At 42.6% G+C, this 135,596-nt stretch overlaps 13 protein-coding genes and 2 long non-coding RNA genes across 29 annotated transcripts in view; 6 read left to right on the forward strand and 9 right to left on the reverse strand.

The window, feature by feature from the left end:
* The window catches only part of LOC131892619 (WD repeat and FYVE domain-containing protein 3-like), a 12,805-nt gene extending 11,182 nt beyond the window's left edge, over nucleotides 1-1,623 (forward strand). The window contains exons 16-17 of the mRNA XM_059242439.1: nucleotides 1-1,080; nucleotides 1,153-1,623. The exon at nucleotides 1-1,080 is cut by the window's left edge and continues 3,482 nt beyond it. Coding sequence (XP_059098422.1) covers nucleotides 1-1,080; nucleotides 1,153-1,376 — 1,304 coding nt within the window. The 3' untranslated portion in view covers nucleotides 1,377-1,623. The remainder of the gene's footprint in view (nucleotides 1,081-1,152) is intronic.
* On the reverse strand, nucleotides 1,497-3,274 carry LOC131892620 (SET domain-containing protein 4-like). Of its 4 annotated transcripts, none has more exons than XM_059242441.1 (2): nucleotides 3,102-3,274; nucleotides 1,497-2,675 (listed from the first exon to the last, which is right to left on the reverse strand). In XM_059242441.1, the coding sequence occupies exons 1-2, from the start codon at nucleotides 3,157-3,159 to the stop codon at nucleotides 1,639-1,641; spliced, it is 1,095 nt and encodes a 364-aa protein (XP_059098424.1). In that variant the 5' UTR covers nucleotides 3,160-3,274; the 3' UTR covers nucleotides 1,497-1,638. The 4 variants fall into 4 exon arrangements, with proteins under 4 accessions (XP_059098424.1, XP_059098423.1, XP_059098427.1 ...); XM_059242440.1 differs by having other exon boundaries at nucleotides 2,982-3,274; XM_059242444.1 differs by having other exon boundaries at nucleotides 1,497-2,647; nucleotides 3,181-3,227.
* Nucleotides 3,275-8,686: 5,412 nt separating this feature from the next.
* LOC131893403 (ras-related protein Rab-10-like) lies at nucleotides 8,687-11,673 on the reverse strand. Its single transcript, XM_059243419.1, has 2 exons — nucleotides 11,517-11,673; nucleotides 8,687-9,829 (listed from the first exon to the last, which is right to left on the reverse strand). The coding sequence occupies exon 2, from the start codon at nucleotides 9,740-9,742 to the stop codon at nucleotides 9,143-9,145; it is 600 nt and encodes a 199-aa protein (XP_059099402.1). The 5' UTR covers nucleotides 9,743-9,829; nucleotides 11,517-11,673; the 3' UTR covers nucleotides 8,687-9,142.
* Nucleotides 10,336-11,420, reverse strand: LOC131893404 (malignant T-cell-amplified sequence 1 homolog). The gene is made up of 2 exons (XM_059243420.1): nucleotides 11,121-11,420; nucleotides 10,336-11,036 (listed from the first exon to the last, which is right to left on the reverse strand). Exon 2 carries the CDS (start codon nucleotides 10,916-10,918, stop codon nucleotides 10,364-10,366), a length of 555 nt encoding a protein of 184 aa, XP_059099403.1. The 5' UTR covers nucleotides 10,919-11,036; nucleotides 11,121-11,420; the 3' UTR covers nucleotides 10,336-10,363.
* A 1,848-nt stretch (nucleotides 11,674-13,521) lies between the features above and the next one.
* Nucleotides 13,522-17,041, forward strand: LOC131893401 (U2 small nuclear ribonucleoprotein A'-like). Its single transcript, XM_059243417.1, has 3 exons — nucleotides 13,522-13,904; nucleotides 15,042-15,565; nucleotides 16,940-17,041. The coding sequence occupies exons 1-3, from the start codon at nucleotides 13,675-13,677 to the stop codon at nucleotides 16,969-16,971; spliced, it is 786 nt and encodes a 261-aa protein (XP_059099400.1). The 5' UTR covers nucleotides 13,522-13,674; the 3' UTR covers nucleotides 16,972-17,041.
* Nucleotides 17,042-19,643: 2,602 nt separating this feature from the next.
* On the reverse strand, nucleotides 19,644-39,812 carry LOC131893400 (osmotic avoidance abnormal protein 3-like). Of its 6 annotated transcripts, none has more exons than XM_059243410.1 (15): nucleotides 39,081-39,812; nucleotides 28,074-28,238; nucleotides 26,985-27,140; nucleotides 26,400-26,685; nucleotides 25,818-25,970; nucleotides 25,523-25,743; nucleotides 24,734-24,968; nucleotides 24,106-24,454; nucleotides 23,819-24,047; nucleotides 23,591-23,751; nucleotides 23,414-23,514; nucleotides 22,476-22,744; nucleotides 21,489-21,588; nucleotides 20,744-20,944; nucleotides 19,644-20,155 (listed from the first exon to the last, which is right to left on the reverse strand). In XM_059243410.1, the coding sequence occupies exons 2-15, from the start codon at nucleotides 28,143-28,145 to the stop codon at nucleotides 19,986-19,988; spliced, it is 2,703 nt and encodes a 900-aa protein (XP_059099393.1). In that variant the 5' UTR covers nucleotides 28,146-28,238; nucleotides 39,081-39,812; the 3' UTR covers nucleotides 19,644-19,985. The 6 variants fall into 6 exon arrangements, with proteins under 6 accessions (XP_059099393.1, XP_059099396.1, XP_059099394.1 ...); XM_059243413.1 differs by having other exon boundaries at nucleotides 21,489-21,585; nucleotides 22,491-22,744; nucleotides 39,081-39,369; XM_059243411.1 differs by having other exon boundaries at nucleotides 22,491-22,744; nucleotides 39,081-39,367.
* LOC131893366 (uncharacterized) lies at nucleotides 28,348-36,710 on the forward strand. The gene is made up of 9 exons (XM_059243362.1): nucleotides 28,348-29,289; nucleotides 31,398-31,716; nucleotides 31,796-32,625; nucleotides 32,720-33,005; nucleotides 33,341-33,423; nucleotides 33,898-34,235; nucleotides 34,307-34,517; nucleotides 34,579-34,803; nucleotides 36,287-36,710. Coding segments are annotated over exons 2-9 (2,271 nt in total). The 5' UTR covers nucleotides 28,348-29,289; nucleotides 31,398-31,714; the 3' UTR covers nucleotides 36,583-36,710.
* On the forward strand, nucleotides 39,485-40,229 carry LOC131893408 (uncharacterized). The gene is made up of 3 exons (XR_009374685.1): nucleotides 39,485-39,623; nucleotides 39,830-39,966; nucleotides 40,038-40,229. It is a non-coding gene; the product is annotated as an uncharacterized LOC131893408 (long non-coding RNA).
* A 1,227-nt stretch (nucleotides 40,230-41,456) lies between these two features.
* LOC131893402 (uncharacterized) lies at nucleotides 41,457-45,800 on the forward strand. Of its 2 annotated transcripts, XM_059243418.1 has the most exons (4): nucleotides 44,325-44,816; nucleotides 44,925-45,189; nucleotides 45,261-45,475; nucleotides 45,554-45,800. In XM_059243418.1, the coding sequence occupies exons 1-4, from the start codon at nucleotides 44,811-44,813 to the stop codon at nucleotides 45,671-45,673; spliced, it is 606 nt and encodes a 201-aa protein (XP_059099401.1). In that variant the 5' UTR covers nucleotides 44,325-44,810; the 3' UTR covers nucleotides 45,674-45,800. The 2 variants fall into 2 exon arrangements, 1 of the variants encoding a protein (XP_059099401.1); XR_009374684.1 differs by lacking the exons at nucleotides 45,261-45,475; nucleotides 45,554-45,800 and adding an exon at nucleotides 41,457-42,093 and having other exon boundaries at nucleotides 43,208-44,816; nucleotides 44,925-45,245.
* Nucleotides 45,801-53,910: 8,110 nt separating this feature from the next.
* Nucleotides 53,911-55,362, reverse strand: LOC131893407 (elastase-1-like). The gene is made up of 2 exons (XM_059243426.1): nucleotides 54,786-55,362; nucleotides 53,911-54,373 (listed from the first exon to the last, which is right to left on the reverse strand). Exons 1-2 carry the CDS (start codon nucleotides 54,825-54,827, stop codon nucleotides 54,119-54,121), a joined length of 297 nt encoding a protein of 98 aa, XP_059099409.1. The 5' UTR covers nucleotides 54,828-55,362; the 3' UTR covers nucleotides 53,911-54,118.
* Nucleotides 55,363-59,631: 4,269 nt separating this feature from the next.
* Nucleotides 59,632-121,358, reverse strand: LOC131893398 (microtubule-associated serine/threonine-protein kinase 3-like). 3 transcript variants are annotated; one of them, XM_059243407.1, is made up of 7 exons: nucleotides 120,519-121,358; nucleotides 118,034-118,370; nucleotides 94,424-94,503; nucleotides 67,248-67,514; nucleotides 66,450-67,148; nucleotides 63,411-64,791; nucleotides 59,632-63,331 (listed from the first exon to the last, which is right to left on the reverse strand). In XM_059243407.1, the coding sequence occupies exons 1-7, from the start codon at nucleotides 121,311-121,313 to the stop codon at nucleotides 60,399-60,401; spliced, it is 6,492 nt and encodes a 2,163-aa protein (XP_059099390.1). In that variant the 5' UTR covers nucleotides 121,314-121,358; the 3' UTR covers nucleotides 59,632-60,398. The 3 variants fall into 3 exon arrangements, with proteins under 3 accessions (XP_059099390.1, XP_059099392.1, XP_059099391.1); XM_059243409.1 differs by lacking the exons at nucleotides 118,034-118,370; nucleotides 120,519-121,358 and adding an exon at nucleotides 94,752-95,359; XM_059243408.1 differs by lacking the exons at nucleotides 94,424-94,503; nucleotides 118,034-118,370; nucleotides 120,519-121,358 and adding exons at nucleotides 67,775-68,485; nucleotides 68,612-69,346.
* Nucleotides 70,988-79,908, reverse strand: LOC131893405 (uncharacterized). Of its 3 annotated transcripts, none has more exons than XM_059243424.1 (2): nucleotides 79,617-79,908; nucleotides 70,988-72,122 (listed from the first exon to the last, which is right to left on the reverse strand). In XM_059243424.1, exon 2 carries the CDS (start codon nucleotides 71,733-71,735, stop codon nucleotides 71,190-71,192), a length of 546 nt encoding a protein of 181 aa, XP_059099407.1. In that variant the 5' UTR covers nucleotides 71,736-72,122; nucleotides 79,617-79,908; the 3' UTR covers nucleotides 70,988-71,189. The 3 variants fall into 3 exon arrangements, with proteins under 3 accessions (XP_059099407.1, XP_059099405.1, XP_059099406.1); XM_059243422.1 differs by having other exon boundaries at nucleotides 70,988-72,126; XM_059243423.1 differs by having other exon boundaries at nucleotides 70,988-72,129.
* On the forward strand, nucleotides 81,508-83,685 carry LOC131893406 (uncharacterized). Its single transcript, XM_059243425.1, has 2 exons — nucleotides 81,508-82,792; nucleotides 82,882-83,685. The coding sequence occupies exons 1-2, from the start codon at nucleotides 82,611-82,613 to the stop codon at nucleotides 83,042-83,044; spliced, it is 345 nt and encodes a 114-aa protein (XP_059099408.1). The 5' UTR covers nucleotides 81,508-82,610; the 3' UTR covers nucleotides 83,045-83,685.
* Nucleotides 87,102-89,319, reverse strand: LOC131893409 (uncharacterized). The gene is made up of 2 exons (XR_009374686.1): nucleotides 87,808-89,319; nucleotides 87,102-87,555 (listed from the first exon to the last, which is right to left on the reverse strand). It is a non-coding gene; the product is annotated as an uncharacterized LOC131893409 (long non-coding RNA).
* Nucleotides 121,359-127,176: 5,818 nt separating the features above from the next.
* Nucleotides 127,177-132,965, reverse strand: LOC131893274 (uncharacterized). 2 transcript variants are annotated; one of them, XM_059243255.1, is made up of 2 exons: nucleotides 132,394-132,965; nucleotides 127,177-128,067 (listed from the first exon to the last, which is right to left on the reverse strand). In XM_059243255.1, exon 2 carries the CDS (start codon nucleotides 127,951-127,953, stop codon nucleotides 127,267-127,269), a length of 687 nt encoding a protein of 228 aa, XP_059099238.1. In that variant the 5' UTR covers nucleotides 127,954-128,067; nucleotides 132,394-132,965; the 3' UTR covers nucleotides 127,177-127,266. The 2 variants fall into 2 exon arrangements, with proteins under 2 accessions (XP_059099238.1, XP_059099239.1); XM_059243256.1 differs by having other exon boundaries at nucleotides 127,177-127,979; nucleotides 132,376-132,965.
* Nucleotides 132,966-135,596: the final 2,631 nt, after the last annotated feature.

Below are 135,596 nucleotides of genomic sequence, written 5' to 3' on the forward strand. Positions count from 1 at the left end.
ATGGACACACTGACGCTGTGACTTGTTTGGCGGCAAGTCCAAGTTGGAATATCGCCGTTTCCGGATCCCGAGATCGGACCGCCATAATCTGGGACTTGTCTCGCTATTGTTACGTAAAACACCTTTCCGGTCATTGCGGCCCGATTGCTGCCGTCACGATTAACGAACTCACGGGAGAAATCGTTACGTGCGCGGGCTCGTGGATTTATTTGTGGGATATCAATGGCCGCCTTCAAGCCTCAGTCAACATGGCTGCATCCAGCCCCTCTAGCCACATGTCCCAGCAGATTCTTTGCGTGTGTTGCTCACAGTTTAGTGAATGGGATCGGGAAAATGTCATCATGACCGGCTCTTCAGACGGGGTGGTTCGAATGTGGTCAGTTGATTACATTGAAATCCCCGTGGGGGAAAAATCCAAAACTCCGCCAGAGGATTTGTCCGCTAAGGCCGATGATGAACCTTCAGAAGCATCAGTGTCGATCGCGAATTTTGCCAAGAAAATGTCCATGAGCTTGTCAGGCGATTGTCTCAGCTCTTTGCGTGAGGCCATTGCTCAAACGAAACATTCGGAGCAATCGGAACCCTCGTCCGATACAGAGGAAGGCGATGACCTGGAGACCGAGGATGACTTAGAGGACGAGAGCTCTCCGAAACCACCAACTGACTCACAAGCTCAACAAGGCTCCTCAATCCCATGCATCCCTGTGAATGAAGGTAATCCAATTCAAAGTGACCACTCGCCCACCGCATCAGGATCCCAACGGTTACAAGAGGCCAACAGGCAACCCAATCCTGGGATCTTTGTCACCAACGAAGACTTTGTGGTTGTCAATGAGACAGATTTAGACAATTCGGCCGACCCAGCGGCTGGAGCCAAACACAATAGCGATGGTTACACATGGAGTAGGAGACTTGTATTCCGTGCCAAACTAACCATGCATACCGCCTTCGAACGGCCAGACAATGTGGATCCTGCATCTGTAACGGCCTTGGCCGTGAGCAAGGATCATCGCTCGATTTATGTCGGGGACGATAAAGGGCGCGTTTTCTCCTGGTCAGTCTCCAGCAAACCCGGTAAAGGTAAGCGGGCAGACGAACGGCCTCATTTTTCTGAAGGCTGATGACAATGAACATGTTAATTTGTTATTATAGGAATGGTGGACCATTGGTGTAAGGATGAAGGCTCGGAATCGTGTGTGGGTTGTGGAGTCAAGTTTACCATATATGAACGCCGCCATCATTGTCGAGCTTGCGGCAAGCTCTTTTGCTCTTCGTGTAGTCAATATCAGGCGAGCATTCCTAAGATGAAGATTCTGCAGAAGGTTCGCGTGTGCAAACCTTGTTTTGATCAATTGAAAGCATCACCCAACCAATGAGTATTTTACGAGCATTTTCTTGACTACCTTCATGATCTATTTCATCACGAATTGGACGTTTATAATTATCATCGTATTTCTTGATACATTAGTTTTAGCTGTAGTATGTTACGCTCTCTGTGAAGTTTTAAACACATTTTATTTCTATAAATTGCGATCACTGTTGAGCTTATTGTCCCGATATTCACGAAGTTGAACCTTCAGTAAATGTTTTGCTGTCATAATACAAAAATATCTAGTCGTTGGATCTTAGAGAAGTGAATTATTTCTCTATATTGTTAGCTAGAGCTCGCCCGCTTTGCTTTAGCAATCGCAGATGTTCATCTAGAAGCGATAACAGAACCACTTCAGACCTTCCACCATTCTTCGTACCTATCAACCCGGATTTACATTGGGTGATCTCTGTTTCAAGAGTATCCATAAACAGTCGAAGTGTTTGTAGGAGTTTGCAATCGCTCTCCAGGTCAGTTTCGTAAACCAATCTTTGCCATTGATGTACATTTCCTGTCTTCATGGTGAGAATCTGGAGGCAAGCCAAGAGACCCCAAGTACAACCATCACGATGAATGCTCATGTTGTGGTGGAAGCCATTTCTCCTCGCCAACTCAATCTTTTCGTCCTGGACGAGAGTGTACCCGAGATGCTCTTGTAGCTCTTCCAATGTGATGGGAATACAATCATTGGGATTATCAGCTATGACAAACCCATATTCTACAAAAAGCTTTACGTTGCCATGAGGTCCATAGTTTATGAAAGCTTGCGATCCAGCATCAATTCCAGTCTCGGTGACGATCTCGTAGCAATCTGTGTCTGGAATAAATCCAGCTTTAACTGTCACGTCACAGGAGTGGTTGAACAGATCCAAAAACGGAACCAGAGCCAGATTATCGCACTTTGGATCGGCCTTTTTGTAATCATAAAACACGCCCCTTGTGTTCACGGTAAACCATGCCCAAGAAAAATTGTCAAGTGGCGGTTGGCTTGACATGAATTTTGTTTTAAGCAGTTGGAAATTCTTGGTCACAAGCACGATCTGAGCCTCAACCAGAGCCTTCAAATATCTCGGAAGGATATTCACAGTTTGAGCGTTCAAGAAAAATGGAACACTGTAACATTCAGGTAAACTGTTCAAATAAGGGTTCCAATTGTCAGGTCCACAAAATCCATTATTGCTCTTTAAGAACATGAGAAACGACGAAAGAATCAGGTGGGATCCGAGTTGCTCCACTTCTTTGGAAGAGGTAAGGGATTGTAAAAAAGCAGGGCATTGCCTAATGGAGTACAGGCTGATTAGGATATCTATGGTTGAGAACAAGTGACCAAGGGTTCCAAAATCAAATACGATCTAGAGCTCATTTTCTCAGGACAAGAATGAATAAAGCACTTTAGTGACAAGAAGGTTGTCCCAAACAAGAAGTACCATGCATGTCCGTAAACAATAATTTCTTGAAAATTACTTCCGTATTGCTACTAAATAGTGTGTATGACCGACTTTTGCAACCGTAACTCCTTTCATAAGAAGGAAATGGACATTATTTGTTATTTTGACTTAAATTTTATTAATGTTTCGAACAAAGTGACTTTGGAACCCTCGACAGCGATTACTCCGTGCTCCTGGGATGGCTATGAGCCTGGTTCCAGGTTCTATCCGTTTCAAAGCTTGGAGTCCTCTTCCGGTTTGTGGGAAATCAAAGACTCGCAACAGCAGCGGATCACACTTCCAACCTCTGTCTTGCAGCCATTTTATGAGTTGCTCGACTTTTACATCTTGAGATGCTTCCATTTGAAAGTTGAACAAACCAACCCGAGAGATAATTAAACAGGCAAGTCAATTTGAAGTCCGCAGAGGAGAGCTTTGGATTCGGAATCGTGGGATCTTCAAAATAAAAACAACTCTAATCAGTGATACCAATCGTTTGGCAAGAAAAGGCCAGTTAGGCCAAAATTGAATTTTGCTTACTTATACCGAAAACTGAATAAAGATTGATGACTTCACCTTTCATATATGATTAGTAGACACCGAATCAGATTAATTCTAGAATTTTTTCATTTCATTTCGCCATTTTGAGGATAAAAACATTTTTGGGCGATTTGGGCTGAAATTCAACTTATTAGTGATTTTTCGACTTATAAAAATAAATCAAAGTATTTTTTTGAAATTTTAATGTTGACAAAAATGCGAAAAAGATCGATGCAAAGAGAAGTTGTATTAATGCAAAAAAATGTTCCAGGTCGTTTTTTAGCCCCTCTTAGCCTCTTTGCTGCATGCAGTCAGTTAGTTCCAAAATGTAGGCACCCAACTGTTTTATCAGGCTAACAATTGAGTTCACAAGAAATTAACTTTTTTTTTCTCGCAATGATCGACATTAGGACACTTCTTCAATAGATACAGATGTCATGGTAAACAATTGACTTTCTTCTGGAGCCCACAACTTTGGTGCTGAGGAAGCTTTTGATTACAAAATAATTTTGGGTCAGATCAAACCCATGACGTCAGGCAGGTGTAGCTCAGCTGCAGGCTCTCTTTTTCCAGACTTTTCCAAACCGAAAAAATGGAGTTAAATTTGATGCATTTAATTAGTTGGTCGTCCAAATATAATTTAGAGTTTAAGTGGCAACAGCTAGACGAATCATAATCTTTCTTTCATTTTGTTTATGCCTGGAATTTCATTCTTTGCAGTAGTTAGTAAAGCCAGTAAATCCAAACCAAAAAAAATGCTAAAAGGTTCGCCTGAGGATCCCTTTCGTCATCTGATCATGCTGCACAGAAGTTGTTGGTGCCAAAACCAATCGGTGCCTCAAAGGGAGGCAACAGATACCGTTCTACTGTTGTTTGTTGTTCGATATTCCAGCGGCCGCTTTCGGTACTAGTTGGATTCGAAAGGAAACCGGAAGCTCCCAAAACTAACTAGAGAGCATTGTTCTTACGCAGCCATCAGACCTGTCGTCATTGCAAAAGAAAGGAATCGCTAAATTTAAAGAACATCGCGAGCTTTTCGTTTTTGTAGTTCCAGGCACAGGACTTGCAGTTTCAGAAGTAAATAAAAAGGTCCCAAACGAGGAACAAAAAGTTAAGAATGAACCAAAAAAGTCCTGATTTGTTAAAAATAGTGAAAAAAAGGTCGGAAAAGAGTCAAAAAAGTGAAAAATGGCTATAAAGTAAAGAAAAAAATGGAAATTTGGCTGACTTTTTTCCCTTTTAGCCTAATAACAAAAACCTTTGAGCAAAATGGCCGGTACAATTCTTCTCCTGTAAATTGGAGAAATAACAAGAATAAGCTGAAATAACATAATTGTAATTGGTGTCCTTGCGACATTTTTGATGCTTTCAGCATTTCCGTATAGACCTTCACGCTTTCAAATGTATGAATTAGCCAAGAGAGTTCAACCACGTGGTTCACAGCTGACATTCAAATTAACACATTGCTTCAAAAGCCCAGATAATCTTTATTTAATTTAGGTACTTTTTTAAGTTGCAATTGGTCCATACTTAATAAGATATTGAAGGCTCCATATACCAAGCTGCTAAGTTGGTATGAATGAATCTTGAAAAGCTTTTTGAGTTAATCTGTGGATGGAAACATCCACAAACAGGTCCAAAATCCTTGGAAATTGTCCAAATGAAACTTCTTAGCCAATTGAGAACCTAGTCTTGGATCCCAATCTCATGGAGCCTGTTAACTAAAAGGCCATGATCTACCTTGTCAAAGGCCTTGGCGAAGTCGAGATAAACTACATCGACTGATTCATGGCTCTCCAGTCCCTCAATAACCTGCTCTATATGCTCAATCAGTTGGGTAAGCCCGTGCTAAAATGTGCTCGGAACTCATGCTGGCTAGGAGGAAGGACTTCATGAATATCAAGAAATTCAACAAGTTTGAACTTCATGATCTTCTCAAACACCTTCGCAATATTCGAAGTGAGAGAAATTGGCCTGTAGTTACTGGGGAGTGACTTATCTCCCCTTTGAAAATTGGAACAACATGAGCTACCTTCAGAGAGAGAGGGAACTTGCCCTGCTCCAAGATGCAGCGCATCAAGTACGAGAAAACAGGAGCAAGAACCTGTGAGCATCTCATCAGAAACTGAGATGTCACCCCATCAGGGCCAGGGGAGCTCGAGAGTCTCAAGTCCCTGATGGCCTCTAAAGCATCCTGATCTGTGACTACAAGATCATCTAAATGCTCAGCTTGACAAGCCTTGCCAGTCCCAACAAACTCATCAATAGAGCAATGGACTGTCTGCCTAAACTCAGTGGAGTTGAAAACACACTAGAGAACTGATCTCCAAGTATGTTGGCCATAGTCTCTACATTGTCTATGGCTTCCCCATCGACCCCAAAAGGCCCTACAGGGTGTTTCATTTTTTCTCTTAGAGTTTGCGTAAGAGAAAAACAACGCCTTCGGATTCGACCTCACCTCTTGAACAACTCTACTTTCCTTGTTCAACTGATCTGTCTCAACGGAGGCCTCAATTCTACCTTGGATTAAATCCAACTTTCTTCGAAGGCTAGCCACAACTACTGGATTCAAAGTGCTCTGGAGCTTTTTGCTAATTTGCAACTCCTTTTAAACAAGTGCTTCCTATACTTCGGAATTTTAGACTCTGCCCCGCCCTGTGGAACACATTCAGAGATTGCTAGACTGGAACAGACGTCCTCAAAAACTAGAATCATTTTGTCTAAGGCTACATCTATGGACGATTCCTTTTTCAGCATTGAAATAAGATCAAGCTCCCCTAACCTTTCTATAATCAACGGCCAATGTTCATCTTTGAACTGAACTTAGCCAGACCGACCTTTTTGGCCGGTCTTACTCTAGAGCACGCCGGCTTTTGAGTAATGGTCGACCCTATCTCGAGAACATGATGATCTGACAGATTACTAGGTGTCACATGGACATACTGGATCAGATCAGGGTCATTGAAAAAAAAACAAGTCAAGAACGCTATTTGCTCTGGTGGCTACACCAACATGCTGAGAGAGATTGCGCAAGATTGCAAATTCCTCCAGCTTTTCGAACGAATGAGACGTCGATTTCAATACGAGAATATACCCATCTGGACTATGCCTCCCACTCTACAACGCTAGTCGGAAAATTGAAGTCCCTACAAAGAAAACCTTTGAGTAAACTGACTGGTCCAACTAACTTCCTATGAATTTGAGAGCTGACAAGAACGAGCTTACTGAACAAGAGGGGGGCCTATATATTGTTACAATGGACAGATCAAGACCTTGGAGGTGACAAACTAACACCTCTACTTCTCCATTCGACATTTTTACATGACTAATGCGCAAGTCATTTGTAACATATGGACATTCGCCCCCATGCGGAAAAATGGGATTGTCAGGGCGTACTCTATCACATCAAACTAAATTGAAACCAGCCATTGCTACCAAAATATTTGCATGCCAAAAAGTGTAAATCTGGCATGTATAAAACTCTTTTGGCATGGGAAACTTGAATATAGCATGCTTTTTGGATCTGGCATGTTTTCTGGTTATTCTGAGGGTTTTATTGGCAGGGTTTTCAAACTTGACAACTATGTTGCAAATTGTACAATTGGACATTCCCATCTTGCTGGCTTACCTTTCTCCTTTTGACGCCCATCATTTCCAAATGCCCCTTTATCATTATTAAAACTGTCAGTCTCTAATTTCTACTCAATCATCGGTCTAACTTGTTCTCCAACTGCATCAAGGATATTGGATAAATGCTCTAGGAATCCAGGGTCCCTAGGATATTGTAACTAAAGATAATTTGATTTCGACTTGGTCTTGACTAAATCCAACTATTATTTTACGATTTTTCAACCCATAAACCCAAGAATATTAAGTCTTGGACCTGACCAAACTAGAAAGAACTGTAAAATATGACTTCATGTAATTTGTATTATTAATGGCACTTTTTCTCTTAGATTTGAAGAAATGACAATGATTTGTCCAGCAGAGTACAAGCTTTTGTTGTTTTGTTAGAGTTGATGAATGTTTATGCTATCTCATCGGTCAAGACTACTGATATAAGAGTTTTCAACATGTATTATCAAAATAATCAACATTAGGGTTGATTTAATGTAAGAGATTAAAACCAATCTTTTCCCTCAACGAAGGCATGAAGCATTTAAAAGTATTTTTGGAATGCTGAAGAAACCCCCGCTGAAATCCCTGAACACTTCAAATTTTACAAAAGTTTGTTAAAAGTGATTCATTCAAGAGTTATAGGGCTAGTTGTGACACGTGTTTTATATACTTGTCCATGTACTTGTCCTATTTCTTAGGGCCTCGGAGTGGCGTCATAGCTGGTAGTAGCGGACAACCACGTTGTTACCACATTGCCGGAAAGAAGGCAAAAATTGTTCCATAAGTTAGTTAGTTGTGTGCGCTATTAAGGTCTACGTAGAAGATCCACAAAAATGTTGTTTCGAAAGGAATAAGATGGAGAAAAAAATTCAATTTCAAACTGTTTTCTACTACTCCTGCTATATGCAATCACAGTTGTTGGCAATACTCAAAAATTGAAATTAATCAGAATTAATCATAATTTCGGTAAGCTTACGTTCAAAGGTGATCTTTACAATGACAGTTACTCTGCATTTCCTTTCAAATATGATTGATTACGATTATTCTTTCTTGGAACTATAATTAAGTAATTGTAATTTCTATTTGCTCATCAATTGGTGAAATTGAATCAATCCAAATTTCTGATTTCAATTTCTCTCTTATGCCTGGTTATGTAAATAAACCATCGCAATCAACACTCGATCCATTTTAATATGGATTTTTTTTCTAGTGACGATACATAAGTTTTAATTGAATGGTCAAACCGGGTGGATCCCTGTAGCAAGTGAAAGCCATTTCGATTATCAGATTCACCTATTACGTGTCACCTGTCATCAATATCTGTCTTCACTTAGAAGACTGCGAATTTTGTGGTCTGAATTGCACATGTGTTAAAATGATCATGGAAAAATTGAATATGTTGCAGCAAAAACTACGAATATTTTCAATTCGTGAAAAAATAAGGTTCATAAATCTGTTCTTTTTGAATACCTTCTCAACTGCGTATTGCTAATTTAATTTAAAATTAGAGGCAAAAGAGGAGGAGCAGTTGGAGTGACTATACCTTTCAAGTTTTTATACCTACTGTATTTGTTGTTTCAGAAGTAAAATTGAATGGATCGGTGCACATTATTGAAGAAGACATATTTCAGCACTTGTTACTATTTTATCTTTTTGAATGCCATTTTGTTTGTTTGACACCGAACCAATCCGTGCGTGACTTGCCTCGTGCAGTATAGACAAGCCCGTCTGATGACGATTTAGAACTTTTATTTGGACTTTTACATAAAATCATTTTTTTGGTCGAATGGTTGCCGCCGCCCCCCTCGTTTTCGGTTCTCTGGAGGGGTCGTCACTTAGTGTGTTACATTCAATTTCATCCATAAAACCGGTCATGGGCCACGCAATAACGAACGATGTCAGTCCGGGCGTGTGGGAAAACAGCCTATCTATTCCCCACAAAAGGAGCCCAATGAATTAGTCCCTTTGACGCTTCATTGACATTGCGACACCACGCCCAAAATCAACAAGGACTCCATAATGAATCGGATTGGGCCTCATCGGATGGTTCCTCATTTGAGTTGACAACGACTAGCCTGACTAAGATGTCACTTGTAAAGGTATAATTAGTAATTCCGGGAAGGAGTAATGATAGTGGTATGTAGTTGTAGAAATCGGCATGGCTGAGTGGATCTGTCTGGGCTCTGAACTAGTTGCAGCCGCACGGGCCCCCGCCCGAATGGCTACTCGGCGGTGGGAGGGGCTGACGCGGCTCCGTCACGCCCGGCGTGTTATCCAGGATTGTTTCCGACAAGTCCACGAAGGCCTTCTCAATGTTGACGTTGGTTTTGGCCGAAGTCTCCAGGAACTGGATGCTGTTCTCCCGAGCAATGGTTTCACCACGCTCTTTACTGATGACGCGCTTGTCGTCCATATCGCACTTGTTGCCCAGGATCATCTTCTCCACATCCTCATTGGCGTGCTCCTGGATGTTGCGCAACCACTTGGCAATGTTCTCGAAAGATTTGGCATTTGTGATATCATACACCAACATAATCCCCATGGCTCCTCGATAGTAAGATGTGGTGATGGTGTGGAACCGCTCTTGTCCCGCTGTATCCCAAATCTGGAGCTTGATCTTCTTGCCGCGCAACTCGATCGTCTTGATCTTGAAGTCGATCCCAATGGTGGAGATGAATGTGTTGTTGAAGGCATCATCAGAGAAGCGAAACAGGATGCAAGTCTTCCCGACACCAGAGTCCCCAATGAGGAGCAGTTTGAACAACAAATCGTAGCTTTTCTTGGCCATGTTTGGTTGTGTCTGATTGAAAGTGCGCGTAGCTTATGGCGAGGGTCAAACCCAATTGTTTAACCCAAGGGTTCAAGTCGACCCAATCTGCAAGTAGGAAATTGACGATTGGTAAGTACGGTAGCTGATGGACAGAAAGAGAATATCCGAACTAAGATGATGGAGCAACCAGAGACAGGAATTGCTCCTTGCTCTTATCAAGAGAGGTGAATTGAGGCGTGCTGATTGACTCGCTGAGTGAGTTGGAATATAACGCACACCACTTCAAAATGCACCAGGAAGGAGATGTGAAATGTGAGACCAAGGTGGGATTATTATAATCTTGCCTTCTGTTTCCAGATCCCCGCGGCAATAAGTAATCTTGTACTTTCCTACTTGCAGATTTGGCTTCNATTGCTCCTTGCTCTTATCAAGAGAGGTGAATTGAGGCGTGCTGATTGACTCGCTGAGTGAGTTGGAATATAACGCACACCACTTCAAAATGCACCTGGAAGTAATCTTGTACTTTCCTACTTGCAGATTTGGCTTCGACTCTTCAAAGAACCCCGTGCAATATTAAAAAAAAAAACTACAAATAACTACAAATAACGACATGGGATTGATTGGATTTATTTCAAGTGTTCAAGCCTTGAACAATGGACCCATGTTCCAGAGTCCGTCATTGAGATAATGACAGTTCTCCACCCCGATCCCCTTGTTCTTCTTGGTAATATCCTCAGTGGACATGGAGGTGATCCCAATGGCCAGGGCATGTTCCTTGCCTTCGGCCATGATGGCCACTACCGCCCCTTTATCCACAGGCGTCATCTGAGCGTTGGGGTGTGTCAAACCCGGACACATGATATTGGCCCCCGAGAGCACAAACTTGATGGCCCCCTTGTCCACCTTCTCCAAAGGCAACAGGAATGGATATTGGTGCAAGAGCCGGAGGGTGGGCACCCAGGGTCCCTCCCGATGCCGGAAGAAGAGCAAGGTCCCACCGGATTTGACCAGGATTTCGATGTGATCGTGACACTTGATCACCTTGAAGGCGTCCTTCTTGGGCAGGAAATTGTCCATATAGTCGGCTATGGGCGGATACGTCTCCAGGATCTTGTTCCGGATGCCCTTTTGCACCGAGGACTTGAGCTGACTCGTGCCCGACACGGACTCCTTCTCATCGAATTTCTTGAACATGCCGTTGCTCTCTCTGTGTACTGGGTGTGGCAATTGCCGAACAAAAGCTGGAACAGAAGGGCTACCTACTTGTACAAGAACATGAGGAACCAGAAGTAGTAGAGGGATCTAGCCAAATCTGCAAGTAACGAATGGGAAAATACCAATCACCACCACCAAGATCATCGTCTTCATCTTGCCGTCTGGATGACGAGAGACGGACCTGTCCGGTGGTGGGAGCTGAGTTTCAACTTTAAAATGCGAGCTCATCTTTTCATCCCTTTTCAGTGTCACATTCTGAGACTGCTCGGTTCAATCGGATTCAAATCTAAAGGAATGATGATGGTTTGTTCGTTCAGAACAATGCAGGAGCAGCCATTGATCCCCTCAAGTCCACGAACCACAAATCCTGCCCAGCCACTAATATATGTAGCCAAATGTTTCGAAAAATTTGAAAATCTTCAGTTATCAAGTCATGATGGACAACTTTCAAAGGATGTGAATAACGTCATTTCAATGATCTTGATCTAACCTGCTTACAAGAAGAAGATGGGTCGGGAAAAGTAATCTTATCTCTGATGTTCGGAGACTATCATGGACCTTCAAATTGTAATCTTACCGATCTAAAGGTTAGCGATGGAAATCGCAAATCTTCTGGCCGAGCTTCAGGTCCTTGGTTTTGGTCTTGTGAACACTGGACCAAGTACAGATTTCGGGTGCTTAGGGAACTCGAAATCCTCTAAAGTCGCAATCAGCCGATCGGATTTCTGCCAGTCATGGGTGCCAATCCTAGGTCAGATATGTCATTTTCTTTGAAGAAAGAGTCTTCGTAGGAAAAAGGGTTTTAAGATCTATTTAGGTCAATCAGGACATATGAATATGATGGAATCAATCAGTTCGAAGAATAATGCCCACAAGGTAAAAAAAAAACCATTCTGCTCAAGTGCCGTGCTGAAGCCAATAAATGTGTAGAGACATGGTTTCTCCTCGCCAATCTCTTGCAAGGAAACTTATAGACGTCAATCGCACCCACAAAGTGAGAATCAAATTGGTACCAAACATGACATTGCTTATTTGGCCTTAGGAAGTGGAAGATATGATTTTTGGCTTGGCTTGGCTTGCCAGAGAAAATTCAGCCCTCTGATTCCAACATCCCAGGGAAATAACCCATGGCGTTACATGTGATTACATTTTGAAACGAAGGTAAAATGAATATTTTCTATCCATAGCATATTCTTTTACAAATCTAAGGACTCCATCCATGTCTTGTCCAAAATGCACACTCAAATGATACTATAGGCTTTTTTAATGATTCTTTTTTGTGTCTTTGAGCCCATTGATCTAAAATTCAAGAAGAATTTTGAAAAAAAAGAATGCGCAAGCTTTATTTTTCACGGAATTATATCCTACCAAAGACACGAGTCCACACCTGACCAATACCAATGCTGAGTAGTTCTCAAGCCGCGTTCACGTTATTCTATCATGCTACTAGTTTGTCAGATTTTTTCAAGAAATGACCTCATTATAATTTAATGGCAGCCCTGGCCACCAATCCAGGGTTCTTTTTGACGACGTTTCGTTTTCCAGCCTCGCCCAAAGAGTGAATCATACTCTTGGAGAGGAATTACATTAACTCATATGGTGCAAGCTAATTGGTCAAGTCCCTTTTAAGATATTATAGTGAACATAGGTCTGAACGGATCTATTCTTCAAAAAGATTTAAACAAAAGCTGTCGTGGACGATATTTCTGATGTGAGACTTTGTTTGCCCTTCAAAGACGCCTTTGGCATTCCTGATAGTGGCCAATTCAGCCTCGTGGCTTTCACGAGGACCAAGCCAACTACCTTCACGAGTGGATTTCATAAAGCTTAAAAAGCAGGGGCCTAAAAATAAAAAAACTGAAATATTCATTTTCAAGAGATTAAAAACGCATCGGATGACAATCGGGGAAGATGGTTGTAGCTCAGAAAGGCAACGTGAAATCAAGTCATACTCGGCCTCGTGGATTCGAGCACAGGCTCTACTCCTCCTCTCCAATCACATACAAATTCATAAAAATCCATGCGTAGCAGCCTTATCATCGATTTTATCAAATCTCGAACAAGACCAGATGCTACCAATAAGTATTGCTTGTATAAGAATAAAATTCGAGATGAAATGATTTTTCATAACAGCTGGGCTGGGAAATCTTACAACCAAGCTCTCCCAACTGTTTGGTTCTATAAGGTATTACCTCGGCTTTACATGACTCTAATTATCAAAAATATACGATAACCCAAAACTGCATGATTTCCAAAGAGTACTTTTTTAATCCTAGTCCACGTTTCCTTGCTTTACCAACGTTGCTTCAACACGAAATGAAACGTCTGGGAATTGGGTTGTATGATCGGAGACCGGTCATAAGCGCGACCATCTAATCACACGCCTGCTCCATCGTTTCATCAAAATTCAATCAAAACTAACCTTCCAAATCCTTTCAGAACTTATTTTTCAATTGATGCTTAACACCATTGGAATTTTGGACACAAAAACAAACGGTTTACTCGGTTTTGTCCACATGACAACGCTCCTAGATGGTTTGAGTTGCTTTTAAGATGGTCACGCTGCTCTCATGCTTCGTAAACACAAGCACAACAAACAAGATTGAAAGGAGACGAAATATTTCAGTTCATAGCTCTTACCATAGTATATTGAGAGAAGCTGAGAGAGGATTGGTGGCCAATATTAGTAGTATATTAGTACAAAAAAAATCTGGCATTGGATTCTTCCGAAGAAGATGGTCAAGTTGAGTGTGGATTTGATCGCCAATGCGTGTCAGTACACGAATGCCATCCGGGATCGCGAATTAGATCTCCGGGGCTACAAGATCCCGTTGATCGAGAATCTGGGCGCCACTCTCAATCATTTCGACACGATCGATTTCTCGGACAACGAGCTGCGCAAAGTGGACAACTTCCCTCTCCTCCCGCGCCTCAAGACTTTACTCTTGAACAACAACCGAATCTGGTAAGACATGATCAATAACATTCACAACCAAGGCCAAGGGGGGCCCAGAACCACGGTCAAGATGGACTTGAGCGGACCATGGCCCAAACCAGAGCCTAAAGCGATCAAGAACTTCTCGCAGTCGATACAAACTCATTCACATGTTCACTGAGTTGATCAGACTAAGATATGTCAATCAGATTGTATTCCCTAACTGACGAGCTTACCAATTAGGTTAAAGCTTTTAACTCCGTCCAATCGAAATAACATCAGTCTCTCTCCATCAAATTAAGCTAAACATTCCTGACTTCACGTCTAGATTACTAGTTTGTACTTCTGACAATCGAGCTGTTTTGAAATCGTTAAGGATTTGTCACTTTTGTTTGAACTACTCATAAAACCCAATCCACCGAATATGGACACAACGCCGGAACCATTCATTTTATCCAAAATTCGCATTCGATTTTTACAAAGACCGGAGACCATGAATCAACGTGCCCAATTTTGGGTTGCAAAATCTGAGTTAGCCAACTCAGAAGAAGTAGTCAAAGTTAGGATGGAATGATAACTTACTATTGGTAAATTCGGCCTTGTTTGGTCTTTGTCAGCTAGGCAAGCTTTTAACACTCGAACGAACCACTTCACAATGAAATGCACTTTATCATGAGAGCGACTTGCCGTTTATGGCAGCAATCTAAATAGTTTATTTTATAACATATCGTGATCAAGTATAGGGTGACTTTGATCGGAAGCAGGCTGATTTGGAGAGAAACCCGTTCTTTGCTCATTTTTTCCACCATTCTGGGTATTAGGTCACATGAGAAGAGGGCTATTTTTTTTCGAGGTTGTAAATAATACTTTGGAGGTTTTCACATGAAAAATGGAAATGAAGTCATGGACGGTCTCTCACCTCTCCTCATTATCCTCATGTACACTCTTAAGCATCCAGAAAGGATGGCTATCCACTGTTTTGTTTCTTTGAAATGATGTTCTCATATCAAAAAGTTAGAAAAGTTAGGACTCAAAACGCTTGTTTTTATAGTATTCCAAGTTTAAAAATTCCATGAATAGGAGGATCCAGTCTCTCCATGGTCTCTTGTTTCAACGTCCTTGGTCTATCCAATCCATATGGGCTCATGATTTTTGGTTGCATTTTAGCCGCATTGGCGAATCGCTGGAGGAATGTTTACCCGCTTTAGACACGGTGGTGTTCACCAACAACAACATTCAAGATCTGGCCGACATCGAAGCCTTGTCCTCGGTCAAAACCATTTCCATGCTCTCGTTCCTTCACAATCCCGTCGTGTCCAAGCCCAACTATCGCGCCTTTGTGATCCACAAGTTTCCCAATCTCCGCGTATTGGATTTCAAACGCGTCAAGTATCACGAGCAAAAGGAGGCCAAGGCGCTCTTCAAAACCTCCGAGGGCAAAGCCCAATTAAAAGAGATCAAGAAGCGGGCCAAGACCTTCACCCCGGGCGAGGCCATTAATGGCTCAGCGGGAGGTGCGTCGAATGGGGTGAATGCCTCGGGATTGAGTGCGGATCAAGTGCGGAGCATCAAAACGGCCATTGCCAAGGCCACCACGCTCGAGGAAATCGAGCGACTCAATCAGATGCTCAGAACGGGGATCATCCCTGGACAGGAACCCGAAACGCAACCCGCCCCCTCGAAAAAGTCAGGTAAGACAGTTACATGTTTCAATGATATAGTAGTTAGATATTGATAAACAAAACTCTGAAGCAAAATGGTTACAGTTTCCGAAGTACTATCAAATATCTGCGCAGAGTCGCCCCAAACAAAGGCTAATTGATTGCATGAAATTAATCAAATTTCAATTTAGCCCCATCTCAATGCAAGTTTGCTTTGACGAAACTTGAAAATATTGGCCTATATCTTTATGGCCTCCCCTTTTCATTGGACAATAGTTGGCTGAAATGGGAGAACCTTGCGGTCATTTTCCAGGGAGAGATACAGATGAGATGACTGATGAGGAATTTGAATAAACTGTAAACAGGCTATTTACAAATCACAAACAACTTTCATGCTCTGTAAAGGCTCCAGAGCGAAGAACTAATAAGATTTGATCGAGCTTAAAATTCTCGGTGGTTATAATGTCTTTTAAATTCATAACTTTTATTTATTAAATATATAACTTTTTCGATGGCATGAACTAAATTTTGTTGTTTCATCTTCGTAAATATTTCTGTAAAACCTAAAAGTAAAAACTGTTGACGATTAAAGCTTACTCAAGATGTAAGATTGCCGATCAGTTTTTAAGCATGAAAAGCTGTACCAGCCAGTCATATCTTAGAAATATTATAGCGATACATCTGCCAGTTTAATCGTCAAATTTGTCACTTTTTGCTGCGGACCAACGGCTTTTTCCTTATCACACGCCCATGAAAAAAAACACGCCAAACTTCAAAATATCAAAAAATCAAAATATATTGAACTCGAGGTTGATTGACAAATTTGACATTATAGTTGTTAAATGTTTATTTTACGTAAGTTTTAAGCGATATTATAAACTATGTTTAACTTTTTCTGCATGCTTCAGAAACCTGAGACATTTTTATTTATTTTTGGGACATTGAAAATGCATAATATTCGTCCTTGGCGAGAGTTATGAATTATAACCGGAACATTTTGTGGTATAATTTGGTGCAAAATGCAACATTTTAAGGTTAATCTCTCAACGTCTACTCAATGATTTTTTTTTATATTAATTTTCAACCAGACAAGGGATACTCATAACATTTATTAGATACTGTTTCAAAAATGCTATCCTTTTATAGATTTTCAATGGATTAATTTATTGATCAGAGCTACTTTCAATTGTTCATTATTGTTTACCAAAATTGGTCCTTTTGATTTGATAATTGTTTTAATAAAGCAAAACGCTACTAGCAGTGAGCATTTGAGCAAGCTCTTTTTAAGTGTTATACGTACCCCCGTGAAAGGAAGCAAGTTTGGGTGGTTTGGAAGATTGTCTGGAATTGGTCCTTAAGTCCAATGAGCGAGGAACATTAACTTGGACATTTTTCTACTTTTAGGTGATCAAATCGAAGAAATGGACGATGACTAAGTATTCGGGTTTCTGGTATGAAAGTGGGAGTGCATAAAACCATTTGAAATAAATGTGGCTTTTTTTCACATATTCGTCATTGTTTCTTCGGGAAACAAAAGAATTTGCTACAATACTCGATGTTTAAGCATTCAAACCCTTTTGTTCCATTGAAGTGGCGTAAATCTGGCTTAAATGGGCAGTAACGAAAAAAATGTTACACGTGTAAAATTTTCTTTCAATTCATGCCGAAGAGTGGTTGTTACTTTCAAAGACATATTATCATGTACATTTTCATTCTTCTTTTCATTTTTACAATTTGAGACGACTACACTTAGGGCGGCTTTACACTACGATGGAAAACCAGGATTGAATCCGGCTTGAGGATGGAAGTAGGAATAGTGTTTGGGCGGGTCCAGGCTCGAGTCCGAGTCCTTTCTAAAAGGCTCAAGTCCGGATTTGTGAAAAAATCTCATTCTTTGTTTTAAATTTCGCAATTTGAGTCTTTTTGTTCTACTCGACTTGTCGAAGTGCGACAATTTCATCCTGAAATTGTCAACCATTGACGATTTCAGGGCTGGAGCTTCGCTGCTTGAATGCTAGGACAAAAGCAAAAGAATATCAACTCTTTAAACCCAAGGCTGCGATTGAAATTGTTTGTTTGTATTTAGGTCCCAAAGGTTTGAAGGTGATTTGTTACAATACATATTTGATTGAGACCATGGATCCCCATAAGCCATAACTCCTCATCCTGTACCAATGAGTTGAGAAGATACCCCCAAATTAAAGACATAAGCAGCTGAATTTTGACCAAATGTCATCAATTATCAAATTCTGCTGGCCAAAAGTACGTCAGGAACAGCATACCATGGTTAAGAAACAAGTGAAAACAGATATGAAATGAGCCAGTTTTAAGTTCAACGAGACAAGCTAAGCAGGGCGCTTACTCAGTGAAGCAGCCCAAAAAACGCACCATACGCGTCAGGGATGAGAAAGTATTAAGAGCCATTTTTTTCCACATAGCAGAAAATGGCAGAAATTGGTCCAAAACCAGTGGCAGAAAATGACAAAAAATAGAAATCGTTACATTATTCTAAATCATCTTTTCCTAGTAATTGCGATAACTTCCGTTAATTTTTAAGCCTACCTGTATGTAGCTTTGACACCCTGGGATGAGTATTTTGCATCGAATGTAAGATAAAACCACTAAACGTCATTGGAGTGTGATCGAGAGTTTGAATTTTCCCACCCCAATCGATCTTAGTCAGGGTTGCCATTAAACTAAATTTTTCTAAGTCAAAATGACAGTTACATTTAATAAACTTATAACGTATTCAATAGCCAATTTTATTACGTTGAAAAGAACTGTTTTTGTTGTGGCTAGGCCTTGGATACTATCAATAGTCTAGGGATACTGTTATAAATTCAATCAACCCATCATCATACAGTATAAAAATTATACCCGAATTTCATTCGAGGAACATTTTGCATTTCAGCCAATGCAATACCAAAATGCTTTTTAGCAAAGGACACTTGAAAATCTTATCCAACCCATATGATCTTTCTTGTCTTTGACATCTTTTAGAATCAAGATCGGCTATTCAAACCATCGGCGGCCATTTTTGCCCACCTTCAAACATTTTCTGCAATTTTTGCCATTTTCTGCCACTTTCTGCCATTTTCTGCCATTTGTGGCCGAAAGTGGCAGAAATACGATCAATCTCGATTTTTCCCATCGCTGTTTACATGAGAAAAAAGTAACGGTAACAAGCGGCTAAAGCCCGTTCCGTTACCGTTACTCTTACGCTGTACGAACTATGTTTTACGTTCTGCACTCCAGAGAGCGCTTTGTCATTCAGCCTCTACCAAATAAAGGGCTGATTGGGCTAATTCCTTTTTATTGAATTATAATGCGTTTGTGTTGTTTTTGGCTAGTTCTATCAAAATCTCATTTGTAATTAGTGCCTCGGGTCACATAATGTCCGGAAAAGAAATGGCGTTCAAGGCAAGAGCAGTTTATGGAGTTTATGTAGCAATCTACCGTGCAGTCTGTGCTTCTTCCCGTTTTCTTTGGGCCGTGTGACGCTGCAAATAATTATTTTAATAAAATTATTGTCTTCAATAACGCGTCCACCTGGCTTGCTCGCATTGCCCTCTCTAGGCATTGCTTCCTCTATTATGTCATGAAGGTACCCTTCCAAGAAAAATTTGCTTTTAAAAGACATGCCTGATCTCGATGATTGAGATGTTTGTTCAATTTTCAGATGTTACGAGTACATTGGCTCAAAATGGCATTTTGAAAGCCCAATGAAACTGAAAATTTTGTTACCTAAAATCGCGTGTTTTAATATTCAAAGTTTACTTTCTATTAACTGCGTATTGATATCAGTATAAAATTAAATTATCTTTAACTGATTGAATACTTTCTTGAATGGATTGATCGCTTGAAGCACTTTAAATCACCTATGTTTTAGAACGTAGAGCTACCTAGTACCTAGTGCGTACCTAGTGTTGAGAACCCTAACTTTACTAGTGTACAGTTTAGGACGCTTGGTTTCCAAATCTTTCCTCACTTCCCGAAAATACCCACTCTGTCTACAACTGGACCGTTAAACAATATCTCACTAATGGAAATATCTTTTTGAATGAAAGTGAATGCTCAAGGATCCCGCGAGACCAATCAATGATGAAGGTTGCACCACATGAAGATGAATTTAATTGTCTTAATGTTATCTGTGGGTGTCATGTCTCTTGAAAACAATAATAGAAGCATCTCTTTAACATGACGTAAGTAATATAGGTATATATGACTTTCTCAATGTGTGCGTTCACACGGATAAACAATCACTGAAGTTATACTGTTGTGTTTTGTCCTTTTGACCGTCTTTGGATCTATTGACTCGCTTTTGTTCCGTTGTCAGGACCAATGCAAATTAGGTACTGGTCTGCATGAATCTCATCTCGTACTTTTGTTAGGACCCAGGGATTAATCTCCTCTCATTTGGGTAACGGAATTTTGCGATGGCGAAATGTGCTCAGAATGTTCCCATGGTATTGAGAATTGGTCCACTGCTTCGCTTCCTCGTATTTTTGTTCCGATCTACCGTGGGCAAGGCCTCCAATCGCGAGGGTTTACGGAACCCTCCCAAGTCCGTGTTGGCATATGGACCGCCCAAGCCACCGCCTCCATTTATCAAGCCTAGAGCTGATAAAGAGAAGAGAACACCACGTATTACTCCCAAGAGTTTGACACAAATACCTTCAAGTTTGGCTATATCTTGGGATTGCCCATTGGTTAAGAAGCCCTAAAAGTTCCAAAGACAAGTATTTACAAGAAGCACCCCACGGAGTGCTAGAGTCGTTTCAAACACTAAACAGTAAGCAATATTGATGAAGAAGGTGAGGAAGTATTTTTGAATTCAAAGCGGCCGATTCATTTTCTTTTCCGTTGGAGACCTGAGCTTGGCTCATTTGAATACAGATTGTTCATGTGTAACAGCTGATTCATCTCTTAAGCACCAGAACTATTCACGAAGAGAGCGCACTCAATTGGTTTAAACGCTCCATTGTACCAAGATCTAACAGTCTGTTACTATTGATTCAAGCATTGTATTGAGATGATCTTGTAACTGCGGTGTACAGTCCACTTTGCAAAAGTGGCTTTTGAGCAAAAATAGAGCCCTTTTAAAGCTCGGGTGCATTCTTTTCTTTTGACATCTACATACGTAGAGTGTCTCCGCCATCAGTGCGGCAACGGTAACAAGTTGTTTGTTAGGGGTTGTTTATCACTTACACGTGGGTCCTGAAGTCCAATCAGAGCGCCGAGTGAACCCACCCCCTCCGTTGGAGAGACTGGAATTGGCCACATTGTACGAATTATTCAACCCTAAATTGTTCAACCCAGAATTGTGGGATGAGCTAATATTGGTGGAATTTTGGAGATTGGAGGAAGTAAAGCCCCCAAGCACGTTACTTGAAGAAGGTTTGGACAAAGCTGAAAAAGAGGTGATGATGATTAAGTAACTTGTCTCAATTGTATTGAAGAGGACATAACCCACTGCAATTAACGAGGAAATGCAAGTTTCGTACGTGGCTATCTTTTTGATCAATTTGCCATCGAGTTTATTTACAATGTTGAAGTATAGGATCTGAAAATCAGCTTCATGGGCAAACCAGGCTGCGCCACAATCGCTGCAAAAACTGTAATGTTTGAAACTTAAACAGTGTCTCCAAATTTTAAAATTAAGAGCTGTATCGTATCAAAGGACACCATTCAATGTTGATCTAACATCATTTTCATGAGACATTCCGTTGCGTCATGCTTTCTTTATATGGCAAGTCATGAATATGCAAAACAAATCAAAGGAATGTTATGAGCTATCACACACGCTGGTGCACTAAAAAGGGAAGAGACATTTGCATGGAGGGTGCGCTACACATCTTCGTAGAAACAATGAATGTTAAGATCAAGTATTTCCATGTCAATTGATCAAAAAGTGGTGCGGATTCGCACCCACTCGCCCACACACTGCACGTACCTGCATTGCGTTCTTGTGCCTGAGCTACTATGCGGTTAGCTCTTTGACCAGGTTTGAAGTACGATCCGGCCATGTCTTCGGCTTCGCTCTTGGCCAACTTCTGGAATAACGATGGAATCCTTATTACTTACATCTCCACCTTTGAGGGATTCTTAAGTGTACAAACTCAAAGAGGAACATCAAACTGGGCTAGGGATCGGCAGAGTACACTGAATGATTAAGTCGTGAAAAAAACAAAAGATTGTTTTAACGGCTTCTACGTTTTAGACATAGACATTCGCCAATTTTGCCCGAAAAAAGCACTCAAAATGACGGGCTGATCGTCTTCTGGCCTAGAATGAAAAGGAATCTAGCCAGGACTCTCTCTTTCTTCTTTACTTGCAAGCATAGTTTGCCCACTCCTATATTTTGAATACATATCATTTCATGCATGGCTGTGTGCTCGGGTCTCGCATATTTGCTTTACCAAAATTGAGTTTGCTGCCACTTTTGGACACCATCGCCAAGCAGGCAGTCAAAGATGTGGCAAACCCAATTTCAGGATATTGCTGCTGTGAGTGATAATTGAGTGAGCTTGTGAGTGTGAGCGTGATAAGCAGGACATGAGTATTGTTATCTTTGAGAGGGAATTCTCGTTCAATAAGGACGACTGAGTACGATGTATGATAAGTGTAAGTACGATAATGTATTCCATGAGCAGCAAGGTCCGAAAGTTTCCGTGGTTGAGGTATTTTTGGGTGCACGCGTGTTAACTTTCGACAAGGACAAGGAGGTATGCAGTGGCTGGGTGGTGAGTTTGAAGGTGATTCAACGTTTTCAAGGTCTCGTCAAGGCGTTACTTTTGACTTTGGAAGGGATACGAGTCCTCTCTCTTGAAGTATGAAGGTCCTTTGCGCTCAAAAAGCCAAACAAAGAAATCGTGAACCGAAAGAAAACTCTCATGCTCGAAAAGAGATGATTCCAAATGGGGAGGCGATTAACTCTCACAGGAAAATTAAGGACCTGCTGCAAATGAATCATCCCCGCATCCTCGGGGGACAAATCGTCCACCTCGTCATCTTCGGTATCGTCGTTGCGATCAGTAGCCGTGCTCTCCTTGGGGGCTGATTTGGTAGAGAGATCTTGGAGGAACAACGAAGCTTGACCGGCGCGCCGAAGACTAGCTTGTAGGCTACTGTTGTGATTGCCAGTGGTCGAGCCACCACTCAGGTTCAATCCAATGGAGCCTCCGCCTCCAAAACAGGAATTATTCTGACCTGAAGGAGGAGATGTGACAACATGCAGAAAACAAGGGTAAGAGAAAGAGACCAGAGGTCAGTTTTTTTTAAAGCTCTTACCTCGGAGTTAGGGGCTTGGACGTTAACCGATATGAAACTACACTCCTTAAAATGGTGAGCACAAGTACATTCTGGGCAACGTCCAAACCTTAACTCAGAGATACGAGCGTTTAAAAAACTCGCCTCTGGAAGGAAACCGGACAGGACGAGCGGGTCCAGAGGGAAATGGATGTCTTATTTTTTTTCATATATATGATCAATTCCCCCTCAAAGCTGCTATGCTACAATGTGGTCAAATAACGCGGCGGTTGATGACAAGCACGTCTAAGAGTATGTTCAAGATCAGACAGACTACCAACACCACTCGGCCATGATGTGTTTTGGGCTTTTGGCTGCACCTGAAATAAAGCATTGTCCTGGAGATCCTCCTCCGACGCCTCGAGTCTCGCCGGTGCGGTCTTGGAGGACGACCGACCGGCCTTGCGACGCCCCAACATCGGACTCGAAGATGACATATTGTGGGTGGAGCCCCCAAGAGGACCTAAATGAGTTCACATTATCAAGATGCCATTCATGAATCAATAACCCGACTTTCCCATTCACTGTCTGAACTTTCCCTGGAATTTAACCTTGGGGGGCTGTGCTTACCGGCTGGAGGCAGTTTGGTTCGCTCCAAGATCAGATCCGGGATTCGCCACCGCTGCGTCTCGTCGTTCCATATGGCCTCTTGTCTGATGCGATCAAGGTTACTGAAAAAAAAAATAGGTCATCATCGTAAATTATGTCTTGTCAGGGGAACGTCGATAACAGTGGGGATTGATCTACCAATAGTTGCATTCCTTCTTGATCGTCGGCTGAATCTTGTCCAGAATTTGTTGCATCAAAATAAGCTGTTGGTCTTGCTTCCGGATCGTGTCCAAATAGTCGGAGCGATCCTCTTCAAATTCCGCTTGGAGATCACTGATTTCGGCGTTCAATGCTTTGACCTTTCGAGAAGGACGTGTGTAAGATATACAATGTCTAGGACAACTAATCCGTTCAAACTCATCTCACCTTCTGTTTGCTCTTCTTGAGAGCCTCAGTTTTGACTTTGAGCTCCTCTTGTATGTCATCATAGACCTTGAGCATGACCCCGTCCTCGTCATCCACTGTCCCAAGAGCATCGGCGAGGGCCTTCATTCGATACTCCGCGGCCTTCTTCTTCTGCTTCCGTTTCTCCTTGAGGTTCTTGTCTCCGGCACGCTTACCTCCATCAATCATCTCTTCCTGGAGCTTCTTCAGCCTGACCAAAGCGAGTTGCATTATGTAAAGATTCCAGCAGCCAAGTGGGCGGGACTTACTTTTCCATGGCCTCTTGTTGCATTTCGTTGATGGGTCGACTGAAGTTGCCGGACTCGCTGAGAGCCATCCCATTTTGTACGGAAAGGTTCTTGTCGTTACCGTTGACGTTCATGGAGATGTTTTGGCTGAGCACGCTATTGCTGCGGCTGGCTGAGCGTGCCCGTTCTGCCCGCTCCTCCAGATCGCGGAGCTTCTCCTCATATTCCCTTTTCATTTGCTCGACCTCATTTTGCATTTTGGTCTTGCTCTGTTTCTCTGACTCCATTTTTAAGCGCATTTCCTTCATTTCATCCTCGTACTCCTTCCTCATTCGACTTCGCTCCTCCTCCAGGAAATCCTCGCTAAAGCCTGTTGGTAAAGAAAAGAAGATTCATTCCTTAATGGAGAACTTACACATCTTGAATTTTTTATCATGGGCAATTCAAGTCAGATTTGCTGTACACAAAGTTGGATTCACTCGGCTGAGACTGGGGCACTCTCTCTCTTTTTTATATCTACAGGGGGAAGAAAATAGGTACGTACCCAGAAGAAAATCTGTTTCCATTCAAGACCAAAGATTGTCGTATTAATAATAGCTCTTTTGATTTAGTTTCCTAATTTTTTTGAATCATCGTTATTATGCCTCACCTGCTGCACTGAGGTCAGCGTTGGGATTCTTTTCCAAGAGCGACTTAAGCTTTTGGATCTCCTCCTGGTACTCTCGAAGCATGGCATCTTTGGGGTCCTCGTTGATCTTGGGCTTATTCTTGATATTTTTGGCACGGTTGGCATATCGCAGAGTGGACAAGGTCTCGTCGTAGTTGTTATCCGCCGGTGACAGGCAAGCCACCATCAGCGTTTTGGTGTTGCCTCCGAGCGAATCCTGAAATGGCAATGGAAATTGGACTCTTTGAATATGCCAATTAACCCAGGGTTTTTATACAGACAACCAATTGTTGCCTGAACCAATGAGCGGCCCATATTCCTATATGGTTTTCAGTAATAAAACTAGTGATAGTAAAACTTTGTCAATTCACTTGGAAAAGCTTTTTCATCTTGGCGTGGTCAAAATTACAGCCCGGAAAATAATGCCAGTCCAGGCTATTCGAACAGATTGTCACATCTTTGTGTCACTGCCTCTCATTTGTGTTATTCAAATTGCGTTGTAATCAGAGACTGTTCTTAATCCATGTTAAGGTCTATTTTCAGTGTCACTTGGAAAAGCAGGTATGTGAATGAATTAAAAATGTAACTTGGTTCAAGAGGTGATATTCACTTATTTACCAAGAAATGTGTTCTACTTATATCCATCCATCTATTGATCAGAAAGGGAGCTCATGACAAGTGCACTTGTATGAGAGGAGTTTCCCTCGAACTTGATCTCGTTGTCGTTCCTTGATCCTGTGCCCCTTGCTCTCCTGTAATCATGGCTCTCACCTGAAGTAATCTGGTCAATTTAGAATCCCGATAGGGAATGTGTTTGGACTTGCCATCCACCAGGGCTGATATCACGTTGCCCAATGCCGACAGCGACAAGTTGATCTTGGTGGCCTCCTTGAGTCGAGCACCCGTGGCTTCGGTTTTCGCCTGACGTTCCGAACCGGCCAAATCCACGAGGTTCAACTTGCCTTTACGAATATGTTGCTCCCCACTTCCACCTAAGGTTTGAGAGAAAACGAGTGGTTCCAATAGTGTCTTAGACAGGCATGGATTTGACGTTGTGATTATTTACTGGTGTCCATCATTTCGATGTTGATGGTGAAGATTGAATGGGATCGGGATGATTCGGCGTTCATTTTGGTCTCCCCTGTGGCACGGTTCTTCCAGCCTTGATCCATAAGCACCTCACACGCTGACACATTGTTCACGGGATGTAGGGAAATATCTAGAACAAACGGGGAGTGAATAAATGTCCAATTATCCCCGGCTAGTCATGCAGTGGCCCATATATCCAACGTTGTAGACGGTATTTCCGTTGACCTACTTCGATTTACCCACGGAACACGTGGGAATTGATGACGGGAAAAATCGATGGTACTTGATCATGATACAAGACCAGCCAGAATGTATGTTTCTCATAAGCAGGTCTTCCTAGTTCATAGTAGAAGATCCCATTCAAACTACATATCAGTTTGCAATTACCTACTAATAAAAAGTGAACCCTCTGGGAAAAATCACGCATTAACCATCGGGCCTGCTATATCTACATAAAGTTACTTCTGCACTTTGCATCGAGATGATCAAGGAACAATGAATGGAATGTCAGTTTCATAGAACTTGGATCGCAGGCCATTCAAATGGATTTACCACCCACCTTTGACGTAGACTCCTTTATCGGGGTGTTCTTTGAGGTCGAGGCGTTTCCGGGCGTCGTCCCCGAGAAGGTCTCGGATATCCTCGTTGTAGATTTCGAGGTAGGAGGCGTGGACCAAGTACTTCATATTCTCACTGGCATCGATGGCTTCGAAAATGTGCTCAAAAGATCGGGGAATGATGCCTCGTTGTTCCTGAGGGCTTTTGACACCTTGCATGGAGAATGACTTGCCACACCCCGTTTGACCATAGGCAAACACAGTGCCATTGTAACCCTCTAGCACGCCCTAGAGATGGGAGATGCAGCTATATAATTGGTCTGGTTTGAAAATAAAATAAAGCCATTTCCCAGTGAATTTCAATTGCTTATTAGGTACTGATTGAGCATAGCAAAAAGAAGAAAAGTGTACATACAAACCATGCAATAATTACGACACGGTTGCTCGCAAATAAGTGTATACTTTATGCCTTCATTGATTTTGTTTCGGCTTTAGATCCAATAAAAACAGTACCAAGGGTGCGAGTCTCCCTTGGCTTGTTCCCACTTTTACGAGGATTCGACTGGATTACATTTCAGGGTGCTCACCTCGACCAGTGTGTAGCCCACGTCATTGTAAATGGCCTCTGTGGTCGAATCAGTTCCGTAGACGCCGTCAAAGGTGAAGTTCTTGGGCGCCGCCGATGGATCGCTCAGGTTCATGGTGGAACATTGCAGGATAGAGGGATCCATGAAAACGCACGTCTGGAACAATGGACCATAAATAAATTGAGGGGAATGAATGGCAATTAAACGGAGCTCTCCCGTGCTCACCGGACACGCTGTTTCCATATTTAGCAAATGTATTTTTTGCACTTTTATGATGAAACAAACGGTACCATATACCTAAATAGATATGCTAGAGCTCAGAACTGACTTGGTTGGGACAAGATAGTAAAGCCACTTTGTGAAAAAAAATCAACTCAAATCTTGGACACACTGGTTAAGAGAGACGGGTTGAATCGACATGAAAAAAAGCACTTTGATTTCAATTATAAGTGAATATAAGAAGGGCCCTACTGATAATATAAATCGCTATTTGCATGGCTTAGCCAGGGTACAAATAGCTAACATCATATGAAAAACACACATATTGTTACGGTTCTACTTCTTATGTCATGTTTAAGCATCAGGCAGTCCAAATTAAGAGGGGAAGGAAAGCAAATCCACCCTTGACTTATGAATGCACTTCTAGTAAGATGGTGTGAACGGAAAAAGGTTTGCGAAGAATGGATTTTTATTTCGTGGTGGAAAGGTGCCCAATTAGCCTTACAAATTTCTTATTGGAGGCTAGCTCACAAAAACTAAGAAAGGGCACCCTGACGGCTGAAATGTACGTCCATATGGTGCAAGTTAAAGGACACTGAAATGTGGAAATAGCATCTTTTGACTTGCTTTGACCACCGTGTTCATTATCAAGCCTTTCAAGCAATTATGTTCTCATTCGCATTAGATTGTGCAAAACCAGCTATGGAACGCGGAAAAGCCAACAATAGAGGGGCTCTTCAAAACTTGATTGAATTCACCACACCCATTTAGCCAGTGAAACTTTGAACGTGGACAAAGACAATCAAATGCCAATGGACCAAACTAGAATTGAATAGGGGAATGAAACAAGTTGGATGAGTTGAGGCTTACCTTGCATTTCAGATCCTTTTCTCTGGTGTTCATTGGACGACATCGCACAATGACCTTCACTGTTTCAGCCATGGTTATCGAGATATCAGGAGGGAAATTGTGGCGTTTGGCAATGAATATTTTTTTATTCACGTTTTTAGAGGGTCATGGTTCATGCTTCTTGATCTGGAATAAAGAAAGACGGAGGAGTATATAGATTAAAACAAGTCGGTTCACTCTTCAGGCCATTGGATCATTGTTCCCAAACGAAAACTTCGATTTGCCATATAACCAATTATGCATCTGCAACTTGACTTTCGAGTTTTCGGTGGGTTTTCGAGTTCATGAAGTTATCTGGATGTGACTGCAAGAAGGAAACCTATGTACTCATTGAAAGCAAAAGGAGGTACGAATCTCTAATTCATATCGTTTGTCAGTCAAATTTCCACCAATCATCAGAAGAAACCAAGGCTGTGGTAATTGTCAGTGGAACCATTTCTATTTTGGCTCAAGGGACAAACGTTGTCTATTACATTTGACTGCTTAGGTCCAGAGGCGAGTTTTGTAAACGATCGTACTTCTGAGTTAAGGCTCGGATGTTAGCCAGAATGAGCATCCGCTCAACACTTTGGCGTGCGAATTTACATACATACATATCGGTTAACGTCCAAGCCGCTAACTCCGAGTTAAGAGTTTTAAAAAACAGGCCTCAGGAAAAGCAAGTTTAAATTTTCAAAGCCCTGCTTGGACCTAAAACCACGTAATGATTCTGCCAGATGCATTGAACTGGAAAGCTTCAACCAAATCAAATGTGCCGCTTCATGCTGATCGTCGTCATTCATTCCCTAGAATCATGACTCACGACTTCGTATTGTATTTCTGCCGATTCATAGCTTGAAACTTGTACACTACTTTTGCTTGAAAATGTACCTGAGCATCATGTGAACCAATCCTTTTCTGCCAACTCTTTGAAACATCTCAAACAATAGAGGTGCCAAGTTTTTTGTTGGTCCAGTCATCTTCTGAGACGTTTGGCCATTTTTTCTGTCGGTCAATTGTCCTTTCCATTGAAAGAAGAGACACTTGGATGTACATAGAATGGCCAATACATCGAGGCTGTTGAATCGTGACCGCACAGGAGCGGTTATTGTTGTTTACCCTCTAGATGGATGAATGAGCGCTCAGGTTGGCGTGAATTCATGGGAAAAAAATCAGTCGCACATCGCAAATTGAACAGGTAAGGAAAATATCAAATTTCGTCGGCTGATGGATTGTCTTTAAACGTTTGGTTTACTTTTACGAATTGGGACACTTTCCTCCTTCCGGTTGGAGGCGTGGCCGAACCGGGAATGAGCTTTCTTTGATTTAAGACTGACAAATCGGGCTCAAATGTCAACTTGACATTTCCTCACTCACTTTTGAGAATGAATTGTTATCTTCATTTTGAGTCGGGAACACTGAAACTAGACATGAACAGGCGTTGAATAAAATGTTGCAAAATATTAAGCCATGTTGTCTGAGGTAAGAAGAATGTACAAAAAAGTTTGGAAATTATCATCACAAAGGTCACAAGAGAGTTTCGTTTGTTAAACCGACGTTTCGGGAATTTTTCTGTCTCTACACTAAATAGAAATCCCTGCGCATAACTTGGTGGCACGTTTGTCAAGACTCAGGCTTGTATCCAGTTTTCTTTACTCTCATTCTGTTTCATGGATTTCGTCCTTAAGTATTTTTCAAACCATTAAATCTAACGACAAGTTGTGACAATTGGTTTTGGTTTAAAGCAATCCTGTGAGAAGATAGAGGGGTTTCTACGTATAACTAGCTTTGAGCATTCTCATTGAAATGGAACTTCCAATCCAGGCGGATTGAGCGCTCCCCATGTTTTCCCACTAATCAACATCCGTCATCTTAGTTGTTTTTCAATGGGCAGTCTCAAGAGCAATTTTTAAGGGGGTGGGTGGCTTTTAACTGTTGTGCTCATTCCTGCCCGACAAAGCAAACAAAAGCCCCGAGGCTGTTGCCCACATGAGTTTTATCTACTATACTGCATGCGTACCTAGGGTACCCACTACCATAGCTGGGCGTTAAATTGGTAAACGTTAACAGTTGATGAACGACAAAGGCTTTTTCGGCGACGATTAACGGACTTATTACTTGTGTATTGAATTATTCCCCTGGTTTGGAAACGTTATTTCTTTAAGTGGTTACATTGTTAGGTGTAAGATGTTTTAATCATTGGACTAGCATTTGTTTCTTCACTAATTTGTTACTGTCAATTTCAATTGTTCTCACTTCTTCCTCTGTTTTCTCAATTTTAAGCAAAATGTGTTTTGCTTTCTTTGTTAGCAGTAGTCCAGTTTTTTTCATGGTAAGATCAAATGATTTCTTTTTTCCTTTTTTCCATGATCAAAAGTAAAGAACAAACGACAGTCACTTTTTGTATGACAACGCCCACCACTGACTATTTCTTAATACTTACGACCAGGTGATGGATGTGTATGGAGATAGTTTAGAAGTAGAACAGCGTGAAATCGAGTGTATTTGACCTGCTTTGGCTTGATGGGCTCGTGGTGACAAGCACTTTCTCTGGACAAACTGCCATTCAATCGTCAAGATTGTCCTTGCTTCGCATGTCGTCTCCTTGTTCTGCACTACTTCATGTTCAATGAATTGTGTAAACATAACATCTTTCAATTACTTGGGCGTATTTTCTATGAATACGTTATGAAGCTATGAAGACTTTGATCGGATGCGTTCATCAACTGGCAAGTCTTAAGCCAAAAAGAAAACAGTTCAGCAAAGCAATCCAAAATGATCCGAGAAAAGCTGGCTCACATTCCGACCTTTTCCGTGCAGGTGCTGTTGTTAGTCGGCGCAAATGGAACAAACTAAGTCAATATATATGTTGTTACTACTAATTTTGCGCTATATCATATAAACAAGTGAAAGCAAAATAATACAGTACACCGTAAGACAGGCTCTCTCAGAAGAGAATTCAAGGGAAAACGGACTAGCCCAGTTGGCTAACTGAAGAAAGGGGTTAAGTGTCACATGAAGGTCTGGTCCAGGACACAAGAATGTCAATTTCCGTGTAAATTGCGCACCCATGAATCATTTGAGGCTAAGGCAAAACAATACCCAGAATTTGCTTAACCTTTTTTTTGCATCGCCAACGAGTCAGTGGTCTCTGGGTTCTCTGATTCTCTCGCTGTACGGAAATGCAATCTTATTCCAGGCGAAATGAGACCCAAAGGCCGAAAACCCTCGCTGAGGCCCAAGGGCCGGTCCAATCATCTCCTTCACGAATGTACAGTACACATTCTGTACATATCTATCTTCTAGCATCATTCAGTCTTCGTCCCCCGAAGGAAGGAGGCACCGCGACTTTTGTTCTTCTGTTGGCCTTTCGTTGCTTTCGTCGCTCGGGGATGCACTTCAACGTGTGGAGAGTTCGACAAAGGCTGCTTTTGCGGTCTTTCCTATGATCCTGAGAGATCAGTCAGTTCCCCGGTTGCTCCTCATTCTCACGTGTCCCCATATTCATCAAGTTCAACCAATTCGTTCGTTCCAACAATGAGGAGATTGTATTTGTGTTGAGCTGTTTTTCCAATGCAAACAGTCTAACCGGGCACCCTCATCATCATATCCTCCTCATCATCATGTAAGAGAACGCTTTCTGCCTTGAAATAGTTTTCGTGCGCGAAATCGCTAGTTTTAATGACTATCCTTGCTGCTTTCAGGCTAGTGCTGAAAAGTGTGGTGTTCGTCCTTGTTGGCCTTCATCTCAATTTTTTGAAGGCCGCACTTGTGGCTAATCATCCGGTTCAAGATGACCAGCTTCACAAGCATCTGTTGATATCGCCCTCCTATAGTTCCCATCACGCTCCGTCTTTGATCAAAGGCCGCCCATTGCCGGTGGAGTTTTCTATCAACGTTCGAAATGTATTGGGGATAAACGAGAAAGAACAACTCATCTCCCTGGAGACGTCACTCCGCATGTTTTGGATAGACCCCCGCGTCAAAGTACGTGATGAATCACTCAACCTCAGTGCACCTGCCAATGAGCAGTATATCACCTTCAATCCCAAAGTGGCACACCATTTCTGGATCCCAGACATCTTTCTGGACCGTGCCAAGGACATCAGAGTTCCCACTTATTTTACTCGCCCAGCTTCCCTTAGGATCTATCGAGACTCCACGTTCCGATACTCTAGCCGCATCAACTTTGATGCTGCTTGTCCCATGGACTTTCATCGTTATCCTGTGGACTCTCAGTTGTGCGAAATCAATTTCGAGTCCTTTGGGCACACCAATAAACAGCTGACCTTCAGCTGGAAAGCCAATGCCAGTAATGTGAACCCAAATATTACCTTGGCCCAATTTGACATGGAAGTGGTTTTGGAGGAGACCTATGCCACTGACTACTATGATCTGGCCTATCCTGGTATCATCATGAAAATTCACCTCACTCGGGAGATTGGTTACCATATCGTTCAAACCTACATACCCAGCGTCATCTTTGTCATTCTGGCCTGGCTGTCCATGTTCATATCTCCTGATTCAGTACCAGGTACAGTTTGGCTAGGGTTCTATTGGAACATTGGGCTTATGAAAACAAATGGTCGGGAATTAATATTCTCTCTCACCCCTCTTCAACCCAACAGGGCGCGTGGGAATGGGAATGACCACGCTCTTGACCGTGACCGCCATGTTTGGCTCGGTGCGACAAAACGTGCCTCGTGTGTCCTACGTCTCTTATCTAGATATTTGGATGCTCATGTGCATTTTGTTCGTGTTCTTCTGTGTCCTCGAATTCACTGTGGTCACAACCCTTCTGCGAGGAAATCGACGTTATACTGTGAAAACCCTCGAGTACTCCAGTCGTATAGCAGTTCCGATTATTTTTGTAATCTTCAACATTATCTACTGGCCAAGCTTATTTGCCACTTAGTTTTGACCCCTGAATTGGAATTCAATACCAAAAACCTTTGCCGTGATACCTGACATGATGTGGTCTGTTCATTTTTGAATGTACGTGGTTCCGGTCCATGAAAGCAGTGTGACTAGTTTCCTCCTTCCACAAAAGGCTGGGCTAATTCACTTTGGGCAAGAGGAGGCTGCGACCTTGGCATTATAGGGATACCTTGCATTTGTTTTAATAACTCCATACTGCTTGGGCTTTAGAATTGAACGAGTGACTAATGAAGGAGAAGCAATTTGTCTACTGCTTGTATTTCCAAGAATGAGGAGTGTTCATTAAGCATCAACTGCCTCCACTGATTAAGCTTGTCCATACTTTCTCATACCTTCCATCCCATTTGCAAGGGTATCACTTGTTGGATGGAAAGAGAGGAAAGATCCTCTGGCTGTGGGCGCAAAATGGCCAAATAAAATACAAACACTCACCACATCGAAGGACTACATGGAAGTGCCCAATGAAGAGAACGCCCTAGTTAGCGACGAATCTCTCTCCCTCGATCGTGCTTGGGATGTGTATAATGAGACGATTTCCAAATGAACCGAGCTTATGCCTGGCTTAACAAGAGGATAGGAGGATCGCCAACACAAGAGGGAACCCGGACGGACAAAAGCGAGATCAAATGAGTAGACTCGCTAGATTAGGTCTTGATGAGAAAGACGATGGAAATTGCGTCACTTGGAGGAGGGCCAGTGATCACATTACGATTAGGTTCGTTCCCTCGATAACACCGATAAACAATGTCGCCAGGTGTACTCTTTTCACTGATGGTCTGGGTCCTCCATCTTCATGGGGCGAAGGGTACGTGACAAAAGGTTTATCGAAAATGACACATTCCTGGTATAAAGCATTTTGAGGCTCTAGGTCTACCCGCACTCCAATCCATCGGCGATGGAAACCCAACCTCGCCTCAAATGGATGCCTCAACATTTCAACTTGTCGACTTTGAACCCGGTTACAATGTCCATGAGCATCCCCCCACCCAAACCGGCGAGGCTCTGCAGGTCGATTTCCAAATCAATCTCCGTAACGTCTTACAAGTGGATGAGGTGGCACAAATCTGCTCCTTGGAGATGACCATCCGCATGTATTGGACCGACCTCCGGATCAAGAAAAAGAAGGTCACCACCGAGCTGGATTTCGTGACTTTGAACCCTCGAGCAGCTCAATACTTTTGGATACCGGACATCTTCATTGATCAAGTGAGTGTTTCAACGTATTCGTCAACCCCAATTTATGGTCACATCCAGAGCTAACTGGTACGTACCTATAGGCCAAGGACTTGCGAGTACCTTCGTATTACGTCCGTCCAGCCTCGATTCGCGTGTACAACGATTCGCGAATCCGGTTCGCCGCTCGGGTCAATTTTGACGTGGCTTGTGGTATGGAATTCCACCGTTACCCGCACGATGTGCAGACTTGTGAGGTCAAATTCGAGAGCTTCGGCTACACCAATCGTCAAATGCGCTATGCGTGGTTATCAGGTAATATCCTGATTTTTCAAGTGGGTCTTGGCCCATGGTTTAAGTGCTTCTCTTCGACTAGGCAATAACATCAACCAGAACATTAGTTTGCCTCAATTCGATTTGGAGGTGAAATTGGGTAACAACTACTCGACGGATTACTACGACTTGGCCTACCCAGGGGTGATCATGAGGATCTTGCTGAGTCGGAAAATGTCCTTCCATCTCATGCAGACCTATATCCCGTCGTTTATTTTCGTCACCTTGGCGTGGTTGACCATCTTCATTCCGCCGGATCAGATTCCAGGTAAGCAAATTGTCGTTAATTTCGTCGCACTTGCAATCAATCAATCTATTGAGAACGAGAAAACTACTTAATAATTGCGTAAAAGATCTGAATATGACGCTCCTAGATTAGCTTTTCCCACTCTGATTGTTACGTCTTTTTATTGTAGTTCCTTTTGTAACGCTATGTTTGAATCTTGACTGTTAAGTTATTTTGGGAGGTATTTTGAGGCCAAATACTGAGAGGTAGGGTGGTATTGTACCACAATGCTACCTTATTCATTCGGCAAAACTAAAGTGTAGAACTGTACTCATGAGCCTTGAACGGAAAATACATGCATTCTAACAAATGGGCGTGAGAACTTTGGGCTAATCAACAAGAGATTATTGCTCAATTAACAAGAGCAAAACGAAAGCACAAATAAATAAATAAATAAATAAATAAATAAATAAATAACCGACATTGGCAAACGTGTTGCCAGTGAACAAAAAGCACCAGGTAATTGCATCGAGAAACTATTGATTACTTCTTTGCAAACAAAGCAAAATTATGGCGAGCCAGCGAAATTTCAAATGATAATCCGGTATTGACTTGAAAATCGTTATATTTTACGTAACATTCGATTTAATATCTGGTGTCCTTTACTTGCGATCAGTTGTGTTGTCCCAGGCAGATATTTGACTAGGCAAAATCATGAAGACAGAGGTGGATCCTTTTAGACCAAGCAACCAAGAGGAACGAGTTAGTAGATGCGTTTAATTTGGATCTTTGAACATCCCATGATTATATCCTAAAATTGTCGTTAGCTAATAACGCCTTAAGTTATTTTGTACCATTCAAGAACATTTTTTTCACCAAAAGAAGGAGTATCCTTTAAAATAACTATTTGCTTATATATAATTTCTCAAAACTGTTCCGATTACTTTTAAAATCTATTGATTTAAATTTTACTTACCGTACATGGATTCCAAATATCATTCATTACAATTGTTTTTGCGTTCAATTAAAGGAAAAAAAACTAGATTTCTTTCACTTTATCGGACCTGCTCCCATCCCCTTAACTTAACCTACTGAGAACCTCAAGGGATATCTTCATTGCTCACAAACTAACTAGACAAATATATATCATAGCAATATCGCTTGGGCGGACATCAGCTAAAAAAACATTTTACAATTTCAATTGACGCCATCCTGAAATGTACATACTAGTGATTATCTATACATGAAAAAAAAAACGTCGCAGATCAAGTCCAATTCCTATTTTTGTTACTCTTTATTTTATAAAGCAACATAAAAACTGGTCCACAAACTGCGACCAGAATTCAAGAAGCCGTCTATTTCCATTTTCCAATATTTCAAAGTACATTAGTACACCAATAATTGCCCGCTTTCCCATTCCCTGCGTGGTCGTGTGGAACCCGTGGTCCTTTTAGTGTTTTAGCTCGCCATGTGGTTATAGCATTTAAACGAGTGTGCGTTTATGTGTCCCCCCCCTCCCCCCCAGGTCGCGTGACCATGACCATGACGACCTTGTTGACGTTGACGGCCATGTTCGCGGCAGTGCGGTCCAACGTGCCTCGCGTGTCCTACGTCTCGTTTCTGGACATCTGGATGTTCGTCTGCATTGTTTTCGTGTTCCTCGTCATCATCCACTTCATCATTGTCATCATGCTCTTGAGGCTGGATCGCGTCAAATCGGCCAATGCCTTGGAGAAATTGGGCGCCATCCTCATTCCCGTGGCCTTCTTCAGCTTTAATCTGCTCTACTGGGCTATCTTGTATGGCGGAGAATGGCTTTAGAAAACCCCTCCCCGCCTATCCCTCATATTGAAACGTTTCATGCATTTTAGAAAGCCCCTACTGACTTTGTAAAAGAACAAGTCTTGGTGGTTGTGCAGCTCTACTCTGTCGCCACAAATGAACGCCACTGGTCATGAATAAATTAGTATCTCTCTCTCTTTTCCAATGCTTGTCCTACTTTTCGCCTCTGATGACTACTGAGCTTCATTGGAACCGACAACGTGCTTCAAGCTCGGTGAAATGTCGATCTAGACTGTCCTCTGGGACTTCTTCCGCAAAGACAAAGTCTTTTAATCCAGCCTTCAAAACAGCCTTTCCTCGGACGATCTGGTAGTGTTATTTTGACAATTTCAGACACAAGGGTCGAATCCAGCAAGTAAAGACCACTTTAGTAAGCATAAAATTGGCCCTAAAAGTCATTTTCTGGCTCCCTTTGTGTGGTGTCATTTCACTATGAGTCAGTCACAATAATTGAATATATTCAGAACAGCCTTTGTTTTAACAAATAAGAGGCAGCCTTTGAACGTGGCTTGTGCTTCTCCCGAAAAATGGATTATTGCTTTGCGTTGATCCCATGTTGGAACCGGTTTTTTTCCATGACGACCCACGATCAAGGCATGGCCTTTAAATTGGTGGAATACCAAAAGGTGTAACCTTTATTCCCTTGGTCTTCGTCTATGACCGGACAAATCAAGAAGCATATGGATTATTTGATTGGTACATGCGTTCGAAAGTCCATCGTGTTCCAAGGTTGATTGATGCATGCAGGTCTTCACTACATACCTGCGTCTCATTGCAATCATCATCATCATCATTAGAATTAAACGATGATTATCGTTATCGTAAAGCTAGGGCTGAATTTGTATTGATTGGTAACATTATCCACCAACCTTGGATTGGAAACGTGCCAAAGAATGAAGTATGGTCTTCTCGAAAGCCACGATTATGTATGGCCTCTAAGGGACGAAAATGTGGAAGAGAAACTGTTGCTTTTTGCTCTAGTATTTTTTTCAAGGTCACTTCAAATGTAATGGAATGTAGCGTTGATTCAAAACAGTCATCACGCGTGGTTGTGACGATTGTCAACTACGCTGAAGACTGACTTGAGAAGCCTTTGATTAAAGACCTCTAGGATATTTAACCTTCACTCATTCCGTGTTTGTGCATGTCGTTAATAATGTGGCGAGCAAATCAAATTCGTCAATATTTCATGTTAAAACCATGGAACAACATTTGCCAGTGACGTTAGGAATTGTACATATTTCCTTAGCAAATTCGTGATCACAACGAAAACAATGAAAACAGACCGTTGATTTAGGTAGGTGGCCTTCTTTTTCCGTAACTCTTACGAAATGTGAGGTACTTTCAGATATCAGGAATATAGGAATGCAAAAGGCAAAACCTGTTGCACTCTTTGTCACTTAAAATTCAAGGAACTTTGCCCGTGACGAATACTGCTAATTGTTGAAGAACAGCTAAAATGACTTGCCCAAATCAAAGATGAACCCCAAAGATGCATGTGTAACAACAGCATTTAGAATCTTCAATACATTTAATCAATGGATGCAAAACTGATCTGACGGATTCATCTTCATCTTACTTAGTAGGATAAGAGCTGAGTGTTTTGGGTTTGTATGCAACAAAATTGACACACTGACCAGGTTAAGAATTCTAAATTGGCAACAAATTCTACTCAGAATGGACATAAAAACACAATAATATGCTGTATCAATCGATCTTAATTTTTCATTCTTTTTAACGAGCCTTTTTTTGGCTTAATCGCTTTACTTATATAGGTATCCATAGTAACCTAGCACTTGGAAATCACTATACCGATTTTGGATCACGGCCTCGACTGTGCAAAAATGCCTTTTCTCTCATACCAACATGAAACTTCAATCGCAATCTCTCAAATCTGTCTGAAAGCCTCTTAAAAGCCTCCATTCAAAACGGAGAGAAGAGCCTTTGTTGCTTAATCAGAAGAGAGTTGTTAAGGTATTAATCGCAGTGAATAGCTGATTATAAAACATTTTTTTGTGTCAATGGGTTAACAGGCGGTTAAGATCCAGACCTCATAAAAATGAATATGGACCCCATCAATCAAATACTCTTATTGATTGGAACCAAAGAAGACGATTTCATTGATTTTAGGACCCTTTTTTCTTTACACAACCTCTTACTAGACCCTGGCAACTGAAAAGATCAACTTCAATCTTGAACAACATTCATTTAAAGTTTATATCGACCTTACTCTCGAAAGCTGATAACGTCATAGACCAGAATGAATATTTCATACGAAGGCCAGTTCAGTAAGGCCCGGAAAAAAATCAATGCTTCGTCGGGATAAGGCTTAAATGTCATGTTCCTCCTCGTGACGGAAGTACAGGCACATCAAGGCATTAAGGTAGGAAGGAACCAAGGCCAGAATCGCATTTCAATCATCCCCAGCCAAGTTCAACAAGGCATGCAATACTATGTTTTGGTCGACTTCCACTTACTTGTTGAAGGTCGACGTTCTTGTTCCAAATTTCCCTGGGAGGCTATCACAATCATATCACAACAACAATTCTGGCATCTCATATGCGGGGATCATGCACACGAGTGCCCATTTATCGACAATCCTGCTGCCACCTCAATAGTCGCTCACTGCTTGAGCGCATTGGGTCCATTGTTATTCATTATCATGCACGCGGAAAGGTCCAGAGCCTCTGAGCGGCCTAAGCAGGTATGAAAGCGGCCCAACCGGGGCCTTTTTGCCATGACAACACTGAGGACCCAAAATCAAAACACTCGTTCGGCATCGATTGGTTGGGGATTGTTTGAATGTCGCTGATGATGAACGGGAAAGCCCAGGGTGGTGTCTTGGGGTTGATTTGAGAGTTAAAGGGTTGGCAAGGTCAACAAAAAGGATCCCCCGGAAGCAATCCTCCTTCACCAATCAAGTGAAGTGTGAGTCAACGGAAACCGATCCACATTTCTTGAGGTGACATGCGGAATTGCTGTCATTGGACAATGAACTTGTGGTTGGACACGCACACAAGGTAAGACTGACTGACTAACTGACTTTTTTCCCCCTCGTTCGTCGGTATCGTATTGGTCTTCTTGGTGGACTCGGCCCACGAGCACGAAAAGGACGTAAGGTCACTGGGTCTTGGAGGCATGCCATGCACATTCACATACGTGATTGGATGGACGTCGTATGTGCGTGAAGGGACGAGCACGTCATATCATTTTCCCTGGTTTGAAGGTACGCGAGGCCCCCAGGATCCGAGGATTCAAAGAGGAGGGAGAGGCAGGCGGGAAAGAGCCTTTCCGATCGGGCGGCCTTTCTTTCTCTTCTGGGACGAGAACAGCTCCTCTTCCTTCACGGGGAGAACCGTCCAGGTGAGTTGCATGGGTTGCTTTTTCCGTGGCTGACTCATATGAATATCTCTCTCCTTTTGAGACGGATGTAGTACGTAGACGGAGAGTAATTTATTAAAGGGGGACCACTCTGGTATGAGGACCAGAACCTGGCGATGACGAACGGTTTTATTAGTTGGCCAAAGGTCGATGGCGGATTAGTCAAGTCTGGCCTAGAGCGGCAAATTCAAAAGTACAGGATGAGCAAATATTCCATAAAGCATGGCACAGCTGTAAGGCCAACAAGAAAGGTAATCAGATAAGTAACAAGGAGAATAGGAATAAAAAACCATGAACAAGGATGTTCGAAACTGAAACCTCGATTTGCACTGTTAGTATTTGATAGAAGCGAACAATCAGCCAACTGATCATTTGGGGAAAGAAAGTTGGATTTCCTGAATTTCATGCTTTGTGGTATAATTGAGTGATCGATCGTATCGTATCCTGATTAAATTTTGAAATGAAAACGTTCGTCCAGTAGCGAAGGAAGTCCTTGTGAATGCAATATTTCATTTCTGGTCGTCCCATGCCTTTGAAAGGACTTAGAGGTCTAGTGAGCTAGAAACGACCTTTCGCTTATAACGTATGCAAACCCACTGGATCACAAGTAAGAAAGAAATGCAATTTATATGAAACAATGGTTTGAGTAAGCGAATGAAACACGTGATTATTTAGATCAGGTTTAGGTGTATTTCAACTTGGCCTTTCCCAATTTCATTTGATCCCTTTATTCCGTTATTCCTTTATTTAATGTACTTTTGTGGCCTAATGTGTTTTGGCTGAGATTAATCCGTCTGCTCTATCCATAATGATGTTACTACATCTATATACTTTTGAACAAGCTGAATTTCAACATTGCTCCCTCATGTCAATCTTTAATGGAAATCTTTAAACTAAGCTCCTTCAACTCCTTCACAACGTAAAGGCGTGCCAATTTAGATCAGTCACCCCAGCTTTCCTGTCCTTCATGTCATCCTCGTCATTCATTGACATCCCAAGCCTAGGGTTGTTAATAAGTCCAAAAGCAATGACTCGAGTCTGGCGAGTGTTTTTGCCCTCTGAATGCTTCTGAAATGCAAACTCAAGTGCGCTTTCAAAAGTTCAATTTTGTGGCGGCAATATGCCAAAAATAGACAAAAAAATGTTTGGCCACGCATAGGAATTGATAGAAATAGGTTTTAACCACCTGGTAAAGAAAACAACTCTAGTCTTTCGGAATCTTTGAAAAATCGGGAACATTTTTAGAAACCCCACGCACACTTTAAGGCCACCCTAAAATTCCAATCCAGGTTGATTCACGTAAAGTACTATGGTTGGTATGTTTCAAAATAGGTTCCCTTCCTCCTTCTCTAGTCCTCTTATGTCTTCCAGTGGCATTGGAACAAGTAATAAGGCGGAACAAATTTCCCCTCACTCCTCGGTCTCTCACTCTCTTCGAGTTTTGTCTGGAAATCAATGAGTAACTGATTCCCGTACCTGGAATGGCTCTCACTCGAGAGCACGCAGACGGATCCGTCTCATGTTCAATAATTCTTATTAATTGATTACGACAAACACCGAGAAACGTTCGGGGCGGTTCGTATGTCGAGCTAGGCGTTTTATGGAAAGCTAAAATGCGTTTCCCGAGCACAAGACTCCATCCTACACTGAAGCTCAATTCATTTCCTAGTAGGTTGCGTGAGCGGATTGGAAGCGGCCGCTCAAAATCTCCGAGCGAGAAAAAAGAAGCGAGAAAATCACTTTGACGAGATTCCTGAGCCAATTTCGGGTCGAGCTCAGGCTCGAACCGAGCCTAAGGCGTTGAAATATCCTTGAATAGTTCAGGAGATGTTAGAAAAAGAAACAGGAGATGGCCTAGGCGGGAGTGGTGGCCTGAAATTGAGTTACAAGGTCAAGAAACAGACCCTATTCAGGGTCACTTGGAATACAAACTGAACGAAAGAAGGACGTAGCGGCTCAGTTCTGAACAGCGACTTCGTTGGCTTAAGTTTAATTTGAAGACAAGTCTGAGAAACACAATGCATAGTTCCCATTGGTTTGGTGTGTTCAGTGTTCTTTTATCAGCTATGATAAGTGTCTCTTCCACGCAAGAAAGAAGCGAAGAACGAGGTAAGGCAATCAATCTGAGAGAGGGTTATCTTAGATAAAAAGTTAGGAAATTCATACTTAGGTGATATTAAGGTTGAAAAAATTATTTGATGCCATAGAAAAAACTTGATCTCGAAATGAGCGATCAATTTGGAAACTTCATTCAACAGTACCAGGTTTGATTCGGCCCTAATGTGAAATCTCTTGGATGCGCCTTTTATTAGGATTGTTCAGAAATTCGTGTGGCTTCATCAAGCTTTCCAATCACACTTTTCTAACACTACTTAACGCTCACAAGTAATACCCAGTGTTTGAAGTCATATCTTGACCTCATTTGATGATCTATCAAAATAGTTACTATTTTGTTACAATTGTGTTTTGGGGCAGGCTTACTTTTTTATATCACGGCTACGGGAAAAAGCCCTCCATTGTAGAAAATGCAAGGCTTACCTTTTCATGAACCACTAGAATATGGACGGGTATGCCAAGGTCTAGATTGACATGTAAGAAGCGAGTCAATGCATTGCGATTTCCTTCAAAGGAGATGGATCGCAGGACGCTACAATTCAGTATTTTCATTTTAGGTTAATCAAACAACCGAATCAATTTCAGCGAAGTGCATTTCAACGCACATGATGGATGAATGAATGCAGTCAATTTTCAAAAGAGATCCAACTCATTCATTTTTTGAAGAGCTATGTAGTGATCTTTGAGGGGGCATAACTTTTGACAGAGTCTTTCGGTTGAGCTAACCATTGGCAAACATAGTCGTAGCGTTGGTCTCTTTTCAAGAACACCTAAAGGCACCTAAAATGCAATAACTCGATTCTGAAATGTCGATTGTTATCCCTCACATATCCGTCCATATTTCAGTCGTTCTTGGAGTTGTCTCTCTCAGGCTGAATATAGTATTTAACAACCAAAGAAATGGAGGAACTACTCTGCCCTCGAAAAAGAAGTTGATGTGGGATTGTACTTGATTGTTTTTCCTAGTCTAACATTCAGCAAGTTAGAGGATCAGAGGCAAGATATTATAGTATTAGAGAGCAGCATTTTCTCAAAGAAAAGAGGTAGGCTGATTTCGTCAGATTTGCATTATATTCTTTGAAATAATCACTTTCTCCGCCCTTTTCAGTGATTGGTTATGGCATGACCAATTTGGGCCGCACCGTGCTCACAGGAGGATTGGTTGTTGTCTTGGGGGCCGTGGGTGTGGGGGCCGTCGTATTAGCGGGGCGTGGAACCCAAGGGGCGAGGGGTGTGACCACCCAACGCCGAGGGCAAAATCTAGGACCTCATTGGCAAAAGGACCGCCTATGTCAACTCCGACCCCTTCTACCTCAATGTCTAGCCAAGCTGAAATAAAACTAATATAGGCATGAAGATGTGTTCGATTTTGGAGTGTGGATGATTTGAGTTCAAGACTAGATGAGTTGAAATATGAAGACGAGAAGGAAACTCGAAGTCGGTGTGCTCCAATTCCGAAACCAGTTCAGGTGAATGACCCAAATCGAGAAGTTGATTTATGCTCGGAAGAGATAACAAGAACGCTTCAGCTATTCTACTGAGCCAAGCTTTCGTCCGACTGATACTTAAATGATACTGCGTTCGTTATTGGCCGATATGTCCCCGGGAACCGATCAAGATCCTGCTAGTTTGGAAGTATGTCCAAAAAAACCGCATCACTCTCAATCGTGCTAAACTTGGAATTAATTAGATCGGAGATTCCACCTATTGCTTGACTTTGGCATTGGGTTCAGGTTTTATTTAAACGGAAAAGATTGCCGTGTTATGTGTAGGTTATCGGAGACACGACTTTCAGACAGATTACCCTGCATAAAGGGGTTATTTGTATTCCGCAACTTTTTTTGGCCTTTGAATTTTTAATTTAGTCTGGGACAAACCCAAAGAAGACATCAATTATTCTGATGTCCGTTTTTTCTTCGGCCGAGAATCATAAACGGAAGGGTGATCAATTGAAATTAACTTACATTATTGGATTTCTTCGATTTCAATCGTCCAAGTACCGATTCGAACAATCTCTTTCTAAGCATTTTGTGCACCCTCCGGCTCAATCATATTTATCAATCAATTCCGATATTGATTTTGGTCCACTCTGGCTAGCTTTTTACTTATTTATTTTAGTAGGCTTATGGATTTTTGCTATATCAAAGAACCATTTCGACACTCTGCAGTTTGCTGTTTTAGCTTTGATTTAGAGGTAGGTTTTTGAGAATTTGCTTCAAAACTCAAAACACTGTTTGAAATGAACCACTTTAAAAGGGTTTACATATGTATCGTACGTAGCTAGTTCTCGAAAAACAAATCCCTCCGCAGAAGCATTTGAACTCAATTTTAAGGCGACGACGTGAATTTTCGATTAAGAAAACATTTTACCATATCATTACATAATTTGGATCTCTTCTGGATGTCAGTTTCACTCCCGGGCTTTATGTAAAAAAAACCTGGGCCCTCGGTTTTACAGCCATTCTGAAATCGTTATTACACATTGAGCCCCTAGCTCAAATAGCCCCATTTTCTTATCATTGGAGCGAGACTGACCGGTCAGACCCAGATTACTTAAAGAAAAAAAAACAAGAAAAAACGCTAGGATGGTCGAATGCATATGTGCGTTGGTCGAAGTCATCCACGATGCCCGCGTTTCACCCGTTGGAAAGTTAGGGCATAAATAGAAACCTGATCTTGAGCAGTTCTCAGTTGCCTCCGAGACCTCCACCATGAAAGTAAGTCGAAATGAGCTCACTTTGCCGGGAGGAACTAACTTGATCATCATTTGTCTAACGTCCTCTCTCTCTCACTCTCTCTCTCTCTCTCTTTCTCTCACTCATCAGGTTTTCGAATCGACCTTTTCCCTGTTCTTGGGCGCCGTGGTGGCTGTTCAGGGCGTGCCACAATACTTTTACGCCTATCCAGGGACGTTTCCTTCGTTTCAACCCAATGGGTTGAAATTCAGCCACACTCCACAACAATTCGGCCACACTCCGCAACAGTTTGGCAATATCCGTCATTCCGCACAAGAGGCCAATTGCCGGATAGAAATGGAGCCAATCGCTCACCAGCAATGCCAAACCAAGATCGAACAGGAATGTGAGACCGGTAAGAGCCATAGGAATTAATTGATCTGAGAATAAGTGGCCCTACGTGTCAACGATTCTTCCATTGAGCAGAGGAGATTCTCGTTGAGGAGATTGAATACTTGCTCAAGTGCCATGAGGTAGTAGACCAAGCATGTGGTCAGGTGGTTCCACAAGGCGGACAATTCAATCCCTCTGCGCCGCAATTTCGACATCGCTGTCACGATTTGCCCCGCCAAGTGTGTCTGCCCGAAGGCCAAAAGAAAGAGGTCCTCAAGCCTGTGGACAAATGCTGGAATGTTCAAAAGGTAAGATTGAGAAAATCCTGGCCACAGTTGAATTTTGCAGAAAAACGGACTATCATTGTGCTTCTTTAATCATCCCAGGTTGAATGTCGAGAAGTTGTGGAGAACGTGCCCAAAAATGTGTGTAATCACGACTTGTCTGATGCTTTAAATGACAATGAGTTGGACATCACTCGAGATGGAGCCATTATCGAGGCATAATCCATTTGTGTTGTAATAATAATTTTGATGACAAGGAAATATACATTTGGGTATACTATTTGGGGAAAAATCGAATTGATGGATCTTATTTTGTTTAGTGCTCGATGACTCAGACAACTGAGAAAGAGATGGTTTGGGTAGATAAAAAGTGAAACATGTTTTACTTAATTATCAAGACGACAATGAAGCACTATACCTGATACTATACTAAACTAATCTGATCAAATCTAATTTGTTTCGATCTAGATCTAGATTTACATCTAATTTGATCCAATCTAATCAAAAAAGAGTTTGTATATCATGAAAAAACTTTATTAAGACATGTTTTATTTCCATTTATCGGGAAAACTGAGTTGTAAAGATAGACAATATTAACTTGGATGTCTGTCAACGCCAGCATTTTAAATATTTGCCAGGTATAACCTAATTCGAGAAATGTATTTGTTCTCTCCTTTTCATGTGGTCAACAAAACTCATTGCGTAGTTCCTTTGTCTTGGCACTCTGATATGTTGGCCATTTTAACTTTAGTGTGGTCTTAAGAATGACATACGTACTTCTTTATTAGCCTCCAATCTACACAGACATGCTTAGCCATGAGTTAATTCCAGAACAAAACATCGAGTGGGAAACCGCTTTCCTTTTTGTTATGGTGCGTCTACACGACAAATAATTCGGCAAATAATTAGCCATTTGACAAACATTGTTTGCCATTTCACAAGTAATTCACAAACATTTCTCGATTTGAACATGTTTAAAGTTTGTTTGCCAAAGAGCAAATATTTCATGGACAACAGCATCCTCCTCAGCCCTTCCAACCAAGGTGTCCATTTTCAGTAATTATGGAACTTAACTCTTTCGATCCATGATGGTTTATAACAAACAAAAATGTATTGATNATGCTTGTGAAATCCCAAACAATGTTTGTCAAATGGCTAATTATTTGCCGAATTATTTGTCGTGTAGACGCACCATAAACTCTTCTCAGTAAATTGGTAGCTCTAGTCGCAACATCCCGTGATTATTTATTTTATCCCATCAGTAGTAGCCGTTCCTGGGTGGGATTAGGTTTAGGAATTAACCTAGCATTGCTTTTATCCAAATATTTTATTAGTATTAACAACTATGATGCCAAGGTGGCCTTAAAATCACTCAAATGTTTAAGCTCCCCTGCACCCGACGGCATTACGGTAGATGCTCAAATGTGCTTGCTCCAGTATTTGTTTATGGTGCGTCTACACGACAAATAATTCGGCAAATAATTAGCCATTTGACAAACATTGTTTGCCATTTCACAAGTACTTCACAAACATTTCTCGATTTGAACATGTTTAAAGTTTGTTTGCCAAAGAGCAAATATTTCATGGACAACAGCATCCTCCTCAGCCCTTCCAACCAAGGTGTCCATTTTCAGTAATTATGGAACTTAACTCTTTCGATCCATGATTGTTTATAACAAACAAAAATGTATTGATTGTGGTTCATTTTGACACAGGATAACTCCAACTTAGAGTAGGAAGGGCCCTGGAATTGTCAATCAATGTTCAAAGTCATCAGATGTTATCCCATCCCCTCTTAATTCAGTAGTCACACTTCCATCTCCTATCGAGGATTGAATAATGATTGAATGATGATCGATCGATCGATCAACCAACCAACAACACCTATCCCCGGAATCCGGATTCATCTCCTCCCGTCCAGGCAATGGAAGCGTCGACCCCAGTCAACCCACCCACCCTGGGCCTGTCCTCAGGCTCAGCCCGATCATGGACATGGCCCCGGCCATGGTCCCGGCCCCTTCTTTTACATCCGTCTGTGAGCAAGACTTGAGCGAACCAACCCAAAGCTAGATGGATGGAATGGATGGATGGATGGATGAATTCCTTGACCTCGTCCAAAGAAGATTAATCCGATACAAGTTGGATAAGATCATTAGAGAAAACGGAATCATCGGCTCATACCTGGAGGTTCTTGGCTATTTATTAGTCAGCCCTCGGCCGTACACACATGGCCATGATCGGTCCTCTACGTACATACACCCTTGAGACCCCAGCCTCCAGACCAGGCAGCCACTTTTGGCTGCTCTTTCGTCCATTTCCCGCCCGCCAGTTTTAGCCGTGAAAGCCAGATCAGTCGGATCTCAACGGATCGAGTCCTACCCACTCACTGACTCATTACCTTAAAGCTGCCCATGACCATCACCTTCCCTGTGAAATGCCGTTTGTTCTTGTGGGCGGTCCTTATTTGTTCTATAAAACTCTTTTTAGTCAATGCCATCTGTAATGTTAACTGCATATAAATATCCAAATTGTCTTTATCATGTTTAATGCTCTTACTATATTTGTGTTAACGTTTCTGACATGACCTTTGAACTATATATCGTTGTCATACTTCGACCCATACTCGGCTATTAAATAGTTTATCATATTATTGGAGAACTGTTGTCCATTTATTCACGATTATAAAGAGCTGGAAAATTGGTGGGGTTTTCGTTTCCAAACAATTGGTTTATGATTTATAGTCAAAATGAATGTCGAAAACCTTTCGAAAAGCATTTTTTTTTATTAAAAATGAATCATCAGGTGGCTTCTGGTATAGTTCATAGAACGGGGCAAAACACGCCTTCAAGTAGTAATCGGTTTCAGTCAAAATTGACCGCACAGAATGAAATTGGCAAAATAAAGGACCTTTTTGGAAAGCGAAACATTCTCATCATGATAGTGCCCATTGGTGTTTTTTTTTCAAATTTCATTCCTCAGTTTTCCTCTGTTCATTATAATAATCATCTTGTTTACCGTGCATAACATAAATATTGAATGAAAGACCCATTGAGAAATGATACAATCACTTGCATGTTCGTCTGATTAGAAATCTGAAATCAAAAAATTTGTCATAGCCGTTTTGAGGGTGTAGTTTCGCGTGTAGACGGCTCAGAGATGAACTGTTTGTCAAATACCAAATATTTCCGAAATTGTTAGGCAAACTTTGTGACAGAATGTTTCTCGTGTAGACGCACCATTACTTAATGCAACGTTCATTGGATCAATCAGGGTTTCCAGAGTGTTTAAAAGCTGCCCACATTAGCCCACTATTCAAAGGCGATGACCGGTTCAAATTCAATGTCGTAACGACCGATTTCCCCTCTTTCAAATGTCTCTAAAGTCTGGAGAAAATAGTTCAGACTAAATTAGTGGAATATATTGATGATAAAAAAATAACAGCTCCACGCCAGCATGGCTTCAGGGCCAATTTTAGCACTGACCTAATTGGCACAGCACAATACAGGACTTATATAGTGCGTTGACACTGTTTTATTTAGATTTTGCCTCTAACCTATTTTTTACAGACAACAGATTCCGTTTAAAGGTTGCGCGAGTGATTTCTGTTATCGTTCCGAAATATCCTTGTCTCGTTGGGATTAGGGTCCTGTATTCTAAACACATGGGACTAGTTGGGACCAAATACAACAAGTCCCAAAGCGATGTCAGTTTATAGATACATATGATTGAAAAGAAATGATCAAGATCAATTGTGGTAGAAGTAAATACTTCGGTCAAACTGTATTACCAAAGAAGGTGAAATTACTCGAAGGCTGAATAACATACGTTAAAATCTTGTCAAAATGCGTTAACAATATACATCAGAAGGATAGGCGTGACGCAAAACCACCAGAAGCATCCGAAGTAACAAAGAAAACATTGAACCAAAGGAAACTTCGGAATGAGAGACATTTTAGAGAGTTTTAAGTGACGTGGGATCTCGCTTGGGTTTCTTGGTGGGGGAAAAATGATCTGTTTTTGGGCTGATGGACTCTTTTTCAATCCAATCAGGCGAAGCAAGATGGGTTGAGATTGATGTACGATAGGTAAATTAGATAGAGGCTTCACTCCAAATTTTAAATCTATTTCCTTTTTTTCAACCAGAGATTTATTATTTCCACAAACAAAATATTACTAATGGAGCAAATTTCCCTAAGTATCTTAACTTTGAGAGCACCGCTCCAAAGATGGAAGTTTTTCTAACGGTACGGCGTTTTGAGCTCCTTCATCACAAACAACTTGGACAATAATTATTACTTCACCCTCAGGAATGATCTCACTTTCGCCCCGTTTAAGCTCTTCAGGCAGCAACTTATGCTGTAATTTAAATGCTGCAAAGAAGGCTTGGACTCAGCAAGCTGGGTTCGAACCAGGATTTGCAAATTGGAAACCTGATACTCTACGAATACGGTACGCAGCTAGCAATTATGGTCATATAGCATCCCCTCCCCATCATACAATTATGATTTTCCTCAGTGGAAGGATCGGATTCAATGGAAGTATAGTCGAATTATAGTAACTCAATTCACTCGCGCAACCTCTTAAACGGAATCGGTTGTCTGTAAAAAATAGGTTAGAGATTTTGCCAAGCCTTTTCGGTAACGTAAGGTAGGCCACGGTCTATTACTAAGAAGACTTTTTGACATTGGAGTCAGAGGCAATATATTAGAGTGGATAAATGTTTTTTTACATGGCAGAGACACACGAGTAAGAGTTGAAAGTACGTTGTAGTTTCTTAGTGCGTCTCGAAAAGTAGTGTCAGTGTACCCCAAGGTTCAATCCTGGGCCCCATTTTTATTTTCTGTATTAATCTCGCACTTCTTACCCTAATGTTGAACTCCTCCATCTCACCATATGCAGACTACTCTTCAGTCGAAATGACCAAAACTCTTCGGAAACTGCAAGCAGACCTCAACCAAATATACAATTGAGTGGCTGAAAATATACGACCATAAATGGAGACAAATTTCGAGTCATGTCTTTTAGAGCGACCACGATAATTCCCCGTCACACGTACTAATTCTAATAAAGGGAAATTGAAGTGGTCACTAGCGTTAAGGATTTGGGACTTGTTATACAAGACGACGGAACGTTGCGTTCCAGTCAACAATAGAATTACACTTACGATAGTTATCACATCCAATATCAGTTTACTCTAATTCAGCCACTCCATTGAATGCTGTTTTGATTTCAGTTCCAGATTTTTGATTAATCGGAGAACTGAGGGTTCTATTGTCGTACATAAATAGTTCAGATGACCTCTGCAGTGAAGAATAAGGAAAGTCTCTAGTATGACATAATATTTTTCCAACGCATGTTCCCATCTTCAAAGTACCGCTCCAGTTTGGAGCCCTAGCACAAAAAGGATGTGACCTCATTCAAGGAGTCCAGAAAGGCGCAAGATGCGTTATGTTTCAGAAATGAGTGGACATATACGAGGAGAAAACTTCAAGCATTGGGTCAAGTACCTTACAGAAGAGGATAGAGAACGTTACAGAACACCATCCCAAGCATTTTAAAATGATCAATAAAGTAGACGAGATACGTAGATGGCAGTGGACATGTCGTAGCCTCTTCAATCAGGACATAACACTCGCGTTCCGAACGGCAGGAGAACCTCAAAAATCCCCGTGACCAAAGGTCTCGAAACGTTTGAAGAATTGTAGAACATTTGAAGTTAGTTAACTAACCCGAGGATTGTCCCACAACAACCACTTCGCGCAATAAGTTATATCATGGATAGTTGAAATAGCTTTTGATGAGATGGGAACACCGTTACAATTCACCCCACATTCTACGTTAATTAAACCCTACGTTGCGGTTTGAGGTTACCACAGTGAGAGCTGAAATGATAAGCAGGCGATTACCTGTAATAACTCTTGAAAGTGCACCTCGGAGAACTCAGAGAAAGTACAGCCTAGAGAACAACTTATTGGTTGCTCTTCAACGAAAGAACGCCGCAGTTATATACTTAATTACAAAGTGAACGATCTGATGCAATCAGTGACTTTAGATAAAACGCATGCACGTACTAATTTGTCATGACTCTTATCATACAGCTTAGGTATTGTCCCTGCCATTCCAGTTCATAAACCCAATATTAGACAGACCTGCGTGTTTTTTATCCTATGACTCATGTAGAGAATATTGACGTTTCTCGCCGCTCGTTGACGTTTCAGAATCACTCTAAGTATTTGAACGTATCGAAAAGGAGCATGAGTTTTAATTAAGCTTAAAATGCAATTATTTAGCACCGTCTCCGCTCATTAGCTAACGTGCCGCCTCTTCAAGGTTGCCTATACTCATTATCTTCTTCAACGCGCAAAAGGATGGGATTTATTATCCGAGACGAAATAAATCTCTCCAACCCAGGATTCTCAACTATCACAGACGAGAACTTGGCATAATTTTACCGATTTCTCATAACGGAGGGGTTAAACTTGTACTCCATCTTTGTTTGTGATAAAATTAAGATTGGCAAAGGTATCCTTCCCGCTATCCAAACATCATGGAGGAGGCAGGGAACAATTTGGAATGATCATTACACAGATACGACTTTGAATATCGTTCCGGGATGTTTACCCTAATGTACGTAACATGTTAATGACTCACGGGCCTCTATGGTTCCAATGTGGTTGATGACTGGCGTAAATAAGCTTTCTCAGTGAATTAATTACCGAACTCGCTTTGTTCGAATGGGTGAATTCGTCCAACTTTGAGACGACGTGCTTTTAGAAAATATTCTAAGATAACATAGATATCAAATTCACTCGTCAACGATGGGAGTCACGGCTAATTCAACAAAGGATTTCGGATCACCACGGGCAGTTCCCATGTGCTATTATTTTGACACGATGAAAATATAACGCTAGCTTAACATCTCAACACCTTTGTAACTCCCAAAATCATAAGGAACACCCTTATTTATGACATAGATACACTTTTCATTTAGGTGGAAGTTCATTGGCTAACAGTAAAATGCAAAATTGCAACACAACAACGACCTTCAAAATTTTGGATTGGTGGAGTATCAGGGTTCATTTGTGATTGAATTGAATCCGATATGAGAGAGTAACTTGTCCGCAAATTCGTCTGAAAATTTAGCTATGGTGGTTGTACAATCATAGGCAAATCAGAGCTGGGTTTTTAAGTCTGGCCAAGAGCTTAATAGCTCTCTCAATCACGCTAAAGCAATAATATCAAAGTTGCACTTCATGATTTAAAAGCTAGAGTAACACTACTATGGTCTTGTTTGGCATTTCCCTCAACACTTGGTGCGGCATATGTCCAAATCACTTTGTGCTAGAACCAAAATTTCGCTTCATCTCGAAGTGGTATTCTGATCAACATTTCCTAAACTCAAATAGCTTCTTTAGGTCGACAACCAAAAGTGATCATTTATTTCATCACTTGACGCTAATGATGTTTGTCTGTGAAGAGAGGTGGTGGAACGCCGCAGACAACGACACATTACTCATTGGATGAAGTGGAGGAACTACTCAGATTTACAGTAAGAAACCACCGTTTCGGATTTTGCTATTACCTATAGAGAGACAAAGGGTGAGCATATCAAAGGTGTTCGGGATGCCACTCGGGGGTCGTGATCTTTTCTTGTGGAGTCTTGGGAAGAAGAATGTTCAGAAAGTAGTTATTTTCAAGGGATTTTAAACTGTGGCCACTAATCAGGCCAGGTTTTTTCTTCATGGGATGTTGTTTGGGCTGTTTCGTGGACTCCTTAAACAAACATGATCCAGAAATGATATTTTTGGGTGATTGGAATGGTGAGCCGAGTGAATTTTTATGAGAGAGGTCACCACTCATCTATAGAATAACAGCTTTGCACTCGAGCATTTGGATCTTGGCCGTGATTCCAGATGTTCAGGTTTGGGTAAAAGCGTTTCCAAGCAATGATGCAAGGAACACGGGTCCTAACTTGATTTTGACGGTAATACCGTGGGCAGATCCGCGGATGTCACAAAAATGATCGATTGTCGTTGGAGACATTGCGACAAGGCCTGAAGAGTGTCTCAAAGTCAGTTCCCGCCCGTTGAAGCAGTGTTGAGTAAACACCGTGAGAAAAGCAGGATCAGGACTTAACACTGACAAACACATACTTACTGGTGAGTTTCCCGATGCTTATTTTATGAGGGCGCTCGCTCCAGTACGAGTCACTTTGGAGCGCGTTCTATCGTCAAGAGTCCGTGACGGATCAAATGTCGATGATAACAGTGAGATCCGAGTTCGCATGATGAAGACTCGGGAGTGGAGCAATTTCTCTTGGCCTGCTCATAACCGGCCAAATGGTTCGCAGCGTGGCATTTAGTGATTTTGGTCTCATGCGTCATGTGAAGTAAGGGAACATGGAGATAATAAATCTCTGGTTAAAAAAAAGGAAATAGATTTAAATTTGGGTATCTAATTCACTTTGGCATAAAATGGGGGCTTTTAAGCTCAAATCCACGAAAGCACGTGTTTTCCGCCAAAACTAGTCGGAGGGCCGATTTGAGCATGATTGATTCATGATTTTAAAGATCTCCATGATGTTCACCATCATGGAGAGTTGCTGTAAGGCAGTCAAATGTTCCGTGCAGTCAATTTGTTGGCCCATCATGCTCAGTGATTTCACAATCACAGGAATTGATTGATGAATCCGAGATTATCAAAAACCTCAGCGTTACCAGAGGGATCATCCTCACAATTGGGTGGACCAAATGAAACCACACCGTCTATGAAGTATCGTCCATTCCTGAGATTGGTCACGGCTGAGCCGGAGTCTCCATGGCAAGACGTTCCAGATCCCGTGGTGGTGCAAACTATGTTGTTGGCTAGATTCTGGTTGAAGGCATTCTGACATGTGGAGAATGGAACATGGTGGAGGGTTGCCTGGATGGAGTAGATAAGAAAAATAGGGAAATGTTAGGTTTCAAAATGCATCTAACTTGAGGTATGGAGCCCATCCAATGGGTTTTCTCGGAATTTATCTCGCTGATCACCTTAGGTTTGGAAATAAATTGATATACGAGTACCAAAAATGGATTGGAACAATTCGGACAATTAAATTGCCCAGGCTGCTTCACCAACTGGTGCGCAATTTTGAGGGAGGGGGGGCACTCTTCTGCGTTTATCTCTCTCTCAATCTCTCTATCTATTTCTGTACCATTGAAATATCTTTGTGTTTTGCACCAAAGCCTTTTTATTTAAAAATAAATCACTTAATTTTATTGAGAATGAAAACAAAAATTTCTTTACAACTCATTCATTGTCAATGAGTGTGCCAAGTTCGACAATCACTTACCTCTTTGAAAGCCTCACTCAGGGACCCGTTAGTGCTAGTCATCCCCCATCCAGCCAGCCACCCAAAGGCTCTTGGCGGCAAAATTAGATTTAGGCCAAGCTGGTAGACACAGGGGTCGAATATTGTTGGTGAAAGTGAGGGTCTCGGGTAATTGAATCACTGCCACATCTCGACCCGAAGCAGCGTTTATGATAGTTGGATGTGGTCTCACATTTTGAGCATCTCAATGCGAGATGGCAACCGAAGAACACTATCACATCAGGGTTGCCAGGGGGCGGAAAACAGGATGAAGATCCGTTCTTTCACTTGTTGCCACGCTGGTTCCGCCCATGACGCAAACATCTTTGAAGAGTCATCGCTGAGAGCCCACCTCTCATCAGAATTTCGACCTGATCAACCTTTGGCACTGTTGGGGGACGAAGCGTATGGAGCGGAAGATGTGATGATTCCTCCCGTCCGTGCACAACAATTGGGGTCCTCACACCCACATCTGCGTCGAAAAATGGCAAAATACAACCGTTCCCACCAAGAAGACAAGAGTTCAAGTAGATCAAGTATTTGGTGTCCTAAAGAGCAGGTTTCCCGTCCTACTCAACATCTTACGTAGCACCAAAATGGCGAACATCCAAGCTCTCATTGCATCTACAGTTGTGATTCAGAAGATCCTGATAGATTTCCAAAAATACTGACTTGAGGAGACGTGGTGTAGTGGTTAGCGCAGTTTCCTACCATGAGAGAAGTCCCCGGTTCGATTCTCCTCCCCGACCTTTCTCAAGGAAACTTCTAGACGCTAACCACGCCCACAGACGGAGAACCAATCTGATACAGACTACGACACTGCCTATCAGACCTTTATACGGATGATGTGATGGCTAGCTTCGCTGGCCGGGCGAGGTTACCCCTCCGACCCTAGCACCCCAAATACAAAAAAATGGAACATTGAAGGAACCCTTAAGAGAAGTATTTTATAGTTTTGACTGGCCTGGATGTTTTGGAGGGCCCAAAAGCGTAAACCTTGACATTCACTACAAGTGACTCAAAAAACCTAGTTGAAGAAAAAGCTCTTGGATACTTTTGTGGATGTATTGTAAACGATACCTTCTGCTCCTTCTTTATTTAGTGTACTGCCCTAATCTTCTCGGTTTGTTGTAATAAAGTAGTGGTTGTTCAATTCTGGCATTATTCTTTCTTAATTTTTCGGCAAAACTTCAAGCGTTTCCTGAAGATACGACTAAATTCTCAATAATTTACACACAAAAGAGAAAATATAAAGATAGTTGCATTTTAGCCAAGGATTCTGCAGCTGAAATAAATCACCCAGAGGAACCAAGTTTGATCTACTTGTATGAACCTGCTTGGTTTAGGGTATTAATTTGAGGATCCAAGTAAGGAGACAACTTTGAGGGCATTTGTTTGCAAAGATTTTGAAAGAGAACGTACATTGAAAATTGTCTTTTTATGTGTCTCTTTTGCTGTTTAACATTCTTATATATCTTCGCGTTCAAGAATTATTTCCCCCATGAGAAAAAAATAATGTGCCCTTTGAAAAAGAAAATGTTAAGTGATTATTTGGGCCTCAAAAAGATTTTTTTTTTCGAGCCTTAGCCAATAACAAACTAAAATACAACTCATGATATCAGCCCAAACAGTTTCGAACGGTTGCGAATTTTCTTTTCAAAGTAGGAAACTTGTAACTAACATAAATGAGCCCAAAAACAAGTTTTCAGTCTTTAAGGTATCTTTTATTATGTTAATGAGTGAAATTGTGGGAGTCTACCTATAGAAATGCAATGTTAGAATATTATACTTAATGGCGGCAGATTTACCATTGGGCTATTGTTAGATTTACAACAGGTTTATATGGTCACATTTGTTCCCTACTGCGGGGTCTTCTCTATGGAGGTTTTGAGTTATTTAGATGAACAGTTTCTTTCAAGTTTACATGACTTGGAACTGTAATTTACTCCTGAAAGGAAACTTCCAGTGACTTCCAAAAAAATGGACATGATGTCATTTTCTTCTCTTGCTTCAATGTCCCAAATCATAACATAATGGTACTTGCTGCACCTAAAATTGCCAAGACTTCTAGCTGCGGTTTTTATTCTTCATACAACATAAGAAACAGCTTTGATAGACAATGCATTATTAAAAGTAAATATGTTATTCCATTGAAAGCCAATTGGAAGACATTTTTTTTGAAGATGCATTTAATACATGTTGGAAGTATCCTTAGTTACGTTTTCAATTGGAATTTCATAAAAATCCATCGAGCAGACGCTGAGATATTACCCTTCAAATATCGTATTTTGCATCAAATTTAACCACAAATTGCTTTGGTTATACCTTATAGAAATTTCCAAGAAATGTTATATGCTTTTCCAATGTCCCAAAAGTAAATGAAAATGCTTCACTTTTCTGAAGCATAAAGAAGAAACTAAAAATTGGTTATAGTATCACTTAAATCATGCTTAGAATAAACAACTCACAACTATGATGTCATAATTGTCAACCACGAGTTCAATTAAATTTGATTTTGACGTTTGAATTTTTTTTTTATTGACGCTTGATGAAAAAATTTTTGGTTCGTGGAAAATGATCAATTCAAAGAGAGACAAATTTGAGAATTAAACCATCAGATGTATCTTTGTAATATGTCAACTACATGATTGGCTAGTGCAGCTTTCCATGTTTAAGAATAGCTGCTCGATACGTATGTTCTATCCTGAATAAGTTTTAAATGCCAACATTTAGCACTTTTAGGCTTTCAAGAAATGTTTATGAAAATGAAAGAACATCATTTATTTTCATGCTATCATAGAAGCACATTATTTGTTTCTGGCGATTACTTCAAGTATGGTTAGGTCATTTATCGAGGACTTCATTGCAATATGCAACTTTCAAACTGTAATAACTAAGCAAATGCTAAATGGATTTTGATGAAATCTTATGTCAGTGCATCACTAAGAGTACTAATAATGTTGTTTGATTTAGTTTTGGACAATGATACTTAATAATGTATCTTAAATAGTTTACTATATAATAGTGTTACTACACTAATATAAGCTACTTTCAAAGAAGCGTATTTAACAAATACTGTTACTTTTGTTTCTTTATTCTTTATTCCACCATGCATCAATACTTTCAAATGGAAAAATAATCTTCGGCTTGGCGGTTGGAGAACAATTACTCCAGTTGCCAAGTCGGGACTTTTACAAAGACTACCGAACTTTGCTTTTCCCAACGAGTGGAATAATTTCAACCCTCCAGGCATCGATCTAACCAGAATTAAATTCACCCAAACAACTAGAAATTATCTCTTACAGAGGTACTCTATTGCTCCGTGCAAACTCAAAAATTGCTATGTATGCCTACAAAAATCCTAAGAAATGATTTTTATTTTTTATTACGATCATCAGCCGCTCAATCTCATCAAAACACTCCATGCACCAAATACAATTCTAAACTGATTAATTTTCCTCCCATTCCTGAAGTCGTTTCACATTTTCTAGTAAAAATAACAAATTAACACTGAAGATATTTGCTTTGCTCTGTTTTTCATGTTCTTCTTTCTGTATCTTTTTCTTGGTCCCTTCTTTTCTTATAACTTCAAACCGATATGATTTCCTACAAGCCTTTCAATTTCATTTTGTATTTCTTCCAACTCACGTTATAATTCTGTTGCAGCTTGGCCTCTGTAACATTATTGACTATCTATGTCATGTCTTCGTTAATTTGCCCAGGTCCAGGTGAAAACAAGCTTTTGCTTACCCAGAACCTGAGGAATTACATGCTCATGAAATTTTTGATGTATCAAGATGCTAACTCAAAGATAAAATGCCGACATTATTTAATCATGATCTAAGTGTTCCTGAAATGAATCCATCTATCTGTCTATCTAAAATAGCAACTAGAAGTCTTGGCATTTGAGGAAACACTTAATTAAAATCACCGTGAAAGGAACTTGTTACCTCTGCTCCTTACTTTTATCTCTTTCTAGATATGTTTGATTAGATATGTTCGTCTGCCAAGCTTGAATCCCTATCCGTGAAATGTGACAAACACCGCCCGCCCACTTTCTTTTTGACGTCATTTTAATGAACTTTTTCTTATTTCAGAATTGTGTTATAGCTGATCAAAAATCAGTGAACATCATGTCATGAGTTAGCATGTCTAAAGTAAAAGTGCGAAATAGCAAAGATGGTGATTCATGAAAAATATTGGGGTAATCCCAAAGGAAGAGATTACAGAATTATGTGCTTCATCACCCTGAATTGTAGAGATTGTATAATTAGTTTCACACATATATCCTTGGTGTAGCCACCTAGGAAGAAGCTTTATTGGCATATATTCGACTCGTGAAGATTGCATTAGGATTCTATCTAAAATAATGTTACATTTTTATAACAACGCAACTAAGGTACCTAAACGGACTCCAAGAGTCCGTTAGAGTTTTTTCATTCGTTCTTTTGAGTGTCGATAATAAAACTACACTATAGGAAGGCTCAAAATCTATGAATTCCAAGTTTTCAAAAGGCTATTTCTCAGTTCCATTTCCAGTTGCAAACACTCGTGTCCATTGACCCAATAAAGAAGCATGAGCAAAAAAAACAAGTGTCAAGAACTTTGCAGTGTATGTTTAAGTTCATTAAGGATTCCAATGTTGAGCCAACCCGTCCCCTACATCCAAATTGCCCAATTCCCTGGGATCAAATGGTGTTCTCGATCTTGATTATAGTTTGCCGGAGCCACGGAGGCCAACAACGGCCACCTAAGCTTGCTCACCTTATCCACCTACTCAGACTACATTTGTTATTAAAGTGTGTGTGGGTTGGTGTATACTTCAGTAAACAGTGGGACTTTCCGATTATATTTCCGTAACAAGTTAGTTCAACAGTATCATGGTTTGTGAGGGTAAGGTCGAAAAGGGACAACGATGACGACGGATGATGGTATTTTCGCATCAGGGTTCATGACTTTTCGGGTGAATATTTAATGACGACGAAGACGTTATGCACTATCAAAACAGTCACATTCATAATAATGACCCGGGTTGGCTTGGGAGAATCACAAAAATAATAAGCATAAAAGTTTGATTGTTCTCTGAAATGAGGAGGTGTTCCTCTGCGATTGAAAATTGCGACACTTTTTGATCCCAAATTGATTGATTTTTGCTGACTCGCAATTGTTTTCCTTCGCCTGGATTTTTCTTCATTCGTTTCTCGTTTACTTCAATATGTTGTGCATCGAGCGTGAATAATTGTAGATTTAATACAAGCCCGATAAATAACACCTAGCCAATGAAGTACTGGCAATCAAGACGATAGATAATAGTAGTAGCAAGATTTGAGGGATTGGTCAAGAGAAACAGAAAGAGGGTGGTGGTATGTATGATTATGGAAGGGTGAATAATTTATAAGTTATGAATGAATGTTTGTGGGCGTTATTGGTCAGTTGGATTCTCTAGCTCAAGGAGGTCGGCAACATCGAGGAGAACGAATAATTTTAGCAGCCGTTCAAGATTTCATCTAATTTCAAGGGTTGGAAATGCAATATCATTTTTTTCATTCTAATCGTGGAGGCGGTTGCTAATCAGGTTCCAGACTAAGTTGGCGACTAATGGTAAGACTTGAACATTTCCCGCTTCTCGTGAGCATTTTTCTTGGACTCCTTCTTCGAGCTTTTCCCTTCCTTAGGTCCATATGGTGAGGGGGTCAACGCCGTGGCACTCGCTCCAGATTCCCGACCCTCCACAGATCCCTTCGATTTGGGACTGGGACTAGCCTCGCGATTCTTCTTGGAGCGTGAATCAGAGCGGCTGGTCCCTCGGATGGCTTTGGTGAACCGCTGCATGGTGCGCTCCATGGACTCTTGTCGCGAGAGCTTGGGCGACTTCGTGGCCGACTCGGATCCTAAGGAATGAGCCGAGCCCTCAGATCTCTTCTCCTCCTTGAAGGAACTGGATTTCTTGAGGCTGGACGCCACCTCCTTGGTCTTGGCTCCGATCTCCATGGCCAAGTTCTTCACTGCTCGAGACTCTGGCTTGGGTTTCATCAGACCGGGGTATCCACCACTACCACCGCATCCGGCCAATCCCACGAGTGTGGGTGCGGAGACGGTGGGTTGCAGGAACACTTCTTGCTCCTCGAGGTGTTCAGGACCCTCTTCGGGGATGGTGGCCTGACTGAGAGAAGAGGATTTGGAATGCTTTCGAAGCATAACTTCGGCTGAACTGCATCCGGGACTCCCGGAGGAGTCAGTAGTCACCGTCACTAGTGTGGACGGCGAGGTATGAAGTGCTCGAGAAGGGAGCGGCGACAACTCACCCGTTCGGGTGCTCGTCAAGGATTGGGTTGAAATGGTCAACTTGGGCGAGGTGGAGACCACGACCATGCACTGCGGATTGCAAAGGGGTGAAATCGATTTCTTGCCATCCGATCTGGGGTGGATTCGATCCGGTGAAAGTGCTCGTCGCAGAAGTGGTGACCCCGGTTCAGCTGACTTAGGCCGATTGAAAGACTTCTTGGCAGAGCCCGGCGTTAGGTTGATTGAACCAGGGCTGTAGGTTTGGGTGGTGTTGGACGAGCCCGCCGCGTGGTGAGCCTGAAGTGGCAGTGCAAGAGGCGACGGGGATCGGGTGGGAGAAACAGGGACCGGGCTTGGGGAGGGGGTTCGGGCCAATGGAGAGAGGGGGATGTGCCCCACAGATTTGCGTCGGGAAGGCGAGTGTAAACTTTTCGTCTTGACGTGAAGTTTGTGCTTGAGACCGTGTAACGAGGAGGGACGAGCTGATTGCGAGAGCGAAGACGGATTGTTAGTCGATCCTGTGCCCAGAGAGGCAGGCGAGCACGGGGCCGAGTCGGCCGGACTGGATGAACATGAATCTGACAAAGCCGAGTCTGAGGCTTGGCAACCCCCGCCAGGAATCGGCGATGTCGAGATGGGTTTGATGGCTGTGCCACTGATGAACGGAGATTCCCTCAGAGATTGCAAGCTCTGACTAGCCGACAGTGAGTGCCCACCAGAGGCGGCGAGTTGCTGCATCTCGGCTGTGGCCTTCTTCGAGCTCAACTTTCGGAAAAGGGACGTTTTCCGTTTCTTGTCATCTCTGCGAGATTTGGAACGGTGCTTGGCAACTGCCCGTCGAGCCATTTTGATGGCTTGCGGGTCCCGCCGCCGACCGCCCGTCTTAATGGACGTGGTTTCGAGTGCTGTGGCTCTGAGGGTCACAGCCTCACCTCCAGAGAGTAGGATTTGAAGCACCTGGGTGTGGAAAAGCCCTTGAACTGGTTCTCCATTAATATGAGTGACTAAGTCACCGGGTCGGAGTCCGGCATCGAACGCCGGTGAGCCCTTGTCAACTTCCATGACCAAATGATGCACGGTGTAGAAGTCAGTGTCCCCAAAATACACGCGGATGGCTCGAATGGTGAATCCAAACCCTCTTGGCCCTCTGCGAACAATGATGGGAGCATTCAGCGAGTTGATCAGTGGCGAGAAATCACGGCAAGGCGAGCCATCTCTTGAGGAGGCCGTGCTGGATCCTCCCGGTGATTGAATCGGTAGGTTCGCCAGACATTCCTCACTAGGAATCATTAAAGACAGCCCCGTGGCCGAGGAGGATTTCACTATAGGTCGCGAAGACTGTTTGGGCATCGCCCCTGTGTTTGGGGTGGGTGAGGGATGGCCCTTCGACGAGTTCAAGACTAAAGGGCTGGGCGTTTGGGGCTCTATGGACAACTTGGGAGTCACAGGGAGACTCCGGGGCCCTGACAACGTGGATTCAAGACTGCGATTCATCATGCTCAAGCCCCGAACTTCCAAATGAGGAGGCTGATCCACTGACGAGAACGAGAACCTGGGCAAGAGATTGGCGTCCTTGGCCGAATGTAACTTGCGTCTCCTTTGCAGCAGGGGCGAAATATCTTCGCTTTCGTTCTGACTGGACTCGGGCGTGGACACACTAGCTTGTAGGGAGAAAGGGCCACTCTTGTTCGGCTCCAAAGCCCGATTGGGGATCACCAGAGGCGAGTTGCTGCTCACGTTGTGCGTCATCCCACTGGCAATGCTCGTATTACTGCTACTATGATGACCTCCACCACTTACAGCATGGGCCACCATATTCTCCAGATCTGGACACGACAGATGATTCTCCTTGCGAGCCAAAATCTCGGCTTTGGTGCTCTTCTTGCCCTCACTGTTGTTACGCCGGAGTTCGGGTGACAAAGAGACCTTGCCATCGGATTGATCGCTACTGTGACTCGAGGTCTCGCAAATGGACATTGAATGGCGATGCTCTATGATGCTATGATTGCTGCCAGTGGTAACTTTGCGATATCGGGGCGAGGCCGAAGTGAAAGATGCAAACATGGAGCTCGTGTCGTCCGTGTCTTCGGCCGAGGAGCGCGTTTCAGCGGCTTCTTCTTCCTCCTCTTCGATCTCGTGATTGTAGCGTTCGGATCGCATATCAAAATAGCTCGTATCCTCTTCGTCCTCCAATTGAGGGATGAAATCCGCCTTCAGTCTTAACATCGAATTCCAGTCCACTCCTGAAACATATAAGGGATAGAAAGTTTGCTTAGATTATGGACTCCCTGAGGCCCATCGAAGTGTGCAATGTGTACTCACCCATAAAATAAAAGTGTTCCTTCACCTCATATGCTCCAGCCGTTCCCAATCGATCCAAAGGGTTTTGATGCAACAAGGCCGAGATGATATCTTTAGCTTCGGTAGGCACCGGCCAATCTTCTTCCTCAGGCCACTCAATGTCATCATTCACTGTGTGAGCAAACAGTTCCTCGGGTGTTTCCCCGAAAAAGGGCACACAGCCAATGAGAAATTCGTACAAAATGATGCCCATTGCCCACCAATCCACTGGCTTGCCGTAGCCTTGTCGAAGTATCACCTCGGGCGCAATGTACTCGGGCGTGCCGAACACTTGTTTGTCCGAGAACTGCTTCGTCTCCTTGTCGATGTATCCTTCATAGAGATTGGTGGCCAAGGACATCAGACCCATCTTGGAAAGGCCAAAGTCAGTGAGCTTGATGTGGCCCAAAGAGGTGATCAAGAGATTGTCGGGTTTTAAATCACGGTGAACAATGCCGAAGGAGTGCAGGTACTCGACGGCCAAAACGGTCTCAGCAAAATAGAATCGCGCCATGTCTGGAGGGAATGGGCCCATACTCTTGAGGAGAGTGGCGGCATCCCCGCCTTCCACATACTCCATGACCATACAGAGATGCTTTTTCGTCTCAAACGAGCAGTACATGGACACCACAAAGGGATTGTCGGCAAAGGAGAGAATATCTCGCTCGGCGAACACTTGTTCCACCTGATTGCGGAGAATCAGATTCTGCTTGTTGATCTTCTTCAAGGCGAACCGTTGGCGGTTCTCTTTGTGCTTGACTAAGTACACAGCGCCATAGGCCCCGTTGGAAATCAATTTCACGATATCGAAATCATCTTCCGAGGGCTCTTTCTTGTCAGACGAAGGGGGTGGTCCGGATGAAGAGGCACCTCCATCTTCCGAGCTCGCCTCGGAGGTTTGACCCGAGCAAGAAGCCATGGCGATGCCGGTTTTGCGCTTGGGAGTTGAGCTATGTTGGGGTGGGTGAATGTTTTTCGACGGATGAGTCAGAGACTGGCCTGAGGTTTCCTGATGTTGTGGTTGCTGTTGTTGTTGCTGTTGTTGTTGTTCTTGCTTTTCTTCGTGTACTTGAATCATAGGTTGGGGTGGGACATAATCCGGTTCCAAGGAGGACATGTCCTGATTGAGTTCAGCCAAGGGATCCCGGTTCAAGCCCAGCTTGCCGATAATGTACTGGGGCACATTGGCGTGCACTCCATGAAGGCCACGGGCTTGGCCCTCGGCGGCTTCTAAGAGCTGATAGAACTCTTCAGGATCGAATTCCAGGCACTCCAAGAGCCGAGCGGGTCGACTCACAATCAGCAAGAGTTTCTTGATCAAGGCAGTGAGATGACTGGCGGCTTCGGGAGATTTCTCTCGGGTCTGAAAGAGGGGAGTGTATTCAGAATTCGACTTCAGATTTTGGAATGTGCTTGTAAGAAAGCATGATACAACAAGGTTAGGCTCAGTGTGTGCTTGGGTCTTGAAAAAATGGTCAATTATTGAGAATGCACAATATTCTCATCATCTTGCAGCAGTTAGCGGTAAGTAATGATTGGTTTTGATTTTAAGATAAGAAGTTCAAATAGAGTCTCTAAAAGTTTCATTGGTCAAGGCCCTGTGATGGAAAATTTTAGAGCTCAACTTCAACTCCGAACGCGGCAAATTTGCCTACTCAGTCTGAAATTGAAGACTTGGCATTGCAAAAACAGGGCAGCTTTCACGCTTTGAAAGCAGGACACGGTGGTTATAATTCCTGATTAAGCGCTTGCACAAATGCCAAGACTTGGTTTCTTGGTGAAGAAACAAAAGGAACAATTTTTGTTGAATAAGCATCTTAAAAAGTAGCTCATATTAGTATATCAATGCACTTAAAATACATGTTTAAGTATCGTTGTGCAAATCCTAGTCAAACAATATTATCAAAACTCTTAGTTACGCACTGTCATAAATTTTCATTCATCTATTTAGCAGATGCTTAGTTATTACACTTTGAAAGTAGCATTTTGCTATAAAATAGATCGAAAAATGACCGAAACCAACTTTTAGTTAGCTGCAAAAAACAAATGATGTGCTTTCGTGATAGCATGAAAATAAATGATATTCTTTCATTTTCATGAAAATTTCCCTAAAACCTAAAATTAATTAATATTGGCACATGAAATCTGCTCAGGATTTGAAATTTCCGATTACTTTTTCATAAACTTTGACAGCTAGACTAGCCAATCATGTGCTTGAAATTTTACTAGGATACATATGCCAGTTTAATTTTCAAATTTGTCTCTTTTTGCACGGATTATGTTCTACGTGCCAAAACCTTTTTCATCAAATGGTAATAAAAAATCTTAAACTTCAAGATCACAATTAAATGAACTCATGGTTAACAATTATGAAATCATAGTTGTGAATCGTTTATTCCAATTAAGTTTTAAGTGACATTATAAACTATTTTTGCTTATTCTGCATGCTTGTGAAAAGTTGAACATTTTCATTTAATTTTATGACATTGAAAAAGCATACTATACTTCTTGGCAATATCCATAAGGTATAAATAACCAGAGCATTTTGCAGCCAAATTCGGTGCAAATTACAAGTTTTGAAGGGTATTATATCAGAGTCGTTCGATGGATTTTTTCTGAAATTTCAATTGAAGGCGTAACTAAGGATATTCCCAATGTCTTAATATCGATTTCAAAAATACTCTCTTTTAATAGGTTTTCAGTGGATTGATAAACTTATATGAGCTATTTTTAATGATGCATATGTTTTCAAAGTTGTTCCATGTGTTGTTTAAACAATGAAAAAACGCAACTAGAAGTCTTGGCATTTGAGCATAATCTTTTTAAGTGTAGTGAGAACCACCGTGCTAGGAATGAAGGAATTTCTTTCATTTTTGAATGAATCGACATTTGATCCATCGAAACTTAAGGACTCACGTGTTACAATCATCTAGCTATCCGATCGAAATCTCTCGATTTAAGTCACTAGTCCATATCTCGCGAAGTTTTGAACTGTTTGGACAAACGACACCTTTCCCATACCTGAATGAGCAACTTTTCGAGGTTCTCCGACATCTCGTAGAAGTATCGACTAGTGATGAGCTTGTCTTGGGATTTCTGTAGGCAATCTCGAGCCATTTCCAACACTTGGTGATGCACAAAGCGGACTATGGCCACCGAATCCGAGGCGATCTCGCTCTCGGTCGGAATAGTCTCGTTATTGTCGATGAAGTTCTGTAGACGCTCTTCCATTTGCTTGGTGGCCTTGGGAAATCGCTCCTTGTACAGCGTGTTCATTAGCACAATCTCATTATCAATCACGGGCGTGCGGATCGGACTGGACAAAGAGCGGCTCCGCGGGCGCATGGTTGTGGAGTGAGCCGGTGAACGACTCCCATGGGACCCGATGCTCCCTTCGTCCACGCCAATCAGACTAGGATTCGAATCGTTCGAAGAGAAATGCCGCTGATGCTGGTTGTGCCGGAGTTCGTCCAATATGGAACTACTCGGATTGGACGTGAGGGTCGACGGAGTGTTAGCGGTGGTGGCGGCGGCCGTGGTCGTCATGGACGACGACGACGACGACGAGTTCCCAGGGGTGCCATGATGCAAGTGATGATGAAGATGGTGCCCATGATGACCGTGGTGATGTCCGTGATGATGGGTATGATGGGCAGTGGTGGTGACCACTGCTCCGGCTGCTCCAAGTTGATGAAGACGCTCCTGGGAAGAGCATTGAGACTGAAAGACAAACCGTTGAACAGACCAGGTGAGTGAGCATGGACGTTCAATTGTTCATCATAACAAGTAGCTCCCAACAGATTGGAATAGGAAACTTACCGACACATTGGAACTCCCGGGCGTGGTTCCGTAACCCGACGAAGGTAAGCTGGCCAAGGACCAACGCCGTCCATCCACCTTCTTCACATTGGCCAAGGCAAACTGATTGGGCGACACCTTGGGCGAGTCCAATGGCGAGACCAGATTCGTGCTGGGTGAATGACATCGGGGCAAGATGGGCGAAGTCTGGACGATCATGGACTTGCGATGACCACGAGGGGCAATCCCGCTCGAGGACGTTCGGCGGGAGGACAGCGAGAGCTCTTTCTGTAAAGAACAAGTGTCAAACACGAGCGACATGAGGCACGTGGTCAAATGGATTGGGCACTAGCTCATGTCAAGTGACAAGTGTTCAAACATCAAAGTCATTCCAAGTCGGCTTCACATAAACAACACGAGTGTCGGCTCTCAGATAGGAACAATCAGTGTGAAAGGTTTCTACAGATGTAAATCGACTGGAATATTGAAACAAATCCGGTCGGTCAGATCGGATCCGTTCCGATGCTTTGAGTGCTCCCAAGGCCTACCTTAAACTGCTGGAGAGATGTGAATGAGGGCAATACTGATTGTTGGTGGTTGTTGAGATTCAAATGCAGAGCCGCTCGCCGCAACGTCGAATCAGAAATGCTGCGGCTAATTGCGCTACTAGTATTACTACCGCTACTGGTGGGTGTGCCACCGGCACTGGCCGCACCCTTCTCGTCGTTGAAATAAGGCGGGTGAGGCAACTGCAAGGATTGCGGCTGAGGTGAGCCCGTTAGGGCTCGGTAGGCCACCGCACTGGAATGACTCGGGAGGCGGGGTGGGGGCGTGACAGAGTACGGATGATTAAGGACGGGCGGTCGCACGTGGAACTGAGTTGGACGCGATAACGCATCCGAGGCACCCACGGGTTGAGGGGTGCCAGCAATGGGTGTGTTGGGGTGCGGAGTGGTCATGATTTGCGCCTTTTGACTAAAGAACACCAACTCAGCATCTAGATCCTCCTCCTCTTCCTCCTCATTTTGTTTATCATCATTGTCTTCTTGCCCTGTGGGATCTTGGTCATCGTCATCGTCGTCGTCGTCGTCGTCATCATCTTCACGCTCATCATCGGCCCCGGTGGTGGAAGTGCCCACCGAAGATGGGTGACTGGTGGGGGGCAGGATAACGCCCCCATGTTGCAGTCCAGCGGCGTGGGATGAGTGCTCGGGGAGAGTAGGCGGGGCACTCAGGGGCCCGGAATCCCCAATCGAAGGCTGTGAATCATAATCAAGCTCATTTTATACACCGACATTGACGCATGATAAGTGAAGAGGGTCATCTCACAAATAATAGAGAGAGAGAGAGATTGTGACAGAGAAAGATAATTTTGGGCAGTTTACCTCGCCAGTTTCATCTTGACTTAATGACCCCTCTGAAGGTCCAACAGAGGAGGAGACAGGGGGTGGGACCGGAGTCTTCTCTCGACTAAAGAACCGGAACATGTCGCCGGCCTTTCAAACTGCCCACCTGGAGGCAGGGATTTCACTGCACTACCTACAATGGGACCGAGACTCACGCTGAGCTCCTGCTCGGCCCTTGGGAAGACACATCTCCCTCAAAGTGGAAAGTGGACACGGAGGGAGGGTAGTTGATCAACTCCTCAAACAGGTTGTACTCAATTACCATTCACTCACACACTTCCATACTACTGGTTAGCCATGACAATGTGTGGGGCTTTGTCTTTGAAAAACATTTCTACACCTTCATGAGCATTGAGCACTCTGTGTCCAGGTGGAGATGGAGGGGCCCCTTGGTACCTTCTTGGTACCTTCCTCCTACGATATCCCCTAGACTCCCTCTTCTCGCCTTGGACGTTTGTCTATTGATTCGAGGTCCGTGGGTCCGGCGGAGGGCTGGCCAAGAGCGGCGGGGACATACATCCATGCCAGAACACACCACTTCTTCCCAAGATCTAGCCGCTCCATCTGGGCCCTTAGCCAGGCACACTTCATTCACACAAAGATGATCATATTCACCACCATCCTGGTGCGTCGGACTCCCGCGGCTGAGCACCAATCCACTTACTCGGCACTCACTACACACGACACTCGATCTGGATGGAGTTGGAAGTGGTGTTGTGCATGCGTGCAGAATGGACGTACGTACGTATGTACGAATGCTCAGTGGAAGAGCTCCCTCAGCTGAGGTGAGTGGCTAGCTGCCCAATCCCAGGGAGGGCCACAGCCAATCCAGCCTCAATCACTCAGCTGTTCGCGGGCGGCTGCCACTTCTCGCTTAGCCGAATCTCCATCTACTACCCCTCAGTCTGTCTCCAAAGAAGAAGGAAGTGGTCGGGTTTGGTGGCGCTTTGGACGAGTTCTGGCGCCCTAGCGCCCGATCCCGGTCTCTACCTCCCATTCCAAATGTGGACTCACGTCACGACAGTGAAAGGAAAAGGATCCCAGACAAAAGGGGCTCTAGTCAGGAACAGGGCCGCCATGGGGCCCCCGTCATCAACCCTCTCGGGTGTTGGTGAGAAAAGCTGTACAAGTAGTAATTGTATTCTCTGGCCTTCAAATAGTGATGGCCAATGACCCGATTAGTTGATGAATGAGAACAGCTAGAAAGGGAGCTTAGTCGGAAGGGATCCTGATCAAGCCCAATTTTTGATAGACCGAACGTCACGGTCGAGACGGTTCCTGGCCGACCAGCAGTGTGATGATGGATCTTTCGGTCCAAGGGTCGCCGTTATGACTCGAGCAGAGAATTCCTGAACGAGTTGGTAACAAGTGGACGAGAGGAGACGTGAGTCGATCGAGGAAAGACAGTTATGGTGGCCCCGAGGGTTGAACAACCCATCGTTTTAAAGCTAGTCTAAATTGGAGGAAGATCTATTAAGCCATGATGACTATCAAGAGGCTATTAGGGCCATGCTTTAATAATAGCTAATATCTTTGATTGTTTGCTATGGGAGTGTGGGTGTTTTGTTTTATAGTAGACAGGAGATGCTGAAGCATTCATGCTTTTTAATGCCAAGAATACAGAAGAAGCCTGGGTAAATTCAGGAATTGCCACCCAAAATGGAAATGTAGTCGACCTCAAGCGTTTTGTCCATGAAAACAGAAGTTTCCTCATTTAAACAAATCCAAATATGCTTAATACCTGAATTCATCAATTGTTGACCACGACTTGGGTTAGTGTGTAAACTTTCACAACCATTGTTCTGTCAAACACTTTTTTCGGGATTTCCAACCGAATAATCGCTACGGAAACTGGAGCAAAGACGATGATATAATTGGCGTTTAGAAACTGTTTCTTCCATGGCTCCTGAGGTTCAAGCTATGCGAACAGAGACGTTGAAGATGTGAAGAAAAATTTGTTGTTCTGCCGTTGTTCTAATGCTTGGACTTGAAAGAAATTGCCGAGTAATGATCTTTGAATGTCAGCTTACAAAAATGCTTTAAAGACCTATGAATGTGATCAAACTTGAGCGCCTAAAAATCTAAGAATCCTTTTCAATGGCTAATCAGATTATCGGAAATAGAGACTTAATTAGGAGAATGACAATGTCAACTGGCGTGAGAGAGCCTTGTCTGTAATTCGACCGTTTTCTTGGTACCACTCATGCCATTGGCTAGCTCTCTTGGAAATACAAAGTACATGAAACATTTGCAAAAATATAGTGGATAATTTGCTTTTTTTCCCTTCGATTTTTAGGATTCTGTTTTGAAGATCAAGAAAAGAGTTCAGTTCTTTTTATCCTATTCTGTGCCAGGATTCCATCTTTTTGTCTGGATATTGTTTATTACTTTGTTTAGGCTATTAGAACCAGGCTTTTGTTTTGGTTTTTTTGCACAAAACGGATGTCAATTTAGCAAGTTCCACCCGTTTAATTTGTGGAAAGAAGAACGCCGGAAGATAAGCAAAATCATGACACCCTGAAATCGATCTTGAGATGATTGAAGAGAGAGCTGCTTTTCAGTTCAGAAAGAAAAGATTTATCGTGCAAATTCGTATTTGCCAACCCCAACTCACCCTCAATTGCTTGAGATGAGACAGTCCCTGTTGAGTCTGAACATCGGGCGAGAGCCCTCCAGCTCCAGCTTGTTCGGATTGCTCTCTCACGGGGCTCAATGTAGTTCGCATGACTCCGTTCATGCTGCCAAAACTCAAACGCATGGGATGACTTCGGTCCACCAGATCCTCCACGTCGCCCGTGGACTTGGTTCGGTGCACGGCGGATGGGTGTTGCCCTGATGGTTCCTTGGAACCTCGAGCTCGTTCGTCATCATGGAAACCCACAATATAGAAATCCTGATGATGTTGACTCACAAATCTGCCGGGATCGGTCTGACCGCCAATGCGGAATCGCGGCTTGACCAACTCGGCTGTACCGGATGTGATGGCCGTCACGGAAATGGACCGCCGTGTTCGAGGTGAGTAGAAGTGCTTGGGAGGTTTCCGACGAGCCACCCTGGGCGAGGAACTCAAGGACTCCCGACGTATTCGAAGCTCATCCTCCATGACTTCTCAAAAATGGTATGGGATTCAAAGTTTGGACTTGTTGTGAAGCATCATTGTGATCAATGGACCGAGATGTTGGACTGTGTTTCAGGGAAATGATTTGGACCCCTGAGCAATGATGACTGGTGACCCCTTTGACAGGTCCAAGTGAACATAGCTGTATGAGTGATGACTTCCAATTCTGGTTTTCAAGTCTGCCACGTTCACTGGGTGCCTCTCAACTCTGACTCTTGGCGATGATTCTTTGCCTTCATTCGCTCGATCCATTGTGCTTGAAGTGGTTCATGATCAGGCCTCGTGATTGTTAGTGTCCGTACAAAAGGATGCTCATTACCACACATGACGCTCACGGGCGCCCCGTTCGTTGGCCTCTTGACATTTCCTGAACTTTCTACTATTCAGATTGAATGATTTGCAAGGCAGTTTCGGGGAGTTTATCGCCTTTGGGTTCAGACTTTCATTTCCTTCTAAAGTGTGGGCCAGAATCGCGGAATTGGTAGTTCTGGTTTTTTTTTCTTCCCTTCCTTGAGTTGCATCAAAAGGCAAAATCAAAAGGAAACATGGAGGAGCGATCAATCCTCGACAAGCAATGACAACGTTGACGGCCAAAAGCAATTGTTTTCAGATGTCGATTCCTGGACTCCAAAGCTCAAATTAGCTTATCAGATCGGACGCAGGGCGAATCGTTTCCCCCATTTCTGGTCAAACAAGCTCATTTTTCCCACTCCTCTTGGGGGCGCTTTTTGACTTCTGACGATTCGGATTTCAACAGGTCTGAATGCCAGTTCCCAGCCAGTAGCACGTCGTGCTATTCTACCCATTTTCATTGGGAGGTCCAAATTGAACCCAACTGTGTTTCAATTACCCGTATTTTAACGATTCCTTTAGGGCAGATAAATAAGGCTCTAGTTGACATTGAAGGTCACCTACTTATGCCTCGGTTGCGAACGATCTTGAACTAATCTTGCATGCGAATGAAATATGAAGAGGCATAACAATGGGCCATGTATTGGGTAGTGCCCCAAGAGAGGAGATCTTGTGACACCAACATTACGTTGGCTCACACCCAATTCAACTCCAAATCTCCTCTCTCGTCGCTCCTATTGTAATTTATGCAGATTAGGTGCGAGATGGCCATAGTTACGATGTCATGTCCGTATAATCATAGAGTACACTTGCGGACAAGTTCTAACCTCAGCACGTTCAATTGAGGCGTCCTTGGTCAAATACTGAAGTTCTTCAGAGATAAACGATAAGCACTCTTTTCGCATTGATGTTAAAAGGTGATTTGTTTTGGTCGCAACTTGGAGTGCTTTATATTGGGTTGAAAGCTCCCAAATGGGACCAAAATTTGATATCAAATAGTTTGCATGTGCTTGAAATTACCATGCAATGACTTAGCAAAGAGTCTTCATTAAAATCATTTTAAAATCATTTACTCCCCGGCCTCGTGGCCTAGGACCTCACAAAGTCCGACTAAGGCATGACTCATTCTCTCTAAAGGAAGTACGTCCACACTACGTACATAGATGCTCCTGATTGTCGAGCAGAAGGAGCCCCCAAGATGCGATGCTGATTGTCGATCCCAGTTTTTGGTGGTCAAGTGGCTTTTTGTGCCCTGACAAGGTACCATCCCCGCTGGCATCGCTCGCTCGCTGCTATGCTTATCCACCCTGGGTAAAAAGGTTGAAAACCTCATGTCTCATCGCATCGCATTTGTCACCAGATTGGATTCCAGATTTCTTGAAATGCCATCTAAAGTCCGAAAACATGTTATTGTTCATGACTCCCAAATCAGCGCCAACTGACCATGAGCACTCACTCAATTTGCATTCAAAATAAGAAAAAAAAGATCTCCGCCTCGGAAGCGAATTATTGAGGAGCTTGAATTGAGTTACTACGTTTCCACTTGTTTGGCATCGATTGGGCCATGATTAATGGTGACGTCTAACTCGTTCACGAAGGAGGCGACCTCAGGGTTCGGGCCCACAATCAAAAACTTCCACTCAATTGTTGAGAATCTATGGCATACCCCAAAAGGTATCTCAAATTATAAGTGAATGCCACTGCCAAATCTGGATTGAATGCCTAAAAGCCTGAATGAGTCCCAATAATGGATGAAAAGAAGGCCTCCAACCACGTGCTAGGTTGTTAGTCACCTTGAAATCTGATCTTGATGCCAACACATTCCGATTGACGCGTTGCGTTGCGCCTAAACTATTTAGTGCTCATACACTAGTACGTACGTACAGTCGTCGACCCAACTGTGTTCTCATCAAGTGCAGCTCAGACTGTGTTCTCATCAAGTGCAGCTCAAAGAGTTGGTGCCCAGTCTTTTAGAACGACGAATTTGTCACTTCTAAGAGTTCTCACACGGATTAATGGCCGGAAAACCTTGAACTCAATTGATCCTGTTTATCAGGCGACCTAATTCTTAAATGACTTGCAAAGATAAGAACAACGTTTCAAACTCATCATTACACTTTAAGAACGGGCTAGTGAGCCCATTTCCTAAGAAAATGTTTCCTTGGACAATGCTTTGTTTTGCTTGCCTTGGGCCTTAAGGAGGCATGATAACAGAGACTTGAGGCCTTTCAATTGGTACGTAAGTACATACACGGACTCGACAATCCGAGAAGCTCACTCAACAATACTAGCCTTGCTGGTTTACATCCATGTAGTCCCTTTGATTCGGTCTCGAGGTACACATGTTGGCGAAAAATGGGCCAATTTAATGAGCATGGCCAAAATGTGATCCGAGATTGCGCCCCGATTTGGTGGCTAAATACAAATCGGAGGCCGGACCCTAAAAGCCATTGTATTTGTCATTTCCTTGGGGAAGCCGTGTCCTGAATAAGAAAACGTTCAGGTCAAATACACAAATCATGAAACCTTGCCAATCCAGTGATTTTGATATTTAGCCTCTTGTTGGGCCAAATTGAAGATGGCTTTACGTGGAACCCTCAAATCAACCTGACCCTGTTTCAAAGCATTAGGGAATTTTTTTTGGAAGTTTCAGATGTTAACCAAAATTCCTGACCTATTCATTGAATTGCCCTAATTGGAAGATGTTTCTGATGGGCCCATTGTAGATCTTGTCTCTGAATGGGCCTCGAGATTTTGGTAGACAAATTGTCGCCTTGGAGGACGCCCTTGTTCACTATCTTGTCCAACTTGGGAGTCTAGTAGTAGCTTCTTTACGCCAATTCTTCATGGCCAAATCAAGATCCAAGACTCCACTACTCAGGTGTCTGCAATGCTCAACAGCGCTCTCAAAATGATCCTCGGAGATTTGACTTTTGGGTGGGTTTTGATGGGCACCGCACACAATTATACTTCCTGGTGAGGTAATGCCCAAAAACATCCTTGATGATGGCCTATTGCTGGCGATGAACAAGCAAGATGACATTGACATCCAAGATGAGCCAGACAAGCCAGCCATTTCCCAGTGCGTGAAAAAGAATTGGCTACCAAGTGACTTAAATGATGGATGGCGTATTTCCATCATGGAGTCGTAAGTGTTCATTTCTCAATTGACGTGGGGGGAGAGAAATAATCATAACCCTAATCATTTGTTTGGGGCGGGGAACTAACTTTCAAGCCACCCACAGCCCACCTGAACTGAACGATCTGATCCTCCCTCTACCCTCTACCTTTCCCCTGCGAATGTTTGAGGGTGAAAGTGGCGTTTTTAGTCGGACGATTGAACCCAATATTCACGAGTCCACGTTTTGGGTGGAGCACGCTCTGATTAATGGATGGTTGTGCCTTGACCAATGGTCCTACCACATCATGCAAATCCAGAGGCGACTGGTATGAAGTATTCTGACCCATGGACCTTGTATTCAAATAGAGTCAGTCGTACTTTTGAATATCACCCAGTACATCAGTACATAATGGAATTCGGGTTTCTTTCTCGTTGAGAGCAGACAACCTTTCGACATGTCCGTGTTCTTGTTGTGATGAGCAAGTCTGGATGGATGCTTCCAGATTCGAATTGATAAATTTGTTCTCAGTCTTCTCATACGGAAATGAAGGATAATTCGGTTGCATGATCAAGGTCATACCGCACTATGGAGTTGCACGAAGTGTTTGGCAAGAGCTTGAAAAGGGGAAATGTCCTCGTCAAGACGTTTTTAATGGCCCGTAAATGACACCTAATATTTGGCTGGGGGCAATGACGCCACAGCCGAAAATGACGATATGTGTTCGGTGCATAATTCTTGCTCGAAAATGAAATGTCATGTCAGATTCGTCGTCTCTTTCTTTCTTTCTCTCTCTCTCTCCTATCCTCTGAATGAGAATCCTCTGAATGGACGTTGCTTTAGTGAGGCTGTCCAATATGGACGTTGTACGTAGATAGAGAGGGTGGTGCCAATGAGAGGGGGGGCAATTCAAGTTGGGAAAATGTGATGTTATTATTACATCGTCTGTTATCCCTCCCTCCTCGAGCTCATTACAATGGAGCTCGATTATGTGGACCCCCACTGTCCGGAATCCTTTGAAACTTGACGAGCAACCCGCTTTAAAAAAAAGGGACCACAATCACTGGTAATGACATAACTCTTATTATTGCCCTGGTGCCATTCGGACAAGACTGCAGCACATCTCAGGCCATCCTCAATCAGTATTGAATTGACCGATCCAATTGATCAGCATGATTGGGACGATCTTTGAACACGATCCCACATCGCGTGACACTGGTATTTGTCGAGCGTGTTTTGAGCCGTCATTGTTTTAAGAATGGCATTTGGCCAATGTTTGACTGTCCGCACCAACCCTCCCTTTCCACCCTTGAAATCCCATTCATCCCTCATTGTTTGGGTATGCCCACAAAAAAGGAGTTTTGGCAAGCGTGTTCGTTGCTGACGTGGTTGTTTTGATCTTGGCCAAATAAAAGTGATAAAAAAAAATATCCGAGCCCAACCCGTGGAGCATGATTAAGATCTTTCTCTTCAGATTGAAACAATTCAAAGCGATGCTTCGCTCTTCCTTGTTTACTCTAATCCAGTGTTCTCGGCATTCTCCAAAATCATGATTAAACTGACAAGTCTTGGAGCAGAACAAACACGTCCTTCCCCTTACGATAGTACAGCAGGTACATTCTAGCCGGTTGTTTGACTTCGGGATCCCCAAGCAAGTAATAGAATCTCGCTCTTAACTGGACAAATAAACAAGATCCACCAAGAATGCTCGGTGTGAACAGGGCTGGACAGATCAGTGCTCGGAGAGGCTTGAAGAGATATTTCAAGAATGCTTTTATGTCTTCATGACCATCCAGTGGCTCTTGAACCCCAATCCAGTTCGGCCATGTATGAATTAAACCAGATTGGACTGATACCCTTCAGGGTTGCGAGTACCATGGCTTCCAACATGAGGCGGCCATTTATGGAGACTTGGGGAGAGGGCCATCTTTTCAGGCACCCCTTTGACAGTGGTGTGGTGTCAAGCCAGATCGAGGAGAGGGTGGGATTGCGATTGAGTTGTCGTCGGACCAGTTTGCTTTTTATCTGGGATGAGGAGGCTCTGGCTGTCTTTGACTGCTGTATAAGGGCAAGGGGTGGCAAATCAAGCGCTATTGTTTTGATAAGCATTTCGGTCTGATCGATTCAGTCACATTCCTCAACCCCATGTGTGCTCAAAGAGAGAGGGTGGCGACTTTGGCGCTCCCAACCATTCAAGATCTTGCCCCCGGACTTGTTCAATGCTGCAGAGGTTGGTGACATGACCAAAATATGGTGGTCGAGTCCAATCCTCTCATTTCGAGGATATTTATGATTCCCCTTACCGCCATGACGCCTTTTTTTCGAGTGGAGTGAATCTTGATTCTCATCCCCTCTGCCCAGACCCATAACCCTTCAAGATGGATCCATTCGTCAATCAAGGAGTCAAAGAGGATTTGAGCCACCGCGACCAAAGTGTGTGGCATTGGATTTAAGGCCAAGATTATGGAGTGGGGATTGAAGGCATAACGTTGTGGAATCCAAATTTGCTTATCTCAATTTCAACTTGAATGAATGGCTTAACGATAATGGGATAATGCCGAATCCAATGATGGCAATTACTAGCTGCTCGCTCTTGAGAAGGGGGTTGAGTGCGAGAACAAATGGCCAATCCTTGTCACCTCAAGTGAGGGTTGATGAGGTGAAGGATCTCTTGATCTTTCAAGGAGAAGGTTAGTCATGGCTGGGCCAAACTCGAAAATGGCCGAACCCTCAACGGGAATATGAAAAGAGCCAATATTTGGTGGGAACAAATAGAAATATTCAAACGTTCAATTCGATCTGCATTAAAGAGCAAAAAAGCCACTCCAAGTTTTCGAACTTGATCTGAACTATGCTAGTCACTCAAAAAAACAATTTGAACTTGCCTCAATAGGTCCTTCTCTCAAGTTTCGTTCTTTTTCTTGGCACATTCACCAAAAACGAATAGTCTCGATTCCTCGCCTCTAAAAACGCTAGAGTACACCGAAGTACAAGTCTTTTATACCCATAAAGAGTTTGTTTGTGCATGGCTTCTATTCAGGTCAATGCCTCATCAAACTTCGGTCGCGTTGTTCCCTCGGCACATAGGAACCTGTGCCTAGAAACACCTCCATTGACCTCGATTACTGCACAAGTAAGGGAGCGTGAGTGAGACAATGTCACTTTTGGGCATTTCACTTCTCACCCCTCGTCCATATAAGCAATGCAGAATGTCATTGATTGACAGGTTCGCTTGGAATTGATCGATGATCTCGCACGTTTTTGCTTTCAAACCAGGCAACGAAAGTCTCGAATCTCTGGACAAACAAAATATTGGCTGGTGGGATGTGGAAAGAATTTGCATTTTAAAAGCAGTCCAAGAAACGCGTGGTCCGAGCACTTTGGCCAATCGAACGTAACCATCTCAATTCGCCAACCATCGTGGTCCGTTACTTGAGTGAGAAACAGGATCCAAGCTAAACGAGCGGTCATATTAGTTCCATTATAAGGATCAACACTTTATGGTTGCTAATGCGTAGTGATGGGTTCAGGCACCAGATAACAAGCTTTTAAGTGGCAAACGGAACATTTTTAAAGGGTTGAGTGGTCAAAAGGCAACACTAGTTTTTCAGTAGCGCGGTGGTCCCCGAGGATGAAGCCAAGTGATGTTCCGACCAAATTGAGTTCAATAATCGCGAACATTGAATTGGAATTCCATCCATTAAGAAGTGGGGGTCTGACCAAAATTGGATTTGTTATCTTTACGGGTGGTGATCAATGCAACGCGTTATTAATATCATTTCCAATCTCCTTGGGCCTCTTTTTGGGATTTAAATCAGAGCCCGAGCACCTTGCAATCATTGGTCCTTGAAAGCCGTGAACATAATTTGACCTTTACTGAATAATAAACGTAAAAAAAGTCGCGAGGGTCGTGGTTCAAAATCGAGCCTGGCCACGTGTTTTACTCTTGAACTCCAGTTTTACTGCCTTGGGATGGAGCAATAATAATTCTACGTTCAACTGGTCATGCCTCGAAACAAATTCAAAAAAGCGTAGCAACATATTTCAAACGAGGTCGAAAAAAAAACACATCCGCTCATCTACCCTGATCATTGGTTAACTGGTTTTTTTTTGGCCCCCTCCAATGAACCAATTTTCGTTCAAACTCTGCAAAGTGTCGACCGAATTGAAAGGCTTCAAGAATAGAGATCTTGTCAAGAAATAACCATTGCAATGGCCAACATCGCTGCTCTTCCCCACTACCCGCCCCTTTGGAATCGTGTTTGTCTTGAGACTAATGAGACTTAGGGTGTTGTTTTACCACCCACCCACCCAGTAATAAATCGAATGAATTTGACGGCGTTCTCCCTCAATCGAGCCCTGGAAATCATTCAATGGAACGAAGGATCATTCAGACCTGTGTCAACACATGAAAATGCATTGGGGAAACCAGACCGGTGCGAACGTGATGCGAAACTCAGGCACATCCATACACAGAAGACAGAAGTTCATCAGCAGCCATCCTTTGGATGCGTGTGCATGAAGAACGAACGGCTTTTGGAAGAGCTCTCACTTCACTAATAAGGGAACCCACATTATCACTTCGGAACCACAAAATGACTGGATAGACTCGAGAGAAGAAACCTCGGTGAAACAGTTTCGGACTCGAAGACTGAGTGAGTGAGTGAGTGAGTGAGTGAGTGAGTGAGTGAGTGAGTGAGTGAGTCAGCTACTACTCGACTCAATGGTGTCTCGGTACTTCGGTAGTTAGCGAGTACACAGCCTGACTGTTTCCAAGTCACTAAAGTCATGATGATCTTCACGCGAACGAAAAGCACCAGAACACAAAACGAATCTGAACGTGCGTGTATCAGCCAGCGGGACGACAAACCTAGACACATGCACACATGCACACACACACACTCACACACTCACTCACAGATACATACACTCTACACTTCATGAGCACGGATGGAAAGAAGACCGGGGATCTCTACGCTTGTTCGCTTGCTTGCGCAGGACTTTGTTCACTGGGAACAACGTGGAAGCAAATAGAGATCTGTATGAGGAGAGAGCGATCACTCAGATGCCAGGACACTGTTTGTTGGGGATGATGTGTAAGGTGAGATGAGATTGACTTTAAGTGCAACTTTGACGGAATTGAGCTTTGTTTCAAGTCATGCACATGCCATAGCGCCATTCGTAAATTACCAAACCATGCCAAGTTCCAGTGCTCTCAAAACATTACACCTTGAGGTACAAATCCCAACAACTTGAATGGATATCATAGTATCAAGTATTTTGAAGTAAAATGCGCTGAATGTACGTAGGTGATCTTAAGACGGCCTAAAAGCTTGATCTGTCTCTGTATTGTTACAGAACTCTTATTTCCTGCGAGGCACCTCGACCAGGGGTAATCAAGCAAGTACTGCAATGCAAACTCGGTTGATGCCAGGCAGATCGAGACAAGCATTTCTCAGGCACATTTAAATGTCTATGGATCCTTTAAAGTGCCATCAGTGTACATGCACATGTACATAGGTATGTAGATCTCAGGCGCGAGCGAGAACAATATCTAGAGCACCTATAGTCCAATACCAACAGCAAGCAAGTGGTAACAGGGATCGCGGTTGATCAACCTTTTTTTACCACAGGGACTCATAAATGTCATGAAATTGGCTGTGTTCGATACCATACCAATTGAAATCACCTCTCCATTTGTTCTTTGGTTTGACGCTTCACCTTTGTATAATAGCCGCCAGGGCCCTGGAAATGTTAGCTGATGGTCTTGGTTGATGGGCTGCAGTCATCAATTTCGTATTCCTGTAATCTCGTCATTGGCTCGTCAAATAGAACGTCATATCATTACTGACTTGATGGGATGCTAATCTCTGAAAGAGCATAATCTCAATCAATCCCAGCTCAATCATTCAAGAGGCGAGGAAGCGAGCAATTCCACAATGGTACAATCATATTTCCCTCTAATCTTCCCTCGTTCCATTCACTCACTCGGTCTAATGATTTTTCTGAGTCATAGAAAATCTGCACCGTCTAGTACGGATGTACGTACGTAGGTAGGTAGGTACTCTACGTATCCAGTCAGTCAGAGAGAACGAGGGAGAGATGAAGCCAGGCATGGGTTCCACCAATGTACGAGAGTACGTGAATTGCAGGCCCTGAAGCTTTGGGCCTGTTTGTGCCCCTCGGATAGATCATTTTCATTATTATCTTCATCCTATGGCAATAATCATAACATATGGGTTCCTGAGCATTTCATTTTTTTACTCTTTTCCATCTTGTTTTCATCATATGTAAAAAAAACAACCTAAGCATTGTTCAAACACCAAGTTTTTTAAAATGTGAAATACCTTTGATCTTGACTGGTTAAGACTTCAAATTGGCAGAAGTTTTTCTCGTAGGAAAAAAACCAAGTCATGTTTGGTTGAAGTGGGTTTTTGAACTTGTTCAACAAATGCTTCTTCGGAAGTGGGACCAACAATTGGCCTTTTCCCATCTTGTAAAACCATATCAAATAGTGAGCCGAATGGTCGATACGGGGTCTTTAAACTTCAGAGAAATGGCCCCGACAGACAATCGGGAATCGCTATCAACCAATTTGCCAAAACCATCGCTCTTATATACTGATAGCTTACTTCCCCAAAATGACCATTTTCATCTTTGACGAACCCATCACGAGTTATGGAGCTTCAATGTGGTGGCAGATTTAATTGGCCAACGCGGCATGGGGATTACAAGATGTGGACAAAAAATTGGTATTCGTATGTCGAGCACAGAGTTACTAGAGTAGTTTTTCTCAGACAGCCTTTGTCAATTTTTTCCGAGGATAATTTGACCTGGTCCGACGTGTTCGTTTCGTACAACTGATTCTGGTCGGAACAACTTCCTTACAACTCCGAACCAACCGCCCATTTTGGCCTCGAGCCATCGGCCTTTTGAGTGCAAGCCTAACTAGAGTCCATCCCTATGTACAACAAACAACTCCACATCGCTATTTGAATTTTCGCGCCATTATTCAAAAGCCTTTGCCTAGCGATTGGCCAAAAGGGAAACATAAAGACGACATCGCGCTAGTTGCAATTGGCCCTTTTTTGACTCTTGACAACCCGATGCGATACCGATTGGTCGAGAAGATCACGTGACCCATTTTAAAATTTGACAACCCTGCGAATGGCGACTCATGAAAACAATACATTTTTGTAGTTGTCAACTTTTTGTACGCGCTCGCTTCCCTATACCCTAGTGCATGCCCTAGTCCAAGAGCCCTACAATTTTCACTCTAGCTAGTAATTTGAAATTAGCTGTTTTGAAAACTGATACTACTTATCATTAAATCACATCCTCTTTTTCGGGCAAGCTTCCTCCCGAGTTGCATTTTTTCCAATAGATTAACATGGTGAAAGCCAAACAGAAGCGGAAAAGTACGGTCTGCTACGGTGACATCTGTTCCAACATGTCCACCTCGTACAAGGTCTTCCTTCACGTGGAGGGCGAAGAAGACGACATCCAGAGGTTTATCGCCTTCAAATCCTTTGTCTGTGTCCAGAAGAAGCTGAAGGTCATGTATCCGTCATGGTCAGCTAAATCCTTTTTCCTCTAATAACAATTGACATTTTACACATTAATAAGCCTTAGTTATTAAACCTTGGTTTTACTCATTCCAGGCTCAAGGACGAAACGTTTGAAGTCACCTGGAAGGTTGACGTGAATGACATGGTGAACATTGCCAATGACGTCGACCTCATCCTGGCTCTCACGGAGATGTCCCTACCGCCCTACCACATACACATCATGACACGTGTTGTCCAAAGCAAAAGGGCCAAGTAGACAATCTATCCTGGAACAAGCCATCCAGGAGCGAGATGCTCTGCATCAAGACCTTGATCGTGCCCGGGACGACAATAACCGGGACAAAGAAGTTGACATAGAAAAAATCACCGCAAATCAGGCAAATACGCTCAAAAACAAGGCCTTACAAGTCAGTAGCTCATTGACGGAAATTTCCCAATTGGACTGTTAAAGCGTTTATGAGAGGGAGGCCACATGCCTAAAGAACCTATTCAGTTATTTCCTTCACTGGGCTTTGGGACTGTTGATGAACAAGAGTATCTAATATTGAGCCGGGTTCCATCTTTCATGCATTGGAAACATTGATTCGATAGGTGGACCGATTGGTCTTTCCTACTTGTTGAAGTCATCGGAATAAAAGACCAGAAGGTTAATAACATCCTCGACTGGGATCTTTCTTCTGGCCAAAACCTAAGCATCTTAACCCAACCTGATAGCTCTGGTCTTAATCAAACTCATGTCTAGCTCGATTGAAGCTTCGTCGAAAGGGAAAAGATACTGAGTTGTTGTTCCCCAAGTGACTAATTCCTTCATCGCCGAATGGGCTTTTTTCAGTCTCATGTCAGTTCCTTCAAGCTCAATGGTGCCCTTCTTCTCTATCTCCGCAAGTCTAGCGCCCTCTAGCATCCAAGTAAGGCACTTTCACTTCCTGAGAGCGATACTGTTTTTCCCGAAGAACGTCACCGACCGGACGTCAAACTGAAGGAGAAGAGAGGTATTAGTGAGTCATCGCTAGGGCCGCTTCAACGACGAGGGAGATACTTGATGATCTTTTACCCGTTTCTGAGGTACCAACCGATAGGTATAATGCTTGTCTGACTTCCCTATGATGGCCAGGTTACCCGTCCAATGAATGTCAAGTACGTCTACTCAGGCAAGTGCATTCGCGAAAGAGCCCCCGAAAGCGAAAGCGACACTAACGAGGCACGTGGGGTATTATCCGCCCAAGTGTGCCTACATTGTAGAATATCGAAATGGAACAGCCAATTGCGGCCTCTACAACTCATTGTTTAGTCGAATGTTGAGCCATGATGTGGCTGCCACACAAATGAAACGATGGTAGTGGGGTCTGAATCAGAGCTGGCCGGAAGACGCCCATGAATTTTCTATGCATAAGTGAACAATTTAATTTCATGGATGTCACTCGGAGCATTCGTCTCCGTCTTCTTGCACTGGTTTCCAATCAATTAGAGGTGGCATATTCATGCTCTAAGGGACCCTCAGATGATTTATGCCTCAGAGCAGCAGGCCTGGCATTCAGGGCCTAGTTTGAACATGCCAACGAGGAACAAATTGTCCACATCTATGTCACACCCACGTTCCAAAAACAAAACGCATACATTCCATTAGATGATAAACCACTCTCTTTCTCCCGCATTCGAAATAGGAGTATGCACGGACCACTGAATCCGTGGATGGGCATCCATAATGTGCAGTCGATTTTGTCCAAATTGAGTTATGTTTCTGTTCTTTCTTACCCAGAATGCGCCCTTCTTCTCGAACCAATTAGATTGAATGTACTCACGATAATAAGAATAGCAAATGTAACGTATTCCAATCATGTTTATTGTATATTTGTGTTCAATTCGATGGAACAAACAAAGGTTAAAGCAAGTAATTACTTGACTACTTAATGCTGAAGGAGGGAATCAGCTCATCAAATATCTTGTTTTGTTGCCTGCTCAAGGGGAAAAATTGTTTTTGAAATAAATTTGGCTCCACTCGGTGTTTTGAGTCAAGCTACAACTTTGTGGTCCAATAAACGTATACGTAGACAGACTAGTTATCCAGTTTCAAAAGACTACCATGGATGCCCCTTGTAAGAATTATGACCATAAAATGGTCCAAAATTGAAGTGAATCCATCCAAGCTATACAAAGTTGTCTCCAATAACAAGTACGACCAATGGTTTCATTCCCCTTGTCGTATTAATCATGCCGGAGGTGGAATTTACTCCAAGTGTGTTTGCTCTTTTTCGCTCGACCTATTTCAGATTCGCCAATTGGAATTGCTAAATATGCCGTAACCCGTTATGCATGAACGTTGTTCGGGCTCCCAAATTTAGAATAAGTGCGTAGGCGAAAGTGTTGGTTCCTGGTAGTATTGGCTTTTCCGACCAACAGAACAAAAGCGGGAATTTCAGGAATTCCCCGAATGCAAACCTAACCAGAGACCAAAACTGCCAGACATTGTCATCTCCCCCAAATCATTGGGCCATTGACGTGCATGTGACGGTCGGGAAATCTATAATTCCCTTTATGCTTATCAGGGATGACGCGGAGAAAAAAACAAGGTGTCTTTGTGTCATCCTACGTCAAAACTTGCCGATAACCGAACATCGGTCCGAAGTCGAGCACCAACCAACCAACCAACCATCTTTCCATTCCACTTCCAACTCACCAACTAACCCAGGCCACTAACCGGGTGGTCTTGAACACGTCTGACTAGCCCTTATTAGGAAATGGCTCTTGTTACAAACCAGAGCATCAATACACTTGAGGACGTCTTAGTTCTGGACATCTGTAAAAAAGTCGTGAGTAGACGACTTTTGTTACGCGACATGTTTGAGGTTTATCGAAAATGGCCTCAATTGGCAGGTCTAAGCCAACAAATGGAAACTGTCCATGCAAAAAAGACGTCCCTCAGGGAAACATGTCCACCTTTTAGAGACACCCAAACTGAATGAGCGCAGAATTTCACGCCCAATTCATTGCTAGCCTACAAAGTGACTTTGAGCTCGATGTTCCACGATTGGTCCAATCCCCGACTTAACCTGGCGTCAACGTATTGAATCGCTTTGAATTGATACCCGAGGGGCTGAGGGAGCTCCAGGCACATCGCAAATGGGATCACAGTGTTTGAGCGGAGCTCGTACTGTGCATGGGTGAATCATTTGTATGAATTAGGGATGAAAAGTGTTTATCAGATGACTCGTAAGACTCGAGTCAATATCAAAAAAAAAAATATCAAGTACAACTTTCTTCAGGAAAGAATAAAGTGATAGGTAGCGGTAAACTCTTGCAAGCTATTTTGCCACGCTTGAGTTCAGAAAGGCTCGTGGGAGTCGAGATATATATCTAAGACTCGTTGGCAGCCCTAGTGTGAAGTAAAGTTTCGAGTTCCCCTCACGTTAGATCAAGCTGTCGATGGGGATATATTTAAGGGATCTGCCAATTTGGTTCCCAGCAAAGAAAACACCGTACTTTTAGTCCCAAACCTGGCTTTTGAATACTTTTAAGGAATACATAGCAACACTAAGGGCAAATTGAGGCCTTCATTTGATATGAATTACATGAAAATAGTATAAAAATATAACCAAACAAAACGAAAGATCATTCATTCACATCAGATTTTTTTTTGCAAAGTTGCCTAATACCGTCATTGGCTTTTGCTTGACAAACCCGAAGTAAGATGAAAGAAATCAATATTTTACACAGTGTATTCTTTCTAACTGTCACACGTATGTTGCTCCAATAAAGAGTCTAGTGCCTCATATGACATGTATCTATCGACAGGTGAGTTGGGAACAAAGTGGAACATATGGGCTTTTTGCCAACCAAGCCTCCGTTGAAATAAAACGAGCGAGAATAGTGATTTTTTCCCCTTTTAAACTCCCCACTGGATGAGACTTGTTCCACTCGTTGGATCACCAATCTCATATTGGCTCTATACCACGGAACACGTGGATCCTGTTTTGTCGAACACTTGAGCTCTTTCGCTCCTCCTTTCCCCCATAAGCACTTGATTCGATCCTTGAGCGTCAATGAAATGGGCTCGGAACAACGTGTCATGAGGAAATTGAATTACCTCCCCTTTAACTTGATGGTCGAGGCCGTTTCTGATGATTTATGAGCAAAGCCAAGGTTCCTCCCCAACCAACCCACCAACTGAACAAGCAAACCCTTTCATGACGTCATCCAACGCCAGTTACTGGCAACACCAATCAAAACCGGTCCAAATCGCATTTCGAATAGAAGCAAATCCGACTGACCCTTCTTTGATTTAGTAGTTCGTGGAAACTTCGCGTACTTTCAGCTGGATCTTGTTCTACAGACTTGGTTCAATCCATTTGATGAAAGCTTGGATAGGATGCATGCACGTTTTATGGGGGTTTTGTCAGATCATTGGCTCGTAGATAGCCTGTCGAAACTTTACAAAGCCGACGATGTAGTATGTTTAGTGCCTATGGAAGTGGATGTAGTGGCTTCGTTGGTCTGGATGAGGCGAGGAGGAGGAAAAAACTCCAATAAATCTCCATAGTCAAGACAGATTGTCCCATAAGAATGGTTCCATTCACCGCTTCAGGAGCTAGCTAGCCTAGCTAGCCTAGACATCCCAACAGCTTCGCTCCTTCAGTGTGTATTCGCATTGATATGGAACGAACGGGGTTCTACAGGGGGGACCATAACCTCGGTACCACGAACCACAACATTAACACCGCTTCTGCAGCCTTGGAAAGGTCGAAGAAGGCTTCGTGTGGAGAGCGATGCCTAGAAGGAGATTTGGAGATTTGCAATATGGCTATTTTTTTGCCATTCACTCAACGCAGATTCAAACAGTCGTTGAAAAAGGACGTTTGCGGAGACACAATCGAGATCAGAAACAGTTACAGTTGGGTCGTGTTCAAAATGAAAGTATCATCGTATAAAAAAATCTACTTGGAAGACAACGTCAAACACGTGTTTCTTCATCTTTACCACCAACTTTCGTATGTAAATATTGTTTAAAAATTTGCAGCCCACCCGGTAAGTTTCAGCAGAGGTTCCGTCGATCGAGAAGAGAGGGCGGAATCTGTGGAAAACGGGATCATGTGGAACAACCTCCATTAGTATGGTTCCATCCAGATCCAACCACAGAGAGGGGAGGGAGGCAGTCTCATTTGAAGTGCACCACATTATTAATAAGTAGGAGATTGATACTCCAATCTCTGCTTGCCTGAAGCTTTCGCACCGAACCCCCAAAGCCTCCTCGATTTACCACGAGTGCCACGGATCATCCAGCTCCCAATGGATCAAGTCCACCTCACAATCTTCAAAGCAAAGGTTCAAGTGTTCTTTGGCCACTGTGTGTTATGTTTTCCTCTGGTTTACGATGTTTTCCAACATTGATACTGGCTCTTCCCTCTGATCCTTCTCGAAGTTTTCAGACACGCGTGACCTTGCCAGTCATTCTGTCAATGGTCTTTGGGGGAAAAGAATGCTGAGCTTCGCCTAATTCGTAGGCACCAATAAGAACCACTTGATTGGGCTACGGTTCAGTCTAGTTCGCCATCCCTTCGTCCGCCCACTTTCTACCGAGAGACCGAACGTCGTGTTTGGCATGGGACATGTTTTATGTTCCACGGAGTTCAGGAAGGAATTTGACATATCATTGAAATATTGCATTGAAAGACCCCCTTTTGTCGGTCCAAGTTCCATTTCCACTTTGAGGCCAAGAAACGGTTCCGGAAAAAAGGCCGTGGAAATACATTGTCCATGACCAATCAGATGGATCCTTCAATGAAAGTCGTTTTCATTAGATGAAAGGGTACACTTTTTGCCTTCACTTCTTCTTCTTCTTCCTATCACTTTTCATTTTTCATCAGGAATCCCTCGTCTCTTCTCTCCATTCAGTTCACACGAAACAAGACGAAAGGGCTCCCTGGACCAAACTCTGAGGGGCAACCCTGATGTTGGGTTTGTGGTGATGGAGATGGAGATCACAAGATGACGACGAAACCCAGCAAAAGACCAAGAAAGCAAGAAACTCGAGATGAGGAACCACCCAGCTCCTTTCCCAGATTCTTCCATTGGAACATTTGAAGGGAAGCAACTTGAGATTCGAGAAAGACATGAATCCAGGAAGAGCAAAACGGGGCCACTTTTTTGCTTCGAAGCAGTGAAGATCTCAAAAATCTTTGTTTACCGTTCCAAACTTCAGTTCAGGAGTCGTCAATTAATTGATTGATCTCTTCCTGTCGTTCCATTTCTTCTTAATTTCTAGTTTAATTATCTGAAGCTCTCTGTTTCCCGCTCGCCCGCAGGAGGTACTATACTCCATGTACCACATACACTATGAAAGTTGGCCATTCAAGTACGTGAGGGTGTATGGCCTCCATTGAACTTTGAGAAAGTGGCTCATTTAAAATTCCTTCAACTTCTTGATGCCTTTTTCAATTTAGAAAGCTAAGGGGAAAAGGAAACTTTTCCCCTTCAACTCAATTTGAGACCTCTTGGCCTCATTTCCAAAGCAGGTGCATCCATTACCCATTTCTCAGGAAACACTCAACTCATCAGAAAGATCAGTACCAATCCTGAGCCAGGTTGACGGGATCAAGTGTGAAGACGGGACAGCAAATCTACGAGCCATCCCCCCCCCGGTAAGCTCCACAACACGAACACCAATGCACTTCTAAAATGGTTGTAATCTGTCGCTTGGAGTTAGTTCCAGGTTGTCGAGTTCCTTGTTTGCCAAATAATTCTCATTCTGCTTGACAATTCCTACCAGAATTTTGAGGCATTCACACTCGGATGAGCATGTGTTCCAATTTCCATGGGAGAAGACGCTCCAAATTAAATCAGAGGGGAGATGATGGGGTGCCCAACAAAAAGCGTTTCTCTCCCCCTTTTTTTCAAAATCCCCAAAATGGTCCAGGTCTGTCAACGGGGAAATCATCGGTCCATGTGGACATCGCCTCGACAGCTTCCCATGCATAACTATCCAAGTTGGAAAGTTGGTCGTTTATGTTCCGTACATTAAGGGCGCACTTTTTGTCTCTGGTGAGCATAAATATGCCATTCCACTTGAGCTTTTGGCTTACCACCATCAAGACACCTGGCTGTACATTCAGAGGTTTATGATTGAGGCTAGGATCGCCCGGACATTAGCCTGCTAGAGCAAAAGCAAACAGGTATGACGTCAGATCGAGCAAAGTATCAAACCCATTCGGTAGTGGAGAGTCAAACCTCTTTGCTCCTGGGTATTTCCACAACATTGGTCATAAATCTTGACCATACACAGCCACCAATTTCACGCCTTGGACAGAGCTCGTGGACTCTATAATATGGATTCACAAGCCCAAGAATGACGTGTGCGTCCGCAAAAGCACCTTTTAAAGCAACTGGGAGAGAATGAGAGCTCACAACATACAGAGTTGGTTTGGAATGTCAACAAGGCACATGAAGCACGAACCAGTTAAGGGAAGAGTTGGAACACGCCTTCGTCTCATAAATAAATGCCTAATGGAAGTGGAACAAGCTTGAGGCACAAACTGGGAAAACATTTGTCTTGAGCCTTTCCAGACTCAGCGCAAAGGCCACCGATGCTACTGTGAAACATATGGATTTTCTTGACATTTTGGAACCCCAACCTCATTTGTTCCACTAATGGGACAACCAAGCGAGGTGTGGCATGTCGGAAAAGCCTCTCCTCAGTAGATGTCTGTGGAATTGTCTTGAAAGTGGAGTGAGGACGAGTAATTATTCCATTGAAACACGTGACAATCCGTCGTTTAAGGCCATCTATTCGTGGAACAACTCTGAAAGTTCACCGGAACAATCGTGAGCACCACGAATGAAGGAATGATTTGCCATATGTTCCACTGCCCTTCACTAAGCAATTTACGTACGGACAAGACACAGCATGGTCTGTCCAATATTTCATCACTCATCATCACAGATTAATGAGATCCCAACCCATCTCGTATCTATTGGTTGTTGGATGTTTGTTTCCATGGTCTGATATGGGTTGTTCTCCGTGGGTCATAAAGTTCTGAATTATTCATCGACGACTATTAATGGATCGAGTGCGGGCTTTTTATTGCGCCCATTCTGACACCTCATTTATCAATCGGAAATTATCGCTAGGCCCATTCACGATTGGCCATGAACTCGCCTAACATGAGCATGTCGCCTCCTCTCATTCGTGGTCATTTACTTGGCTGTTCCAATTTTCGAATTGGTTGAGCCACAAAAAAAGAGTTCTTTCAAAAGTTGATCCAAAATAGGCTTTGGTACCTTTTGTTGTACGAAGAGAGGAGATAGAAACCTCGTGCAGCCTTTGTTCAACAATCATAGCAATCAATCCGAAACTATGATGTCTATCGCATGACGTGAGTCTCTCAAGTTGGCTTAATTGTTAATAATTGATTGTTGAATCCTGTTCCCAAAATACGCCTCGTAGATTCAAGGTATGGCAATGACACGCAAATTTAAGCGCAATAAATTGTTATCTTTCATCAATGTCCAAATGGAATTGTTGAAAGATTGAGATGCAGAGGCTTATCGAATTAGCGCTAAATTAGGAGTTGGAAGAATAAAAAAAAACAAAAAAAAAACGAAAAGTCAGTAGAGTTTGATAAAGTTCATTTTGGACCCTGGGCTCAAATTAAGGAGAGTTTACAATCAAGTTATAACATTTCTGCCTCAAATTTGCCTTCAGTCCTGACTCAAAATGAAGTTCCTCCATTTGGTTGGCCCAGCCAACTTTCAGGACACTTTGGAACTCGAAGATTAAAAGCAAATTTGCCTGTTGGCTGGAGCAGTTTACCAATCGTAATCCGGCACGAGAACTACTACCTCGTCAGCCTTGGTTATGGCCTTAACTCCAGTGAGAGTAAGGCACTTGCCATGCAAATTGCTACCAAGTTCTTGTTCCACGGTTCCATAAACATAACGTTTCACACATCCACCCGTATTTGCTATTCTTGTTCCACTGACAGGGCCTCGAAGGACATGCGTCATTTCTCTGGAACGTTTTGATATAAGACGCCTCTCTGATTGCTCTGGCATCCATCCCCCTGGCCTATTTTTTGAGTTCAGACAGATTCATTGGCAATGCCGCTTAATCTTTTCATCCATAGGTCTTTGGCGAAGCTCGATGAATATCTAAGCGAATGTCTGGCCTTCAATTCCTGCCCTCGGTGCCTTGTCCTGGTATTTATGCCGCATGCATGTTGAACATGTCTCACAACTCCGCTCTCGGCCCCGTTTCTAAGTCAGTGAAGCGAGGATCCCTCTCACTATTGTGCAACTGTGCCAATTGCTACAACCATCTATGTAAGACGCCTCAAGGGTAATGCTGTTTGAGTTTGAGGTCACGTGTGCATGTATGTGGGTGCAAAATTTTCAAGGTTTCCTCCTCCTCCTCCTCCTCCTCTCCTGAATTTTGATTGCCTGTCTCTGCGGCAAAAAAGGCCTAAGGGGGGTCTCTTTCTAGGAACGAATTCACAGCGAAAGAATCGCGCCTTCAAAATGTACTCTCGCCCCTCATTTGAGAGTGGCCACTCCCCCAATGGTTGTTTCATTGATAATGTTGCCAGTAATAGCTACATTTGGACTTGAAGAGCAAACCTTGACGTATTTGGGCGAGAGAAAGCACCTTCTTCTGTGGATCTAATGAACAATCCAAAGGTTAAAGAGAGAGGAGGGAGAAGGCAAGGATGGTTATTATGCTTGATAACATGATCACTATGGGCTGTCACGCGACACCTTGCTTCTCCAATTTGCAACATCTGGAATACCTAGATATGGATGGGGGGGGGGTGCTTAATTCGAGACGATGAATGGGGGTCCCAATCAGGTCAAAGTGAACGAATATTGTCAATAATGCTCAATGCCTTGGTCTCATTTTTCCTTTTAAAATGTTGTTCAAACAGCATCTCGCCCAATGATACCCTCCAAAGTGTAGAGGTCCTTGGTTCCACAAAAATAAGAAGTCGAGAGGTGAATGTAGAGAAAGAAAAAGGAACATAATCCGCACATGGCAGACACACACGAGGTCCATGCCTGCTACGAGCGCCGCAGGAAACCCTATCGACGTCTCATAGCTTCGTTTTGTTCCCATGAATTTTCCAAATATTTGCCCCTAATCGTGCCCTAGATGGGCCTTGAACTACCTAACAGATACATTTGCGACTGCAGGAGGAGCAAAATTAGTGTCGTTGACTTTTCCACTCTATCCACGAGGGTCGTTTAAATTGCAATTTGGCGCCAAATGTGAAAGTAGGAAGTATTGTACACCTGAAATCGCCCATTTCTCCCTCGACGGGTGTTTTTTGGGACATATTTAATGTCTCCGGAGAGCGATCGAAGGATTGGTTACCCGATGACATTTGGCTAGTAAGACAAAGGTTAAACAAAGAACAGATTAAGCTCGGTCTCTCAGCTGATCTCCCTTGACTCTTTCTCTCTCACAATCTATCTATCTGTTCTCGATCACCACTCAAATGACGTGAGATGGGATAGATGAAGATGTGGGGCTTGAGCATTCAACATTGGGGATTTATTTACGATTTTCGGCCGACACTTACCTTGGGGGGCCTTCCCCTAGTTCTTCTTCCAACAGGGATGAATGGACTTGGAAGATAAATGTCAGACTCAGGCACAAGTGAGAAAGGCCAGAGACGGATTTGACACAAGTGAAAGGCGGCTGGACTTCTAGGCCTTCATGATTTAAACATGGAAGAGGCAAAGGCTCAACGTTCGCTCATTCCAAGAGTGGTCCAATTTTGAACCCGGGCCCGGTTATTATGTTCTCACCCATTTTGTAGCCGTCACTTGTGGGCCTCAAAGCAGGGTCGATCCACCTCCCTGTCTGTCACTTGTTTTGAGTGGAAGTGGAAATTGGGACTGAGACCAACATTTCCTTGTTTTTCTGTCTCTTCGTTCTCCTCCTCCTGTATGCGCCGACTCTGAAGGAAGGAGCCCCAGAATACGCGCCTGGAACTTGGGAACGCACGTTCTCGTTGACGACCCACTTCCACACTCACGCAAGTACAACATTTACTACATATTCCGGTTCGTTCGTTCGCTAGTTCGTTCCTTCGTTCGTTCTTTCTCCAGTTCCTTCGCTCTTGGTGGGTCAGAGACCATGCTTTAGATGGAGCGGGAGAATGAGAGAGTGGGGGTAAGCCACTGAATGACTGTGTGGAAAGCTCGAGCATTTCCTTGTTCCGAGTTCGACGGGAAAACGGATCCCTACTCCCGCGAAGCCAGTGAACGAAGACAATTTGCTTGGTTTTTAAGGCAGGCCATTCGCGCGCCCAACCAGGCCCCTCGTCGTTCCAAAGGTTGCTCGGCAAAGGCCGATAGGATCTACGGAATTTGGGCCCGCCTTTGTCCTTTACGTCGCCTCCGCCCTCCCCTCAAATGAGTTCAGAACACCCATTTCAAGGCACAAATCCATGACGTCTTGAACCTGTCTAGCTACAGGAGCGAAGAGTTTAAGAGGTTGGGTGTGAAAAAAGTGCAAACTTGCGAGAAAGAATATCCCACTAGTTTGGTTTACTCTCAGAATACACTATAATCAACTTATCAAAGCCGTTAACACTCGTGTTGTTACTGATCTTAAGTTTAGATTAAAGGATGAAAATGGTCCTACCATACTGGAAGAAAGGGATGGAGCCGACGATCCCAAGGCCGAGTGCCTCATTCGAACCAAGTTGCTTTGTTCCGTGGACCCTGAAATGGTTGGAAGAAGATGCTCAGTCAGTGTGAACCATTCCTCTAAAATATCGTTTTCCAATAGCATAAAAAGGTATTGGAAATGAATATTCACGAACTGAACAAAACTGAGAATAAGCTTTCAAAATGTCATTTCCCACTCAATATCATCAATTGCGTTACGTTCAAATGGAATATTTCATCAACCTTTCATGGAGCCAAAACCTGGCTCTCTTGAAAAACTAATGAAGGTTCCCTATCGTCACCTTTTTTTCCCACGTGCGAGAGCCGTCGCGAGTTGTGCGAGGCCGAGTTGGACCCATTTCCCAGGAAGTTGGGGCCAATCATCAAATGCATCGAATCCGAGAAACGACGATTGCGTGTTCCCATTTGCGGAGGTCGTAAGTAGGAGCCTCCGCCTGTCAGATTCACCTCCACGGCAGATTTCCGACGATTTCGATTGTGCAACCCACCGAGACTTAGGGCGTGTTGGCCATAGCCCGAGGATCCGGTGGAGCACTTGTTCACGGCCCCGCCGCCCAGCCGCATGATCCGCATCAGCCAGCGGTTGATGTTGAGGTCATCAATGACCTCAAGGCGATTAAGGTCATCTTGAAGGCTGCTTGAGGACAAGTCCATGGACCGGTCGATGGAAATCGTCGGTGGTGGGGTGGATGAGGCGGAATTGGACGAGGACGACGAACGCCCCTTGGGAATTCGAATGTCTTCGGATTGAGGCATTTTGTGGCGTTACTTGTTTCAATTGGGATTGTCAATGACCAAGGATCGATGTGGTTGGTTGGAACATATTCGAACTCTTGGTGAATGAGCAAGTGACAGAGGATCGGCTCAATCGACTTGAAGCTCCGGAAATCCTGTGATTTTCTCTCAAGATTGGGCCTTCATCCAAATCGGGATTCCTAGAGGGGATTTGAAAACTAAGCATTGGAAAGAGAAGGATAAGAGCCTTTTTCCCCATCCAGACATGTTTTCTCTACGTATATGATTCGAGACTTGGTAGTCCGTCTCAGCGTTTCAGCAGAACCGCTGTATTTCGTTGGATTAGTGGAATGGAAATCCCAATTTCTAGCCAATGCCCCATATTCTGACGAATCGAGCTCAGCCTCTCTGTTTTTCGCTGCGGTGTTCCACTTCATTGGAACTGCGTCCTCTAAGGCTTTGAAGAGGAGGAACAACCCAATGAAGACGAATAGGGACCAGATGAGCAAGAAAGTTCAGAAATGGCTTTTTGACATGCCACCACCACCACCAATGTTTTTCCAGGTGGGTGGGACGACCAATCCAAACTTTGGCACCACATCCAATTCTAAGGCAAAAAATTGGAACGTGGGCCATTGGGTGTCTTCCGGATTACTAGATTACTAGACTGTGATAACAAAAGTAACGTTTGGAACGACAATGGAACTTGGAACAGGGCCTGGGTTCGAAAAAAGAATGGCAAACATTCCAGTTTTAAGTCGGCAATGGAAAAGAAAGCCCAACGGGCTGGGCATGACCGTGAAATGGGTAGCTTCAATTCTATCCAGACACTCTTGACCTTGCTCGGCCTTGGCCTCGGTCCTTAAACCGAGGCTAAAGAAAGCACCTTGCTCTTCCCCATTAGTCATCAGTCAATATAGTATATGGGGTACAGTACATAACGTACGTCCTTTCAAAGAGGCTCTGGTCCTACGATGTTCTAAAACAAAGTTTCAATGAAATGAAGCCCACGGGGGAAAAGGCTGCTCAAGTGCGTCGTACCTTTAAATGAAGACGCATTATATCGCATAAGTCCAGTGGGAAAGCAACACCAAGGTTACCGAAAAGCGTTCGTGTCTTGCCTCGCCCCACCCATTTTTCCCATCATAATGGATGGCATGGGGGGCATTATTCTTCACATCAGATTGGAATTCAATTAATCTCGAATGATGTTTCTAGCCTCGAGTGAGAACTAGTCCCTTTCATTCGGCCAACTTTCTACTTTCCAACAAAGGCAGGCGAAACATGGTTGATTCCGGAAACTTTTACCAACTTTGCTTTGCCCGGACAGGCTTTGGGCCTGATAAGCTAGCAGCGTACAAAGCTTGTCACTATACGTAGCATAGTCCAGCATAATGGAAAGGAACAAAGACCGATGAAAACTCTGAATAATCTCACCAAAGGCCGCTTGTCTATTTTAGAGGGCCTTAGCACATTTCACATTTCCCTCGATCCTTGAATTTTATCAGCCTCTTTCACTAGTAATTATATCAGGTGAGAGAGAGTCTTGGGATGATCGTGTTCCATCTCCAATAATTGACGAGGGAGGCTGGGATTGGAGATGCGTTACCATGAGAATCGAGAATGGGAATTTCCTCCCAGACCTTGACCAAGCTCGGCGAATGAGGAGGGGAAAACGCAAGTTAATCAAGACAAACGACTGGATGCCAAACCCCAAAAGCAACAGAAAAACAGAGCTGAGAGAAGCTGGACGACGCTTTGGATGGTTTTCTGCATTCTTGTTTTGAACGAACGTTTCTTTCGGGTCAGATTAAGACTCGGAACACGAAACAAAAAAACGCTTGGCCGTCTAATGAGCCGGAAAGATTATACAATATACAATAATTGGGTATGGTCGAGGTACGATCCAATTACGTGGCATTCCCTCATCTCTTAATCTTCAACAGTAGCCTTTTCTGGAGCCCCTTTTCGGGGATATGATTTGGAAAAGTGGAGAATAAATGCAGGTTGAGTAAGGTCATCATCGCTCTCAAGCATACTTCATGAGAGCGATGGGAACTCATCATGGAACATGCTCTCAAGGCATATTAAAAAGCGGAGGGTTAACTTGTGGTAGCTGTTTTCTTTTTTTTTACATGGAACACGGATATTCTGTCGGGCCAGCTAATACCGTTCATTTCGTGTCGTTTTCTGGGTCTGGTTTCATTACTTCAGCTTTGAATGTGAGGCGCAATTTATCGCCGAGGCTTTTTTCCATTTGGTTTACTTTCAATTTTGGTAATGGAATGTCTCAACTCTCCGTTTTTTAAGAGAGGAGTAAAGAAGAAGACGAAGAAAACTTGGTTTCCATTTTTTTTCTTTTCAACCTGAAACGTGCTCGGCATGTTCAAAAGGCCCAATCCGGGGTCTCCTTGTTCGTCGTTACAAAAGCAACAATCTATGTAGTCGTCGAATTCTCTTTGATCACAAGGGCGAAACACTTGAACTCTGGCAACGATGATCATATTCGCACGTCTTATCGTTCAGAATTTTAAGCAAATAATAAATTCTTGTACAAGGAACAGTGTTAACAAGTAGTAACTTTCTTTTCTCAATAAAATACTTACATTAACCTTCACTTGATACTCATTTTACACATTTTTTTTTTGTTATCTCTGTAGAGGACCAATATCATATTTTGTCGTTGTGTTTAATAAAAATGATATTTTTATCAATTTTATCGAACATGTTATCACAATAAGACATAAAAGCAGATATTTTCGTGGCTTATCCCCTTGACCGCTTGACCGCTTTTCCTTATGCCTCAACCAATCTGAGTTGAGAATTTCGGTCAAGGCAGAATTTAATTGGTTCTTGGAAGGGGTGAAGCGGATAAGCCACGAAAATGGTAGCTAATATGGTAAATACGTTGCAAAACAGAAATGTAACATCCCTGTGGTTTTGATGTGGCTGTGAGCGTTTGAATAGTATGCAGAGATCATACTGTAACTCGGGAGCTTTTGTGCCTTTCTCTATCTCTGCCTCTGTCTTTCTCTGAAATTATGAAACACTGGGTATCATGTCTCATAGGCAAACTTGTTCCATCCGGTACAAGACCATTCGTCATAAGAGCTTTGCCCTCATCTTCCCCAGGGATTATGTTGATGAAAAACCCTTCATGAGGGCATTTCAAAAATCCAAACAGATGGTTGATTCGCTGATATGTACGAGCGGATTTCACGACGAAAAAATGGTTCAACATTCAAAAGTGGGCAAAACATTGGAGATCCTCTGACAAATTCTAGGCGAACATCTTCCAGCTTCAAGGAATTTGACAATTCCAGCATCATTCTTTGATCTACGTTGTGAGGCCTCGTTTCCAAATTAAGTGGATTGGGCTTCTTTCAGTCAATCCAAACGAAGCCCGAGTCACTCAAAAACATGTCAAATGGCCTTGACAATCTTCAAGTCAAGGGTAAGTAAATAGCAAATGGTAACAGTTGAAGCAGCATTCGCAAGGATGGACGGATTATCTACCATTACTTCAATGATAAAGGGACTCTACGTATTACTTCGCATTCCACGTTTGATTTCCGATCTTTGTTCTATCCGGGATGTCGATTGAAGCTACTTCTAAGAAAGTCTCCAACTTGAAACTGAAATCTGACCCCCGACCAGATATCAAGTTCGTTCACGTAAGAAGCCCTAATGGCTTATCAGATTGAATGTAGGTTATCCAAAACCTCGCTTAAAGCATATGAACTCATTTACTTCCCTCATTCCTTAAATACACCATGCTGAGCCATCTGAGAAATGAAGTAAACATATCTGAGAATCATGTTTTTTGATGACAAAGCAGATTCAACAAGTAGTGACAAAATGATAGGGTCAAATCCATTTTGGGATGACAACCATGCTTGTTCAATGAATGCGTCTAGACTGGTTTTTCCGTCATCTTTGCCCATGCCAAATATGGCAAGAGCAAGTAAAATGAAGATAACCATAACAGGGAATGAGTAAGCAACTTGAACAAATGATTAAATTGAGAGACATCTCATAGCTAGAAGAAGTCAATTCTTGTCACGTAATGTTCAGTATCTTGGTCGGAATTCTCAAAAGCCTAACTCTACCACATTATCTGAGCATATGGTTCAATCACTCATGAAAGACACCGAACATATTCACGAAACAAAGTGGCCCGATTCCAGGTAACATTACTTTACCACCAACTGGGTGTGTGCTCCAAATTTGATTTATGGCAGAAATAATTCCATGCCTTTTCAACTCTTTCGGCCCTGATTTTGGACGGCGAGGCTAGGTTGCGAGAGTTCATTTTGTAAGCTGATGTAGATTAGTGAGCGCGGGAAATTCAAACATCACGACCATTTGGAATTGGACTAAATGACGTCTTTCCATTATAATGCAACAATCTACCGACTAGGTGGATTTAAGTCCAGTACCTTAGTCGTCCGAGGTGGGGTTTTGGCGTTTTAAGTGGGCGTGTTTTTCCTTGACTTGACATGAAAAGGGTTGGTTGAGAGTTTGGAGCCGGCCTATTTCAAATTGGCTGGAATATTGTTTAAAGGGAGGGGCGTGGGTGGAGGGAATGTGCGTTTTGGCGTTTTTTTCCACAGAGATGCCGGTAATTCGATTTATGAAATAAACCACCCGTCACAAAACATAACAGCAAACACCCTCCATCCAAGAAAAGGCAAGAGAAATGCTCAGACTTTTAAGTGGTAGTAAATAAGATCCCCCTTGACCAATTGACGTTGATCGCGGCACAAAGAGGCTGTTAAAGCAAAAATGAATGTCTTCCAATCTCAACTCTTACATAACCGTGTGTGCTTCACTGGAGGGTTTACTCGAAATAAATACCTAGGCACTGTCACAAACGACTCAACGTTTGAATAATTTTTCAATTGATTTACAACACTGAAGGGCAGTTCTTGGAATTGTCTCATATTCAGCATCTTTCCAAGACTATTTTCATTACACTTCTTACATTTCGATACACACGTACTCAGGAACATGTCAAAAAGAGATCGCGTCGCTTTGACCGTGCATTAATCTGATGAGCCAGGTCGTAGTCCAACTGGTTTTCCTTCACACTTGTTCATATATTCATAACGTTAGTGCAAATAAATATGTTTAATTTTCTTTCAGACTACTATATGCAGAATCAGGTCAGAGCATTGTTCATCAACCTGCCATCGGTAAAATGTGTCAATGTAAAAAGGCTACTTTTCTTGGACACTTGGTGTTTTTTTTTTCAGTGTCCCAGGTGCTTATATTAATACTTAGTTCTGCGTCATTACTCGATAGATGCATCTAGTATGTCGAGACTATGCCTGGCCTATGAGACAAGCAAATTTCAAGTGAGATGAAACAGTGAGCCGACTCTGCCAATCATCACATGCCCTCTGAAATCAACTTTGGTCCCGTCTTTGGTGGTGGCCTTCTTCTCTCGTAGACCAGTGTCATTCCTCGGAAGTTAAGGGCGACGCCTTGGATGTCACTTGAAGGAAGTTTCGCAAATATTTTACGTGGCCAGTTGTACTGCATTCAAGAGGCTCCCTTATCTACTATCTTCACCGGAAGATAAGGCACGTCTTCAATGGCTTCTTTACTTCTCGGCCTCCCATTCAAGTGCATTTCGGCACGATGAGGAGGTCCAAAAACAGCCACACTCGCCGAGGATGATGATCTGTGAATGTGTGCGTGTATATCGCGAGATGCCCTGTATAATTGAACAAGAAGCAGGCCGTTGCTCGTCCGTCATATTTCTGCATTCTATGCTTGTATAATTCTCCCAAATAACAAGAGACCATGGAGGACCACTAAGGGATCTGGACGGGACAAGGTGACCCTGGTCACCTATGGCGGGGGGTCGATTAACCTTTGGATCCTCAGGCGCGACGGTCCTAGTCTTGGCTAAATTGCTAGACTATTGTACCGATACTCTAATGCATGGTGAGAGAGTGTCTCTGTTTAAGCACGGGCACCTCATTGAGGATTCAGATCTCGTTTCAGCAATACCATTGGTACCAACAGGGGTTGACTACATCATGTCATGTTGCTTGATGGAACTGCATAAGCCAAGGCCAAACCGACCGGATCAGTTAGGCGGCCATTATGAAGGCAGATGAAACCTGGACCAAGGCATCAAGATCCAATCCCATTGTTCCATGTTCATAGTGTCCAGGGACAATTGTTGTTCCATCCATTCTCTGGGATCATTTTTCGTTATTTCAATTGTAGGTCAATGATTGATTGCAAATTCATAAATCTTTATGCAAAGATGAGTGTGTGAGCAATGTCCTTTTTAGGCAATTGGATGATAATAGATTTTTGAGACCATTAAAGAATCAACAAGCCAAGGATTTGCAAAGTTCTCGTTTCAATGGGAGCCGAGATCTTGAGGAGTTGGATGACCCTCATGTCTGTTCAATATGTCATTAATCTTCGTTCATGTGGGCGTTCAGCACCCGAAAATGGCATTGTAAAGTGTTGGCATAACATCCATTATCCATCTCGAGGACGACAGAACAGATGGATCGATAATCACTGACACCCGACAATAAGGTGACTATTTCAAAATTGAGCATTCTACGCACATACATACGTACTAGCTTGAACAGAAGCTACTTGACCAAACTCATATCCAGTTTTCCTAATCTGAATCTGGTCAAGTGCATTCATCTAAGTTTGTCTATTAGATAGATAAGCATAACTTGGCAAGCCAACATAATAATCGATTGGGGCCACGAGGCCTTGAGCGTACACATGTACTGTAAACGTACAATCAACTGGACAACGAAGTCAATGTTAAATAGATATCGAATCCCAACCACAATTATGCCACGGATGATTGTGGCGAACAAAAGAACAACTTTGGATGCATGTATCACTCTTGATCGATGGAAGGAACAACAACCAAAGTGTCCAAGGTATTGTACACTTATTTTGCAGAGGCAGAGAGAGAGGGGGGTTCTTGTCCGTTGCGATACAGCCAGCCAACTTCGAAATGGACAAAGCGACCATTCACACAACAAGCATGGCATGAAACCAGCACAAATCCCAACTTTGGCGGCGGTGCCACAACCAGAAAACAACCAACCTGAGAAGAGGAGCCTTGTGCGAGCAATCCTGATAAATGAACGCCACAAACACAAACACACACATAAATGAAAAGAAATAAAGGTCCATCTAGAGATGAGTTTCAAGTCTTTCTCAGATTGGTGGCACGAGTTACCATTAAGCCTGCAAACAAGTCTCAAGACTGTGGGTCGAGTCCCATGAGTTTCGGACTCAAGTCTAGAACAATGTCTTTCAAAAAGTGTGTCACTTTTTGTCAGCATCAGTTACAATGCTCGAGGTTTCCATTTCAGCTACAGAGCTTAAACTTTGGTACCAACCAAGGCGTCATGTCAAGAACAGTTTAAAGCAAACAGCCCAATATCGAATTAATTTGAGCAATGTAGACAACTCTCAAAAGTAAAGAGACTCCTTACTCGGAGTCATTTAGACTGTAAAAAAATTGCAACTCGAGTCTTTCGAGTCATCACAATCTTTCGTCACATCCCTAATTCCGTTTCATTGAAACCTCCTTTATTCGGCCCTAGTTATATATTTCGGGGTCAGGTCTCAATCATGAAAGACTCTGGGATTGAGCCTAACTAGATGGAAGGAACAGACATCCTCTCGACACTCGATCCCAAGGGCATTTTCCCGAAGCTATCGCCCTGGTTACCACCTACCACTATTGGCAAAGTGCCTTGACATTGATACTCCAGATTGACAACCTTGACGGAGAAAGACCAACAGAGAGCAAGAGAGAGACAGAGAGTGAGAGAGCGCACTCATTCTGTTTGTTCGTGTCCAGATGAAGATAAGATGATGAAGATGACAGAGATCAGAAAGCAGCACTGAAATACCACCGTTGGACAGCAAAAATGTCAAGGCCAAAGGGTTGAGGTTTCTTGAGTTCAGCATCATCTTTTCTCCAATCATTGGGCCTGAAAGACGCTAGCAACTCTCTGTGCAGAATATGAGAAACCGATAAACGACCATATAGCTCCTTTAAAGGAGGTATTTATGTTGAATTGCGGGCTGAGGTTTGACGATCCATTGATGAGAGTGAAAAGAGTCCACCACTAATTGATGTGGGAGGAAACCATGATGAAATGAAATGGAGTCGTTATCCGAGGTTCATCGAACTGTGTAAGGATGATCCGGTAAGACAATTAGAATAACTAGAGAGCTAAAATGTTTGGCTTGATACGGCGTTCATTTGTGAAAGAAGTTCAATCATCGTTTCATTGGCCCATTTCCTGAACGAGTAACCTGCACATGTTTAGAAGTTCACTCTGGATTTGGAGATAGAGGGAGAGAGAGAGCAGCTGAATAATTGACTCGTCGTCTCACAAAATATAGTTTAAAAAGTCCTTCTTGGTAACGCTTCAAATGTTTTCTTCAGTACTTTTGGGAAATCACAACCAAATAAAGGGGAAAACCTCAATCAGAATGATTGGTCCGCCGATTGGTTTGATGGTCAACATTTACCCCCAAATCATGATTATGTTCGACAAATCAGACGTTGTAAATATCGGATTAGAACCCGCTAAAGCCGTGCATAACAGTAGCACAATGTCGGCTTTCCAGATCAATTGGAACCCAATCCTCGGGCAATGGGTCCACGATTACCCAAACGAACTAAATCAAAGAACTGCAAATGAATTCGGCTCGAACAAAACGTGCTCAAATGTTGTTTGAACAGGGTAGCTGAGTGACAAAGGAGGCCGTTGTGTCCAGTTCGCGTCTTGCTTGGTCCTCGCTGCCAAAGGTCCATTCAGTGGTGGCCAATCTGACCAGGAGATGGTTCGACGAGATGCAAGGAATCCTGAATGCAGGCTCCTTTTGATGCTCCATTCTCTTCTCCCTTGCTTGATTCTCCGCTAAGTTATTAAAAGCGTTTCATTCCAATCTCTTATTATGCGTCACAACCGGTATTCGTTGCCAACTCGACATCGCAACCTGAGGACGGGACACTGTCTGAACGGTCTATGTAAAATTGAACGATATTTTGATGGGAGAGAAGAAGGTGTTGGAATACACGTTGGGGAGCAAAATTCAATTAAGGTAGCGAATTGAAGGTTGCGCCTTTTTGAATGATTCGTTAAGTGTATGAGAAAATGATGATTCACCCTAAATGTTCTGTTTTGAATGAATTAGACTATCCACTGGAGCTAAATATAAACTCACAAATTAAGAACGTGGATTAGAAATGGAAGTTCATAAGTGTTCTGATGATTGCTAAATATGTCATGCTGACATTACTTAATGTAAATGTCAACACAGAGAGCTATCTACTTGGTAGATGAATCCTAAGAACTCGCTTCATGATATGCTTGCGCCAAATTAGATTTGCCTACTCGTTTTATAATTGCTTCATGAATACTTTAAAGGCTGTTTCATTGCTAATGGAAGAAAGCTCGCCAATATCGCACACTTTTTCAAACTTTTCAGACCTCAATTGAAAGATCTTAAGGAAATCATTCATGTAGTTTTTTCATCCCTTCAGTATAGAGTTATCATTTTACTCAACCAGCACCTTAATCCTCAATTTCTATATCGCGAAGATTCTCATTGCTTTTTGTTTGTTTGTTTTGGACCGCTACAAGGAATGGAATCCCGAGCACTATAAAAATGAAAGGTTTTATTTCGTCAACTTCACTTGCAGTTTACCGCCTTGTGATGTTAAATTGGCTAAAATAACCAAAAAAACATACTTGCTAGCCATTTCAAACTCCAAGCCATCCAAACCAAACCAATAACTTCAACCATAAATAGTGAAATTATTTTTCAATCAAAATGTTCGCCCGAACTTCTAGATGTAGTGTCCAAAGGACTCTCCTCAAACTGTTGTCAAATTGTAAACACTTGGTCACCACATTTCAATCTTCAATCTTGGCCGAAAGAGGAATGACCAATCCGTGCTTAGGTTGCCATGTTTTCCTTTCCGTTCCGTCTGATCAGGGATTGAACGAACACGAGCAGAGCGAACAGCTTGGATGAGCTCCCTAAGTGAGCACTGTCTTCAGCGCCTTCAGCGCCTTCATACAGATTACTTTGCTCAAAGTCGCTCGTATTTGCGTCACGCGTCATTGGTTGACAAGCTAGCTCGTTGAGAAGCTTGCTTGGCTGCTTGAGTACGGACCTGTGCATATGCTACTAGTGGATGGAGGCATGCATGGTCGCGATCCGATCGAAGTTCATGTTGGCTTGAAGCCAAGCCAAACCTCAAGAATGCGATTAAAACCAAAGAAAAGAAGAGCTGACTTACTACATAGACATAAAGGCATAGGCCTAAATGTCATTGAGGACCGCTATGCACGCGTAAACGAATGTATTAAACAAGGGATTTATGGCTCTACAGAGGAATCACACAGAGTGCTTAGCAGCGCCACCATCAACCACCAAACCAATCATGGTGTCTATAGAGAGCCGATTATCGTTTTTGTTCCAAGAGTAAAGCGTGACCAAAATGCAGCTCAACGGCTCTTTTTCGGGAACTTCCACATGAAGACAATCCTGAGTGACAGGCAGTAATAAATGTGGCCGGCCAACCCTAATCCCTCCCATCACGCACGAATGGATTGGGCTTAAAAAACAAAACCTAAAAACCCCAACCCATCATTGACTAGGTCAAATTCTCACGCGTAGTAGGTTGACGGTGCTCAAGATCATCTTGGGTGAGAAGAATGAGGAGCACAGTTACTCGGGAAGACATCTCATGAGTTCTCGCTGGGTGCCAAAGTTGACATTACCAATGGACCGATCCCTGAAGACCTGGATCAAACCCAGCGTGAGACTCCTAACGCGAAGATCAACGGGAATGCCGCCAAAAATGGTGGATCCCAGGCAGGTTTTTGACCAATTCTACCAATTCTACCAATTCTACCAATTCCATGGCACAAGTGCGAAGAAGACCATTGCTACATGAAGAGGGAAGAAGCTCACGTGTAATAGAAAACAAAAGGATGATAAACCTCCTCCCAAATGACTGCGGTAAAAACCATTTCCCTTGAGTTAGTGAACTTGCCAAACAACCAACTACCTTCTAAGAGCGTCTTCTCTGATTACTAGAATGGTGGACAACATCAGTGGATATGAAGTGGTGGAAAGGATCGATTTTAAGGTTTCGACCTTGGGCCCCAACATTCAGGCACCGCCATTCACCAAGTCCCTTTAGAGCCTTTGTGTCGAGATGAAAAGAGCGATTTCATGGAGCTCAGAATTCGTGTCCTTGTGCGGGCAGATCATAATAGGTCAAGAGTCAGAACGGTCAAGACAATGATGTCAACGATCAAGTGAGTTTGTTATGCGTCTTGTCTCGGAATTCCGGTTTTGCCATGGAAACAAACATCCAACGTCCACTTGGCTAATTGTGCCACCACAACTTCTCGTTGCAATTAGATATGAATGAGTTTCCGTTCATTCGTAGTAACGTTTTGGGACGACGAGAGCCATTTCCAGGAGAAACCCGCCTTTCCCGGATCTCCAGATGTACCCACGAGACCCCCAATTTGGGACCTCGAGATAAACTCACCAAACTCACAAGTGTATCTGTCTTTTGTCTGCTTTTCAAATAGCGCTTCTGGCATTTTAGGTCATCCGACGTCGAATCGGGTTGGATTTAAGATGCCACATGTTCATATTTTTCGACCACGTTTTTACCGTCGCGGTAATCACGGCATATGTGGTTGGATTTTGGAGGTGGTGGCTCGATCCATGATCAACATGTCAAAATAATCAAAGTCCATCGGATCGGCCCGGTTTTTGCTTCCGGATATCATGGCGGTTCAAGCCTGTCATGTTTTCAGGGCGCTTGCTTGGAAGAAGATGATGCGGACCAATGAATACCATCACAATACATATGACCAGACTTCTTGCTTCTCAAAGCACCGCAATTGAGGCAATCCCAAAGCCAGTACATACGTACTTACTACCGGTACATACTGTACAGTGAGGCACATGACATGGGGGATTCATCGCCATTCGCCACTTGTCGTCGTCGTCAAGGTTACATTGCATCCTTAGAAAACATGTTGTGATGGGCAAAACCCATTCATCAACAACATCCCTCTCCCTCCAAAGCCCAGCCCACACTTGTCCGGACCAAGATCCTGGCAAAAATTGCCAGGCGCATAATCTTCGAATTATGATTCCATCCAGTCAAGTTCGTGCCCAAAAACGAGAAGATTGGGATCGTCAACGTCGGTCCAACGTTTTAATTGCGCCCAATTCCAAAAAAGGGATCCTACTTTGGGAGTCATTAATTCGTTCAGACGCCGGTCGAAGGCACTCAATGGTCAGCCAAGTGCTGGGATTTCAATTCTTTTAATCCAATTAGGTTGAAGTTGACATTTCGAAGGTAATGGTGCAGAATAATGTGAACCGCAAAAAGTCAATTTGAAGATTGCACTTCAGTATTATTTGAGTTCGGGACTGTTAACGTTATACTCAGATAAAGCAAAGGAGGATCTGTTTGCAACACATACAATCATATACCTATATCCCCGAACAAAATTATCCATCTTTGGAATTAAGCTCGTCAGCTGAAAGAAGTGCATTCACTCAACGTCCCCTTTTTTGAGGTCCTAGATTTCTTTCGCTCTGTCTCATTTATTGTTTCGAGGATTTTCGAACTCGGGTTCTGTTCCCGACGACTGGGTTTTATAACGGTATTAAAGGCCGGAATAAAAGCTGAATTCCGTCCAAGGACAAGCACGGGCTCAATTCGAAACATCAAATGCGTTCACGACGAGCTCTGAAACTCTATTCAAAACTTCTCCACCCTCAGCAATTGATTGCGTGAGAATCGTGGAATGTGGATGATGATGATGATGATGATGATGATGATGATGATATCCAAGATCAGGTAGCGAGCGACTGGTTAAGCAAAAGAGCAAATGCCAGCTCTGAGCTTTTGAATGACTTAATTGAGCGAGACCTCAATGTTCGACCGGCCGATAAATAACGGGAAGCTGATTTTTTGCTGTCCTGCTAATGAGCCTCATCTAATCTAATGGTATCAATGAAAACCCAGAAAAACTGCATTCCCCAACCCCCCAAAAGAATCCGGTATACGAGTGCACTGAAAGTGGAGGAACGGGTTTTTTTATGAGCTCAATCTTTCCCTAAATCCAATGAATGAGAGTGTGCGTAGTGTGTCGGTAAAACCTAAAATCGTACCAATGGTGGATGCAGGACCTCTGATGATAAACACTGCCTCCTCTGCTTGCATGTCCAATCAAGGTGTGATTGATCAATCTGGTCAAGGTCTCCCCATGAAAACAAACCATTCGGTTTATGGGGCGCACCTAGGGTGCTCAAATCTTTTATATTCTTTAAGCATTTTTCGTCAATGTTTTCTTTTATTTTTCATCTACTATACACGAGACCCTAAATAAATAAAGCGTCACCATTTTCGGCGCTCTTTCTCCTCTCTTTGCTTCGCTTTGTCATCGTAACGCATAAAAATCGCACACTTGTGGCATGCTAGTACATATGACTCATTTGAGCCATTTCAATTGTTCAAGATGTCAATCAATGTCTGGATGAGGAGTATATGGCGATTCTCTTGGAAACTGATCTCTGAAGATGTCTTACCTGCATGAATTAATACGACAAATCTGTGATCAACCATCACAAGGGGGAAAACTCACTCAACTCCAAGATCAGCTGATCAGCCTTGAGGTGGCTCAAACCCCGCGAGCAAAACCCACATTGTTATTGTTATGAATCTCAAGTCGTCACTGAAGCTCAAAGAGCATCCAACATCAACCTTACTATTCGTTTGCAAACCTCTAAGCCTGTCAGCAGGCCTCGTTTTCTGCCTCTACTTGTATCGGCCTACCGGTAGGCATGACGCGAGCAAACGAGGGAGCGGGAGGGCGCGCCTTGTGAGAATGCGCGCGTTCCGGCTTCGAGTTTGCTCACTCGCGAGTGTGTCTCCTCTGTTTGCGGGTGATTCGCGGATTGGTCGTCAAACTTAGTAAGGAACACCTCTATATATCAGGATGTCAAGATGCTCTGAGAAGGCACAAATGAGGATATTGTTCATGGTTGCCTCTTCCCCATTCCAATGACTCATCCCGGGTGCAATGCATGAGCAATATTGGTTCTTTCTATCTTCGTCAAGTTGATAGTCTCAATCATGTGACCATACTGGTTGGCATTCTCCATGACTTTGAAAACAGGGAGATGGGTACAAATCGCGACCAATATAAACCATTAAAACATAGGTTTCACATTGTTTCCAGACCGAATATTCGTCTTTGCTGACACCAAATGGTGAATGCTGAAAATTTTAGGTAAAGGCAATTTGCATTGCTGTTTCGAACAATAACATAAGCTTCATCTGTATTTGATTGATGATTTAATTACTGGGAGACACCCTATCTTTTCAGGTATTGAGAATGTGAATTTGACGGGCTAGCTATTATCAAGCATATTTGTTTAACTTCTTGAACAGTTGTACAACATCATGTCAAAAAATCATTGATTCAATCCTACTCTTGACCCTTTTTTTCACTCCCATCCTTCAATGCAATATTATAAGAATCTATCCAAATGGGCAATGTTAGGTCTTAGAGACAACATGGTTTGGTCTACTTTCATAGCTATGAGCAATTCAAAATTTCTTTTTTAAGGGACCCTTAAAAGTTAAGAGTAGAGGCTACAAGAGAGAAGAATAGGAGAACAGAGGAAAAGGAGAAAGCAAGCTGTGAACTTTCAAGCCTCAACTTGCAGAACCACAAGAATAGATGGGTTTGAGTCAACAGTTACCCAATGACAAACAAAAACGAGTCTAGCAAGGGGTGTTCATTAACAAGGATACATTGAAAATCAAATAAATTAGTGCCAAAGTACTAATAAACATCATCTGCTGGCTTGTGCTCCTGAGCTGCTTTACGACCAGGACTACATGTTTGGACTCTCCATTGTTCCCAAACAATCAAAACCATTTTGACAGCTTGGATCAAACACGAGTATCGCACTCGTCCAACTTGTTCAATATTTTTGGCACACCCTGTAAATGTTTTGGATTGTTCATGCCTGGCAGAGAGGTTCGAGATCAGATGCATGTAGGAAAGAAAGTCCTTGAATCAACTTCTCTTCCGAGCTTGACGGAATAATGGAAAGTAGATTTATCCACCGGTGGTCGGAAGGCCAATATTTTCTCTCAAACCATTGAGTGGTGGCAACTAGTAAGGTAGTGCCGTATGCGGGCAAAGGGGTCACGAAGGCTCAGTTTAGTGCCGAGATGTTGGGAAATGGCAACAGAAAGCTCGGGATATGGTGGAGTTTTCCTGGTGCTTCAACTTGTGGCCGGACAATGGGAAGCGGATTTAGTACCAAAGCTTCGGTATGCGAGAATCGATCGCTATTGTGTATATTGTGGATGTACACCATGAAAGTGAAATATGGCGCTGTACCGCAACGAAGACTATTAATTTGACTAGAGTAGAACAATGCAATGCAGGGATGCATAATTTGCAATAACCATGCAATGATGATTATGAGTCACATCAAGAGCTCTCCAAAGACCTCCACAACAGTCAAAACCAATTGCGATAGATTACGCCCAGTTCTATCTTATGAAGGAAAACATTATTGGAAGATCGTCTTTGAGGTCATTGAAACGTTGGAAATGAAAGCAATGAAGGAGAGCTCAAGGTTTTGACGTCAAGTGTCTCAGCCTCTAAACTACTCCATCAAGACATCCAGGTTAAACAAACATAATACTGAAATGTACAACATGTCTCTTGGGACGCACGTTTCTTTGTACAGGTGAAGATGTCTTATCCCAGTGAAAACGAGCCGTGCAGTGCCAAAATATATCTACTCCAACGCCCCATAAAAAGGTGTGTATTTAATTACATTACATTTTAAAATTGTGTAATTGTAACGACCCAAAATCTACAAGAATTACTCCTTACTCCTTCCTTTTTCAGCTTCCAGAATGGCCTTTAATTTTTCGTTTATCTCGTGACAGCTGAAGAACCTTAAAGCTCAACAGAAATCCCCTTTTTTACTAATTCCATCTAGGATATATTGATCAAAGAAAGTCAGGGTTGAAAATTGTGTTTGCTCTTAACCGCTCTGAAGGTGTTATTGGTTTAGAAGCTTGTTAAATTTGCTACTTTAGTATTTACATCTTCTCAATCAAATTCCGTTGGACTCAAGGACGGAAAATGTCTCTTTGGATCGAATATGATGCTTCAAATTTCCAAAGCCTCCTCCTCACTTCACTTCACTTAAGGAATGGACTTTTTACAGAGCAGCTTTACCGACTTCGCAATGTCTAATACTGTTTTCCATCATGAATTTTGCGACATTGTTTCAAACCTTTAACACCTTTAACACCTTTAACAACCATTATTCCATCCAGGGTCCCAATCTTGACTCCTCAAAGTATTATGATGCAATACATTTTGAACAATTATGCCAAGATTTAATGCCAAGGCTCGTTATTGAAAAATGTTGACAAGAAATCTTCAAATGTTAAGCATTAGGACTGCTTGAATCAAAAAACTCCATTTCTTTTCAGAAGAAGGGTCTGGATGGGGTAAACAATAAAAGATTGGTCATCCAAAATTTTAGTAAAAGTAATCATAATGAGTAACGCCATTACATTTTTTTGAGTAATGGTTGTGTAACGAATTACTATTTGTGACTAATATAAGTGTAACTGTAATGCGTTCCTTTTATTGAAGAAAGACTAATGCCCTGTTAGTGGGTGGGATTAGGGTCTAAAGGCTTCCTTGAGAAAGGTCTCGGGAGGTGAATCGATCGAACCGGTTATATCCCTTATACTAACCACGTTTCCACGTCTTCCATTATCAGTAAAGTAAGAAAGAGCATTCCTTTTCTTATATATTTCTTATCTATGCCGCTACCCCTGGTTCAATACCAGGCTCTTAAAATCCAAGCCAGTTTTAGGCGTTTAGGTACAGCAAAAGTTCCTGCTTTGACCGCTTAAATGCAGACCATCAGTCTGCAATGTACCCATAATTTTACTCTCATTGTTTCACATTTGTTTCTTCGATTTTTAAGACGTTTTCATTTCAAATTAGACAACGAATTCCTATTTATTCCAACGAAATGATACAAGAGTACGAGTTGTCACACGTTGTGCCAAAATACAGCGATAAAGGGAAAAGAGGAAGCATTGAAACGCCAGAAAATTGAGCGTCAGCTCGATAAGCATACTGACATTAGGACCGCTTATCACTCACCTTTTTTCCCTAACAGGTTTACAATTGCCAGTGGAAATCGAACAACTCAACGAGGACATGGAAATAATCGGCCCTTGGTTTGTCCTATGTGTAGGCCTCAGCCATGCTTTACCTTTTGGAAGCTCAAACTCGCTTGTTCCAAAAGCTGACGACACTGATTCCGCCGAATCTCTAAAGCAATACCAGACTGACAGAAACTCAGCCTTATCCACAGACTTGCCTCTGGAATCCCCATTAACGCCCAAGGCCAAAGATGCTATCAAGGTAGACTAGAGTCGATGCCATTCAAAAACCATGACTTATCTCCATCTGTTCTGTCAGGTTCCCAATTGGAATTTCCTCCTCGGATCCAAAATGTCTCGGCGATCAGCTGATCAATTCCACTTGAGAGAGGAATCCCCACTCACGTGTCTTGTGGATGAGAATTGCATCAAGATTGATGCACGTCTCAGGTGCAACCAATCCCAGGTTCCTCTTGTGGTAAGAAAGTCTAGCAATTAGCCAACTGCATTCTTGAATACCCACTGGCAGATCAAGGCAGACGGGACAGGGAGGGGGATTTCAGGGTGACGCAGTTTTACCGTAATATTGCAATCCTATCCCATGGAGGGAGGGCAACTTGGAATCAAAATTCCAGTTCAAATAGTTCCAACCCTGAAATATTTACGTTCTTAGGTGGGATAGAAAGCGATCAAATAGTTATTGTTGTTATTGTTGCCTAACGCATTGTTTGATTACTAAGGCTTCGGTGGCGTCTCAGGGGGTCCCAGGGGAATGCGTGTGTTTGTCCGGATTGGATTGGAACGCCGAGACTAATAGTTGCCAATCCTCGAGGTTCTGGTTCAATATGGGACTTTTAGTCATGGGGGTCATCCTACTGCTGATGCTATTTGGTTTGATTGCTTACTTTGTCTTGCGAGTTCACGAATAAACCTATAAATAACACCATGAACAACTGAATTTTTTTGGTTCGGCAATTTGGACTTAAATAGAAAACAGGGTGACACACAAAATGGAAAAAAGCTCAAAAAAAATCTGACATGAGTTGCCATCTTTGCAACAACGTCGTTTTGTTATTGCAAACATGCCATTTTGGATGTAAACTACTGATGCATTAAACTGGTTATAAGAATACCTTTTTGGTCCTCCTGTTGTATTCTTAATTTGTTCTCTTGTCATAAGAAGAAACACGGTTCAGGCAAAATTCCGACAAATGGCCAGGGCATTAGTCGCTTACGTTGGCCAAAAAGAGTAATTTATTACACAACCATTCATCGCCAAAAATGTAATGTGGCTAATCGTTACAATTACTTCTATAAACATGTTAGATGACTAATATCTCAGGTTTTTTGCCTCATCACTGTAAATATGTATGTACTCGGAAGTTAGTACCGCATTACTCCCATTCTTGGCCATGCTAGTTTGGCTAAACCAATGGAAATGCATAATAAAAAAAACATTTTCCTTTCCAGATATGAACTACGTAGACAGTTTTAATCCTATGGGGAAAACATGCCTCATGCTCTTTTGAAATTTCAAACTTGGCATATTTAAAAGGTGAAATAAATGTAGTCCGAGTGGGGATTTCGATTCGGGACAAAGTTGAGGTATCAGAAATTAGGTTACGTTGGAAATTCAGTTTTTCTTTTTGAAAAATGAAACGTAAGAAATCTGATTTAATAACTTCGGCTTTATTTGTTCGCTGTTATTTGAAACTGTCTTCGAAAGCGTTGTTTAAAAATGATAATCTTCGACGGAAATTGATTAAATATTTTAAGCATTTTCCAAATATTCAGCGACTTTCAAAATACTTACCGAGTATAAGTATTCAAAGTACATGCATTCCCTACTTCTGGAGTACATATTATTTAGATATTTGTCATCTAAAACTGACATCTTTTTCTGAGCTCAACTAATGAGGGAGAGTAAAGTCATGGATGGATATGGAGAGAGTTGAGAAATTTGGTGCAATATTCTCAAGTCAAAGCTTGGAAGATTTCGCTCTGAGTCAGGTTCTGCCCTGCAAATGGCAAAGCTACAAGAGCAATATGTTAACTAAAATTTGGGCAATCACCTCAACAATGGATCTAAACCTGAGTGTGAAGTATATTGCATTGAATCACAAGAGCTAATGATCTGGGTCACCAATGAATCTCAACTCCCAGTGCAATTCCACAAACATAAGAATTAAATACTTATTTAGACTCACAACTATCATTTTCAGAAAATCAAGGAAAAAAAAGTGGACTATCGAACCGATAATTTGATTCAAATACAAGGCCAACAGTCTTGCCATAAGGAACGATCTTGAAGGTTTGGGTGATTCCATGATTTTCTTACTACTAGTGGCCAAAAAGCGAATTTTGGGCCGTTTGGGCAGTCTTAGGCGGCCGACGCTTGTTTTTTTTTGCTTTTTTATCACTGCCAAGGCCTGAATCATGAATGCTATAATTTTGAATCAAAACATGGACACCTACGCTCACATTTCATTCAATTTTGCATGATTTATTGCACGATTTATTTTAGTTTCATTTGCTTCATGTCCAATCTTTATCTCTGAGCACAAAGGCTTAGAACCCATCTTGACATAACATAACTGGCATTTGGAACAAGACCAAGAGATGATTCGAACGACTTCGCGAGAGAGAGAGAGAGACATCCAGACATCACAAGGGAACATGTATCGTTCCCCTTTAACTAATGGAATAATTGAATCATTAAGTCAGGAGAGGAAAGGAACCTTTCTTGGAAATACATTATTAAGACGAAGCCAACCTTCTCTTTAGTCACACTGTCCTCATTAGAGAGATTCTATTTGCTATGGTTCACGAAAGGAGACTCGAAGCTCTTCAGAGAGATCCAATCTCCCGGTCCAATTAAACGATACATTAGCTGCTTATTGTACGAGCAGAAAATTTCAAACCATGCAATAATTTCGGAGAGAACCTTCCATGGACGAAAATTTTCATAACTCAATCCAAAGTTTCACAACCGCTAAGCATTGAGGACCTCTCAATCATTATCGTTTCCATTTTTTAACGTCCAAATGTCGTGAAAACGATGTCATCCTCTCGGGGAATACTAAAAAAAACATGTTGAATGAAAAAAATTCTCGTCTAGAACTGCTCGGAGTCCAATCCAAGTAGCGGAAAGGAATTCCGCAAAAAAATCGTATTAGACGGAAAAATAATGTACCGGAACGCCTTTTAATTTGCTAATTTTTTAAAAACATCTCCAAGTGAACATTTTTTGCGGACCTCTGTAGCTCATTAGGGGGAATCAAATCAAACAATCTGGGAGCCCGAGAAAAAAGGACTGCATTGTTTAGACTACGTGGTAATGGTTAACTTCCAGAAACGGGGCTTGAACCCTCGACAACCGAGAAAAAGATTCATGCTCTGCCCTAGCTGCTTCTTAGACCACTCAGCTACCCTAACTTCAATTTAACCCATATCTTTTTGGCTTGAACAAATCAAGGAAGTCGTCAATGAACCCATCTACCATGCTTCCTCAGATCAATATATCTGTATACGAAGTACTTTGAGCCAAAACTGCTATTGATGAGAAGATGTACGCATAAGTAGCAATTTTGAGTGTCTTCTGCATGATTACATTTCAATTACTGCTATCAGTCATTTGCAGATAACATTACAATCTTATCTTTGGTTCATGAGAATCCTTGAGAAGCTGAAAACTTAGAAAGTTGTTTCCATGCAAATTGTATGCAATATTTCAAAAGACGTGTTTCCCACGAAAAAGCAATGAGCGGCTGAGTAATCTTGACATTTTGGAATGTTTTCATACTAATTCATTGATTGTGGGTGCGGAGACTTACAAAATAGGTATATTCGGGACTTTCCAATGACATCCAGGCAAGTTCATACATAGGCTTGCTAAATATATCGTACAATACATGTGTTTGTATACGAGAGCACCTCCCCCTCCAGAGGACTAAGTTTTGACCTATTTTTCCAAAATGTTTATAAATGCGTATGACTTTGTCCACAAATCCGGGCTTAAAGATAAGCGTCAAATGGGTAAAACTCCAGTTCGAACGGGATTTATTCCAAACCCAAATATACCTAATACCTAATGTGTCACTTGTGCGGGATTAGAAGTCAGCGGTGAGGATGACAAAAAATGAATTGACACAATCGCGGAAAATCCCTTGAAATCCGAGAGAAAGCCCGGTTTACACATCGCGACACCGAACAACAACATACATATACACAACACAAAGAAAGGTGTTACATTTGAGGCGATCGGAGAGCTCTCCCTCCGCACGCCATCAAAGGGCCTCCGATGGCCCGATCAGTCCCAAACATCAGGTAATGGTGCTAGCTAGGCCTGCTTTTCAATATCCCTTTATGAGCACCCCAAGAGCAAGCAAGAGAGGCCTTAGCGTGTCGTGCTTGACAGTGTCAGGCGAACTCAAGCTTTACGCATAACTGGTACGAACTTAGCCCAAAATCGAGGTTTGCTACTGGGGCCTGTCCCAAAGAAGTCGATAAAAGATTGTTAAGGGCCCATGAGTCTCTCAGTTGAAGCCAGTGCGAGCTCAAACAAGGTCGGAACGAACAGAACGATACGAACTATCGCTAGAATGTCGGAGAGTGACATAACTCATCCCAGCCTCTTGCCCAGGCCACCCACTAAGAAATGGGTTACCTTTGACGACTTCTTGGAAGATGCTCTGGAGAGTGGGAAATTGAGCAAAATTGAAGCGGAGGAGCCTCGGCGAAGTTCAGTGACGGGCTCGTCCGTTCGCTCATCCTCGGTGTCATCCATTGATAGCTTACAATACGCCATGGAGTCGAGTGGTAGATCAACCACGCATTCCCCTTTGGACTTCAGCCAAAGCTTGGGCCTTGAGGCCACTCAATATGGACGGGAAAAACATACCGATACCGGCCTTAATCATTTTGCCATCTCAACCGGAGGGTCGTCGGGGGATGAAGATCCCCAGGGCAAAGACAAGTACTCGGCATTCACCTCTCTCAAGCCCAAGCAAAGCCAAGGATGGAGTAAGCGCGTCCTCTTGGGAGGCACCGGAAAGTTCGGTTGGAGCGAAGAGATCTTGGGATTGGAAGGATCAGCCAGTGAAGCTGAAGAGGACATGAATCCCATGAGACCTGTCGATTTGCATGGATTATCCAAAACCAACTGGCCCAAAGTCACCTCTTCCACCTGGGACACCTCACCCAGTCGAACATTCCTCAGAAACTTTCCCTAAAACACTTGATCCCAAGCCAAAACCCTGTGATCTATATTTATCATCAATGCAATACATGACAAAGCGAGAACCAATGATTCCTTCGCCTTGGTTCATAAGTAATTTTTCGTTACCGCATGACTCACAGCCCAAACGATCGATTTTTATGGCTGGCCAGAGGTCGACCCACAAGACCACGGGCCTTTCGAACTTTCTCATCTTCTTGACATTTTGAAAGCTTTTACCCCCCACTGTGACTAGGGACTAGTTAGTCACGCACAATACAGTTTGAAATAATGGGGCTCATCTCAAGCACTAGAAAGAAGCCTACCTTGCAATGCTAGTTGAAGATTTGGAAGCTGTTTGAAGGACGACGAAAGGAGCATGGCAGAGGCACTCCTTCGCCGATCCGTTTCCGATCCCGGAACACTTCCAATGGGCGTCAATGGTGGAGCCAGATGAGACATTGAAGAGGCTGAGGTGTGGCGTATGATTTTTGTGCTTCCACCAGTTCCGATGGCACGCCCGTGGTGGAATAGACTCAGAGCTTCCACCTCTTGGAGGGATCTTCTTTGCCCAATCCCTGGATTGATGACCGAATGAAGGGTATGGTTCGGGGATATGTGTCCACCAGAGCTATGTCTTGAATGGTGGTGGTGATGCTCTGCCTGCAAATGGAAAAAAGGATATTTAAAATAGTTACAAATAGTCAATGTAGTTCCCCATAAAAAGGAAACGTAATAGGCTACGGAACTTATGTCTAAAAGAGTCATCAAACCTCTTAGTTGGCTGAAAGCCGTAGTTTTTCCATCTCATGATTCCTTATGTCTTTTTTCGTCAAGACGTCCTGTTTCTTTTGACAAATGTTTAGATACTGCCGTTTTTCTTCATTTATGATGGAAATCAAGGCAAAAGAGATGTGCATGAGAAATAGACCTAGGGAAAAGAAGTTAAAAACCTAAGACCTAAAGTTTTACCTTTTCCTGCCATATTTTGGTCAAATTATATAAAACGTCGTTTTTGGGAGAAAAATCCCTGTTTTACCTCTTTTGGCAATTTTTTGTGCTCACTTGTTTAAAAAAAACTTGAAATATGGGTATAAATATGAGCAACCCTTTTGATGAGATTAAAAATTCAAAAAAAAAAAAATTCACACCAAATCCAAAACTGACTTCATTGACGAAAAATCTCACGACACCTAACTTCTTGTTTACTTCACAAAGACATGCATTTTTATCAACAAATCAGAAAATATGGTATCATCTTTTGAGCACGTTTTTTAAAACTTAACAATTTGTACCTTTTAACAAATGCTACTGGCTTTTCACCTTTTCATGACTGATTTCGTTACCTTTTTTGTCAATTTTTCCACCTTGCAGTTACCTCTTGCTGATATCTTACACCTTTATTCCGAGGTTTAATGATAAAACATCTAACATTTAGCCACTCAGTCCTTGAAATCTGGAGTGGTCCATCTGCCAGTACACTAAAATAGCACCTTTACATTACACTTCTGACGCTAACATTGCGTGGATGAATTAAAGCATTGTAATGACATCCAATCAAGTTCTTATTCCTCAAGGTCGCTTTAAGTAGAGTGTTTAATCCATAGTTACATATTATGGATTAAACACAAGGAAAGTTTTTTTTTCTATTGCAATGGTGAGGAATTTTAGTTTCAGTGAGCATTCAGAACCTTTCCTTAACCCTCTTTCAATTTTTGGGTTTTAGATGTATCAGTATCTCATTTTACAATCAATTCTAACCCTGGTGGAAAGGTCTGCGAGACCTCAATGCGCCTTTAACAAAACTCCTTGACATTTCACGAAACTCGCTTGGGTCCTCTTGACGGCCCTTGGGAGCCTGTTGCGTCACTTGAACATGACCGGTTGTAATGTTATCTTGTTGAGGATGTCTTTGCTGGTTCGATTTGCTTGAACCAACTCTTGCAAAATGCTTACAAGAAAATGGAATCGACAACATTGGAGTACAATTATCCCTGGAATCGATTTTTCTGGCTCTTTTGGGTTAGAGAAAACGTGAAATCTAAAGTGAGTCGTTGGGAAGTTTGGGTTTAGATCTGAGGTTGTCAAGAAGCAACATTTAGCTGTAAAGGTTCATGAATGTTGTGATTGAAAAAAATCATGCGTCTCGGTCAATGATTCACAAACTCGTTTCAATCCCATTGATTGCAAGGTCCAATTCGTCGAGAGAGTACACACATTTGAGTTGTGTGGAAAATAATTCTTCCGATTGAGAAACTTTCAACGTCACAATAAGCATCACAATCTGGATCAAGATTCCTCTCATGAGCTCCAAAAGTTCGTGATAATAAAGAGTTATCACGTGGTTGAGGATCACCCATCAGCTTAAGTACAGGATATGTGAAAAGCATTAAAAACCAAGGGGAAAAAGTGTGACTGCCTACACTGAACGTCTAAATGTTGGTTTCCCTGGCATTTGTGCGTTCCATGGGAAATTTAACCATGGCCGACATTTTTTCTCCACATCAAGGTGGGAACCGGTGGGAACCTCTACATTTTAGCGTTAGTTGTAAGGGTGACTGAATGAAGCCCATCTAAACAATCCACCTCAAAGCCAAGCCACGGTTACCACATGTGCATGGCCATGCTGAGTAATAGGTAGATAAAAGGAACAACTTCACGTAAAGTATTCCCCGTGTTAGAAGGCTCCCTTGTATTGGGACTGTTCCAAAAGGGTATCCAGTTTCAATACAACATTCACACGGTGAGAAGGCCTTTACAAGACCTCATGTACAGAGCTCATGTACAAACACAATCTAAAACCACCCCTACCCTGGCAAGAGACGTTCTGACCCGATGCAAAGGAATGGCCACTTTCCTCTGCCTCTTTGGTACGACCAAAAGCCGACTGGAAGCGGGTTCACTGACTGGGGAATACGATCCGGACGACATCACGTTCCGACTTCTGACGGCACTAATGAGTTCGGGAAAGGAGGCATTGCTGTTCCCACTAGGGTCAATTTGACCACTACTTCGCCGTAACCTTGCCTGGTAGGTCTCGTTCTGTATGGGACTCAAGGTTTCCCGACGAAATCGTTCCAATACCGAGATCGGGTGTTCCAAAGTGGGATCCTTGTCCCCGGGGATTTCTGGGACAATGCTCCAAGGGCCCTCGTAGGCGTGGCTGAAGTCCACTGCCCCGAAAAATGGATTGTGAGTGGGATGACAGATGGGGCTGGAACCCTCCACTCTTGGGCAATCATCCGGATGCAAATAGAAGACAGGACTACCCGATGATCTATGGTTTTCCATATCGAAGCAGCGTTCCTTGCTCTTAGGCTGCTTCTTGTCGTCCAGGTCCAAGCTCTCGACTAGATCGATCTTGAAATGGAGTCCCTTGGGCTCGAAGTCCTCATTGTCCTCTCGGAATCCTTCCAGGTACGTGACATCCTCTTGATCGTCCTCGGAGTCACTAAATCGGGTGATGGAACATTGGGATATCGTGTCCTCATCTTCCTCTCCTTGCTCTTCGCCATTGTCGGCAGCGTCCTCATCATCCTCATCCTCATCATCACCTGGATCACTGTCAGTGGTGGACATTTTATCGTGCAGCTCTGAAGCTTCCATGTTCACTTGTTCGTGACCACTCGGTCCGTTCAGTGAGTGATCACATGCACCTTGAGCAGTCGGCTGGTCGATCCAGGAAATGTGAAATGATTCCGAAACCTCATCATTGAGCACAACAAAGTCACCAACAAGAAGAACAACATCGACAGCAACGAGATCTACACACTCGGAGGAAACGAGACAACATCTCACGTAGTTCCTTTAGAGCACAAAAGTGATTGGAAAGCCGAGAGGAGACGTCTCCAAGCAAAGGAGGCGCACATTTGAAACGGTCCGGCCTTGCTTACTCATCCATATGGGATTCGAACCCAGTTTCCGTGTACGTAGTGACTTGATGCCGTTGGGCCAGGCAAGTTCAACGATTCGACGAGTCGTCGGTCTCGCAATAACCTTGCTTCTTGGAGCTCGTTTTAAAGAGCAGAAATGATCTGGCCTGCTCTTTGTCCGGCTACGGAAGCATTGCAATGGACTTTATTGTCTAGGACAAAAATTGGATTCCGCGCCTCTCGAAAAGGTGAACGGGTTCTTTGTATGCAAACAGTCAGGGCTTGATTACACGAAATGAAGTTGATACTGCCAGTCAGTCAGTCAGTCAGTCCCATCAGTAGCTTGGAATTCATAATGTGCTTGAATGTCCACGTAATATAACTTTCGGTGGGAATTTCATATGGGAGTGTTCCAATGATTTGGCCACAGGAAATAAGTCCCAAAAACTGAGAAGTTTTTAACCCTCCATGTGAGTACAAACATGTGGCTCGGAAGAAATTGGAAAGTGGGTCTCAGACAATACCCAAAGGCTAAACTGTGAATCGTGCTATAATAGTATTGGGGATTATATTCCCTGTAGCAGTTAGAGAAGGGCGTGAAAAATCAAACCAAAAAATGCTAATAGCTAAATAATAATATAAGAATATTGCCTCAGAATATGACCGAGGCTCCGCGTATTATTGTGAAGAAAATTGTCGACATTTCTATTTTTCTACTAAAGTGAGCAAATATCACTTAATATTCGCAATAGCTTTCAAGGCTTATCAAAACCGTTGAAATGAAACAAAAATAAAAGATTATGAAACGATCAAATTCGAAAAGTCTTGTTCACAAAGTTTTGAAAATATGTTGGATGCTAGCCCGTGTATTACAAAATCTCCAGAATTGAGCACCTGGGCCCATTCATCGTCAAAATGGGAAAGGCCATCGTTAGGAGACGCTCAATTACGACTCAGATAACAACAAGTCTCAAGCAAGAAAAGCGAGCACAAAAGAGTCACTTAGTGATTGGGAATCGGTTCCAAGTTGAGTCGTTGTAGCTTAATTAAATGCATTTTAACAAAACTCTCATGAAAAATCACAGAAACTGACTGTACAACACGCCTATTTGTTTGAGATTTACTTCCAGCCAAAGTTGTTTTTCCTCTCAGCCATTTCATGACTGAAATTGCTTTTGATATTTTCAACGTAACAAATTAACCAATGCATTCCAAAACTTGAGCTATGAAAATGATGAAGTAAGTAATATTTGAATTTCCCGCCTTAGCTTTCTGTCAGTCGTTCTCAAATTGTCACTAGTTGTAACGTTGAGCTGCCGAGTCTAAATTTTTCGCTCTTTGACCATCATGTTCAACACTCTGTGAATCTTTTAATGATATCCCATGCATGCCAAGAGCTCCCAAATTTGGAGTCTTTCTCCGTGAATTCTTTCCATTCCATTTTCCGCTTCCATGAGGGGCGCAACATTAGGCTGGATTGTTGACTGAATGTCACCACCAATGTTTGCCTAAATACTCGCGAAATCAATGCCGAGATCTACGTGTGGCAAGGCCGGATTATTGGCACAGTGGTCCTTCTGTTGCTGAGATAAGACGTGGAACCCATAGTTTTGCAATGTCAGGGCCAAAGGGCCTCTTTGTTTCTGCAGTGCTCGGTCTGAGCGCTTGGGATTGCACAGAGCAAACATTAATCGATCCCCAAAGGACCCTTTAAGAGTCAACTTCCTTGATTCAAACCCGGTAAGCGAGCGAACAGAGTCTGCTGTCTCATAAAGTTGCGGTGTCAGGACTCGGCCAAGAACAACTTTCCTAACGAGGACCCTAAACTTTAGATCAAATTCATTTGACGCAACCACCACTCCCGTACCTCAAAAATGTCACCATCAATCAATCAGGAGACAAGGTTGTTCTTGCAACCCATAGGGTTCTTACGCTACTCGAAATATGTCTTACGTTCTGCACTTCAGAGGGCGCTTTGGGAGTTAGCCTGGACCAAATGAATGGCCGGTTCGGCCGATTTCTCAATATTGAATTATAATGCGTTTGAGTTACTTTTGGCTGATTCCATGAAAATCCTATTTATAATTAGAGACCCGGGTCACATAATGTTCGGAAAAGAAATTGCTCTCAAGGCATGTTTCGAATAGTTTATTCAGCAATCTACAATGCCTCTTCCTCATTTCGTTTGGGCTGTCTGACGTTGCAGATAAGGGCTCCTATTAGATGACAGACAACCTTATGGTCCAATCCAAGCAACTCGGTGGAAGCGGGATTCGACTCAAAATTCGAAATTTTTGCGCTCTAGGACATAGGGGAACGTATTTCATGTACCGCATTAAATTTCACGTTCAATGCTACCATTGGTACTCTTGTGAGTAAGAATAACTCTTTGGAGAGTGGTTTCGGATCTCTTGTGTTATTTAAATCGCCGTTCCTAAGACCCCTAGGCTAACATTCAAAGCGTAAGCCAGCATCACACACGAGCTTCTCGCTCAAATATCTTTTGGGGTGGGCCTGTACTAGTGATGGGTCGAAACTAACAATCGGACTTTTCCCGAACCGCATCTGTAATGTACGCTTGCAACCCTGGCTGATGTTGCACTTTCCATTTGGAATTTCGAGCCGAGTCAGGGCTATGACTGTTAAGATTATACGGTGAAATCAATATTACACGGTAAACGACGTAATGATACCAGTATCATTCGTTTTATAGAAACTTTTGAATGTTTGAAAATACATAAAATTCAAGTGAGCAATGAAAAATGTCCCATTGAATGGATTCATTAATGATGAAAGTGTTAACTTTTTGGGCATAAGTCATCTCGAAAGGACTTTTCAACACCTCATGCGATTGAGTTGCTGGCTTGACCTTTTTATATAACCGATCAAAAGCTCAGACCTAGCCCTAATTTCCTAGTTTGCAAAGCAAAACACGTCAACAATCGCCGACCGACGGTCCGGGCTGTCTGCTGAGGATGTTGTGAATTCAGCCTAATTTCGGCTTTAAATAGTGCCGACAATTCAAGAGTCACCGACTTCACTTTCACACGAATTTGAAAAGATAGCTTATACGTGAGACCTGAGAATTTTCCCTAGCGTTGTGGTCGCACTTTGTAAGCCCAAGAGGCCCAAGAAAGTTATGACTTAGACGGATGGCAAGTACGCAAAAAAGCTCCCAAACCCAATTCGTTCCAACACCAAATGAGTTCCAGCCAAAACTTGGGTTGAACCCAGAACCAAAGAGTGCTGGGCAAATTGAACCTGCTTGTCGAGATTCCGGAACAGCTCTCATTGTTGCGCTGTGACTGCCTGCCTTATTGGATCGTTTCCAATTCTGAACGAGGATTAACAACGCCTGGGTTGTGAAACGTTGTTCCTAGTCAAAATTTCGTGTAGATCAGTACTACAGGAATGGATCGATGAAGGCGACACTTCCTGTTCGTGTGACGCTCTTGTCTCGGTACATGCAAATCGTACCTATCGGAGTACAATGATATCTCTTCGCAGGGTCGAGTCAATGTATTCGCCTTTCATTGCGTACCTGTGCCTCCTCTTTGAAACCTGATCCATTGGAATCTTACATTTTTAGCATGGAAATCTGGGCACAGACGACAAGTGTGTTGAACAATCTCTTCAACAAATCTGGCGACCCTGTGGTTTGAACTGAATATTTACTGAATCGACTCACACGATGATAAATATGCTATTTCGGTTTGGATTATCTATGGTTTATTTTCGGCTAATATCTGCTCTCACCAACTGAAAAAGAAGCTTACAACTACGCGCATATTCACCTTTGGAGATTGATCATTGCTTTTTTATATTTTTTTCATGGGAAGTATAGCTTATGGATTATAAACGTTATGATTAGAGGATTCGAAAGCAACCAGATTTCAGAGATAAAACCTTTATAAAACATTTAATCCAAAAAACCTGAGCATTTAATTCAGTATTTCAATATAGGTGAAGTGTTTAAAAGCTTAAAACTATTGAATTGAAGTTGCTATAAAAGCTGTCAAGAATGGAACGTTGTCAAGTCAAAGAATTTTAAAGAAATTACAGACGAAAAAAGGGACACAATTTAGTCTTTTTAAGATTAATTTTCCGATTGAGCCAAAACAGTGTTACACCACAAGCTAATTCATGATATTTTAACCAATAAAACCAATTTGTTTTATGTAACAAATGTTTAGAATATGGCCCTATATCATTTTCTGTTTTTCTAAGCTGTACAAGGAGTGAAGATCAGGATGCAAAATACTGCAGTATTGATTAAGGCCAAAAGGTACACAAGAATTGTAACTCCTCCATGTATGGAAATCCAACCCATTTAGTACAACTGCAACATGCGTCAAAAGCAAAATCAAAATGTCCATATTTAGAACTGGCTGAAAAAGAAACGTTGATTTTGTGGAAAACACCCAAATATTTCAAAATACTCCAATGTCATAAAATATTTTGAGTTTTTTTCTATTTCTTTTTATCGTCACGATTATTGTTTGTACTCAGTGACCAAGGTTAAATTTCTGAATTGAGCCAAGCGAAGAAACCAACCTTTTGAGAAGTTGTGCGGGTAGAGGTACGCAATGGCCTTGAGCGAATGTTACTCAAGAACTTGAAAATAAACAGTTTCGAAGTTCGACTGAAAAATATCTCAAACTCACCAAGCCACTTGTTAGCATCTCTCCTACAAACCACCTAATATAAATTATTTTGCTTCAAGATCAAAGCCACGCTTTCATGGCTATAAATACAAAGTGCATTTATCGAGAACACTTGCTTCATATTGAGTCGCTTGATTGGACCCACTTTGAGGTCCCTTTACGTCAATCAAGGCAAAGGCATTTGAGATCCACTGCACATACCCACATACTTGTAGTGTCTACATACTGTGCTAACTAGAAGGCGCTCGTCATTCTTGATGGTCGCAACCACGAACACACCTTGAAGTGCTAACACTTGTAACCACCGAGAATGCTGTTTGTTGGGATGGACGAGAACCAAATGGATCGATTGTCCCAGCCTTCGACTTCTAGAGACAATGGACGGGAACATATTGAATTGTCTTCTTTCGGCAACATCACTAATTGGGGCCTGATCTGTTAACAAAAAGGTTACCAAAATGTCCTTGGTGGTTTGGAAGTGCAAACTATACTTTAGCGTCTTTCTGGCGGTGTTGTACCCTGAATTTTGTATCGACAAATTATTGACATGATTATTGACATATTATTGATATGAGACAATTATGCATAAACCGTATTTGGAGGAGCAAGAGGGTCCATACATAGGATGCTATTTTTTCTTATATTTGACCCTGGTCAATCCAGATGGCCCCTTAAGATGTGTTTATTCCTAAATCATACTAACACATATTTCAAAGATCCTCTGACGGTTAATGACTTTACCCTGACGTTTCCTTGGGTCTTAACACTCTAGAGATCAATAATAGAACAAAAATGTAGCCCAAGCTAATTCGTTTTTCCCCAACTCATCATCAAAGACGTAATTGCCAGGCGAGAAAGGATCCGCTGTAAAAGAACTTCTGAGTCCTGACGCTCATCCGTTTTCCTACATCTTTTGAGCCAGAGCTGTGACGGATGCTATTAATTCCAGGTCTAATAAAGCCCCTCTGAGGAAAAACAATCAACCCAAGGAGAGGGTAGAGCGACGTCCTAAGTCAACATTCATTAGCTCCTTACCTGATCCGAAAGACGACGTCTCGCCATTAATCTAAGTTTCTCATTGCCAGACAAGACGGCCGGGGAGGCCATCGAAGAAGACCCATAGGCAGAAGGACCGTAGCTGGATCGCCGACCCTTGATGAAGTTTTCGTAGTAATGATAACTATTCGTACTGTATCTTCGAGACGGATGCAGCGACGGGTTCAAGGAGTTGTTCTCTACCGAGTCCGTGCTCCTCGCTTTGGATATGGCCCGATGGCGCAGGATGTACTTGGGGTCCATCAACTCCTCAATGGAGGAATTGGAGGACAAGCCTGGCACCTTCAAGGTGTTGCAAGAGGAAGTGCTCGACACCAAAGTCACGGCACTGGCTGAAATCGAGCCGGACCAACTCCGGAAACTACCAGAACTCTCGATGCTGGCTTGGGACAATCTTCTGGTGTTGTCTTCCTCATTGGGATCACAATCAATGGAGAGAGAGTCCAACTGAGGTTGCTTAAGACCAGATTCGTCTCCTTCATCGGTGGTGTCCTCGTCGTCCAGCTCATCTTCGGCGTCTGGTGCGTCTTCTTCCGAGGTGATGCGCAAGGTCATGGTGACACTGCCTCGACGCGCCAAAATGGGAAAGTCCTCCTCATACACGACACTTGGACGACGATCATCCGCAGACAGAAACTGATGGCTCCTTTGCATTCTTGACGAGGTTAACTTCCAAGTCTCTAGGCAAAGTAGTTTTTGACTTGTGACCCGAAACCCGGAAGTAGCACTTTACCATGAGAATCTGCCAATTAACTGATTGCGATGCATCTGAAAGTTAAGTCCCAACTTTCGTAAAAGACGATGGAAAAGGGCGAATACAGGCAAAAGATATTGGTGGTGGTTTGTTTTGAGCAATATGTAGTGTTGGTTAAAAAAAACCGGGATCCGGAATATTTGAACTCCATAGCTTATCTGATAAGAGCTTACCAATCAAAGATGACTTTCACATCTTTAAAGACAAAACTTGGCCATAAACGTCCCCCCCTTTGATAGATATGTTCCAGCTGATTTATAGCCAAAGCAATATCTACCAAATTGGTAAAGTCAAAATAATTTTACGATCCCTGTTTCAAATGGATCGATAAGGCTGTATCGACACGAAAAATAGAGAATCGTTGCAATAATGTCTGTAATTGGAAATGACACAAGAAACACAGTTTTGAAATTTTAGAACAAGGCTGAGATTCACGTTGAGACACTGAATTTCGAGAACCAAGAATCCGTTTCGGCAAACAATGTATGGCACTCCATAAGATCCAATTTGAAAAGTACAACTCTCTTGTATTCAGTACAACTTAATGTCGCTTCCAATAGGAAAAAAAGTTGCTTATATCTTCTTGAAGACAATTTGGAAATCGATGATAATGATCCACATGAATGAACACAAAGTGCCTATTGAGCCATAAAATTGGCCGTGGCGTCTGGTTGTGACATGTTGTGCCCGTACATATTCTACGTTTTGGGCGATCCATTTTCTTCGCTATGTTGGCGTCTCGGCAAAATGAGTGGTTCAAACGAATGAACACTTATTCATAGAAATGCAATGTCCAGCCAATGAAGAAAACAAAGCGCTAATCACTTTTGTCAGATCCAAATTCTTTCCTTTTATGAAAACCAGCTTTCATGGGTAGAGTTTTGAATCTCACCAACGCAAAAGGAAACTAAGGGCCTCTGTTGGAAACTTCATTTCATTCCTGCAAGTTCACAAGTGGCTGGAAAGTAAGCCATCAACGTCATAAATGGTATAACGTTTTGCAAACTAGTCAGATATGTCAGAAACTTTCTCGATTTTGTATCCTGTATTCCTTTGAATATTGATGAAACGGAGTGCTAATTGAAAGGCTTGAATATTCATGGAAAACTTAAGCTGTCTAGTTTTCACGTACTATCAACAGTCTGAATATTGATTGGGCGGCTAGAATTTCAAAACCAAAAGGTCACATTGTTTCATCATTCGAATTGATAACTTTGATCCGTCCATGTGCGCTAAGATTCATTAAAATATAGCTATTTTTGTCTAACGATTTGCAATGATAAATTTGTTTTACATTGTTTAGAAACGCATTGCTTCGTTGCCTATACTGATTTGGCTTAAAAAGCAATGGTTTATTGTTTATCCTGCACATAAGGATTAGACTTTATGGCATCAACATTGCTGATCTCATGGGGAAAAATTTTATTGAGAAGGGCTACCATCGTGAGTTTGTTTTAAACTAACAATACATTATATCATGTAAATTTTACTTCCTTTTTCCTTTTTCAATGGAATAACAGCAAGTAACCACGAGGAAACTCCGTCAATATTCTACATTTCTCAGTCAGTGTGACCATCTCATTTCATAATTCTAAGTTGCGCATTCTTGGGCGACAATGTGTAGACGAAAGATGTTTCCTTTGAGAATGCATGACGTTCATAAATCCCAGCCGACCATGATAAATCAGTGAGACAATGTTGTTGTGAGTCAAGTACGCCTCCACAAAATATATTTTCATTACAACAAAAAGCGAGGCGCAATCAGCTGTGTCAGATATCCACAACAAACTCTTTATCAACCTTCTGAATTGAACCTTCTGGATCGATAAAATATCAATACAGAATATCAATTGCTCATTTAACTGGAATGGTATGTTCATTACGGCCAATAAAGGTTCTGCAAATTTCAAGCCGTCTTTCAGCCATCCCAAGTTTTGCACAAAATAAATCTGTGCCTTGATCGAGATCCTCAAGAGCTCAAGACGACCGAAAGGAGAAAGTATGAGCGGTACATAAATAGATTGCCGACACAGAAAAGATCCGTGAGCAATAACGATTAGGCAGACATGGGGAGAAAGAGAGAAATAATTGACCATGAAACCAACATATTTTGATTGTCCCCGTTAAAAAACAGTTTTAGTTGAAGCATGATTTGTAATCAGTCCAGTCTTTGAAAAGCGATAAATTAGCTCGAACAGTGCATTATCGTCATTCATTTCTTTTTCAGTAAGATCCATTGCAACTCTCAACGACTGGAATCACGATAAAGGAGGGTTGAAAAAGCTAGTTACTCACAATCTATTGAGAAGATTTTAGCTTAAGCTTTTTTCATCGCCCTCTACGCTCTGGGCCTTGAAATATAAGCCTTTGAAATATTGTTGATGCGCCATCATTTTTTTGCCCGAGAACCTTATTTCATTCCTGTCTAGTTTTCGTTACATCATATCAATTGCTGCATGTTTTCCTCCCTGGTAATACATATCGAGAAAAAAAAAGATAGTCGTATCATAATTGAAGTGAAGATATTAGTCACCCTATCAACTGTTTTGTTTTCTTTCTAAACCCCCTTGATCGCAAGCGCCTCTGGCGGAAAGTGAAGATCACTTCTGTAAAAAGCTTTTCGGCAAATTCAGGTCAGCTTTGGTGTCAAGATCATACTTTTTTCCTATTTCAATTTTATGTATAGGATATGTAGAGCCAAATTAGTCTCCTCATGTCTGACGAAGACCCATGAGTGGTCGCCCGTAGAGAGTCTAGCTAGATTCAATCTCAAGAGAGAGAAAAACTAACCCTCCAAAGAAGAAAGGGCATAACATGGATGGATAAGCAAGGTATCTCTGACGTGTGGGGGGGGCATGTGCAAGTCAATTTTGTAACTGCAGACATGCAGGCATGTTAGATGCCCATTTGTGTGCTGAGTGGTTGATTATGGCAATGACCACGCTGAGGGATAATTAGAGGAACAACTCACAAGAACTTGTTTTCTCAGCCTAGGGATGAAATAATAAAGCGTTGTACACTTCAATGGTGCCAAACTTGTTCCTTATATCGCTAAATTATAGTGAAAATCCGTTTGCCTTTTCATCGAATTTATCACTCGTCATACTTTTATTTATAAGGGTTGAGTTCATGTAAAAACATTAAGCAGAACCCTTTTCCTTTTTCATACCGTTTTTCTTAGCCTTCTCGTGTGTGAGAACGGAAAAAATATTTCCAAACCTCCAATTAGACGTGCAAATGAATTACGTCAAGGTACAGATGGAAATATGAAATGCTACCGGCCGAATCAACTGACAAACTATTTGTCTTTTTAACTAGCAATTTTCCTCCGTTAAGACAATAGTCATAAAAAAACTTCAAACAAATTCTAAATTACAATATTGTATTGTATATTACGACTTTCGTCATGTCAGCGTATAAAATGAATGAACGAAAATGAATATATACCCTTGCATTAACTTTCAATTACTCCTATTTATAAAACAACCGATTGCCGTTTCGACTTTTTAGGGTCAAACTGATTTCCAAATCGTCATTACATTGAAGCTTTCATTTACAAGGGTAACGTTTTACAGCATGGCCAACACATCCTACAAGATAAGGACGCCCTTATGGGGATTCTAAAAGCTCCAATCCAGCTCCAAAGGGTTTTAAGTAGAATCAATTAAATCACTCCAGACTTTCCAGTTTTAGTTGTTTTCCCACGTGTGCGGGATTCCGACCAATAGTGATATTTTCTGTTGATCCGGGAGAAATAGCCCAGACGTTTTCCAATAGAATTTATTGGAAGCTGATACCGGCAAAAGTTCAATAAGCTCTAAATTCTAAATTTTGTTTGCGGCCTTTTTTCATCGGATCTGAGCATCAGTTTTCATTTCAGTTGAAGGTCAACTCAAATTGAAATTGGAACTGATTGGATCCTTTGGGAATTTGGCGAAATTATGAATTAAAACTTTTTCGCCCGGGTCAAGGTACCTTTTTTCATCATTTGCAAAACTTCTTTTCAATGATGTTACCGACGGTGAACTTTTCCTATTTTCGAAAGCAGAATTTGAAACTAGTACTTGAAATGCCATGCCTTGAAAAGGGTATCAGTTTTAGCCGTAAAAGTAAGAGATTAAGATGAAATGGTGTCTGGTGTGTTTTCTATTTTCAAAGCCGAAAGTTCCAGATTGGACGTGCGATTCCAGATGCTTGGGAACATATTTTTTTGTACCCTCTTTTTGTACTTCTGAAACTTGAAGACGATGGTCCAATCCAAAACGAAAGTGGGCCATCTTCCCACCTGAACTCGTTCGGGTTTCGGTCAAGTCATAAATTACTCCTGCACTTCAATTCACCTGGTTTGGTTGTTATACTTTGCTTCACTTCACTCAAACTGGATATGTGTTTGTCGGAAAATCACAGGAGCACTCTGCTTCCCCACTTCCGTATTCAGTGGACACGTCCTTGGCCATTGTTGTTGGTTGTAATAATGGTGTGATAAATGTTGAAGTTGTCGCGTCTGCCACTCTGGCAACAATTGTTCGCATCTCCTTTGTGATAAAGGATTTTCAAATTATGCCTCGGCCAGGCCGCTTCAGCCCTCCAAGGCCATTGTTGTTTTGACTGGAGCGGCGACGATATGAGTCTGTGGACCGTTGTTCACGACTGACTCCGCATTCAACAAGTCTGACGAGAGAAATAAGGTCGTTCCACTCCTGTGCCGCCCATTGGGACTGCGAGATGGATGGAACAATCTCGCTACTCACTTACTTACTTACTCGCTTACTTCCTTCCTTATTTCCTTACTTCCTTTCGAATTTCGCTTGATTGTTTGGAAGCGAGAGAGCGAGAGAGCGGGCCAACGAGAGAGCGTGCGAGCGAGATCCAGCGGAACGAGGGATCCGAGCCACACGAATTAGCTTGGTGCCCTTCATCGGTACTAGAGCCCTCTAATCGGTACATTAGGGCTTGAAGGCAAAAGGGCCCTAGACCGGCCTCTCAGAATGACATATTTCTTTCGAAGTTTGCTTCAAATCCATATGATCAGTTTCTTTTGAGCTCTTCTGTGTGGAAAGTATACGTAAATTGTTAGTTAACAATGGGGCTCGGTTAACTACAAAGAAGCATTCCATTGTTTTGGTAAAAGCATGAACCTTTGGAGGAAATAGGAGGGGCCACTTGCATATTGCTCATTTTTTTATGAAGACATTGCCACCCAATACCTTTTGAAGCTTTTTCACAAAAATGGTTACAGACACATGCTTGAATCTCTTAAAATACAAGTGAGATTTAGAAAAGATCAGTAGAACACAGAAAAGATAATGATATTTAGCTTGCAACGAATGTACATGATGTAGAACATTTTCATTAAATTTCCGTTAGAACAGTTGACAAAACTTGGCATTCTACTTTTGTCGCCATTTCCATTCCATGCCTAGGTTACATAAACTTTGCCCAAGACCACTGGGTTACTTATAAAGGACCACAGGTCTCTTCGTTTCTCATTGCTGCTTTTGGAGGCCCGCTCTCCCATGATTGTGATGAGGATGGCAATGATGAGGTTGGTGGTGGTCTAAGAGGCCTTTTGGGAGGATGTTCTCGTTCCACTCTCGGCTACGTAGACCACGTATAACTAGAAATAGTAGCAGGGAGGAGAGGACAGGGGTCTCTCCTTCAGGCAGAAGCAACAGACCTGAGATGGGATGTTCGTCTTCGTTTTCATGTTTAAAGGTCTTCACGATGTATTTTCAGACATGGGAGTCGTGAAAACCTCGATTCTAAAGTGCCGCTGAATAATCCCATTCTTTCTTGAATTAATCAGAGCGAGCGTCTTACTTTCATCCCCGGCCGATGCAAATGATGGTCACCCTGCTAGTTTCTAGAAATTCCGCCTAACATCATCTCGAAGAAACATTGTAACCACATTTTGTTGCAAACGGAACTAATTCGCAATAGAATGCTGGATTTTAATGGAATATTGATATACCTATGCCAAGAACTAAATGCTAAAAGTGAACGCCGTCGAGTTTTGCCTGAGGTCAGCTTCCATAACAAATTGCGGGAAACTGTTTTTTTTTCGCTTAGCGCCTAGGGAAACAAGCATCATTTTGGGCATCAAAATAAATGCTTAAAAGCCACTTGCCAGATGAAAAAAGAAGCCGTAAGCTCAATGGCCGCGAGCATCTCACTTGTGTATGTGTGTATGTGTGTATTGACTCATTGAAGCGGGAAAGGAAGATGACGTCATCGTCAAATTTTGAGAGATCACTCCTACTTTTGAGGTTTCATATCTCTTTGCTGAGGGATTAAATTGAAGGTTCAGTTCTTTTATCCATTAAAGGAATGGTTCATGCAGGTAGGTATTTTTATAAACTGTTTAAGTTTCATTCTTTAACATGAATAAAAACTAATTTTAGAAGAAAAATGCCGTTTTGCGGCTTATTTTTTTGTATTTTAGAATTTTGTATTTTTGCAATATCTTTTTGAAACCTTAGAAACTGTTATTGCCCAATATTGAGATTTATATCTTGGATTTTTAATACCTCTACTGTTATGAAAAGTGCCCCAATGACCTCCCAAAATTTGTGCTGCTTTTCATCGTGCAGCTGCTACTTCAATGTGTCAATAGAGCACGCTGGCAACGAACTCCACTATTCATGTCCAGAACAGAAGCAACACAAGAAATGGACAGGCAAGCTTGGAAAACCCCAATTGTTACTACCACTTCCAACTCGTCTCCTTGGAAAAAAGGTTGGTGAGTGGATGAGAAAAAAAAACATTATTAGAGGGAACTTCCTGTATCGGGTGAAAACAATTGACAATGTTTGGGTGACAGCAAACAACTCTTTTGTCGTGAGACCATGTAATATGGCTTTTCAAATTGGGCTGGAAATCTGTTACCAGTAACACGCTTTGTTAATAACATGATATTGCTTAGAGTGGGTGCGCGTATGAATGAACAGCCAGGCAACCTTAATTAGATTATAAAACCAAGACCTCTTTTGATAATTGGGGGTCTGACCCAATGCCTTTTGATGCCCATCCATCATTCATGTACAGTATTACAATAATGATATAAGACAACACAAACAAACATGAATGAACATTCATACCATGGTACCACGAAACAAGGAAGTCCGTTTTTCCTTCTAAGCAAATTAATTGGAATGAAGGATTGAGATTATTTTTGCATTCGCCGAAGAAGGGCCTTGTGCTTGACTAATAAACGCAAGACCAAAGCAAAGAACTAAAATGAAGCGCGGGCCAATCAGCATCAATGGGTATTGGAACATTTATAACATTATCCTATCCATAAGAATATCGAGGCATTCAAATGAGGAAGCTTTCAAATCGATTCGCTTTTCACTTATGAATGATTGGACGCCCTCAATTGAAGTTTTTCGGAAATTCAAATGAATGATGGTCCACCTCCCAACCTAAATCGGTTTAGTGCCTTTCCATTGTTCCTAATTGACCTCGTGCTGAGGTGATGACTGATGACCAGACTTTGGGGAAAATTGGCTGAAACGGGAATATTTTCCCGAAAGCGTCGAAATCA

The sequence above is a fragment of the Tigriopus californicus genome, chromosome 2 (assembly GCF_007210705.1).
Source record: "Tigriopus californicus strain San Diego chromosome 2, Tcal_SD_v2.1, whole genome shotgun sequence".
NCBI classification, from domain to species: Eukaryota; Metazoa; Arthropoda; class Copepoda; order Harpacticoida; family Harpacticidae; genus Tigriopus; species Tigriopus californicus.

Excerpts from the sequence above, each read along its gene's own strand:
- LOC131892620 (XM_059242440.1), bottom strand. The coding sequence starts at position 3,159 with ATGGAAGCATCTCAAGATGTAAAAGTCGAGCAACTCATAAAATGGCTG. Across the intron at positions 2,676-2,981 it reads AGCCATCCCAGGAGCACGGA|ATATCCTAATCAGCCTGTAC; the intron begins GTAATCGCTGTC and ends TCTCAACCATAG.
- LOC131893403 (XM_059243419.1), bottom strand. The coding sequence starts at position 9,742 with ATGGCCAAGAAAAGCTACGATTTGTTGTTCAAACTGCTCCTCATTGGG.
- LOC131893404 (XM_059243420.1), bottom strand. The coding sequence starts at position 10,918 with ATGTTCAAGAAATTCGATGAGAAGGAGTCCGTGTCGGGCACGAGTCAG.
- LOC131893401 (XM_059243417.1), top strand. The coding sequence starts at position 13,675 with ATGGTCAAGTTGAGTGTGGATTTGATCGCCAATGCGTGTCAGTACACG. Across the intron at positions 13,905-15,041 it reads TTGAACAACAACCGAATCTG|CCGCATTGGCGAATCGCTGG; the intron begins GTAAGACATGAT and ends GTTGCATTTTAG. Across the intron at positions 15,566-16,939 it reads CGCCCCCTCGAAAAAGTCAG|GTGATCAAATCGAAGAAATG; the intron begins GTAAGACAGTTA and ends TTCTACTTTTAG.
- LOC131893400 (XM_059243410.1), bottom strand. The coding sequence starts at position 28,145 with ATGGCTGAAACAGTGAAGGTCATTGTGCGATGTCGTCCAATGAACACC. Across the intron at positions 27,141-28,073 it reads AAAAGGATCTGAAATGCAAG|ACGTGCGTTTTCATGGATCC; the intron begins GTAAGCCTCAAC and ends CCATTGTTCCAG. Across the intron at positions 20,945-21,488 it reads GGCACAAGAACGCAATGCAG|CTTTGTCCAAACCTTCTTCA; the intron begins GTACGTGCAGTG and ends CCTCTTTTTCAG.
- LOC131893366 (XM_059243362.1), top strand. Across the intron at positions 32,626-32,719 it reads ATCTCCTGATTCAGTACCAG|GGCGCGTGGGAATGGGAATG; the intron begins GTACAGTTTGGC and ends TCAACCCAACAG. Across the intron at positions 33,006-33,340 it reads CCAAGCTTATTTGCCACTTA|CTTGTCCATACTTTCTCATA; the intron begins GTTTTGACCCCT and ends CCACTGATTAAG.
- LOC131893402 (XM_059243418.1), top strand. Across the intron at positions 45,190-45,260 it reads CGAACAGGAATGTGAGACCG|AGGAGATTCTCGTTGAGGAG; the intron begins GTAAGAGCCATA and ends TCCATTGAGCAG. Across the intron at positions 45,476-45,553 it reads AATGCTGGAATGTTCAAAAG|GTTGAATGTCGAGAAGTTGT; the intron begins GTAAGATTGAGA and ends TAATCATCCCAG.
- LOC131893407 (XM_059243426.1), bottom strand. The coding sequence starts at position 54,827 with ATGACTAGCACTAACGGGTCCCTGAGTGAGGCTTTCAAAGAG. Across the intron at positions 54,374-54,785 it reads TGAGTGAGGCTTTCAAAGAG|GCAACCCTCCACCATGTTCC; the intron begins GTAAGTGATTGT and ends TACTCCATCCAG.
- LOC131893405 (XM_059243424.1), bottom strand. The coding sequence starts at position 71,735 with ATGGAGGATGAGCTTCGAATACGTCGGGAGTCCTTGAGTTCCTCGCCC.
- LOC131893406 (XM_059243425.1), top strand. The coding sequence starts at position 82,611 with ATGGTGAAAGCCAAACAGAAGCGGAAAAGTACGGTCTGCTACGGTGAC. Across the intron at positions 82,793-82,881 it reads AAGGTCATGTATCCGTCATG|GCTCAAGGACGAAACGTTTG; the intron begins GTCAGCTAAATC and ends TACTCATTCCAG.
- LOC131893398 (XM_059243407.1), bottom strand. The coding sequence starts at position 121,313 with ATGGAAGCTTCAGAGCTGCACGATAAAATGTCCACCACTGACAGTGAT. Across the intron at positions 64,792-66,449 it reads TCGAAAAGTTGCTCATTCAG|ACCCGAGAGAAATCTCCCGA; the intron begins GTATGGGAAAGG and ends CCCCTCTTTCAG. Across the intron at positions 63,332-63,410 it reads GGAACACTTTTATTTTATGG|GAGTGGACTGGAATTCGATG; the intron begins GTGAGTACACAT and ends TATATGTTTCAG.
- LOC131893274 (XM_059243255.1), bottom strand. The coding sequence starts at position 127,953 with ATGCAAAGGAGCCATCAGTTTCTGTCTGCGGATGATCGTCGTCCAAGT.